The sequence below is a fragment of the Mustela putorius genome, unplaced genomic scaffold (assembly GCF_011764305.1).
Source record: "Mustela putorius furo isolate JIRA1106 unplaced genomic scaffold, ASM1176430v1.1 tig00003869_pilon_pilon_pilon, whole genome shotgun sequence".
Taxonomy (NCBI): Eukaryota; Metazoa; Chordata; class Mammalia; order Carnivora; family Mustelidae; genus Mustela; species Mustela putorius.
The window spans coordinates 32855991-32980694 of record NW_025422021.1 but is presented as its reverse complement, the minus strand read 5'-3'; the positions used below and the strand labels follow the sequence as shown (position 1 = coordinate 32980694).

Genomic DNA, 124704 nt, shown 5'->3' with positions numbered 1-124704 from the left:
GGTGGCTCCCTGTGTGCGTGCTGGAGACCTTGAAAAGCAAAACCTAGGCTTACTAGTCTGCCAAACTCAGACAAAGTCTGCAAGCCGGAGGCCTTGAGGGCAGCTCAGCAAATTCCCATCTTCTGCAGCCACTGGGTAGATCATTGGAACTCAGACTAGACTGACTGCAAGGCTCACGGAGCCTCTGTGGAGACCCAAGCCACAGCCTTGAGAGGTCCTCTGGACAAGGTTAACAGTCGGACAGGGAATGATCCTGGGCCATGGATGTGGGCCACCGAAGAGATGAGCTGAGTATTTCAAAGCCCTGAGTTCCCAGGAGCCTGCTAGTTGGCAGAAGCTAGGCCTCCTTCCTTGCTGGAGAACAGATGGTCCTGGGTAGAGACCCCACCTGGAGCAGGCTCCTTGCTAAATGCTTGTCTCAAGACCTGCCCTCTGCTCCCTCCCCACCTCCCACCCACCCCGCCTTGCCTGGATTCCAGGCCTCTAAAGGTCACATGACAGCAGACTGGAGAAGGACTCACTGGTTCATTGGCCGAGGAGCACTCATCTGTGATTCAGCAGCCAGTGGTTCGGCCAGGACACCAGGAACTGGTTCTCATCGTTTCTCGGGATGACTCCAGCAAGTGTGCTAGTAAAAGTTTAACAGCTGGCCCGCTGAAGGGGAAAAGTTCTGTCGCATTTGCCAATTTTTACGGTGTCAATACCCACCCTGTGGCCAATTTCAATCTACCAGCGTGACTGTTATGAAAGAGACCATGCCTACAAGGGCCAAACATGTGAAGAGAAGAGGCCTACCTCGCCTCACCCTGGGCCTGGCCTGACGTGGCCAACACAGGCTTGCTTTGAAGAGCAGTTCGGGTGTGCTCAGTCACAAGGAGAGGGGGAGCTCCCAAAGTTCCACACCTACGAGACTGTTGTTCCAGACTGTTCAGGTGACCTCGAAAGGGGCTCTTGCTACCAAGTAATCTCATTAAAGTTTTCATTGGAAGAGTATTTCTGAGTCACTGAGACTTCGGCTTCCTGTGGGAGAAGGGCTGCTGTTAAGTCAGTCCACAGTGGCTTTCTAATAGTGGCTCTCAAGATGTTGTTTGGGGCAGAGACAGACCGGTCCTCAGACAAGGTGTCCCTGTTCTTTTTGGCCTTAAAATTTTCTGTCAGCAGAAAGGAAGCCACTCAACTTTCTGTCCCCTGGGTAAGTGCCCTGCTCACCCAAGTGTTGGTACAAGTCATTAGGGTTCCACTGAGGGACTGACGGCTGCCAGGCAATTCTGCTTCATTTTTCTGGAATGATCTGGTCCTCCAGACGTTTCCTGTCAGCCTGCCTCTTGCTTCTGAGCCTGGAGAGCGGGGAGTCTGGGCAGACCGTGGCTTTCCAGCCCCAAACCAGGGTCAAAAGCCAGGCAGAGGTCACGGAAAGTCTCAGTTCCCAAGTGAACAAGTTCACAGCTTGTTCTGTGGTGGCCAGGAGGGTAAGCTCTGCCAGCCCCTGCGCCAGAATCCCGCCCCGCCCTTGATATGGAATATCGGCCCCAGAGATTCAGACCGGCAATTAAGGAAAGGAAAATGGACCTCCCTTGTAGACAAGGGACGTAACCTAACAGTCTTTGTTTTTAGGGGAGCGTGTTTTGGGGAATGTGCACGAAACAGAAAAACAAAAAGGAACGTCAGAACTCTCACAGTGATTTTTCTCTGGGTTGTGGAACATGAATGACATTAGTTTTGTTCTTTCTGTTTTCCAGTGCCCTTCATATGGTCTGTAATGAGGACTTAGTACCTTACATATATTTGAATATGTGAGTTAGAGGTCTATCTAACCTGCATTCATATAAAAAGCATTTCGCTATTAGAAAACGATAGTTTTAAATTCTATAAACTACTAAATATAAAATAAAAAAATTAATTTTGAATAGGGTGTTCAGTATCTGATGAGACTGGCGTGCTCTGTGATCGGGGCTCTATTCATAGGGACGGAGAACAGGGATCTGAGTGGTGAAAAAGCAAAAAGCCTAGATTTTTCTCATTGCGAAGTTATTATTTTTGTCTGGCTTCTCTTCATTTCCCAGCTTTTGTCTTCAATAATCAGGTAGATAGGAACAACCACTGCTGGGGATTTACCACGCTTATATTTCTTGTTTAAATCTTTGCAAAAATAAGAACCGACATGGTCTACAGAGCGAAAGTCAGACAGCAGATCAAGGAACAAACTGCGGAAAACAATCCAGTGACGTACAGCGGACACAGCCGTGAGCTCTCAGCGGGGATGGAGACATACTGTGGGATGGAACATACTGGATATTTGGAGGTTTTTAGGAATCACAGCAAGACACAGATGCTACAGAGAGGTAAAAAGAGAAAATGATGGGCCTGGATATAACCGTGCAACCAAAATAAAGCTGACACAGTGATATTGTGAAAAAGGGAGCAAAATTTGTGGGTTTTGGGGTACGTTATCTTACGTATACAACCATATGAAGCATACATGCCATTGGGAGGGAATACATAAAAGTGAGTTAATTCTGTTGGGGCAGGTGCAATGGAAATGTCTTCCAAGCTCTGTTTTGCTGGAGCAAATAATCCACAGTACAGGGTTGTTAATTCCTATGTGGATTCAGACACAAACAGTCTTAGAAGGTCCTGCATAGGTCATGAGTGGGATTTCAGGCCCCCGCGGTAGGGATTTGGGGTGGGTGGTGTGGCAGAGACCTTGGCTGAGGGGGTGGGCTCCTTCTGCCCCACCTGGACCAGGTCCCTTTGCAGTGGCTTTCTCCTCTGATGCCCTGCAGTGCCCCACCCCCCACTCCAGGGTTGAACCAGGGGCCGCCCTGCTTTTCCACAAGTGACGATGAGGCGGGACCCTGCGTGCCATCTGGGAGAGGACAGCACCGCTGGTCAGCACTGGGTGGGAGATGCTTAGTGTGAAGCTGGTCACCTGATGAGAAGTCTCTACCTCTCCCAGTGCCTGAGACGGGGACGCTGTGTACCCTGGCCTCCCACTCCGGACCCCGTCTTCTATCCCTGCCTTCCTCTCTGTCCTCACTCAGGACTCCAGACTTCCCAAACTCAGAACTCATCATCCAGTGACTCCTCAGAGGCAACTTTCAGTGGCATGCATGCCAAGATAATGGAGGCTCTTTAATTCTTAGGGACCAAACTTGAGCTCTGGGTTTAGAAGTGTTCTCCAAATCTGTTTGAAACTCACTCCAAATAAGAGTAATTCCCCCTTTTCCAAGGAGGAGCCTCACCTCATCCTACACAAGGGTGGGTTTTTCTTAACCCTTTGATCCCCACGCCGCCCTCCCCTCAATATTCAGGTCATCAAGATTTCAGGCCACATTGCTGTAACTCCAGAGATGAGCGACCCTCGAAGATGCCCTTTGTGGGCACTGAAGGACGTGTCCCTCGTGGCACTGGGCCTCCAGCTGCCTGGCCCAGTGTGAGCAGGCGGTGTGTATGTGTGCTGTGGGTGTGTATATGTGTGAGGGTGCCTATCACTGGGGACCAACATCTTTCATCAGAATCAAAAGATTGACCCATTTCTAGTAACCGCCTTCCTGGGGCCTGTGAAGCCTTTGTTCGGTTGGTACGGGAGACCTGAAATGTGTCTGGTTGTGTTTAAGAGACGTGGTGTGGGGTTAACAGGTGGGAAAGGAAGCTCAGCCCTGGCTCTCCTGTCAAAGCTCACCTCCTTTCTTTCTGGAAAATTTTGAAGACTCTGGTTTCCTTTTTCTCTGTTACAGCTTAAGCCTGTCTTCAGACACAAAGTCCACAGCGGACAGTGGAAATATCCTGAAAGCATACTGCCTGGTTACTAACTGGGAATCAGAGCCAGCTGCCAGCCTCCGTGCAGGCCTTGAGTCAGCTCTCGCACACAGCCAAGCCCCGTGTTCCCAAGGAGAGCTTCGTGTAAAGACCAGCCTGAAGCACTCAGCATTTTGTGGCGAGCCTAGGAAATCCCGCAAGGTGAATTGCTTTTGGTTTGTTTGTTAAGTGTCACTGCACTTACAATAAAAACAATTGCTTTAACCTTAAAATGTTCCTTGTTCTTCTCGCAGGTGGCTGCCTGAGTCTCGGGGGTGAGGAGCTGCATCCTTTAGTGGCTCTGCTCCATGATGCCCACCCCTGTTTCTCCAGACACTGGCATTATGCCTAGTATTACCTGTCTTACATTTATCCTAATTATTGGGCACATATAAAATTTATCTTTTCAGATTGAACAAAGTGAATGTTGAGAGTCCTAACGTCGAAACTGTTAGCTAAATATTGCTTTTCTGAAGAAGCACATCATGTCTGGGCTTCTGTCTTAGTAAGGACCCAGACATGGGGATGTTCTCCCGCTTGCAGTGTCATCTAAGGGGAAATGTTCTAATCGGCTAAGAGCCAGTAACTTCAAGATAGTCCCATATGGTTGCTGAGAGTCGACTCTGGAGCAAGTCCCTTCCCAGTCCTGCTGTTGACTAGGAAATTCTTGGGCCTCAGTGTTCTCTCCTATACAGCGGGGTGAACGGTGGGACCTATCCTGAGGATTGTTATTAGTTAATTGATTTATTATTATTTAATGATTTTATTTATTTATTTGAGAGTGAGAGGGAGGGAGAGAGAGAGAGCATGTACGAGCAGTGGAGGGGTGAAAGGGAAAGCAGGATCCCGCGGAGCAGGGAGCCCAACCTGGAGCTGGATTCCAAGACCCTGAGATTATGATCTGAGCCAAGGGCAGACACTTGACCCACTGAGTCACCAAGGTGTCCCTTATTATTATTATCATTTAAAGATTTAATTTATTTACTTATTATTTAAAGATTTAATTTATTTATTCCAAGGAGAGAGAGAGTGCACACGAAACTATGGGTGGAGATGGGTTGGGGGAGAGGGGCAGAGGGAGAGGGACCAGCAGGTTCCATGGCTGAGCACACAGCAGGATGCCGATCCACAACTTGAGATCATGACCTGGGCCAAAGCCAAGAGTCATATGCTTAACTGACTGAGCTACGTAGGCGACCCCCCGAGGGTTTTTCTTGAAATTTTATTTTATTTTATTTAAAGTAAGTTAATTAACATACAGTGTATTATTAGTTTCAGAGGTAGAGCTCAGTGATTCATTGATTGACCACCCAGGGCTCATTCCATCCCATGCCCTCCAGCATACCCGTCACCCAGTTACCCCATCCCTCCACCCACCTCCCCTCCAGCCACTGGAGGAGTGTTTTTTTCTACAGCTCTGTAGTGTGAAGTACATTCACCTTGCTGTGCAAGCCATCTCCAGGACTGTCTCCATTATGCAAGACCCACACCAACTCCCCGTGGCCCCAGCCCTGCAGCCACCCCTCTTCTGCCTTTGTGACTGGGCTGGCTCTGGGCACCTCATGCTCGTGGACTCCGACAGTATTTGCCTGTGTGTGGCCAATGTGTTTCATATCGCACGATATCCTCGGGCCTCCTACACCTTGTAGCACGAGGTGTAGCCCTCAGCCCTTCAAGTTGGCCCTTCCTGCCCATCCTCCCTCCTCTCCCTTTCCCTTCCTCCGTCCATCAGGTTGGTGTCTGATCCCCCCAAAGTTTCCCAAGTTGAGAACTGGAGCCCCAGTGCTCCCATAATTGATTTTGGATCGTCCTCCGCTGTTTCTGACCTCCTATTGTAGGAGACAAGTTTCCCTGAGCGCTCACCCTCAGCGTTCCCTGTGCTTCCCAGGATTTATGTGCTCCCGACTCCCCCAACCCTACAACAGCCTTGTGAGCTCCGTCCCCCCACCCCGGCCTCCCAAGGGCCTGCGGTGGCGCCCCCTGCCGGAGTGCGGGCTGCCTAGGAGGAGCTGGAGGTGAGGCCGGCCCCCTGGGGGTGTCCCCAGAGAGGAACTGAGCCATGAGCCCTCGAGGATGGAGGGGGCCTTGTCCCCAGGGCATCTGGTGGCCAGCCCCACCTGCTACAGAGCTGGAAGACTCCCTCCTGGGCGCTCACGTGGCCTGCATTCCTGCCTCTCACAGTGTTGGCCTCCCATGGTGGGTGTCTTCCCTCCTCCTGGAGCCCGCTTCCCCATGGGGAGGCAACACTGCACAGCCAGTCACACCATTCTCATTCCATCCCATCGTGGCCCAGAGGAAGCTGGACAGAGGCCTTATGAGGCACAGGTCCTTGCGGGGGGGTGGGGTGGTTGCGGGGGCGGCCTGGGGAAGGGTCCATTGGTTGCTGGGAGTCAACTCTGTAGGGATGCAAGTCAGGATAGTTCAGGAGGGAGTCTCAGTGTTATGTGATTCCAAGGGAAGTCGTGCTCCTGGAGTCCTCCCTGAGGTCTGGTCGGGGGTGGGGGAAGGGGTACTCACAGGAGGGGTGGGTTCCAGGAGCTGCTCTGGGCCCCCGGCCCAGGTGGGATCCCCCATTCCCTGCTCTTGCTAACTAGGCTACTGGTGGAAAGTTCCCAGGCCATTCGTGGGCCTCGGCCTTACTTGCTTTTAGAAAGAGCAAGCCGTGACTGACATTGGATGCTAGTTAACCAGAGTTTGCTGGAAAAGGCTTGCCTGGGAATCTAACAGCAGAGGGTTCTTGGCCCCTGTTGGAGATCCAGCCTGCTGTGCAAATAGGACGAGAGCCATGGTGCCTCCTCCAGGAATCTACTGTCAGGGAATCGTTTTGCTGTGTTTTCAGGGGTTCAGGGGTCTTCCTGTCAAACTCCCAGGCCCTGGGAGACCTGGCTTAAGGGAACCTGTGGATTGGGGCTGTGCCCTCATGGCCCAGGGGGACTTTTTTCATTTAAAATTTTGATATAAACCATATTATTAAGAGCCCTTGGGGAAGAACCGTTTTAATAAGAACATAGTCTATTCAACAGTCAGTAATAGCAGCGCCAACAATGTTGAAGGTACAGGGGATTCAGGGGCGAGCAAATAAACCAGGCCCCTCTGCTCATTGCATTCCCTTTCCAGGGGTGATCATGGTGGGGGGAAGAGACAGAAAACGAAAGGGCAGATATGAATAAAAAAATTGCTTTCACAGAATGGTAAGTACTTTAAAGGAAATAAGGTAAGATGACAGCCTTAGGCTGCAGAATTCAGATGGAGTCTATTTTTCACATTTCTGAGAGGTCACATGTAACCTGAGACCCAACTAATGTCAAGGATGCAGCCATATGAAGATCTGGGTGATGAGTGTTCCACTTATTCAGTTAAAGGGACCAGCAAGTGCAAAGGTCCTGAGGCAGGAATGATTTTAGCAAGCTTAGGAGGAAGGTCATGTCTTCTTTTTCTCCAGACTCACTGGGAGAGGAGGGAACAAGGCCTTCCACACCACCTGACCCCTCATGCTTCACACCATGATGCCTGTCACCTTCCAGCTGGGGAGGGGGGGAGGTGTGTGTGTGTGTGTGTGTGTGTGTGTGTGTGTGTGCAGCACACAGCAAGGCACTTGACCGGCCATGCAAACCGATGCTTTCCTTTCTGAGTCTGCCAGGGAGTTAAGTCTTGGATCCAGGGCTGATGAGACTGTGTCCAGGCTCTGGGCCACTTCTCCTTTTTGCCCAGTCCTTCCCACAGGCTGACCCACATCCCGGGCTCTTCACCCCAACCCCCGCCCCCAGGGAGGCCTTTGTCTCTGGGAATGTTTGCCTCTTAGGGGAGGAGAGGCAGGGTCTGGAAGCCCCTTGCTTTGTGGAGCTCCCTCTCCTGGGGTGAGTCATGGCCACTGTCATCTCTTTCATTCATTTGGAAATTGCTTATTTCAAGTACATCTCCTACCAGCTCTTTATGTCTCAAACACATCTCTACTGTGATTTTCTATAGTTATGTAATCACTTGTGTGTTTTCACAAGTGACTCTTTTTTATGTTTTCTTTTCTGCTAATCCTTACATGACCCTGAGGCTCTCTAGGTAATTCAGCTTCAGAGGCCCCACGCCCACCAGCCCCGGAACTAGAGACTCCCCACTGGCCTCTGGGCCTCCGCCTTCTCCCCCCTTTCCTGAGGTGGTTCCACCTCTCTCTCTCAGAGTTGGGAATCCTTAGCTGGGTCTTGTTGGCCCTGCTTCCCCAGGGCCCTGCACCCTTGCCCCAGTCAGTCCCCGTGCGGAGGGCGTGGACCTGTCTGGGCAATGTGGAAGCCTCAGGAGGACACTTTATGTGGCTGGGGCATGTCCCCAAAGGCTGCCATACCCACTCTGTGGTCTGCTTTCCTCAGACAGGCTCTCACAGGGGTCTGGTGATGCTGCTTCAGTGTCTCAGATCCTCTGAGAGACCCTCTATCATGGCCCTCAGCCTCAAAGACAGAAGAAAGCCCTGTGCCTACAGGCCTTCACAGGGCCTCCTCGGCCTAGATGGCTCCGCTGTTTCCCACACACTGTGGGAGAAACCAGAATCAGGCTTCCCTGTGATGTGGCATAGTCCCTATCCCCACCACTCCAGGGGACTGACTGCTCACAGATAAGCCATTACAGGTCACAGCTGTCCCAGGGCCCCAGGCCCAGAGGAGGCTTCTGTCTAGCATGAATTTTGGAAGAAGGAGGTACAGACACTGTACCCAGTGTCTGCTGGGAAGGCAGAGCACTTGAGGTCAGAGACTAGGGTTGGTGACCTCCCTGAGATCCTCCACCACCCTTACTCAGGCCGATATAGACACTGTTCAGAACTCAGAGGTGGTGCTCCTCACAGAAGACTCAGCCATAGTGAGCAGATCAGGGATGAAGTCTGGGCCGGGATGTTTCAGCTCTCACATACCACATCATCCTGTGTATCTGGTGCAGCCCCCGAAGGGCTCTGCCTGGCCATCCTGTGAGAATGACATCCTGCCACTTCTCTCCCTAACACCCAGAGGGCAGCAAGCTGGTGCCACTTTGTCTAAAGGCTTAATCACTTTAGAGCTCTGGGCCAGCCCTCATGGACCAAGGGTCCAGGCCTGAAGAAGGACACAGTCTCACTAAGGCCCATCTCCCCTATTTAGAAGATTTCCAGGGAAGCCAGGGGTGGGGGGCGGGGCAGCGGCAGGGTCAGGGAAAGGGAAGAAAGAAGGCTAACACTGTTTTCCATGTGAATACGAAATATTACTTTCAGGGTGGACAAAGATGTTCAGAAATGACGAAACATTTGGGAAACTGTTTTGTTCTTCTTCTTGGAGTCTGATGAACTGCTTGAGAACATTTGTTCTTGGGAAGCAGGGTGTGTGTGTGTGTGTGTGTGTGTGATAAAGATAAATATATAGACAATCAGGAGAACCATGAAGATCTGGGAGCCCCGGAAGGACCCTGAGTCACAGTGTCCCCCATGACCCTGGACTGTTCCAAGGGATTGAACTGTCCTGCCCCTGCCTTGGGATGAGTCAGGAATGGATCACCCTGTGCTGAAAGAGAGGGGGTAGTTGGGAAGATACATATGTAGATGGTGGGGTTTCTAGAAGGTCAAGAAGATTTGACAAGGGAGGGGTCAGAGGATGGAGGTGCTTTGGCTAAGCAGATCAACCTGGAAGCTGGGGAATAGGACTGGTAACTCAGGGCCACCCAGGAGGGAACATGTCTGAGAGTGCAATTTGCTGGGTGCTTTTTTCCACGGAGCACAGAATAGCTCTATCCAGTGAGTGTTGCCAAATTTCTTCCCTCCTGGGTTGTTATTCCCTTAGGTGGCTCCTAACTCCTCAGTAAAGTCTTAAGACAGGCAGCCTGCCTGCGTGGTGAATTATGGACAGAATCCAGGTCAGCGTTGCTGGAGGGAGATGAGCTCTGGTGGCTCGCCTGGCCTCTGTCCAGGTGACCAAACTCATGCGGTCCAGGATGCAGCTAGCCCCAGTGATATTTCCTGGAGCAGTGGACAGCAGAGGACGGCATGGATGGATGCCACTAGAAGGAACCTGGTTCTCCATGAAGTCCCCTGCACCTAGCCAGTCCTCTGCATCGTTAACCTTAAAAATAAAACTGTCAGTTATTCTACCAGCAAAAATGGGTTGGTTCTGGAATAGCAGAGAATTCAGGAACAAGCACGTCACAGCAGAACCATAGGTAAGTCCCCAGAACAAAAGAGAGAAATTCTCTTTGATAGAGGAAAGAGGGGGTTGGAAGGGCGCTTACAAACAAAAAGTCTGTGGAAGGCAACTGAGAGCTGCAAGTGACTTCCCATGGGCTGAAACGTGACAGTCTGTCATTGACCAGGCTGGTGCCTGGTGAGGGGGAAAGCTTTCTTCCTGTGACTGGTATGGTAGAATCTTTTAAAACCATGCGCAAGGTCCTTCTGTTCCTGTTGGACCTGCGATTGATAACCCGTGCTGGGAGTGAGAGCTCCTCCTGCTGGCCTCTGGACTCTCTATGGTGAACTACGTTTCCTTTCATTACTTTCTGCGGCTCACAGAAGTGATTCATTAATGCCGGGACACTTCTTCATGAGCTCTCTTCACCCATCACGTATGAGTATCCAACAAGTACATGAAAAAGAATTCAAAATCACAAATCACTAGAGGAATGCAAATTAAAACCATAATAAGATACTACGCTATGCCGAGAATGGCTGAAGTTAAAAAGACTGACCTAAAGAAGGAAAAAGACTGACCTATCGGGTCTTGGCAGGAATACAAAACAACTGGAAATCACAGACATTGCTGATGGGAATGAAAGATGACTTGAATTTGAAAACCTGGTAGCCTCTTGTAAAGTTGAACATAATCTTAACATACCACCCAGAAATGCCAGTCCTGGGTATTTATCCAAGAGAAAGTGAGTAAGGGACAGGCGGGGCTAGGTAGGGAGAGAGAGGTGGGGGTTTCTATGACCAGGCTCACAGAAATCCCAGATGTGGAAAAATGCTGAGGGGTAAGAAACCAGAGATAAGAGAACATAACCAGACCACCCCTTTTGTCTTAAATGTCAGAGATGAGATTTAAAAAAAAAGATTTGATTTATTCATTTGAGAGAGATAGAGAGGGAGAGCGAGCAGGAACAGGGAGGGGGAGGCAGAGGAAAAATTGGACCCCCTGATGAGCAGAAGACCCCCCCCCCAAATGTGTGGCTCAATCCCAGGACACCGGGATCATGACCTGAGTCAAAGGAGAGGTAAACTTGGTGCTATCAGTGGTAGAGACGTTAAGAAGATTTCAGTTCCCTGGTCAGTTTTCAGTGAAAGACCGACCATTAAAACCTTCAGTGGCAACCCACTTGGGATGCTTCCCACTCTAGAGAACTTTTCCTTTCTGTTCTTAACTTAACTTAATAAACTTTCACTTCACTTCACCTTTTTTTGTGTCCTCAAGATTCACTCTTCAACCCCCCAAGACAAAAACCCTGCAATTCTGCAACAAAAGGAAAACTATGTTTGCACAAAGACTTGTATGTGAATATTCTTAGCAGCACTAAATAATCAAATAATCAAAACTCCAAAGCAATCCAAGTATCGATAAACTGGTGAATGGATAAACAAATTATATTATGAAACACTACTCGCAACAAAAAGGAATGACATATTACTGTATGTAGCAACATGGATGAATTTCAAAGTCTTTATAGGAGAAAGAAACACAAAAGACTATGTAGTGTATGATTTCATTTATATGAAACTCTGGAAAAGATAAAATTATAGTGACAGAAAGTGAATCAGTGGTTGCCTGGGGCTGGGGTGAGGGAGGAGTAGATTGCAAATGAGCAGGAGGAAATACTTAGGGAACATGCACTGTTATATACCTTGGTTGTGGTGCAGGAGCATAAATGCGTCAATCAGTGTACTTAAAATGGGTAAAATAGGTGGAGCTTATTGCATATAAATAATAATCAAATATAATTTTTTTAAAGATTTTATTTATTTGTCAGAGACCGTGAGCACAGGCAGACAGAGTGGCAGGCAGAGGCAGAGGGAGAAGCAGGCTCCCCGCCGAGCCAGGAACCTGATGTAGGACTCGATCCCAGGACGCTGGGATCATAACCTGAGCTGAAGGCAGTCACTTAACCAACTGAGCCACCCAGGCGTCCCTCAAATATAAATTTTAAGTTTAAAAACTCCCACATCTAGATACGTCACAGGCAAATTTATAAAAACCAAGGATAAAAAGCAAATCTTGAAGGCAGCCAGGTATACACAGAGCAAAGGACTAGAGAAGACTTCTCTTCAGAAACTATGTAAGCCAGAAGCCAGTGGAGTAAAATCTGTAAAGCAGTGAAAGAGAAAAAATGTTAACCTAGGCTTGCAAATGCTGTGAAACAATCTTTCAAATGTGAAGGTGTAATAAACACTTTCAGACAAAGGAAAGCGACAGAGCTCATTGCCAGCTGACCTTTGCGAAAAGAAATTAGTAAAGGAAGTTCTTCAGACAAGAGGCACATGATACTACATGGAAATTTGAGTCTATGCAAAGAATGAAAAGCATTGAAAACGGTAAAAATAAATGTTAATAAGTTATAAAGATACCATTACAAGAACGAAATGGATGAAAGGGGTCAAAAAGTGTAAATTTTCAGTTATAAAGTCAGTAATGGAGATATAAGGTGCTGCAAGATGACTGTAGTTAACAATATTGTGTCACATATTTGAAAGGTACTAAGATACATCTTAAAAGTTCTCATTACAATAAAAACTTTTTGTAACTATGGTGGTGGATGTTAACTAGACTCATTGTGGTCATTTTGCTGAATTCACAAAGATCAAATAATTATGTCGTACACTTGAAGATAATGTCTCCTTTCTCAATTATTTGTCAATAAAAAAAGATTTGAAGATGCAGGGGCAATCGGCACCTTTTTATAAAAAAAGAACGAGAAACAGGTCATAAAGCCTCCAAATCACCAGAAGGAATACCGCGGCGAGCCTGTGCCCGGCGGGTGGAAGACAGGTGCCCGGAATCAGCGACACTTGGTAGATGAATAAGGGCGTGGCTTGGTCCTGGTTGCCAGGCGCCGGCAGGACCTTGGGTACGAACCTCTCGCAGCGTGCCGCCGGCAGGGGCGGGGCGGGGAGCCGCGGCGCGTCCGTTGCTAAGGTCGCGACGCCCTGGCGACGGGGGTGGGCCCGGCGCTCTGCGCATGCGCCGCTGCCGACTCCGGTGCACTGTGGGATGGGAGCCCGAGCGGCACGTCGAGGCCAGAGCGGGCAGCGGCGGCGGCGGGGCCGGCGGCGGCCGGGGAGCGCGGCTTAGGCTCGGCTGGCCGGCGGGAGCGCGGGCGCGGGCAGCGCCGCCATGAACTCCGCGGTGGTGAAGCGGACGCAGGAGGCCCTGGGGAAGGTGATCCGGAGGCCGCCGCTGACGGAGAAGCTGCTGAGCAAGCCCCCGTTCCGCTACCTGCACGACATCATCACGGAGGTGGGTGCCGGGCCGGGGGCCGGGCGCAGGCCGGGGGTCAGCGTCCCGGGTGGGGGTCGGGACCCAGACGCGGGCGGGGGGCCGGAGAGCAGGTCGGGACCCGGGTAGGGTTCGAGGCCCAGTTGCGGGCCGGTGGCCGGGGTGCGGACTGAGGGTCGGGACCCTGGGGTGGGGGTCAGGGCCGGAATTCATGACCCAAGTGCGGGCCGGAGTGGGCCCCTAGCTGCGGGTCAGGGCCCAGGAGCGGGCGGGGCGGGGGTGGGGGGTCAAGTAGATGTCCTGGGGCAGGGCGAGCCCGGGTGGGGGGTCTGGGCGGGGGGTGAGGGCCTAAGTGTGGGGTGCGGGCTGGGTTCTAAGCCGGGAGTTGGGGCCCAGGTGGAGGTCAGGGCCCAGTTGCGGGGTGCAGACCCGGCCGGGGCCAGAATCAGGGCTGACGTCAAAGTTGGACCTCCTATAGCCTAGCGCAGGCCCTGCCAGAGGAACATCCAGTAGGCCCAGTTCTGCGGTGTACTGAGTTCCTTGCCCTCATCTCTGCTCTCCCCTTCTCATCCCTTCTCCTGAGCCGGCTCTTCTGGCTCCTTGAGCATTCTTTCTTTCCAGACTACCCTTGTACCTGTTAGCACTCTTCTAACATCCTGCCTGGCAGAGGCGTTTCTGGGATTCTTTTACCCCCTTCAGTGCCTCGCTCATGAAAGGTGATCAAAAATCGTTGGGGAATTAAGTGATTTATTTTTTATCCTCATATCCACAGTTTTTCTGCACACTTCTGTCCATGGTGATCACGTTTTGGATGCTTAATAAATACCTGTGGATAAACTTGCTGAACGTGGTTGTAGTGGGACCCACAGGGGAAAACTGTACGAGAGCAGGTTGATGTTGGCTGATGAAGGGCACAGCTTCACCTCCGCTGAGATTGGTCGTCTGTAACGTTTCCCCAGTGGAAGGTGAATTACTGGCTGATGGAGACTGTACTTATTTGTTGCCATATCCTGGATTAGCTGAACTGGGTAAGGTACACAGAAGGTGCACAGCACACATTCTTTGTTGAAGGAGGCTGTGTAGGCTCCTGGTAACTCATCTCCATGGTGCACTTAAGAAGAGCATTGAACTCAGGGACTTGGATGTGGTCGCTGGTCTCTGGGAGTTAGGAATTAGGCTGAACTTGCAGATTTCCAAGGGTTCTGCATATTGGTCCTCAAACTTCATTTCTTACTCTTGCTAACAGGTTGGGTGTTTTATTCTCCACAGCTTTGCTTTATCATTTGCTGCCTCAACTTAGTTTATAAGGTGTACCTCTGTGTTGAAAGCCCTAACTGTGCTTAGAACTCTCTGGAATCCCACACACATCCCAGTGCTGTCTTGCCTAGCCTCTTGTAGCTGGGGCAACACTTCCACCTGTCACTAGACGGTGTTTGGGGAAGGGACACAGCTGTGTGCTGCATTACTTTCGAAGTAGGCAGGTAGTGCCCTTGAACCCAGAAGGGAAGAAGTGAGTTAGCAGTGACTGCAGCACTTACCATACCCTCACGCTTTTATCTTCTGTTAGTCCTATCTCCCCACTGAAGTGGAGAGCTGGGAGGCAGGCCGTGGGGATAGGCCTCCTCCTGTGGGTCTTGGTGTGGCACTGGGCTCCTGGAACGTCAGAGTGCCTCGAAATGGGGAAGGGGGAGGGACTTTCAAGCAGGAACTGACTTTGTGAACCAGCAGCCAGGTTGTGTGGAGGCAGTTAAGAACAAGTGGTCTGCTTTTCTTTCATGGTTTTTTCCTAATCTAATGCTGAAATGAATTTCTCTGCTTATGGAAAGGTAAATACATTAATTGTCACCTGCTTGTTAAGAATTTTAGAATGATCAACATATTGGAAAGCATTTTCGTGTAAGAGGTAAAGAGCATCTTGAAAATCTTAACTCTGAGTGTTGTTTTCACAAGTCACCACATTAGTAATTTAGCCATAGCTAAACTGTTTCTTTCATAAATCAAAGCATTGATCTTGTAAGTTTAATGTTTCTGGTCCCTTTGCTTGCCAGCAATATAGGAAAACCTCAAGAGACAAAATGAAAAGGCTCTAGGAGTATGAAGTGTAGGATACTCTTAATATTCCGTCAGGAATATATCTTCTCAGGAGAAATGATAGCATGGCTCTTAGGTAGTTGATGAGAGTGAGAGCCAGCTTACTAGTGAGGCGTGCTTGGTCTCGGAGAAATTGCCTCATGTTAGCATGGGACTGTCCATTTTTCAACGAACATGACTTGCATGAATACATGTGCTTTAATTCCACCCACAACACACACATGTAGGTATATTCATCCTTCCTGCATACAGGGCAGCTGGCACTTGCCTTTCTGGTTTATTTTTTGGAAAAAGAAAAGAAAAGAAAAAAGAAAGCTTGTTGCTACTCATTTTGTTGACTTTATAGGGACTGCTTGCATTTTGAAAAGCCCTGGTCTGAGAGAACGAGGAGCTTGGCTATCTGTGGGCGTGGGGAGGAACAGGGAAGATCACCACCTCTAAAGCTGGTTCAGAATAATGGGGAGCTACAGGTTGACCGAGGGGAGGGACAGGAAGGGAGAAAACAAAAGTGACAATTGCACAGAGCATCCCCCTGTTGTGGTAAAGTGAGTGAGAAGAAAGACCTTTCCGTCCAGGCTCAAAACCCAGGCTGAGAGATTCCTGTTCTTTCCAAAGTCCATTTTCACCCTTGGGCCTGAGTGACCCTCGTAAGATACTGTTCCCCTGCCTCTGAACTTTCAGGGCCTCCTCGGAGTCCTAGGTGAAAGTCCATATTCTTGGTGGCTTTGACAGCCATCTGGATCAGGCCCGGCCTGACACTGGCCCTGCCAGACTCTGGCCTCAGACTCCTGCCCTGAACTTGTTCTGCTCTCTTGAACAGACCTTCTGGGCCCAGGGATTGTTTAGCCTGGCACATGGGTCCTAAACACTTCTGCCTGCCACTCAGCCCGTGGGCTCAGTGTAGATCCAGCGTCTTCTAGGAAACTTCCCCTGACACCCTGGCCCCTCCTATATTTGGACCAGGGACTGATCCTGTGCTCCCTCAGCATTCTGCAGGTCTGTTGCAGTGTTTACCTGTCCACACTTCCAGGCTGGGTTCCGCCTGTGTAAGGTCTCCCGGACAGTAGACACTTAAAAGCTGGCTGAGTTATGTGGGAGGGAGTTAAATCCTGGATATGGACAGACTCCGGCAGCTCTGACGGTGTGCGGTTCCGGGGCTGAGGCTGACACAGAGGCTGCCGCGATAGGTGCTGACCACGGCCTTGATCTTTTGAAGGTGATTAGGATGACCGGTTTCATGAAGGGCCTCTACACAGACGCTGAGATGAAGTCCGATAATGTTAAGGTAGGCCGGGGGGCAGGGGGCACCCCTCGTCCTTATAGTGGATGTATATCGTTTATATGCTGATGGGTGTTGAAATACAAGGTTGATTAATTAATGAATTGTGCTGTACTCTTTCTCATTTCACTTTCTTATTCTTTCCAGCTGCATATCCTGCTAATTTTATCCACTGAGAAAGGGAACTAGTGTTTTAAAGGTCCCTGCTAGGCTCCCACCTCAAACTAAATGCTTTATTTGTTTTTCTTTTGTTACAAAGAGTGAATATTTCCACATCTGACCTACTTTAAATAGTAAGTGTGCCTTTTAAGCAAACTGAAGATGATGGAGACTTTCTTGGATGAGTTTTTCATTTGTATTTTAAATGGAAATCTTTCAGGATAAAGATGCAAAAATTAGCTTCCTTCAGAAGGCCATAGACGTGGTGGTGATGGTTTCGGGAGAGCCACTGTCAGCAAAGCCAGCGCGGATCGTGGCTGGGCACGAGCCTGAAAGAACAAACGAGCTGCTGCAGAGAATTGGCAGATGCTGTCTCAGCAAGGTAACATGGAGGGACCAGAACGCAGATGCAGCAGTCCTGAGAGACAAAGCGGGGTGACAGGCACCCGCAGGGTGGGGGGCAGTGTCTGAGGAGGGAGCCCTGGGAGGTGTCTGCCAAGCGCAGTGCTTTGGCCTCAGAGTTCCAGAAGGACTGAGTCAGAACTATACAGTGAAACAAAGGTCTGCCATACCAGGTTCTTCAGGTGTTAAGTATGAATGAGGGAACTTCGTGGACACTGGCTCTTGGTGGGGGTGGCGTGCCCAGCGGCCAAGCCCTGCTGGCTTTCTCCTTTAGAGCCTCCTTCCAGGGCAGGGGCTGGGGGCTGGATAACTTGCTGGGCTGCTTCCTCGGAGCTTATGGCATGGCCCTGTACTCTGTCTGCCTTTGCAGCCTTTTGTGTCTGCTTCTTTCCTTCCATTCCTTCCTTCCTGTCTTCTCTCTCCTCTCTGCCCTCTGTTTTTCTGATCCTCTTCCTTCTGGCTACTAACAGCGGAGCTGCGCTGCCTTCAGAGAAAGCCGGTGTCACCACATAGGGAGTGATTCGCTACTTCCTGAGATCCTCATTGTGGGTTGGAGACTTGGCCTCTCTGCTTAGATCCAGCCCAGGCCATGCTTACTAGGGACGCCAGAGGGCATCTCGGCTTGGCGATGCCAGCTGGGCATTTCCAGGGCCTTTCTTTTTTGTGGGATCTAAGTCGGAGGGCAGAGCTAATCCGGCCCTTCGTGTACCTGATGGGTTGTGGGCTGGGCCTAACCTTCCTTGTTTCCAAAATAGGCAAGAGGGTGGGTTTCAGCCTGCCATGGCAGGGGTGGGGGTGAGGATGGGGATGGGAGCTTGTGGTATCAAGGAGGCCTCCAGTGCGTCCTACCCTGATCTCCATCCAGATCTCAGGTTCGGAGGCACACAGCTGATTTCGCCCATGCCCTGGCTTCGTCCCCAGTCCCCACCCCTGCATCCTTCCTGTTACTTCTTTTTCAAAACACTTTTGACTCCCACATTCCCTGCTTAATCCTTTGCCAGCTTCCTGTTGCCTGTCTGTGGGCACAGCCAGCTCTGTGACCTGGCTCACAAGGGTCCTCGAGTTGCTGCTACCCCCTCCCCTCCTCTCTCAGCTCCTACACCTGCACCTGGATGCTGAGGTCCTTGGCCTTGGTCATGCCCTTCATTTCTTCATCTGGCTCTGGTTGTGGATAGGTTGTTTCCCGGAGCCCTGGCCTTTCCTCTCTCCGCAGCTGGGTAGGCACACTGGTGTTTAGCTGCCGCATCTGTCCTCTCCTCCGAAACCCAGTGTGTCCTCAGCATGACATCTGGTGCCCGGTGTGATGGTCGCTCCGTGTATCCTTGGGGAGCAAGTGAGCATGTCAGTGAGAGGGATGCCTGCCCGGAGGTGTTGGAAGCTTCTGTGTGGAGTCAGGGAGGCCATGGGAGGGTTTTGGGGTTCAGTCGAGCTTGAGTCAGATCATTCTGGGAGACCCTTTCAGTACTGGGCCTTTGCGATCCTGCGGGAACCATGTGGCATCTGTGGAGTCACGCGCGGTAGCCGTGTTGTCCTTCAATGACACGCATGTCTACACTTGAGCCAGTTCAGGGGGATTGAAGTGGGATTTGCTTAGCTTGAGTCGACTCTGCTGGTCATGTCCGGAGTGGTATACTTGGTGACTGATAACAGCATTTCCTTCTAGTAGCTTATCCTTTGACTTTCACGTCCACGTGTTTAACGTGTTTAGTGAACTGTCCACGAATGTGGACACTTGCTTTGGTCTCTTGTGCTGATCTCATTTTCACCTTGTGTTCCATTTCCTCCCATTCGGACCACAAGCTCTCCAGCGACGAGGCAGTGAAGAGAGTGTTAGCTGGAGAGAAGGGGGATCTGAAGGGAAGGTCCTCACTGATGTCAAAATCTCAGGAATTGGACAATAAGAATGCACAAGAAGAAGAGCCCAGAGTTCATAAAGATAAAGAGGTGAGTTGCAGGCTGCACATATTTGAAAATAATGAGTCTTTCTAGAGTTCAGGTAAAGATATTTAAAAAAAGTGCTATTGTTGTTTGACCTTCTTTTCAGGATAAAAGGAACTCTGAAATTAATGAGAGGAGTACAAGCAGAGATCGGAAACAGCAAGAAGAAGTGAAGGAAGAAAGCAAAGCAAGAGAGAAGGACAAAGAGAAGGAGAAGACGAAGGAGAACGACCGTGAGAGACATAAAGATCCTGAACGAGACAAGCACCGAGATGGGGAGAGAGAACGAGCCAGGAACCGGACCAAGCAGGACAGAGACCGAGGCAACAGAGACCGCGACAAAGACCTGGACCATGAGAGAGAAAGAAGGAACGAGGGAGGAAAGGAGAAAGAGAGGTGGAAAGACCGGGAGAGAGAGCGTGAGCGAGACAAGGCCCGGGACAGGGACAGGGACAGGCGGAAGCTGAAGGATGGGGAGCACTCCAGGGACCCTGACAGGGAGAAGAGCAGAGAGCATGACAAACCTGAGAAAAAGGTAAAGTCCTGCTTGAAAACCTCTGTCTTTAAGAAGAGTTTGTATTATTCTCAAAGGTGTTTCCTATCTTTGTCGCAGTGCGATGGGGACTCTGCTTCTCTCCAGCGCTATGGTAAAGTGATGCCACTCGGGCATTCCCAGTAGAAACCCAAACGGACACCAGTTTTGCAGGGGTTCTGAGCCTCTGGCTGCATGTGTGCATCTGGGTGCTTTTTGAAGATGGGGGGCCCACCCAGTAGCTACAGGAGCCGTCCTTCCAAGCTGCCTCGGTTGTGTATGTGCTCCTGGATGTGGCTGAATGTATGGAGCCTCAGGGCACCTCTCTAGGTCTTGTGGGTGTCAGCAGATACATACAAGACTTCCGATTACTGTAATTATTGCTTAATTAAATTTTCAGGTAAATTTGTGGTTGGCCAGAAATTTTGTTCAGTTGCCGTGTTTTCTAAATGTGCAAGTTACTTTTGGGTTCACTATAGGTGGTTCAGGTCTCCGTTAGGGGCTGGCCCTGCACATGGCTGTTCTCATGGGGACAGTGTGTTACAGAGTGTCTCTGGAGGGTTGTGAAACTCTCTTGGTCTCCAGCTGCCAGGAAGGAGGGAGTGGAGGTCTGGACAGATTCAGGGTCAGAAGCGTGGGGAGGGGCGGGGACTGTGCAGCACTCATGACTCCTGCGGTAAAGGACCAGGTGTCCAGCTGGTGGTGCGGTGCCCCTCATCCTAAGGGGACAGCAGGCTGGGCTGCGCAGAGCCTGGTGCTTCCAGCAGGAAGTTTCAGAACCATCGTTGAGCTTGACGGTCATCCCTTGCTTTTCAGTCTTCACCGGGCACAAGGTCTGCGGCCTAGTCTCTTCTAGGCCTTTCATCAGGACGTGTTGGTCAGAGACTTGACTGTGGCTCTGAGCTGGGGCTTGTGGGTGCCCTGTACTTCCCTTTGGGAATATTTCCTGATGGAGAGTCTGAAGCTTTTGCCTGACGAGAATCCTCTGTTGGAAAGTTGCCCCCTCCCCCCGCCCCATAATGAGCTGTGGCTGTGTTTCCTGGTGGCTGGCAGTTTCTCTTGTTCACTCCTTCCCCTGTTTCCAGATTTCCCCCTGTTTTATGGGGGCGTGTCCAAGAGATTTGGCCTGGTGTGGGCATCCCATGGGTCCCGCTGTCCCAGAGTTTCCTGGGAGGTGCTGCCCCAACCCCCTTGACCCCTGCCTGCCCTACTGGGAATGATCCGACGGCCCTTGTGGAAGCAGGCAGCACACCAGCTGCGGAAGCTCAGGCCTGGAGGGGGACGGATGCTCGTAAGGGAAGGGTGCTCTTACTGCTGCTCAGCAAGAAACATCTTGAACCTCGATGTGGTTTTAGGTGTCACAGATTTGAGGAATTCTAAGAATATGATGAATTTTTTTCTTAACAGTCCTCAAGCTCAGGGGAGGTGTCCAAAAAGATGCCAGATGGATCTTTGAAAGACTCCAAAGCTGAAACAGAGGTAAACTTTGAAGAATAACTTCCAGAGACATAAACCATGGCTGTGTTGACGTGGTGACACCATGCTGTGGTCTCCTCTAGTCTGTGGGGACCCTGGGGTGCAGGGGATGTGGTGTAGGCTCATGCATGAGCCCTAATTTCTATGCTGGGCTCTGGGCTTCCCTTATATACTTATTTGACGGGTATGACGTGGGGTACAGAGGGATGCGGGAGTCATTTGGGAGAGGCTCTGGGTGAGGATCCAGTCTCTAGGCAGGCTGGGACAGCTAGGCTGCCAGAGGGATCCCTTCGAGTTCTGTTTTGCCTGTGTGAGGTCTGGTGGCGTATGTCCTGTGGCTGGAGCAGATCGTCTCCCTGCCTCCAGGCCCTGGAGATTCGACTCAGGCCAACTTCCCTAAAGCACTTTGCATTTCTGGGGACGTGTCCAGGCAGCTGCAAGGAAGGTGGACTGGGTGTGACACAGAGGCTGGGAGGCCGGTTAGGAGGGAGTTACGGCAGGCTGAGCAAAACCTTAGGGCTGCTGTGTGCTCGGTTTGAACACGTGTGTGTTTGCACCCAGAGCTGTCACAATGCATGCGAATAATTAGCAGATAGCAAGGGAGATGGGGTCCTCATAAACATACCTGGTAAGACCATACTCAGTGTGGTTGACGGGTTGCTGGGCTTTGGACTGCTTTGCAGAAAGAAGGATTTCTGAATTTAGAATAAGGGAGGCCTGAGAGTCCTCTGTTCACCCTCAGGTCTGGGCTGCTGAGCTGTGCGGAGTTAGTGGTTGGTGTGTCCTATTGCCTCTTTGTTCTTCCTCGAGCAGCGTCTGCATAGTAAATCTCGATGCACTGCTGTGTTGTGCCTCAACTAATTCTGTCTGTTCTCCTTTCTTTAAGACCGAGATTTCCACTAGAGCGTCCAGGTCAGTGGCAACAAAAGCATCAAAACGGCGATCCAAAAATGCAGTGGAAGGTACTGAGGATTTATCATATAAGGAGCTGAAAATATGGGTATTAATCATAGTATCTGGTAGAAAAACCACCGTGTGGTCAGAATGCAGATCTGCCATTGGGGGGAACAAAGACTATGTGAAAAGGATGAAGATATGTCTCCCTTTCTCTCTCTCTCTGCATACACACACACCCACGTGCGTGCCTGTGTACATGTGTGAGCACATGACACCAGCGGCAGAGTACCACCTCTTTGCTAGAGATCTGTCACAATCTAAAAGATGCGATCGAACTATAACTTTCCAGAAATAGCTATCAGTCACCCTTTTTTGTTGACTCATGTCTTTGAAGTGGTGGCTCAGTGCAGTCCTGACTCAGTGGCCAGCAAGGACTTGGGGTGCGGGGATCACTTGTAGGTGATGTTCCTGCATTTCAAAACAGCAGGCCCCATCTCCTGGGAGTCGTGCTCCTAAGATCTGAGGTTGAAGTGAGCAGACCTGGCTGGGGGTTTGCTTGAGGGTCACACCGGTTCAGCCCAACCAGCACGCAGGACAGGAGGGTCCATCCAGGGCAGGCAAGTGCTGCTGGGGACCAGTGCTGTTGCAGGTTTTCAGATGAAGTGTGAGGTTACTCTGAGCAGTGGTAATATCTGAAATGGGGTCCTTTTTCTAAACTGTTAAAGCAGCATGGCAGGAGAACCATGGTTGTAATTTCTCCTTCAGAATAGTACATAATGCTTTCATGAGCTTTTCCCTCTGCGGGCCATCTCCAGAGACAGGTTCCCCAGGGAGGCCTGGCACAGAGGGCAGGGACGTTGGCCGTGTCGGCTATGGGGTATGTTGACCAAACCCTCGCCCTATGCCTTTCCCACGGTTTCCAAGGCTTGCTGAGTCTGGGAGGTGAAATATGAGCAGTGTTAGCTCTTTTGAATTGCTAGGGAAATTGTGCATTTTTATGTGTGTTTGTAATTTTTATTGACTCCTTGGGCTTGTCTGTCCTTTGCAGGGTTCCTCACTGCTGTGCTGGCCATTGCAGTGTTATTCTTTTTTTTTTTTTTTTTTTAAAGATTTTATTTATTTATTTGACAGAGAGAAATCACAAGTAGATGGAGAGGCAGGCAGAGAGAGAGAGAGAGAGGGAAGCAGGCTCCCCGCCGAGCAGAGAGCCCGATGCGGGACTCGATCCCATGACCCTGAGATCATGACCTGAGCCGAAGGCAGTGGCCCAACCCACTGAGCCACCCAGGCGCCCCTGCAGTGTTATTCTTAATTTGCATAAGCTCACTGTATATTAAGAACATCTGCCAGTTTTTACATGAGTGTTCCCCTCACCCCGAAGTTCATTTCTACTCATTATGTTAGTTCCTGACTTGCCTGAGTGTTTAATTTTTATGCACTGGAAGTGACCAGTCTTTTTTTTGGTGGTTTATCCAGAGATTTGAGAGATGAAGATTTGTGTTTTGTCATGCATTTTTGTACTTAATCTTTTTAGTTAGTTATTATTTTAATTCATGCTGTAAGGTGATGTTTATTTTTTCAGAGTAACTCATCAGGTGTTCTAGAATCATTCATTTGAAGCCATTTTATGTGTTTATTCTTCTCGATTATTTTAAAACCATTGAGCCAAAGAATCTCCCCTCCCATAAACAGAACTAATAAACTGATCAGGTTTGTGTCCGACCCATGTTAAACTTACGCTTTCCGGATTTGGGGAAGATTGGATATTTCTGACCCCAAGTTAGTATGGGCGTCTCCCCGTGCACGTGTGGGGCTGTGTCTGTTCGTCCTGGATCACGACAGTTTGTTTTTGGTTGGTTTCAAAGTGGCATCTCCTTCTCCTTGTCCGTTCCTCTGGTGACTGCTGGAGTGTAGAAGCATCGTGGACTGCGGTCCTTGCGCTGCAGACTCGCCTTGTGTTCAGTCGTAGCCCGCAGCTCTTCTGTCGAATTGTGTTTTTTGGTAAGCCGACAGTTGCTGTTGTCTGCTTTTCTAGTATCTTGGCATGTGCATCTGAGTTTGCTGGCGAGCGGGCTGCCCACAGGCTCCTTTTCTGTGGCCACTAAGAGAGATGATCACCGAGGTTTGCAGCCTTCCTGATACTAGCCTTCCTGAGCCAACAAGCTGATGGCTCACCCTGCTGGTGAGCTGGGCACAGATCTCACAGTGCGGCCGCACCCAGCACAGCCTGTGCTCCGCCCTGACCTTCTGCCTGACTTTAATGGGTCACATTTAGGCGACTGTCCAGCATCTGGCAGGAGGGGGAGGCACCCCGTGGCCTGAGGGGATCAGCCTGGCATTTACTGGAGTGTGGGGTGTCCTGTTTGTTAAACATATTTAGAATCTTAAAGCTATTCTAGGATCTCTATAGAATCCAAAAAACATTCTTCTCAAAAGTACAATACTTTTGATTTGTTGTTAAGTGGCAATTATAGCAGAATAAGATACTAAGAATGAGTATACTGTACAGCATTATGAATTAAGCTTAATACGTACTTTCATTACGCAATTTCGTATCAGGAAGAAGGGGCTCTAGAGCCAGTGAAAATAGTCTTTCCCCTGAAAAGGAACATAACTCTTCCTACAGTAAAGCTAAGAAGGAGCACACCGTGAAGCAGCTTGGTAAGACGATGCAGGCCCCAGAGGGCCTGCGACTGTTGGGGAGTTGGCACCTTGCTTCCCTTTGACCACCGAGCAGGTGGAGCCCTGTGGAGGGCTGCCCTGCTGGACGTGGGGCTTGGGCCTAGAGCGGAGCGGGGGCGGAAGGGCCGTGAGCCTTGCCCGCTGAGTCGCGGGGCCACCCCAGCCACCAGCCTAGCATGGATCAGTCACAGGCTGGGATTTTGTACCCGGGTCTGCCCTTCTTTGTTCTGCAGATACTGATGGAGGACCTGCCCTTTTGAGTGCACAGTGTGGAGGGACTGGACAGATAATCAGGAGACCACAGGGTGTGCCCTTCCACGTTAGCCATGAGTCTTCTGATGTCAAATGTAGGAGCGGGTGCACAGGCGGAGAGGCCCTGGGGAGGGGACGTCTGGACAGAGAATTGACTGGGGGAAGGAGGACCTGTGAGTGTCTAGGCTGGGGCAGAGGCCCTGAGCTGGGGACAGCCTTGCCTGTTGGAAGGCAGGAGGCCTGGCAGTGAGGCTGGGTGGGGAGGCAAAGTGATAGGGTCTGCAGGAATAGGCAGGCCCGAGGCGTTGGGCCATGCAGGGTGAGAGTTTTGTAGTGAGCGTGAGTAGACATCCTCGGAGGACAGTAAGCAGGACTGAGGCATGACTAGGCAGATGTTAGAAACATCCCCTTTTCAGAGTGTGGAGGCAAGTATAGAGGCCAGACAGCAGTTCGTGTCCCAGTAAGACTGACAGCCAGGACCTGAGCGTTGCTGCTGAGGATGTGCTCAATGGAAGGGATAAGAGTCGCTGTGACTAGGTGGCCCTTTTTAGAGGAGAGGGCACAGCGAGAAGACCCATGGAGGGGTCTGGGCACCCAGGCAGTGCTGTTGCTGGAGTGTGAAGGCTTTGGGGGAAGCCTGTTTGCTGGGCTGGGGGGCAGTGCCAGGAATTTTCACACGTGGAATGTGAGGCACCCACTACCGCATGGCCCGGCAGTGTGTCCAGACAAGAGTGGAGCTGGAGGCCCACTCTTCAGGGAGGGAGTTGGGGTGACTGAAGGTAAAAAAGAAGTTGGGGGTTTTTCCCATGATGGTGTTTCCTGCTGTCACATGAAGATCCATGTGAAGTTAGTGTAGGGGAGCGTGGAGATCAAGACAATGAGCCCCAGAGCCAGCCAGGACCCATGGCGAGGGGCAGTACAGCATGTGGTCCTGGTAGAGAGCCCGGGGAGGGAGGAGTGGTGGTCAGGGGCGTGTCCTGGGACCCCGGAGGGGACCAGGTAGTGTGAGCCTGGTGTAAAGCCCTGTTTGTCCTGACCAGAGCCTCCCACAGGCAAAAACCTCTGCAGTATTTTAATCTGTCACTGTTTTACATCAGGAAGAAAGGAAGATAATATTTCAGCTAAAATGTTAGATCCTGTATTGTCTGGATTAAATCATGAAGCAGATCAGGAAACTACGACTTCAGAAATTGGTAAGAAAAAGATACTCTTTAGTTTATATTTCTCAGCACCTTGATATGAAATATTTATCTCTCAACATAATTGAGAGAGAGAGAGAGAGTGTGTGAGAGAGAATATGAGAGGGGAGAAGGTCAGAAGGAGAAGCAGACTCCCCACGGAGCTGGGAGCCCAATGCAGGACCCGATCTCAGGACTCTGGGATCATGACCTGAGCTGAAAGCAGTGGTGTAACCAACTGAGCCACCCAGGCACCCCAATAAAAAAAAGAGAATTTTTTTGTTCTTCTAACCACAGGCTAGTGAAGATCAGAAATGACTTGATACACCACTTGCTTTAATTTCCTAAATTATATGAGAAAGATTAACTCAGTTTTATTTAACTCTTACGTGCCTTTCTAGGTGTGACTTCCTTTCACATCTGGATAAAGATGCTTTCCTTATCTTGCTGTTGGGATTCCGCATGGTGATGTGGATGGTCAGAGAGAGAAATGGTCGTTCAGCTCTCCCATTCTGCCCTGCTGTGTTGTATTAAGAAAATGCCCCATAATAAGGATTTTAAGGTGCTTGCCAGGGCACGTTGGGGAGGTTGTTCCCTGTGGCAGGCGGTGCAAGGGGTATGCGTGCATCCCTACCCTGCAGCAGTGAGACGTGTGAACTGGGGATTTCAGATGGGCTGATCCTTGATGAAGAGCAGAATTTGCTGTGATGTCAAACTAAATTCTTAAGAAATACTAAAAATCTTGAGTGACATATGGGGGAAAATAGAGTGTAAATCTTGACTCCAGGAAAAGATAAGAATTTGTTTAGGCTGAACTTGTATCTTTTTGACTTTCAAAAACTCTGTGCCTATAGCTAGGATCATGGGAAGCACATCTTCTGGGCACATGCTTTCTCTTTAAGAGGTTGGATCCCTGAGAGCAGCTGTGTTTTTGGTCAGGGCAGCTGCTTTGTACTGTGTTCTCTGGGCTCAGCAGGGGCACAGGGAAAGGTGGGCCTCTTGAGAGGTGGTCCCCACTGATCTTATTCTGAGCAGGTCAGCTTTTCATGGTTTATGTAGGTCCTCAGTGGTGTGTGGTGACTGGTGTGGGGTGACTGGGACAGGGGGTGCCGAATGGGAGCAGAGGATGAGTTCTCACTTGACCTTGGGCTTGCACTGGGGGGCCTTGTCTGGGCTGCAGGCTGGTTCAGTCCGCTCTGAGCAGGGGAAGTACCAGGTGGTCCCTGTGCAGCAGGAGGGGGCTTGGGTAGTGCTGCCCATTTGGGCAGATGTGCCCACATCCCAGACCAGTGGGAAGATCCTGTGCCTCCTGTTTGCCCACCTCTTGGCCTCAAGCTAGCTTCATGGCATGTCCTCTGAGCCACAGTGACCTCGTGGTAAATGGCTCTTTAAACGCCTGCTGTGCGACTCAGTGAGGTCTGTCCACAAAGTGGCTGGCATGTCGCATGTGTGCCTGGCAGATCTGCTTCATGGATCTGTTTAGTGACTGCAAGCCCCACGTCAGGGTGAGGCATCGCATCCTGGGTTGGTAACGTGGATCCAGAATAAAGTGCAGAGGCCACTCAGACTACAGTAGTACTGACTACTACTGTAGTACCCAGTACTACCAAAGTACCCTCACTTTGTAGACACTACTGACCCACCGCTCAGTGTTCAGGGAGTGAGGTTCTGGGTGGAGGTTCGGGCGGAGCCTGGTGCCATCTGGTGGTCAGAGTGGAGTCCTGCACCCTGTCCTGGTGGTCCTGTGACCCCTGGTGTCTCCTCCCCTCTTCCTGCCACTGCCTGGGCCCTGGCTCCCTGTTATCACTGTCAGTCACTGTCATGCCAGTGACAGAGGTCACCTGTGCTGCCAGTCATTTGACTTTGGGATTCAGGGTTTGTCGGCAATTGTCACAGCTGCGGAGTTTCTCACTGTGTGTGATTTCCAGGTGCAGTGCTGCTGGGCTGGCCTGGGAGCCTTTCCTCCTGCTTGCCCTTCACCTTGAGCTGGTGCATAACAGCGTCACCGTGCCCCCGCTGTCCCTGGGTCTGACGGTGGCCGCAGGGCCGTCACAGGACCACTTGTTTGCTTCCTCTTTCAGGGACACTGAAGAGCTCAACAAGGAAATTACCCATTTCTTTCTCAAACACGAGCCACTTCTTCCCTGCTCCATCTTGGAATGCTTGCGGCGTGATGAGCCTCGTTCTGTTTACAGTTGTTCGACGGTCCAGGTTCTCCTGGAACACTGTGCCGTCTGCCTGTCTTCAACTTGTTTGGCTTCTGTCACTTAGATCATTTTGTCCAGTTGTGTAAAGGTTTTTACTATGAAAATGCAGAGGAGTAGGAAGAACTTTGAACCCCCTCCGACCCCTCACACAGATTCAGCGGTTCTCATGTCTCATCATAGGTGTGTTGTCTAGGGCCATATATTTTTATGAATGATTTCAAAGTCTGTTAAACATCCTGACATTTTAAATACTTCAGCATCAGCTCGGAAAACAAGAGAGATGTGCTGGGACACGCCCCAACATGGTTCCCTGTAGCAGGGTTACTGTTACCTGGTAGTGTCGAAATCTTCATGTTTCCGAAGTGTTATTTTAAAAAACAAAAAACAAGAAACAGGGTTCCATTAAGATGAACACACTGTATGTTTTTTATTCTTTTACTTTTTAAATGACTTGAATTCCCATAGTCCCCAAACCCCGTATGCTCTCGTCTTACTTTTTTAGTCTAGCGCGCTGACTGTGGAAGAGATGAGGTGGCCAACCTTGTAGAATGCTCCACCCTCTGGACACTCGTCCATTTCCTTGTGATGTCACTTCACTTATGACAGTTCTCTCCCCCTGCTTCTCCCCGTGTTTCTGTTTGATCTGAAGGCCTCATTAGCTTTGGGTTGAACATCTGGCTTCGCTCTGACCCTACATAGGCCAGCTGTGCCTTTATCTTGTGTTCTGTCTGGTTAAAATAGTGCTTCTGTGTCCCGTAACAGGATGCTCAGACTGGTCGCTGGGCCTGGCGGAGCCCCTTGTTGTAGGGCCTGGGTATCTGTTTGCATTTACACTTGGATGTCACCAGGAGCCCTGTGCTGTGAGCATCTGCACAGCACGCAGGCAGAGTGGGAAGCGGCTTGGGCGGTGTTGGGGGCTCTACCTGGTGAGTTTCAGGGATGATGACTGACAGGCAGGCACTTGGCCAGGCACAGTGCTCCCTGCTTTATAAAGCACAGATTCCCATTACTGGAGCGCCGTAAACTGGGGGTAACCGAGGCTCTGAAGAGGCGAGGAGCCTGCTCAAGCTGGGAAATCAGGACGCCGGGACCACACCCTTCCCGGATGGGTTCATTCATTCCTGGTGATTCGGACAACAGATTTTTTTTGCCAAGTCATAATAATTTTTATTTTTTAGGAGTGTGTTATTTCTTTTCTTTAAAGCTGTTATTTTGCAGACTGGTTAATCTGTCCTCTGATTAAGAATTGATTGTGGTATTATCAGAACATATAGTCTGTTTCTCTGTGTGTATTGGAGTTTTAGTAAAGCTTACTTAAGAATATTAGGAAAGATATTAAAACGACCATCATAGGCCTCTCAAAAAAAAAGTGCCACTAGACCTTTGAAGAGAGGAATGGTGCAGAGTGTCATCAGTCCCCTTGGGCTTTGGACAGAAGATATTGCATTTGGAAGTTAAGTTATTGTGCTGGTAGTTTTGAATGGTGTAGGAAATTTTTGACACTTTCAAATAAAATGTAACAATCTAAAATTTTTGCATGTTTTCTTTTAAAATACAGTTGCCAAGCTTATGTTTATTTTTACATTTGTTTTAGAGTTTAGTATTTCAAGTTGATTCTTTGGCTACCTTAGATTTAATAAATAATTACTTGAATCACTGTTTAAATGATCATTTTTATAGATTGAAAAAAATTTCCTTAGAAAATTATGTCTGTGAGGTTCTATTACATAAATTCAGTCTTTGATAATGATAGGTTGATTCTGATATAAACTGTTTATTTGAATACTTTTAAGAAATTATAAGATTGTATTTTAGGAAAGGGAACATTTTTTGAATTTTATTTTTGTCTTCTCCTGGTTTAATTTTAGAGTGGGGGTCCTTTAGTGGTGGATTAGTTTTCTACCCTGAGTCCTACCACATTAAAAATCTTTTCCTGCAGCACCTCCCTACCCCCTCCTTTATTTTTAATATAAAAAAAGGTATTATTTCTCGGGTATTTGATGTTTTTTCGATTTTTATAGACATTGATACATTAGTTAGTAGTTCACGGGGGCTTAGGAGCTTTCAGTGTGTCCAGGACTGTGAACTGTGGCACAGGAATCTTTCTTTCCCTCCTGCTTTGCTATAGTTGTCACTTAACTGCAGCTTCTCATCTGGGCCTGGCTGCAGTGAGGAGGTGGTGGATGGAGACAGGTAGCGTTAGGAAGTTTCTGGAAATGGGGGTAGAGGGACCAGTTTGTTTTGGCTTTGGGGATCCCAACCTCCTCCTGGGCTGAGTGGGCCTGGGGCCTTCTCCTATTCCGCGCACCCCTTTCCTCTCCTGATCCCACAGCCACAGCTGGGAGGAACATTCTTTGGTCAGGTGTGTGTAAGCTCGCAGTGTGGGAAGGCGTGGACAAGTAGGTGTGCTCTCTGCTGTCGAAGCCTAGAGGACCAGCCTGCCGTGGACATTGTCCTGACTCGTTTTACACTGTTTTCTGTCAGGAACAAAAGAAGCTAATACTAACTCAGCTAGTGTTTCAGATGATAACTCAGCGAGTATGTGGCGGGAGAATGTTGAGCCTGAGCCAAGAGTGAAGCAGAAAGGTAAGAAGGACACCCTGTCTTTGCCCCTTTCCCAGTGAGGGAGACTGAGCCACTGCACTTGCACGCTGGGGGCACCTCTCTGCGAAGGGGTCACCGCGGCTCTCTGACCCACATGGGGTCCAGGCCCTGGTTCTTCATACCTGCAGGACCAGATGTGGCAAATGACCCCCTTGTGCCGTCTTACATCAGCCAGGGTAGGGCATGTGGTCCTGCTGTGGTGGCCCCGGCCCCTCCCAGGTCCCCGGTGCTCTCGTGGAGGTTGCATATGAAGCCTGGCAGTGGTGAGAGGCCCCGGACACAAGCTTCGGCGTCTGTTCCAGGGAGGCCCATGGGCCGAACCATGCACCCCCACATTTTTTGTTCAGAGAGGACTCTGAAGCAGCTGGAAACACGGTCCTGACCCCGTGTTTCTCTCTGTAACGTTCTCTGGGTTTCTTCAGCTGTGCCTAGGTGACATTCTGCTTTTGGCACCGTCATTCCCAGCAGTTACGCTGTGGGGAAGGATACATTTGGGCCCCAGAGCTCCTGGCAGGCGTGGTGGGGTGCTGGCACCCGGTGGTCCAGTGTGTGACACCCTGGGGTTGGCGCCTGTCGGTGTGTTTGCCTTGGTGGGCAGAGCCAGCCTGGAGGATGCCCAGGGCTCAAGGGATGTCACCCTGGCATGGAGGCAGGGAAAGCTCCCGCAGGAGGCTTTGTCCCATATGCATCACGTTAGTTTAGGAGCCTTAGCAGCCTGGGCTGGAGTGGGGGATGGGGGGACGGGCAGGTTCCGGGGTACTTCGGGCAAGGGCTGTGCCAGAGATGGCCCGTGAGTGGCCCGGGGTGTGGTTTCCAGGGCGAGGGAAAGAGGGCCTGCATGCCTTGCTGGAAAGAGGCTGCGCTGGTGAAGGGTCCAGAGAAGACCCAAGTGTCTGGGGGGCAGGAGCCCTTGCCAAAGGGTGGGAGACCCCATCTGTGATGGGGGGGTCCGCTGTGCACACTCTCCCTTTGGGTGTTGGCCCTGAGATCCAGCAGTTGCACGGGAACTTGCAGTCTGTCCCCAGCATTGATGGTGGGAGTTTGGAAGAGAGCCCCGGGGTCTGGAATCCAGGGCCCCATATCGCACACTGGCTGCCACATGCTGGACTCTGTCAAGCACACTCCAGATGGCGTGGTGTTGAGGAGAGACTCTGCCACTAGCTGCTCTGGCCCTCGGGCAGTGCTGTCAACTGGGTCGAGCTCCAGTCCCGCATTGCTGTCACCCCATCCTTACAGTGGTGCTGTCTGGAAACGTGATTTCCAGGCCCCTCCTAACCCACAGTTTGTGAGGCTCTGTGGGTGCTGGGCCGTCCTCTTCTCTGTGCAGTGTGCCCTCTGGGAGGTTCCTGTGTCCCACACCCAGAGGTCCTGCAGGGCCTCCCACTTCTTCTTGCCCCATAGGCCTGGCTTTTCTTCTCAGAGTCACCTTCTTTAGGGCACCATTTGTGTCGGTCTTGGACTAGTAAACAAAGATCTGAAGTTCACCTCAGCAGACAAACTGTGGTGTCTGAGGAGTGCCGTGTGCCCTCGGGAGCCCTGGACCTGGTCCTTGTGCGTGGGATAGGTCCCTGTGTGGAGGTGGGCTTGTAGTTAATGGGGGATGCCCGGCAGCTCCCTTGGCTCAGACTTGGACCTGTGCCGTCCTGGTGCGTCTGAGGGTTTGGTCCTTTGTCTCAAGTGTGTCATGCAGAGAGTATCCTCTTGGGACTTTAAGTCCACCCCCCGCCTCCACCCCCGCCACAGTGCTCTCCCGCTCATGTCCTTGTGGCCACGTAGGTCCCATTTGTCCCCAGAACACAGCCTCCTCTCAGATCTCTCTCATTTGTGTCTGTGACCCACTCTCTTCGTACTCCTGTTGGCTCTCTTCATTAATAGCATTTTAGGATTCATAGCTTGCTTTGTTCTCTGTCTTTCGATTTTCGAAAATAAAGTCTTGGCAGTGGGACACTAGGATTGGCTATGTGTTCCCTGACAGGTATCCACTGTTACTTGGTTTGTGTTTTTCCGTAGTCCTGCTATTTAATGCACTGAGCTTTACCAACACGGAAGTCGCTTTTCTGATGTACCTTATTATTATTATTATTTTTTTTTGCAGGTGACTCTCCTAGTGATGCAGGTGAGGAACGGCCTGAACTGGGTGTATTTGATATAAATTTTGCATGTGTGTGTAGATACTAACATGTATTCTCAGATTTGTTTTACACACTGAGTTAGTGAAAGAATAAGGAAACATAACTATGTTACTTTAAGATTTAATTTATGTATCCTTTGTTCCAGAAGAATGTATTTCACTTCCGAGAATAAAACGTGTATTTCTAAATTCAAAGTCTGATTTATCCTATTTTCTAAAATACAAAGCCCTTTTACTTAAAATGCAGGAGTAAATTTAAGTGCTTTAGTAGTTAGGGGTTGTTTCTTACTGATTTAATTTTTTTATTAAAATGAAGAAAGTTTTACTCAGATTATAAAAACCATTTGGCACATAACCAAAGTAGAGTTTTTTAAATGCAGAAAAATATCAAGAAGGAAGCGAAAAACACTGTTTCTAATCTAAATGAATGTCCATCTAGAACCCGCGTTGTGTGTGTGTGTGTGTGTGTGTGTGTGGTGTGTGTGTGTGATTAAATACCTTACTATCCTCAGTTTCGTGTTAGGATGGTGACACTGTTCTTTGCCGAGGGTCTGCTGACGTGACCCACAGTTGACACTAACAGGTGGTGGGTGGGGAACATCTGGACACACAGATCGCATGTATCCGTCCCTCTCAGGTTGTATTTCCTTTATGTTAACTTGCTTGACTGGATGAACCTACCTTTTGAATTCCATTTCTTAAGAAATTGAACCAGTTTGTATTTCCAGGGTTTGAGTGCACCCGTCTCCCCCAATCTTCACTGAATCTAGGCATGAATTGTCTGTTTTATCTTGATGAAAATAAGAGATGAATAAAGCTCATGTATATTTGCGATTATTGGATTGCTGTCTTTTCAAGTATTGATTACCTGTTTGTATTTCTTCCTTCGTGAACTGCTCACTGGATTGTCATGCTTCAGAAGGAGAAGTTGGACCTTCTGGCCCAGAGAAGCCTGAGGTGTCCGAGAGCTCTGAGCTGCCAGGCGAGCTTCCAGCCAACCTCAGGTCTGTGGGCCCCTGTCCAATGCCTGGGTCGCCACCGCCTGCTTCTTTCTGCACCTCCCACAGTTCGTTTAGTGCTTGAGCTCAGTTATGTGCAAAGAAAGCAGAAACCATTTAATTTAATTTTCCTGTATTGGATAGAAGTTACTACACATAGGACATTATAAAGATTTAGGGAAATTCATAATTATGATAAATTATATTTTGATTACTGAGAGTTACATAATTCCTTTTGAGCCTAAAAATTAATGAAAACATAAGATTAAAAGATGGACACTTTTAAACCTGACAGATTAACGGGATGTTCTTAACATTCTGCAGAATGTGTCCCGACGAGCATGTTGATGGTGGGAAATTAGTAGTATTGTTAATCTTTGTTTCTTGTTGTCCCTTTGAAATGTCCAAGTGTGTCATGTCCCCTCTTTGGTTTTCCCGGGTTTGGGTTTAGAAGAATACCTCGGCCTGGGAGTGCGAGGCCAGCACCCCCCCGCGTGAAGCGCCAGGACAGCGTGGAGGCGTTGACACCAGACAGGTGAGACCTCTGTGGGGGTGCTGTGCTGGGTGGGGTGAGGGCGGGGTGGGGCCACTGCCAGCTGACTTGTGGGGAAGCCGGGTCAGGCCACATGCCCCCAGCCACACACTTAAGTTAGCTGAAGAGAAAATGTGCTTTATATTTATTGCATGGTGTGGGGGTAGGGGAGTTATTCTTTAAGAGAAGTTGGGGGCCAGGGGGAGTATTTTCTAAACATAGAAGCAACAAGGGGGAAGATAGGAAAAAAAAAAGATTTCAAGGCTTAATTGCACACAAATATAAGATAAAAGGTCAGAAAGTCATAAAGTATGTGAAAGCAAGCCACAGACAGGGCTCTCTAAGTGTTACAACTATCCCTGTGGATGTAGTGTGATCTTTAGAGGAAAGTACAAGAAATCAAAACATAAAAATAGAAAAATAAAGCAGCCCAGACCGGCATGGTTTAAAATAGAGCAGGAGGCAGGAACTGGGGACAGGTGTGGCTGCATTGTAAGGGACACGAAGGATTGATGCAGGAGGTGGCAGGAGGGAGAGGTTGTGAGAACATTACTCTTCATTGTTTCTGAGATGAGGAGATGGGCGCATGTGTCTGGTGATGGGACCGACCTGAGGAGATGGGGAACTGGGGAGGTAGGAGCTGCGGGGGTGGGAGGATTGGTGGAACATCGTCCCTAAGGGGTGGGGGGACACAGAGGGATTGGCTTTGGAGGGGATGGTGCATATAGGTGAGTTCTAGAATAGAAGCTGCCCACTTGTCTTGTGAACCCAGAGCAAGTCTGGGCGGGGAGGCCCAGAGCCCTACTCCCAGGGATCGGGTGAGGGTCCTCATCTGGGGTCTTGTCCTCTTCCCAACCCCCAGCCTTCTGTGAGGCTATGTCTGGAGACCCCAAGTAGTGTCAGGACTGGGAGGGCCTAGAGGGAATGTTCTTGGCATCTAGCTGGGCAGTGGGGCAGGGGTGAGGTCGAAAGTCCCCCTCAGACTGGCAACCCCACCCAGAGGACCGTAGGCCCAGAGGTCTGTGGCGTAGCATGCGAAGCAGGAAGCTGGGCTGCCTCTGGGTGCACGTGGTGTGAAGTGCTGCCGTGGACTTTGTTCCCCCACCTGGGCAGGTGCCTGTTGTGGGCTCTGGGCGGGCACAGAGACAGAAATGTGGGCGATGGTGGTCCAAGAGTGGGGTGCTCAGGTTTGAGGTTGGGGGCTTGCTGCCAGTGGCAGTGCCCAAGGGTGACCCTGAACGTGTAGCTGGGTGATGGAAGCAGGATGGTGGCAGGAGGGCTTGGGGACCCTAGAGCTAGGCTTTGGGAAGGGCTGTTTCTCAGTAAAGATGAGGGCAGTGGTGGCAGGGAGCCAAGAGTACAGGGGAGCTGCCTGGCAGCTGGCAGCGGTGACAAGGGGGCCAGAGAGGCTGTGGTGTGGAGTCAGAGTTGGCAGACTTGAGAGAGAGTGATCTGGAAGACACAGTAAGCACAAGAAAGCTGCCGTCCCTTTGGGCCTGGCCATGGGAAGCTGCTGCTTGAGGCAGGGGAGAATGGAGAGGGCTTGCTGATGAGGGATGGTGTGTGGGAGGGGCTTGAGGGGTACAGGGCTTGGGGGAGATATGGGGTGTGGTGAGGCTGGCCCTGCTGGAGGCAGGACATTGCCTGTGAGGGTTGAAGGGCCCAGCGAAGAAGCTGAGGGTGTTTTGGGGGAAATGTGTACTGTTTTGAGAGCTCATACCCAAGTGCATGAGTTTCCTGCTGACCTTGTGTGTTACCCTGAAGCAAGGGAGAGGGTGTGTCTGTGTGTGTACCAGTGATCGTAGGGCACTGGGGGTTAAGGGCACTCAGTAAAGCAGGGTTGTGTTACGCTGCTACGTGAGAAGTGAAGGCAGGTGGGACTGATGGGGAGCTGGTGAGTGTCTGGGTTTGGAGCCTTGTGACCTGGGCCCAGTGTGGTCGGCGTGAGGGCCTAAGCAGAGGGCAGCTGACAGTGGCCTGCAGTGGGGTGACAGTAGGTAGGGCTATTCCAGAGGGTGGCTTCAGGAGGTCTAAGAGAGCCCTTGGACAGACATAGTCACATTCGAGGACAGGTCCAGGCCTGTGGGCCAGGCAGTTGGGTATTGGACTGGCCAGAGTGGTGGTAGGTCTTGGTGGAGAGGAGGTGCTGGGCAGGGAGTTGCAGCCAGGGGAGGAGTGAGGCTCCGAGGGCCCTCGGGAGGTAGGGGTGTAGGGAGGGGGCGGGGCGGATGGAGCACAGAGGGCAACTCTCATAGGGACCCAGGCGTGGGTCTGCACTTGGCTTCCACACCTGGGTTTTGTGACATTCTAGAAGCAGGTAGGCAGGTAGTGGTTAAACTCCTCTCTCGGAGCCTGGCATGCAGGGGGTTGATGCGGATGTGTGATCAGCAGCTCTTCCGATGTAACCTGATTCCTTTTTCTCTTTAGGACAGGAAGTGGGAAAATCGTTGCCAGTGTGATCGTAGACGCGCAGAACTCCGACAATGAGGACGACAGTCAGTTTGTGGTGGAGGCGGCCCCCCAGCTCCCTGAGACATCGGAGCTGGAAGTGGTGAGTTAATGGGAGCATCTGTTTCTGACGTTGCCCCTGGAAGGCCTTGGAACTTCTGATCCAGCATTGAGGTTTATGTAGATAAAACGAGCCTCTGATTTTTCAGTCAGATTTCTGCCTTCTTTAACTGTGTCATTGCCTTGAGGAGATCCATGGAAGCAGCATTTCAAGAATCAGCTTTTTCCTTCTTGCTTTCCTGCCCAGGTGCCTGCAGTAGACATGGAGGCCGAGGAGAAGCACGGTGAGTGGCAGGCGTGGCTGTGAGAGGTTCTTGCACACGGGAGCTCCATGCACCCCGCATTGGTCCTGGTGGTATACCAGGGCACGGATGGGCTCCTCCTCGGTTGTGGGTTTAGTCTCAGAGCTGATGGGCGCTGGGCCTTGGGACCCTGGGGCTGTCTGTCAGTGGCTTCTGACGTGGCATGCACTTAGATTAAGGGTTAGACTTCTGGGGTCGTTCCCAAATTGACGGTATTTGTAATACTACTTTTCCTTTTCCCAAGTATCTTCTTTGATTCCAAACATTTGCAGAAGCAGAGAGAGTAGTCCAATGAACTCCCTGTACCCGTCACATGGTGTCCATGGTGATTGGCTCATGTTTTGTGTAAGCCTCTGGCTGCTGCAGACCCCTGCTCCCCTAGACTGTTCTCAAGTCCTAGAGAAGATCGTGTCTTGGGTTAACATGTTAGATGTAGCTTTAAAAGATAAGGGCTCTCTTCCAAAAAACATAACCATAAAAACGAAATAATTTCCTGATATTATCACAGTTTTTCTAGTTATTTTGTAAATTTTTTTCTAGTTTGAGTCAGAATCCAAATAAAGTCCTACCATTGGATTCGATTGAACTCTTGGTCTCTCTTGTACGTTCCCTCCCTCCCCTTTCCCTTGTAATGTATTTGAGGAGAAAACTGGTTGGTTGTCCTGTAGGGTCTCCCATAGTTGAGTGTTGCTTATTATATGCTCATGGTATGGTTTTTTACATATTCTTTTATTCTTGTAACTTAGTCCCAGAGACTTGGTCAGATGCAGGTTTTGAGCAAAAATACTGGTAGGTGGTGTTGGTTTTTCCTGCTGTCTGCTTGTGACGTTAGCTTGGGTCATTAAGGGCTGCAGGATGGTGATGTTCTCATCCACCCTCCCTTCAGGGTTTGGCTGGCGGATGCCAAGGTGCAGAGCTTCCCACCCCACCCAGCCTCTAACCGTGCCGTGGCACAGCCCCTAGGAGGAGGGTTTTCCTCAGAGTCAATCTGTGTCCTGGCACCATCATTGTGATTGAAGAGGTGGTGTGGGGTGGTGGTTGCTGATAGCTGTGTGATATCTATGTGAAATCATGGGTTTACCTCTAACGCATTTGAGGGGTCTCATTTCACACCAAATCAGTTCTCACCGATGTTCAGATTGCCCAGCGTATAATTGGTAGGTGCCTGTTGGAGTCGTTCTCTGGGGCCTGTTGACACAGCCTGGGAGACTTCGCAGCTTCCTTGTTTTCTGAGAGGACCAGATGTTCCAGGCTCATTTGGTGTATTTCCTGCCCCAAGGCTGGAGCCCTCCGTTTCTCCAAGATGTCTGACTATACTTTTCTTCTGGGTTGTTGTTCGTAAGGGTATTCTTACCTTTTTTTAAAAAACAATGAGAATGTGTATCCAAGCTCATACTGATATTTCCAGTGCAGCTTTACTATTCTAGACTCTCTTCTAAATTTTTGATTTTTACATGCATGTCTATCACACGCCAAAAATCCTGGCTCTCAGTGTCGGGCATCTGTCTGCTTCACCCTGGGGGTGGCATGCACATGCAGCACCTTTGGAACACCGCCAGCTGTCAGCAGCATCAGTTTGCCAGAGACAGTGTAGGGTTTTTGTCGGGGTCTGTCTGTCCTCAGGTATGTCCCATCAGGGATGGACAGCCTACTCTGTTGTAAGTTTCCAGAACAATTCTGTTAGGCTCTGCTTGCCAGCATGATGTTCTTAGGTTTATGGGTTCCATTTTGGTTTCAGTTTTTAGGCATTGAAAAATCTTATATGATTTTGTTTTATTTCTGTAAAATAGTCCCATTTCCAAGGTCAAATGTACCAAAGGAGGCATATTCTGAGATTGGGGCCTTCACCCTGTCCTCTCACTCCCCGTGTAGATAACAGTAAGGAATATGGCTTACACTTTGATTTAAAAAATTACAAGTTAGGGGTGCCTGGGTGGCTCAGTTGGTTAGGCAACTGCCTTTGGCTCAGGTCATGATCCCAGGGTCCTGGGATCAAACCCCATGTCGGGCTCCTTGCTTGGCAAGGTGCCTGTTTCTCCCTCTCCCTCTGCCTGCTGCTCTGCCTGCTTGTGTTCTCTCTCACTCTCTGTCAAATAAATAAATGAAATTAAAAAAAAAATTACAAATTAATACATGTGTGGGGTGTGTATATGTGTGTGTGTGTGTGTGTGTGTATTTGGCAGTACCTCTGTGTGTCCCTCTTGCTCTTGTGACTGGGCAGCGTGTGCTGACATTTGTCCCTTGGCAGTGTGGACGAGCCCTCACCGCAGCTCACAGGACGCCGTCCCAAGCGTCCACAGCCCCTTTCGCGTGGATGCGTGTTTGGATGAGGCCGTATGCTAAAGACAATGTTTTGTGTGATATTTACCCCATAGGCAATTCTTTTCTCCTTTTTCTTTCTTTTTTTTTTTTTTTAAGGAGGTTGAAGACTCTTGACCTCATATTGAAGGAGTATTTGTGCTTAGAAACAGTTTAGGATTGCCACTCCTGTTTGACAAATGGTTATCATCTGGAATGTTAATCTACATTTCCTCCTAATTGTTCTCTATTTCCAAAGTTTTTTTCTCTCTCTCTTTTTTTAAACCTTTGAGCTAATTTCTTTGAAACACTCTAAAGTTTTATGGTTAATTTCCATCACCCATTGTATCAGTCTGCAGTAGACCCTTTTATTAAAAAAAGATTATTTGAAGCTGTGTTCATTATAAAAAGAGGAAGAACACCCCTCCGCCCATTTAGAGTAGAATAGCTCCCTAGAGAATAACATAAAACCACTGATTCTCAACAGGAGGACTTGTGAAAAAGATTCTGGAGACCAAGAAAGATTATGAGAAGTTTCAGCGGGCACCCAGACCTGGAGAGAAGGTAAGGAGTGATGTCTGTGCAGGTGCTGATGGACTTCAGCGCTCCCTCCCACCTCCTCATTTGGAAGGATAGAAAATCCAGGGCTGCTCCTGAGTGTCCTGGAGTCAAGGTCACAGGCCTGTTCTGCTCTGACCCCATGACTGTCCCCTTCCTACCTTATCCAGTCCCTTCTCCCTGCTTGCAGAGCTGGGAGGCGGGCCGCCTGGCCCTGGCTGATTGCAGAGTAAGAGATGGGGGAGTTTCCACATCTGGCTTAAATCCAGGTGCTGTTGGAGCCTGGCCTCCCCGCCACCTTCCTTGCAGTTGTGGTCTTGTTGGGACCCCCCAGCTTCCTGCCAGTCACCACCACTGGGCCTGTGACCCTGGGATAAATACCTACAGGCCACGCAGCGAGCCTCAGAAGTCACGGCTAGGCTTGTTACAGCTACTTTCAAAAATAAGAATATGTCTTCACTTAACCGCTTCTGTAACAGAAAGACAGTTCTATTGGCAGCCGACGTTTCCAGTATGTTTTACACACTTACATGCAGAGATGATTCTGCCTAAAATGTCTTAGTTTTCATGAATACGTGGCCAGAAACAGTTGGTGAGGGGACCATGTAGTCGCGAGCAACATCGGAGGGGTCCGGGAACTGTCCCGGGAGAAGAGTGCTGTCTGGGGCTTTAGTTGGCGGCACCCCCATTCACTCGCCCAGAGGGAAAACTGCCTTTGCGTGGGCCGCGGCCTCTTGCTGTGGGGTTTTAGCAGGGCCTCGTCCTTTTCGTGGCCAGAGTGCTGCCCTGTGGCCCTGGTGGTATTCCTGCGAGCCGCTTGGAAACCACGAGTGTGTAGTTCGGGACTGTGATGTGGGCGAGGGCAAGGCTCCGGGGGTCCCCATTTACCGCCTGTGCTTGCTCTGCACAGTGCTCTGGGTCCATGCCACAGGCTGCCCCTGGGGGTATGCTTCAGGCTGGAGGCTCTGATTGCAGGAGAGGCGGGGAATCCGTGTCCTCAGTGGTGGACACAGGCTGCTGTAGGACAGCACAGCCAGTTGGGTCAGAGCTGGGGCTGCATGTCTGTCGCGGCTGGGGCATGAGCAGCCTTATCATTATCGATGCACACAGGGGCATCAGGCTGCAGTTCCACTTGGGGGCCCTCAAAAAACGGCTTTGAGGTTTTGAAATAAAAGAAATTAAAACCTTCAGGGAGACTTGATGTCCTTTCTGCCTCGGCCGCAGCCTCGCTGTCCCCAAGGCCCTAGGTCCCTGGGTCAGAGTTGGTGGCAGCCCGACCTGAAAAGCCATTGCCTGCTCTCGGCAGTCGTGGGTCTTGCCTGGGGCAGACCTGTGACACCAGTGCTGGTCTTGGGTGGCGTGTTGTTCCCAGGCCCTCCCAGGGTGGGCACCTGATGTCTGGTTCTTTGGTCTTTGTTAGCTCTGGTTCTGGGGACTCTGGTGTACCTGCACTCTTGGGCTCTAGGGTGTGTCAGCCAGCCTTCAGGTGCCCACAGGTCCGCCAGGGGGCGGGGCTGTGCACATGTTCGCAGGGGGGCCACATGGGCTGTCACGGCTTCTCGGCCCTACAGACAGAGCCTGGCAGTGGCTGCAGCGCTGGCAGAAGTGGGAGCTTGTGTGGCTGTGTTGTGGGAAAGCTTTGCAGCCTGGTGCTGGCGCAGGCCCAGAGTCAGGGACTGGGGCCGGCAGTGCCCGGGTGCGCTCCTGTGTCTGAGAGGCTGTGCACCCATGCTGGGGATGGAGGACGTGGGCCTTGCTGCCCACAGGTCCCAGCGAGAGGGGACCCCCTTCCCGCCTGGTCCAGTGGCTGCTGCTCTGTTGCTGGTCCCTCTGGTTTGTTTCCCCGACGTGTGGCCGTGTGGGCTTGGTACCTGTGCTCCTGTCCTGGCTAGCCCCTCTTTGTCACCTTCCCCATTGGAGTGATGCTGCTGGAACAGCTCCTTCCCTTTTGTTGTGGATCATGCCTGGTGCGAATGTGCCCTGGGTGTGTGTCCGCTTGTCGGGTGAGGGTGTGGGGTTTGTTGGGGGTTCAGTCCTTTGGAAGGAAAGTTGTGGAGAGCATCCTGCACATCCTATGTGCACGGAGAGCGCCGGTCTCATGGGGCAGACCCGATGAGCAAAAGTGCGGCGTGCGTGGGTCTTCGTGAGAACCGGCTGCGTCCTCCTTGCTCCCACCACGGTGCCCGCAAGCGCAGTTCCCCCGCCCGCGCCCCACTCACGGTGCTCAGTATCTCTAATTTCTTGTGTTGTGATGTGCGTTCCCTTCACGGCTGACGTGATTCCGTCCGACACCAGTTCCTGCTCTTTTCTTAGCTGGACAACTTGGGTTGCTGTAGCTGTTCTGTTCTTTTGGACTGACCTTTTGTTTGTCTAACCAAGGCAGTTTCTTGTGGGTGAAATTCTGTTTTTCTGTTCCTTTGGGTTGGGTTGGGCTGTGAGTGAAGGAGAGACCCCAAGTGTCAGGGGCTTAGATGAGGGGGGAGCACTTCAGCTCCCGGGCCAGAGGGTGGATGTAGCAGTGGCCCAGGCATCTTCTGCCCATCCCCCATGTGCGTGACCCCTGCACCTTGGCCCCTTGTGGCCCAAGGAGGCCATCCAGGTGCGGCTGGCAGGAAGGGAGGGGACAGAGGAGCAGCGGAGGGCAAGAGCGTGCCCCTTTCCTTTGAGGCTTCTCAGAAGTTGTGCATCCTACTCCCATGTCTGTGGTTCCAGCCAAATCTTCACCGTGAAGGCACGTGAAGTGAAACCGTTATTCAGTGCATTGGTTTGCTCAGCTAGTGATCAGGATAGATCTGCCCAGACGTCTTGCTGCCTGATGTGCTCAGAAAATGACGGTATTTGCAAGGCATGTGGGTGGGTGGAGGAGACCAGCCGCTTGGCTGGGGGCCAAGAGTTTCTGGAAGCGGCCTGTCCCCCATGTGTGGGATGCGCCAAGGGCAGGACGCTTGTCCGTGGGAGGGAGAGCAGAAGCCAGCATCGCCAGGCCCTCCCCAGCCTCTCTGCAGCCAACTGTTCCTTCTCTTTTTACTAAGTCATGGCATCAAGATGGTTCACCTGTGCTTTTATGATTTTATAAAAATATATCTACAGTTCATAGTTTTCCTGCTAAATCTTCTTTTTGTTTTGTTTTATTTTCTTTGATGAGACTTTAAAGAAACTATTGAAAAAGTCACCCTCTAGCAAAGACCAACTTCTAATCTTGTAGATACTCACTTTGGTTTTCATTTCACTGATTTCTATTCCTTATTTTTTCTTTTAATTTCTTTGGTTATTTATGTTTTTAGTCTCTTGTGGAAAATACTTGGCTCGTCCATTTTTAGTCTTTGTCACTTTAAATGAATGTTTAAGGCTATACTTTTTTTTTTAAATTTTAAAATTTGTTTTAGAGCACACACGTTGCATGCAAGTGAGGTGGGGAGGGGGTGTTGGGGGTGGGGGGAGAATCTCAGGCAGACTCTGTGTTGAGCACAGAGCGCGATGTGGGCTTGGTCTTAGGACCCTGAGATCATGACCTCAGCTGAAATCAGGAGTCAGATGCTCAACTGATTGAGCCACCCTGTGCCCCAAGGCCATACATTTCTCTTTAAGCGTGCTTTATTTAAATTTATTAAATATTAATATCAAAAATTCTTTGAATTTTAATTCAAAATACTTTATTTCTTTTTATCATGTGGACTATTTATGAGCCTGTTCTTTAGTTTTGAAACATAAAGGTTTTTAGAAAATCTTTTTATGGATAATTCCTAATATAATTTCATGTTGGAAGAATACAGTCTGTGTGTTATTGATTATTCGGACTGAAGCTTTGCTTTGGGGTCTGGTCTGAGGTTAGTTTTTACAGCTGTTTCTGAGAGCTCGCAGACCGTCTGTTTCCTGGGCTTTCGGTCCAGACTTTAGTGCTCCTGGTGGATTTTGCAAAGAGGTGGTGGTGAGACTCTGTGCTCAGGCCTCTTGTCATAATTACTTGTCTTCGGTCTCACATAAACATTCAGATGATAGATGTTTTCTCTGCTTTTCATGTAAATTGTGCTTCTTGTCTTGGACTTCCTGTTGTTTTGGGGGAGCACTGTTTTTTCAGTGCCGAGGAGATAGCAGTTTGTAGTCGAGCCGTCCCTCAGGCCAGCCTTTGGCGTTGCCTTGGAAGGAAAGCTACGTCTTACTGTACCTACGGACTTGAATAATCCATTATAGAACCAACGTGCATCAGACGGAGCATTGTCTTCATTAGCCTGGCCGACTCGCTGTCTTCTCAAGAGGAAATATAAACTTTGTTAATAGTAAGGTACTAGCTCATGCCAGCATTTTTTTTTCTTTCATATTTATGAGGAAGTTTTTGAAAAACAACCAGAAAAACAGTTTTACTAGTGTTTCTTCTGCTTTAAAAGTACTTGCTTTTTGAACTTTATAAATGAAGGTGCTTTGGATGCTAGCTGGCCATTTCAGAGACGGTGCCCTCACTCCTCACTCCTGATCCTGTACGTTATCTGGGTTGGGCTTCTCTGCTTTGGGTCAGTTCTAATCGAATGTCAGTTTTAGATGCTTTTTCTTTTCACTGAAATTCTTTATTTTGAAATAGAGTATTTCTCTTAGTGGGTTTCTTTTTTAGTTCATTTAAATCTTGTGTGATTTTACTCTTCCCCTTCTTGCTCACATAAGCCGTGTCCTCTGGAGGTTGTACATCTCAGATGAGACCTTAGCGTGTGCTTAATTTGACGTGAATGTATGTATTTGATGCTCTTCTCGGTGAGTGTTGTGCCACGGGTCCCGTAGAGTTGTGCTTGCAGTCTCTGGACAGTGATCTGAAAGAAGCGTGTATTTGGAAATGTGCATCTTAAAATGACTCTAGGTGGATAAAGTGACTTTACCCTGAACATGTTCTGTTTCAATTACAGCAAGTCGTGTGTAGTGAACAATCGTCCGCTCAATTCTGTGAAAGGCAGGCATTCTGATTTTCTCTTTGGTGATCTGAGTAGACCTTCCAGTTATTTCTTATTTTGGTCACAAGGTGGTGCAGTTTCACCACAAATACTTGAACCCTATTAGTAAAAGATTCCTCAGAAATCACGCCTTAGCTCAGTCTGTACCTGATGCAAGTATTTTTAGTTTGCATGTTTGTGGTCCTAGTATTATTGGATGGGTGTTCTTTTGCTAGAAATACTGTTTCCATTTAAATTGCTTTGAAAGAAAGGGGACATATGCTACGACATTCTTTGATGATGAGATGTTAGTAGCAAAACCAGCTGCTGCTGACACTGACTTCAGCTGTAAAGAGTGAGTTATTTATTTTAGGAAACAAGATGATAGTTTTCTGTTCCCAAGTAGTACAATGTCTTCCAGTATGCTGGCGGGGGATTTTAGGTTTCTTATATAAAATTGTTGCTAGCAAATAACCAACAATATCACCTAAAAATGCTTGGAGATGTGTGGCATGGAAACATTATAGACTGGGACAGTGGTTTGGGAAGCATCTGAACGTCATATGTGTGTGAATTTCATGGCGATAATTATGATGCGTAAATGGGCCTTTTTTGTATATACAAAGGCCATGATATGGGTAAGCTATCAGAATACTTTATGTGCAGGGAAATGTGTACATGACTTAAGAAAACGGGACTCTAAGGATGTGATCAGCTCTGGCCTGACAAACGTTTCCAGATTGAGTGGTCCTCATCTGCTGGGTAGTATGTTTGCGCAGTGAGTGATCATACGGCGAATAACGATTTTATTCTTCGCACTGGGCTCCACACTGTGCTTGGAGCCTGCAGGGGACTCTCACTCCCTCTCGCTCTGCCCTGCCCCCTGCTTGTGCATGTGCACACACTCTCTCTCAAAAAAAAAAATTTTTTTTTTTTACCCAAAATGCCACCTTAACATTCACATCATTTTTTATTTATAACTCTAACAGATTTAGTCGGTTGGGCCTGAGAAGCCATTCTGGCCTTATTTCCGTCAGTGTCCTAATTGCTGTGCACAGACGCCAACCTGAGTGCATAGCTGGAACTCAGGTCCCCGGTGGTGCGGGTGTGACTGTGGGCACTGTCCCTGTGACACATCCCTGAGGTGGGAGGGTTGATGCTCTGGTGGCCTCAGGATGAAAAGGATTAGAATTCAGATCCAAGTCAATCAGGGACTGTGAAAGATGCATGAAGCTCAGTGGAAACCAATGCAGGTTGTGCAGAGAGCAGTAAGGGGACAGAAGGGACTCTGTCCCATGAGTCCTGGAATCTGCAGCCTTCTGGCAAGTGCAGGCCCCCAGCAGGGGGGACACTGAGGATGGCCTGCCCCTGCTGAACCTTTCTCGATGGTCTGGAGAAGCATGAATACTTCTGAACGTAGCTGGTGAGACATGAGGTGGGTGTGTAAGGGAAAAAGGACCTCGGAAAGCCCTGCACTGTGGCTGAGCCCAGGCGAGCTGTTGGTGTGGTCTGGCTTCTTTCTCTTCTGCTGGGAGTGGCGAGTGGCGCCCCAGGCAGGGCCTCCTACGTCTCTGCTCACCCAGGTGGTTCGCAGGTAACAGTGGTACGGGGAGCCACAGTGGCTTTCCTCTCTAAGCTGTGTGCCCGCTTGTGACCTTATGCTCTAGGCCTGTGTCCTTCTGCTTATCCGGCTTCCGGGCACACGGGCTCCTTGGGGACGGCAGGTGCATGTTGGGACATAGGCCCTATCCTGTGTGGAGGTGGCACACAGGGATTTTGTCAGCGTTTGGTAGAGCAGCTGTTTCCAGAATTATTTCGGTACTGAAATTCTACGTTTCTTTGGCTTCTCTTTGAACAAAGGAATTTATTTCCTGGTAACTTTTTCCCTTATTTCTTAGTTATTTTTATTCTTTCTAAAACACACCTATTTGTGCTCACTGTTTGAAATGAGAAATGCCTTTATTTTCCTAGTTCCTGTCTGTCAACTTCTCAACTTGAGGAGTGGCTTCCAGTGAAGCGAGCTGCTGCTGGAGGGATGGGCTCTGCTGCTGAGTCAGGCTTTCTTGGCTTCAGCTGAACCTGAGGAAGCAGGCTCAGAAGGGGCTGACGTGGGCAAACTGGGGCCGCAGCTTTGTCCGGTTTCTCTAGGAGATGGGTTTCTGGGTCTTTTTACAGTAATGGGAAACTGAAGCTCTGGACGTTAAAATACTTTGATTTCCTGCTTGTAGCAGTGATGCATGTTTGATCTTTCATATTGGAGCATTATCAAGGTTTCTGGGTGGAATTCTCTGAACCTTTCTTTCTGGCCGAAGAGCCCTCCCCACCACCTGGGACCCCTTTACTAATTAACAGAGCCCTTGAAAAGCCATGTCCCCGAGGCCATGACTGACAGCCACTTTGCCAGGAGCTTGCATTATGTCAGGGGTTTGTCAAATTTCACAGAATATTCTTCAGTCCCTTACAGGAAAAAAAAAGATATTAAAATAAAACAGAAATGTGTTTATTTTAGATATGAAGTTATTCAGACATTGTAAATAAAGCACACTGTGTGGACACGTCTGAATTACGCTGTAATATGCACACTCCATGTTACCCACAAGATGCATTCTGTAAGTTCGGTTAGATTTTGAAACTCAGGAGTAATTTTTAAATACTCGTATTTTTGGTACTGATTAAGTTTCCAGGTAGCTTATGAAAGCTTTATGGTACTATAGAGAGTTCATTTGCAGGGGAAAATGATAGAAACTCATGCCGTAAAAGGAAAAACTAAACAGACTGAATAAAGTTGATGGTTTTATACAACGTTAAAAACAACGTCTGAAGGCAAGCAGGTCAGATATTTAAAGTTATGAAGGTTGAGAGCTCTCAACTACTTCAGAGATGCCTGACCACTACATTCAGGGTCTAGAGGGAGCGTGTTGTGCCATCCGCCTTGCGGGGTCTGTGTTGCCAGGGTCCTGTTGGCTCAGTTGGGGTTCAGCCGACAGCGCCCGCCACAGTTCTGGTTTTGGGAAGGCCAGCCCTCCCCACAGCCCATTCTGTGGGTGGCAGCCAGAGTCCTCCTGCCCCAGCGCAGGGTGAGTTGCTGCCACGTGGGCCTAGGGTGGTGGCACGTGCCGGAGAGGTTGTGTGTCTGATACGGAGAAGCCCCCCACCCCCCACCCTGCACTACTTGACTACAGATTGCTGACCTCACTGCTGAGCACTTGAGTGAGGGATTTCTGCAAACCAGGTCATTCTGTGTCAGACGAGGATGGGGACGTGGTCCATGGCTGCTGTCCAGGTGCACGGTGCTCGCCTCACTGTAGGCTCTCCCAGGCTGGAGCCATCGTCTGTCCTTCCCTCTCCTGACCCTGCCAGCTTTGGAGACCGCAGGCTGTTTTGGAGAGGGTCCCTCAGGGAGGCATGTTTGCGTGAGCCTCTTGGGCTGCAGTCACCCACAGCTCTTCCACCTGCACCCTGTCACCGGGCACATGTTTTCATTTGTCCCGTGACCGGTGGGGTTGGGGGTGGATTCTGCCGGCTTCTCCACCATCTCCAGCCTCCGCTTCCCTTCGTAATTACTAGCATGTTCTGGGACGCGTAAGTCTCCTGCTCTTCACTCGCTGTCCGTTTTGTTGCCTCTTTCTGTCATCGTGGGCTCACTTTCCAGTCTTACTCAGGGGCTGACACACTGACTTGTGTGTTGGTGCTCAGATTGCCCCAGATTTGTCCTGCAGGGGCTCCTTCAGATTGGCGTCTATGTCCTTACAGTCTGCCCTGTTGTTCTTCGAGTTCTCCCTTCCTTTTTGGCTCACGGAGATTTTCTAGGCTCATCTTGCCTTGCCCTGCCCCAGGCCCGAAACCAACCATTTCTTCTGACTCCCTTTAGTGGAGGTTGGTGTCTCAAAAGCAGGATATGCTTATTGGGCACACTTGTCCCTGTGTGGTATTCGGCTCTTGGGCCCTCCCGGTGGTCAGAGCTGCAGGAAAAGTGTGTGTGTGCGCACGCATGTCCACGTGCTCGCACACACCACAGGATCATGTTAATTTCCTCCCATTCTGTATTGATAATTCCCTTCTCCACTCATGGGGAGCATGATGGTCATCGTCCTGGTAGATCGCCTTAGTGAACCAACCCCGTCTCCTGTTGTTGCTGTTTCCCTGGCCCGCATGCCTGCCCTCTTCACCCACCTCACCCACCTCAGGCTCCAACATACCCTGTCGCGTGGGTGGGCTCCTGCTCACCCCTGGGGTAGCCATTTGCCTGTCTAGGACTCCTTCTGCCCTGTGCTGGCTGCTGCTCCCCTTGCCCACATGGATGTCCTTACTCTGGGCCCCGTGGCTCTCCCCCTCCCCACCCTGGTGCAGGTGCTTCTGTGCTTGGCCCGTGTACAGTCTTTAGGACTGAGTGGTTCAGGAGGAAAACACCAGCCACTGACTCTCTTCTGGAACGGAATTTCATCGGGGAGACCTGTGACTCTCCCGTGGCTAGCACAGTGCTAGACGTAAGTTCTCTTTAACTTGTTGCCTAGATGAGTTCAGCTCCTGGAACAAAAGTTAGAAGAGACAGAGGGAGACAGAAAGGAACAAATGATCAAATATGAGGCAGCACTTGGCAGAATGAAATAAACGGACCTGCATTTGGAAGGTCGGCGGATGTTCTCATGGTGCTTCTGGAGGGGAAGAGGATGTGGCGGGGGTGATGTAGCCTCAGTGAGCCCCTTGCTGACCAGTGCCTTCAGCTGCTCACATGCGACTCCTGACCGCAGGCCCTGGGAGCAGGCACAGCCCTCTTGCCGTGTGGCTCTCTGCCCCAGTGGGGGTATTGGAGTTTGGACAGCAAGACAGATTGCAAAGTGAAGTGTGATACAAGTGATAAGCTTCCTGACCTAGATTAATGGGATGTTAAACGAAGTCTGATTTTTTTTTTTAGAGGCACTTTGGTACTTTAACAGAGAGCAAGAATGGAACCTGCTTTGAGTCCACCCTTAAAGGGGCTTTCATGTTCCAGGAAAGAACATATTGCAAGAAACCGTGGGTTTTTTTCAAAATAACAAAAGTCGGATTTGCTTGTACCTGTGTTCTGTAGCTGTAAACACTCAAGGAAGAGGGGACAATAGACAACCTGTTGTGGAGGCACAGGTTGACTCAGGGTTCCTGTTGTTTAGTCCAGTTGGCATTACACATGTAGAAATAAGGAACGATGCATTGGGGTAATTCCAGGGCTCAAAATGTACTGCTCTTGGGGTTCTTGGGGGAGGATGGCCTATGACAGAGCCTACCTGGATAACTAGGAAAAGCAAGCATGACACTGCTCGTCCCTTGGGAGTTGAGCACATGGAAAGCAGCCAGGCCAGACTGAATACAGGGTGAGGATAAAATATGCAGTGGATTCCGAAGACTTAGGGAAAAAAAAGCATATAAGATGTCTCATTAGTAATTTTTATGTTGAGTGCATATTGAAACAGTAATTTATATGTATTGAGTTAAATGTCACGAAATTAATTTCACCTCTTGGTTTTTAACGAAGCTAGTAGAAACTTGTAGTAAATAAAACTGGTTAAGCAAAAAGAGTTGATCGTACCATCACTATGGAACTGAGCGCAAAAACCCTAAAGCAGTTTCTGAAAAATCGGTTTTATGGAAAAAAAAAAACTCATAAGACTTGGTGGGTGGGGCAGAGGGTTAAGGGAGGTAAAATCACATTAAAACCATTGTCCAAAACTTTTCCCATTTGCTTTCTTTGAAGTGTCTTTTGAGGACTGAGGTCTTAACTTTAATGTAACTAAAATTTCTCAGTCTTAACTCTCAAGATCAGGGCTTTTTTGTGTCTTAGTTAAAAAATCTTTCTCCTAAGGCCAGAAGGATACTTTTCTTTGTAAATGTTTAAAGCTTTGTTTGGACCTTTCCGTCCTTAGTCCACCTGGAGCTGATTTTCCTGTGTTCTGTGAGATCGAGGTGCAATTTGTCCTCTAACATGAATAACCAGTTCTTCCTCCTTTCCACGTTGCTCTGCTGTGTGTGGAGGTTACATGTGCTTTCTGGACTCTGTATGCCAGAGGTTAGCAGACTTTTCTAGCAAGGGTCCAAAAGCACGTGTTTTTAGCTCCAAGCCATGTGTGCTCAGTCACCACTATTCAGCTTTCCAGAGCGGCCCTAGACACCCCCCCCCCCCCGTGAACCAGTGTGGCCGGGTGCCGATCATTTGTTTTTTTTATGAATACCAAAATGCAGATTTTATAGAACTTTCATGGACCAGAAAACACTACCTTTTAAATATTGTTTTCAGCTATTTGTTTAGTAAAAGCTGATCTGCACTCATGGGATATACAGACAGCTAGGCCACGGGTCAGCCTGTGGTATGTGTCTGTCCCACTGGCACTGCCTGATTCCACGCTGCTCGGATCGGCTTGTAAACAGGCCTTGTCTTGGGTGATTTGGCTATTTATTCTTGGTCCTTTCCGCTTCTGTAGAAATGCTATCAGCTATTGATTGAGCGCCAGGGGGCACTCTCTGGGGAGCTGAAGAGTGTGGGCGAGCCGTGGGGAGCTGAAGTGTGTGGGCGAGCCATGATCTCTCCGTGTGTTTGCTCTTAATGCCTCTCAGTGAGCGTTTGTGGCTTGTTTCTATAGTGATTGTGTCTGCTATTTGTTAGATTTGTATGTGGGCACTCGAGAGGCTATTCTGGTACTGGAAATACTCTGTTTTATATTTCTTTGCTAATTGTTGGTGAGGAGGAATGCTGTTGACTTACAACCACTTCCTTGACAAACCATTGTTTTAAAACTATATGTTGGTTCTTTTGTGTTTTCTGTGTTGTAGTAGCCACTGGATACAAACACGGAACACAGCGAGATACAGGTACTGTTGTCACCCCTGTCTGGGGGATCAGGACGGGAAGGGACTTGTCTAGGGCCTCAGGACTGGTGAGCACCAGAGCTGGGATGTGAACGCAGGCACCTGGCCCGAGTCTGTGTTCTTCCCCGTGAGCTGCGCCCTCGTTCCTGTCGCCCCAAGTCTCCATGGCCGTGTACCTCCTCTCCAGGCCTCATGCCTTCTGTACTGTTGTCTGATCGCTCCCATGGGGCCTCCAGGACTCCTCTCCCGGAGGGCTAGTAACAATCATAGTGCACCACTTTCTGCCTTTCTGGTTTTTAATGACATTTCTTCTAGAATTTACTCTTTTCTGATGATCCTTATTGTAGCGCTTAATAAAATAGATTAAGAAAGTTTGATTTTTTTTTCCCCCCACTGTGGGACTTTATCATGAATGGGTGTTGAATTTTATGAAATGCTTTTTCTCCATTGAGATGATTCCATTATACTTCTTTAATTCACTAAATGACACAGCTTTTAAGAGATCGTGTCTGAGGTGAAACCAACGTTGTTACACTCTATTATCTTTTTCATCCACTGGTAGATTCTGTTTGCTAATTAGAATTTTTCCATTTATATTCATGGATGAATTGGACCCACGATTTTCTTTTCCTGATATGATCCTTGTCTTGTATTAGTGCCAAGGTTGAGAGTGAACTGGGGAGAGTTCCTTATTTTCTTTTCTTCTTTTTTTTTTTAAGAAGCTTTTTTTAAAAAAAATTTTATTTATTTATTTGATATATAGATCATAAGTAGGCAGAGAGGCCAGCAGAGAGAGAGGGGAAGCAGGCTCCCTGCTGAGCAGAGAGCCAGATGCAGGGCTCGATCCCAGGGCCCCGAGACCATGACCTGAGCCAAAGGCAGAGGCTTAACCCACTGAGCCACCCAGGCGCCCCTCTTTCTGTCTTTTCTAGAAGAGATGGTAGATGATGGAATGGTGTGTTTCTCAATAGTTTGTGGACTTGTGTATAGACCCATCTGAGCATGATGGGAACTTTTAGGGCATGGCTGTTATTTTTACATTAGGGGAAGATTCAGGCTTTCTCTTTCCTCTTGAGTCAGTTTTGGTCATCATTGTCTTTTTTAAATTTTCAAGTTTCTGGCAAAAGCTCTTGATAGAATTCTTTAAACATGTGCTTTATTTGTCATTTTGTTTTGTTCTGTTCTTATTAATAATACTACTAATTTGTACTTTTTCTTCCTTTTTTTTTGAAGCAGTGTTTACAGAAATTTGTCAGTCTTTTTAAACCACCCGCTTTTGGCATCATTGGCCTTCTCTTTTGTATTTTTATTCTTTTCACTGATTTATCCTGTTTTATTCATTTCCCTCTACTTTCTTTGTGTTTATTCTGTTGTCCTTTTAATTTCTTAATTGGACTCTTACATTACTGGTGTCCATTTGGCTTTTTTTTTTTTAGCCTTATATAAACTTATTTTGTGATTACAAGTTACTGTGTGGTCTAAGTTAGGATTTATCCATCACCTGCATATGCAGGCACTGTTGCAGGATGATAATCAGAAATGGCTGTGCAGGGGGTGCCTGGGGGACTCAGCTGTGTTTCTGCCTTTGGCTTGGGTCGCGATTCCAGTGCCACATCTCTCCCTATCCCTCTGCCACTGCACCCTGCTTGCATTTGCTCTGTCAAATAAATGAAATCTTTAAAAAGAAAAGAAAAGAAATGGATGTGCAACGTTATCAAACATTATTTTCTTGGCAGCTTTTGAGATTATTGCATATTAATAGAATTCCTGATGTCGAGCAATTCTTATATTCCTAAAGTAACCTTTGCTTGGTCATGGTCTATCATTTATCTGATGCAAAATCATATTCAGTTTGCTAGTATATTTATTTATTTATTCCTATATTTTATTTATTTTTCAATAATATGCACATCCATTGTGGGGCTCGAACTTAAAAACCCAGATCAAGAGTTATATGCTCTTCAAACTGAACCAGCCAGGCACCCCAACTTTCTAATCTTTTAAAACAGAAGTCCATGGTCAACTGACATTAGCCTGTTTTGTGTGTGTGCTGTTGTTGTTAGGTGTTAGAATCAAGATTATGTTAATTTTATGTTGTTAATTCTTATAAAAATACTTCCTGTGTCCTAGAACAGTTGAAGTCTGAGGAGTGACCTGGTTCACAGAAGTTGGGGAGCCTTGGGGCTCCCTCTTGGAAGAAGTTGTTCCTCTCTGGGGGCTTGTCTCCCCAGGGCAACTGGTCAGAAGCAGGAGCTCACATCCCATTCCATGGCTTGAGATTCTGGGAGCTCGGAGCCCACATGCTTCCCTGGTCAGCTGTTCCTGACTTGTCGCAGGTTCCTTGACTCTTGCCTGCAGGGTACATGGGTCTGAGGCCTGGAGCCCTGGAAGGGTCCTTCTCTAGCATGCTCTCATGTGACTCCTTGTGCAGTCCCCATCCCATCCTTACCCCAGAAGCCATGAGATGAACAGTGGGTCCAGCTACCCTTACCCCATGGCAGGGGCTCAGCAGGATCCCAGACTTGTGCAGTTTGTTTCTTCCCCGATTACTCTTTGGTTGTCTGTGGGCAGTAGGGAAGAGTAGGTGTTTGTACAGAATTACAGGCCTGTTTTCCTGTGGGCCACGTGTCTTCTTGCCCTTGTTTGTGCTGGCAGTTCAGAGTTACCTGGAGGCGGGCTGCTGGTCCCTTGGGCCTGCTGGACCATAGTAGGACCCATCAGAGAAAACTCTGATTTTGCTTAGTCAGAGACTTCCTGTCACCATGCATGTCCCTGCTCATATGCCACCTCTCCAGAGAGCCTCCGCCCCTGGCCAGCTTCATTAGTCCTCCACCCCACTGCCCACCAGGCTCCAACCCTACTTCCTTTTCTTCCTGACCTCAACCGCTCACTGAAATGTTGTGGTTTTGGATTAACTGAGGTATGGTGAGCACAAGTTTAGTGAAAGCTCAGCCCCGTATCTGCATCAGGTCAGAACACTATTTGCAACGCATCATTGCCATCTTGGCCCCACCGCTTGCAAGGTATTGGGATCTGACTGTCCTAGTTTTGAATTTTCCTCTGCTCTTCCAGTCTTTGGAGTCATGCCTTCTAGTCATCATTCTGTGGAATGTATTTTCGTTGGAAGGCTTTGACATCCTGACTTTTACGACAGGTTTGAGCATCTCTTTTTCAGTTCACATGCCAACCAGAAGGTGGGTTTCACGTTGCCCAGAAACTGCCTTGTAGGATTGATGGTTAATTTGGGTGTGATTATTTTGTCTGGTATTTTTAGAGAATTTAGGAGGCTAAATATGTAAAAATAAAATGAACCAGAATTAGAAGAAAGGTTGTAGCTATAGCTTTGGTAAAAAATAATGAATATTTTAGCAGGACATTTAAAGTAGTAAATCCAGTTAGTTCATAAAGGCATGGAAATAAAAAGCAAAATAATTTAATAATCCTAATGTTGTTTCCAGAGATGATAGTGAAAAGGGAAATAAAGTGTATTTTTTTTTTTAATTTTATTTGTTTGGGGTGCCTGGGTGGCTCAGTCGTTAAGCGTCTTTCTTCGGCTCAGGTCATGATCCTGGGGTCCTGGGATCGAGCCCCACATTGGGCTCCCTGCTAAGCGGGGAGCCTTCTTCTCCCTCCACTCCTCCTGCTTGTGTTTCCTCTCTCACTGTGTCTGTCTCTGTCAAGTAAATAAAATCTTAGAAAAAAATTTTTTATTTGAGAGAGAGCATTAGTGGCAGGGCTGGGAGAGGGGGCACAGAGTAAAGTATATTTTAAAACTTAGATTCTTTTGCTGTCATTGCCCGTAGCAGAGAAATGGTTATGAAATGTAAAGCGAGGGGTGCCTGGGTGGCTCAGTGGGTTAAAGTCTCTGCCTGAGGCTCAGGTCATGATCCAAGGGTCCTGGGATCGAGCCCCGCATCGGGCTCTTTGCTCAGTGCAGAGCCTGCTTCCCCCCACCTTCTCTCTCTGCCTGCCTCTCTGCCTACTTGTGATTTCTGTTTGTCAAATAAATAAATAAAATCTTTTAAAAAAAATGTAAAGAGAGTGAAGTTTAGAATCTTTTGTCCTTTGAAAGCTACTTGAAGGCGCACCTGCTTAGAGCTGCTGGTATGTTAGAACCGTGCAGAGTTTTTATGAAACACTGGAGCCAGGGCCCCTTCTCAGACCCAGGACATCCATCTTTGGGCAGGGTCCTGGCCTTGGTATTTTAGAAAGTTCCCTGGGTGATTCTGATGCATAGCTGGGAACCAGAACTTCTGGTCCGGTTGGTTGCTGACCCTGGAAGAGTAAGATGGGAGGCTTCCTACCTTGTCCTTTGGTTCCTGTGCACAAAGGCTGATCCTTTGAACCTCTTGGAAGACTGGGGGAAGAAAGAGCCTGTCCCAACCTGGGTCCTGGGTGGTGGCAGTGCCCCGTGGACGCAGCTCATTTGAGGGGAAGCTGGGCAGTTGAGGCAGATCTTGGGGTGTATTCCCAACCAGTAGGAAGTGTGCACTGTTGCCCTGCCCAGTAGCCCCAGTGCAGGCCAGTTACAGCAGCTTCTGCTTGCTCCCATGAATGGGACGGGGGACCTGGATGGATTCCTCGCTGAGCCGTCTGTCCTCCCTGCACTCCGCTCTGCTGCCCAGGCAGCAGCGCTGTGGAAGGGATGCCTGCACACGCCTGCTGGTCTCTGGGCCTCTGAAACCTGCGTGACAAATACACAGTTTTAGAGAGACGAGGGCAGTGCACAGTGGGATGGAAGCTCGAGAAGGGCACATCCAGGACTCAGGCTTGGGCTGCATATGGACATGCCGTGGGTGCTTCCGTGGGAACACCGCAGCCGGCATGGGATTTCAGCTCCAGCCAGGGCTCGATTCCAGTCTTCCCGGTCTGCTGGTCTTCCGAGGGCAGCCCCGGAGTCAGCTGTCCTGTTTGCAAAATGCCACTGGGTTTCTCACCACATGTGTGCACTCAGGAGGGTGTGTGGTGTCTCTGGGGCTTCTGAGTGCACAGAGCTTCAGGTCAGGGCGGCGGGAGTCCAGACGCACTCTTCCTCCTCTGTCGGTGTTTGCGTGGTGTGTGCAGGTGCGCAGTGCTGGTCCTGACTGCTGCCAGCGCTCCTGTCCTCTTGATGAGGGGAGCCCCATCCACAGGCAACGACATGACCTTCCCTGCCTCTCATCTCAGTTTTCGGCTGAAAGTCCATTTTGGCCAGCGTAATGTGTGAAGCCCCTGCTGCTCTCTCTCAGTTTCCATGTGCACTGAATATCCTTTTCCATCTCTTTGAGCCAGTTTGTGTGTCTGTAAAGCGAGAAGGAGTCTTGCCTAAGCATACGGCTGGGTCATGCTTTTTAGGTGTCCAGCAACTCTGCCTTTTGATTGGAGATTTGAATCCACTTGTATTTCGAGTGATTAATGATAGGTAAGAACTTGCTAATTCCATCTTACCGTTTTCTTCTCTTGCTCTGCCCTTTGTGATCAGATTTTCCACTGATTTTTTCCCCCTAAAGCGTGTATTTTATTATATAATTAATAGTAAACTAGAATGTATCCTAGGAGTGAAGATATGCATCTGTTAGCCAAGTATGGTTCTGTTTCCGTCAATGGTCAGCACTGCCTGTCACCCTGCCACCGTGGCCTTCTCAGCTAAAAACAGAGCTCAGTGGCTGCTGCACCCTTCAGGCATGGATTACTTCTCCTCTGCTTAATTGAGAAGCTGTTCTTGAACCAAGTCGGGTCACTGGGAGCTGCGTTTTCTCTCAAGAATAAACAGCACATGTAGGATTCAGCTTCTCGTATGACTGGACACGTGCAGTGAATGAGGATGGAGGAGCGCGTCCCCTGGGTAGTCAGCATCCTGGGCAGCAGTGAGTGGCTGCATGTGTTCCCCCGCAAGCGCGGGATGGAGGCTGTGGAAGGGTCCTGCCAGCTCTGCTGGGGGCTCCAGCCAGCGCAGGACCACACGAGGCACGTAGGTCTTCATGGGGGACATGGGATCACTGTCATACCACGATGACCGCGTTGATCTCCGAAAGGTTAATAGTTTGAAACAAATGTGTATGCTGCTGAGTGTCAAAACAGACACTCAGAAGTCCATACTTCTCCGGCACGTCAGTGATGGCCCATTCAAAATATTGTGCTTAAAGTCCCCCTCGGAACTGAAAACAAAAACGTGACTTACAGAGCCACATGTTTAATAGGAGATTTATAGCAACTATTTTGAGAAGCCACAGAATTTTACCAAGAAATTTAAAGGGCCTGGAAAAAGTCGAGAGAGTGTTTCTGGATGGGAAACTCGATATGATATGTGATTTTCCTCAACTTAGTTTATAAATTCAATGGAATTCCAATAAATATTCAGGGGATGTTTTGGACCTTGGCAAATAATATTCTAAAGTTCCTCTGAGAGAATAAATACGTGAGAATAGGCTTTCATAAAAATGTTTGAAGGGACCAGTTTTAAGCCAGTATGGTTGCATTCTTCACTTCTGTGACTTTAAATAGAGAAGGGGCTGTTGGGGCTGAAAATTTGAGTCCTATGTTTCCCTGCTGCCTGCTGGCTCCATTAGTGGCTGTCTGACCCACTGTCCATGTTATCAAAGGTGGATTTTAAACTACTTTGGATTTTCGGGGCAGTCAGAAGGCCAGTCTGAAGAGACATCTTTTCTGGCCTGCACGGAGCTTCGGCTGTGGCCCCAGTGACCCCAGTGGATGCTGGCTAAGCCACCTTTCTTGCGCTTCCCACCCCTTCCTCTCCAGAGACCCTCCTGTCTGTGCAGGGAGAGAGCATGGGGCCGCCTTCCACCCTGTGCCACATGCTTGGAGGTGCCTGGCACACGTTTTTCCTCCTGTGGAAGCTTGCCAGCCAGTTTTTAGCTGTGGACAGTTGTCCCAGCAGTTGCCATTTCTGCCGACTCCATAGGATGAAGGAGAGGTAAACATCGCTCTGCCCACGGTGATTGTTTAGCTGAGCCCCATCCCCGTCTCCAGGGCTCGGAGTTCCTTTGTCTGATGCAGACCATCAGTGGCAGAGGTGGGATGTTCCCCAGGACCGGGCGGCCCTCACACCATGTTCCCTCTATAGGCATGCATGCTGACTGTCCTGCTTGCACCTGTACGCTGGTCTGGAGGCGCATAGGCGATCCGTGTCTCCTGTGGAAGGTTCTGTGTCGTAGCTGGTCCCCCTCTGCTGCCTGTGTACTGATCCTGTGGCTCCTCTGCCGGCCACTGTCGGATTGTGGTGATGCCACAGGAGTCGCTCTTGTTGTATTTTATGCACAGAAACTAAATACTGGTGCATGAAAACTATTTGACGTCACTGGTACAACCGTTTTGGAAAATCGTTTGATACTGTGTTATGGAGTTGGAGATGTAGCCTTTGGCCACAGTGCCACTGCTCACGTGTGTCCCCAGAGTCCTGCACTTGTGTATGCTGGGACAGAGGGAAGCTTCTTCACAGTTGTGCCTCCCAACCACTGTCATAGCTGGGGTTTTTTGTTTGTTTTTTTGTTTTGTTTTGTTTTTATTGTCACTGACAACTTCACTGCTCAGAATACTCACTTTCTCTGGGCAGCTGTTGCAGTAGCCCCAGACCCTGAATCACCTGATGTCCAGCAGCAGAGTGGGTAAACAAGTCACGGTGTGTTCTTGTTACGAAATTCCAGCGGCATACACATGCTTGAGCAGAAGAGGCAGATGCATGTGGCTGTGCGCTTTGTGGTTCTGTCCATGCCGTACGGGTGAGCCAGGCACATGGTGAGCCCAGCAGACCAGCTGCTCAAGCACATGGCGGGCAGTGTGGTGGCGGCCTCGGGCTTTCGGGACCCTGGCCAAGTTGGCTTTCTTGATCGAGGCAGAGGTTGCCAGGGTCGCTTTATCATCTTGTCCTACACATTTACATTTTACGTGCTTTTCTGTGTGAGCGCAGAAGGGTTGGAGTACTTGAGGGCAGACTATTTTATTTTACCATGCGCTAAGGGATCTGGTCTGACCCACATGAGAGACGCGTGTTTGGTTGACATAGTTGGGTGAGCGAATATTTCTGGATGAGCGAGACACTCAGAATGGTTACGCTGTCAGTCTCTGCATTTCTCTTGTAACTTGGATAGAGGCATTCCTCAGTTTGTAAGGAAAATGAACTTTTGGCAGGCTGTATATAAATCAGTTCCTGAGGTCATGGGAGCGTATGTTACTTAAAGCAAATACTCACGCTCTGTGATTTATGGTTCCCTCCCTGCTCCTGCATTAATCAGGCCTTTGTTTATTGGGTTTGCTGAGTGTGGGGTAGAGTTCTGCTCAGGGGTGTGACCTCTTGGATCTATGGCCCTTTGCTTGTTCCCAGAGCCTGCTTCCAGGAGACTTCCTGGCAGGGTCAGAGGGCTGGGCTTGTAAGGCGTGATCTTAAAAATAGTACTTTCTTCTCATGAAGCACTGTGACGGAACTTGAAAGAAACAAGTTTTTTAGCTCATATTTTTATTTAAATGACTTAGAATAAATCAGTGTAAACTTAAAACTCACCGTAAACACCAATTCTCACATTCCTGGGGACATGTGTGTGTTCAGTGCAAATCCTATTAAGTCCCAGAAGTAACTGGTCCCCTGACAATTCTTGGAAAGTCACTTTGTCTAAAGCACAGGTGTAAGTGGCCAGCGAGCCTCTGGAATACACTTTGTCAGAGGTCGTCTGGCCAGAGAGCAGCTGAGTCCATAGTCAGCAGCCTGCACCAGACAAGGGGTCAGGCAGGTAGGGGTTACGCTGGGGTTACGTAGTCCATAGTACGAAGCCTGCACCAGAGAAGGGGTCAGGCAGGTAGGGGTTACGCTGCCTGCCCCAGGAGACATGCTCTGCTGCCTCCCCTATGTGCGTCCCCCGTGGGAAGGGGGGCCGTGGCAGGGGTGCAGTGGGTTGTGCCCGGCTCAGAGCCGAGGTCCAGGTCTTCTAGAAAGGGGTCTTGAGGTTGAGTTTCATGGGATTGGGGTATCTGTGTTTGTGAAGTGCAGCTGGGGAAGGGGGCGTGGCAGTGAGCAGGCAGGGGGTGTTTTTGGTGGCAGAACTCTCTGAAGCAGGACATAACGGCTTCTGGTTGGTGTTGACACGGTACGAGCGTGTTCTCTGAATGTGCCCGACCTGGAGCGGTTTGTTGCCCGTGAGATAGCTCGCGGGAAGGGAGCCACGTCCTGGCACTGAGGGATGAGCGCACCTGCGGCCCCCTGCGGGGTTTGCGCCCCGGTTCCTGTGTTGGGTAACAGTTAATGTTTACTGAGGGTTTACTATGTGCGAAACACTGAGCTGCTTGTTTTATATTAATCCCATTTAATCTCAACCTGCAGGATAAATATTATGATTTCCATTTTATTAGGATGAACCCGAGGTACAGAGAGGTCAGGTCAGGCTCCCAGGGCCGTAAAGTCAGGAGGCAGTGAAGCCAGCTTCGCACCTGCTGAGCATGTGTCCCGGAGCCCACACCTCATTTCCCCAGAGTCCTCCTGTGCTGCAGGCTGTTGTGGGTCCCACTTTGTGGAATGATGTAGTTTCATTATTTTTCCTTTTCTGTTTCCAGAAATTAAGCATATTTCATATGACTCATTCCTGGGTGGTGAATATGGTAGTAGATTCTCATATTTTACTATACGTATTGAAAGTCTATAAACCAAGGGTTTATAATGGTTATGTTGGCCTGGAAATTTGCTGATAGAGCTGTACGAGCTGCATATAAATCAGCCTATCGTCAGAGAGGTGTGCTCTTAAAGCAAACAACCGTTGACTTATCCACTCCACCCTGCCACGTTCATTTAAGTGAATGTATTTTTTTAAACACCAGAGTTTTGGTGTTTTGTGGCTTTTTGTTTGCAGCAATAATAAAAGTCTTTCCTGACTGCCATAACCCTAGCCCAAATGCATTTTGTTTTGAATTCTTAATCCCTTAAAAACAAAGTTATAAATTTAAGGCTAGTATTCCCAAGTCTGCTTGGTGCTGTGACACAGAACTCTGAGGGGGTTTGACCAGGTGACCTGGGATAGGCAGGAGCTACGCTGCTTAAGCCCTCCGTGTCATGGTCTGCCTTATAACTCACCAGTTTTGCTGGACTTTTTCGTGATTTTGTCTCCCATCCTAAGTTCCATGCCCCAATCTGTTCTGTATCAGACTCAACACAAAAAGGCCAAACACATAGGAACTACTTAATAAGCATTGTGAACAGCTTTTAGTAGAACTGCATGTATTTATTTTTTAAAGGTTTATTTATTTATTAGAGAGCGTGAGGGCCGGGGTGGCGGGGGCAGAGGGAGAGAAAGAACCTCAAGCACACTCTGCACTGAGCATGGAGCCTGATGCGGGACTCGATCCCATGACTTGGAGCTGAAATCCAGAGTCGGATGCTCAATTGACGGAGCTGCCCAGGGCCCTTGAATGGGTTTTAGAATTTTAAAGTGTTCAACTAGGGGCGCCTGGGTGGCTCAGTGGGTTAAAGCCTCTGCCTTCGTCTCAGGTCATGATCTCAGAGTCCTGGGATCGAGCCCCACATCGGGCTCTCTGCTCAGCAGGGAACCTGCTTCCTCCTCTCTCTCTGCCTGCCTCTCTGCCTATTTGTAATCTCTGTCTGTCAAATAAATAAATAAAATCTTAAAAAAAAAATAAAGTGTTCAACTAAATTAATGAGAGATTTACTAATCTGTGTAAAGACAACACTTTTTTCCTTGAGAAATCATTTTTTATTGTCTGGAATTCATGTTAGTCATCTAGCATTTTAATTTAAAGGCATTTCTATGGCCACTAACTCTTCTTCAGCTGAACATATCTTGAGGTAACTGTAGGTTCATGTGCAGTTGCAAGACATGATGGGGATTTCCCACGTACTCTGTTTTCCCCACCAGCAGCATCTTTTAAAGCCACAGTACAGCGTCAGCCCCAGGCTACTGACCTTGACACAGTCGGGATACACAACAGCTCCATCACCACAAGTGTCCTTCTTGCCCTCTATAACCGCACCTCCTCCCTCCCTCCCACCTCACCCCTCCTTAACCCTTGGCAAGCAGTAACTGTTCTCTGTTTTTGTAATACCGTCATTTCAAGAAGGTTCTGCAGATGCATCACAGAGCACGTCTTTGGAGATTGGCTGCTTTCGTTCAGTGTAACTGTCTGGAGAGCTGTCCAGGAGGTTGCGTGACTCAGCAGCTCGTCCCTTTTTATTGCCGGGCAGATTCCGGTGTGTGAGTGGAGCACAGATCATTTAACTGTTCACCTGCTGAAGGGCATCTGGGTTTTTTCCAGTTTGGGGCTGCTCTGAGTACAGCTTCATAAACGTTCACGCACAGGCAGTGTGTGAACGTGACTTCTCATTCCTCTGGGCTAAGTGTCCAGGAGGAGGGTTGTGAGGTCAGATGCTAATTGCATATTAGTTTTTAAAGAAACGGCTGAACTCTTTTCCATAGGAGCTGTATCACCTTACACTCGTACCAGCCGGGTATGAGTAATCGTGTTTCTCTGCATCCTTACCAGCATGTGACGTCACCTTTTTTTTTTTTTAAAGATTTTATTTATTTGTTTGACAGAGATCACAAGTAGGCAGAGAGGCAGGCAGAGAGAGAGGAGGAAGCAGGCTTGCTCCCTGCTGAGCAGAGAGCCTGATGCGGGACTCGATCCCAGGACCCTGGGATCTTGACCTGAGACGAAGGCAGAGGCTTTAACCCACTGAGCCACCCAGGTGCCCCCCCCCTTTTTTTAAAGCCATCCTGGCAGTGATATCTCATTGTGGCTTTATTTTGAATTGCCCTGATAAGTAATGACTTTGACCCTCTTTTCATGTGTTTATTGGCCATCATGTATCCCCTTTGATGCAGGATCTGTGTCTTTTGTTCGTCTAATTGGAGTGTTTGCTTTTTGCTGACCGAGTTTTGAGAGTTTACAAATTTAGATACTAGTCCTTTGTCAGATACTTGGTTTGAAAATATGTACTTTCACTCTCTAATTTGTCTTTCAACCTCTCAGTAGGATCTTCTGCACAACAAAAATTTTTAGTTGTGACAGAGTGTACTTTATCAATTGTTCCTTTAATGAATCATGCTTTTTGGGGACAGTGTGAGAACTCTCTGGCCCTAAATTCCAAAGATTTTCCTCTAGTTTTTTTCCTAAAAGTTTTGTAGTTTTACATTTTATATTTAAGTCAGTGATCCATTTTGAGTTAATTTTTGTGTAAGATAGGAGACTGAGGTCAAGGTTCCTTTTGCCCTGTGGATCTCCAGTTGTTCTAGTACCACATATTTAAAGACTCTGTTTCCTTCATTGAATTGCTTTTTATACTTTTGTCAAAAATCAGCTGGGCAGGGGCACCTGGGAGGCTCACCCAGTTAAGTGGCTGACTTTGGCTCAGGTCATCATCTTGGGGTCCAAGACCGAGCCCCACATTGGGCTCCCTGCTCGGGGTGGACTCTCCTTGTCCCTCTCCTTTTCCCTCTGTCCCATGCTCTGCACATGCTCTGTGTCTCTTTCAAATAAATACCAATTTAAAAAAAAAACACAAACCTGTTGGGTATGTTTGGGAGGGTCTTTTTCTAGATTCTTCATTCTGTTCCATTGATCTGTGTGTCTGTCCTGCCAGTACCACACAGTTTTGATTGCTGTAACTATAAAATCCCAAAATCGGATGGACTGATTCCTCCCTCTATTCTTTTCTAAAACAAATGTTCTAGCTATTCTAGTTCCTTTGCCTTCCCATATAAATTTTAGGATAATCTTATCTATATTTCCAAAAAGTTTGGTTTGGATTTTGATAGGAATTTTGTTAAACTTGTATATCAACTGGGGGAGAATTGACATCTTTACAGTATTTGAATTGTTCAGTTGAGGAACATGGTATGTCTTTCCATTTATTTAGGTCTACTTTGATTTCTTTCATCCACATTATGTAATTTTCAGTACACAAGTCACCTAGGCATTTCTCTCTTTTGTTTACATATACAGTTGTGAATGACACTATTTTTAATTTCAGTGTCCATGTGTTGACAGTACGTAGGAATATAACTGATACTTGTATGTTTTATCTTGTCTCCTGCCACCTTGCTGAACTGACGGGTTTATGAATTTTACTGTTCATTGCTCCCCCTGTTTATTGAACAGTTTGTGCGTGCCAGGCATTAGGTGAGGGCTTTCTGCCTGCTTGCTGAAGCCTGGGAGGCAGGGGAGCTGGCCTCTTGGCAGGTGGGTTAGTCAGTCACTCCATTTGTTCATCTGCAACGTATCTAAGGAGAACCTCTTGTGGGGGGATACAGGCGGGGGCTCCTGCCCGCCTGGAGCCTGCAGCCTGAGGCTGGCGTTACAGTAACGCAGATGGTTGTGTCACTTAATAAAACCAGTTCATTAGTTATACTTGAATTATCAGAGGCCGACTCAAACTGTGAGTGGGTGAGGCAGTGACACCTTAGCCAGCCCGATGGAGTGGGAGCATCCAGGGAGGGCTTCCTAGATGATGTCCATCTCCTAGGAAAGGTTTTTCAAGAAGCCAAACCATTCATTGCTTCTCACCAACTTGCATCAGCTTCTGAAATTCAGAGAGGCCTGTGATAAAAGCTCCCATGAAGAGAATTCCTGGCCAGAACTGAATGAAGTTCTCAGTTGCTGCTGTCTCTTTTGCTGCACCCCTCTGTCCCCCACACCTGTGGTTCCCACCGAGGGCACCAGGCCACCTGGGCCCCATGACCAGCCTGCTCTGTCCAGCCCTTCTTACTCAGCGGGCCCGCTGCCCGGCTTGGTGCTGTCCACCATGTCCTCCTTTGCAAACCTCCCGTCTCTTCATTCCCAGACCAGTAGTTTTCCTCCTCTCTGAAGGGTTCCTTTCCCCCTTTCTTGGGGAGATGGGTTGCAGAGTCCTTTGAGATGGAAAGGAGGCCCATGCAAGGACTGAGACGCAGGGAGTCAGGGCCGCTTTCTGCCAGTCTGTCTGGGAAAATCATCAGCGTCCCTCAGTTCTGGTAACTGTAACTACAGTAAGCTTCTGGCCAGTTGGGAAAGAAATCTACTACATAGAACTGTGCCACTCTGACAGCCTTCCAGGTGAAGACCCCCTGTACCTCTGAGAAGAAAAGGGATGGACCGTCACTGGGCACAGTGTCAGTCCCCGAACCGCGCTTGGTACCTCGGGGCTGCTGCTGGCTCGAGCCAGTGTGGTCCCAGCTCCCATGGCTCTCTACCCTCAGCAGGTCCCCAACCTGCCTCAGGAGTGAGGATGCTTCCTTCTCTGCCCCTTTTCCCACTGACTGTAGGAGAAGTCACTTGTCTTTGAGGCTGCGTGGAAGAAGGAGAAGGACATAGTTTCCAAGGAGATCGAGAAGCTGCGCGTGTCCATCCAGACCCTGTGCAAGAGTGCGCTCCCCCTGGGGAAGATCATGGACTACATCCAGGAGGATGTGGACGCCATGCAGAATGAGCTGCAGCTGTGGCATAGCGAGAACAAGCAGCATGCTGAGGCCCTGCAAAAGGAGCAGAGGTGGGTGGGGGCTGGGGGCAGGGTGGATGCTGCAGAAGGAGCAGAGGTCATGGGGGCCCGGGGGCCGGGATGGTGTTGCAGAAGGAGCAGGGTGGAGGGGCTGGGGGTGGGGGGTTTGCTGCGGAAGGAGCAGAGTTGGGACCCAGGGTTGGGGGGCTGCAGAAGGAACATAGGTTGGTGGGGGACCAGGGGCAAGGCTGTGCAGAAGAAGCAGAGGTGGGTGGGGGTGGAGGCTCAGGGAGCCCAGGGGGATGCCTCCCAAGGAATCTCCCTACCCCTCTATCCCCCACCCCCCACCCCAAGGAAGTGTTTTCCTTCTGCATTTGTATGGCACAGGGCACACCTTTGCAGCCTTGAGGAGTTATGGCGTTAACGTTCACACACAAGTGGTACAGGCAGTAAACAATACGGGGAACTTTGCAGTATGGGAATTATTGTTTTATGTGTCTTACCAAAATCCCCAAAGTTTGGTAACTGTTTGTACTTCGAAAGTATTTTAATTTTTTACTCTGAAAAGAAATAAATGCTGGTGAGCCCATTCTGAAATTGCTACTATAAAGGAAATATAATGGCTACTAAAAAGATATTTATTTTAGGGAAATGTTTGATGTTCTATGTTTATAATCAGGGAATCTGGAATGCATGACACTTTATTACTTGTTGTTGTCCAGAAACGACCTGAGTGGACCCAGTGCTCGTCTGCAAGCCCGGCGATAAAATGCTGTGTGATAAGAAAGCTGCTGTCTTTATTATCAGTCTGCTTACTCCTAAAAAGCCCTTAAAAGTTTAAATGTCCAGCATTAGAAGAGTTAGGAAATCTCCAAGAACTTTTTGGTGCCGAGCCCAGCACGGTGATTTGTCGGCCCTTCCTACAGCTGATTTTAGGTCTAAGAGGTAGCATGCAGATGCTTCTTCCTGAAAGAACCTGAGTTTGCTTTGTGGTAGAATGGTTGGAAATCGTCACTCTTCGTTTGTTTTGTTTGTTTTTTATATAGAGTCTTTTTAAAGATTTTTATTAATTAGAGAGAGAGAGCAGGGGGAAGGACAGAGGGAAAGTGAGATGCAGACTTCTCTCCGAGCAGGGAGCCTGACTCGGGGCTCGATCCCAGAACCCTGAGACCATGACCTGAGCCGAAGGCAGATGTTCAACTGACTAAGCCATCCAGGTGTCCCCATCACTCATTTTTGTACTTATTTTGTATTTACATATTTTAAAAAACTAAAGGAGAGGCCAGTTTGATCTTTGCTTTCCCAAATATGTTCTAGGTTTTTCCTGGCAGGTAACCCGGCACTGAGAGGCCTCATGCCTGGAACTTGTGAATTGGAGGGGCCTGGGTAGGGAAGCCCTGGTGGTTGGACGAACCTGCTTGGGGGAAGGTGGGGTTCGTGTTGGGCTGCCGGGGCCATGGCCCTCGTTGGTAGCCGCGCTGCTCCCTCCCTGCTGTCCCAGGGCTCTCTGCTGTATGTGACGTGAGGCTTTAGAAAGAGAATGCCGCTTAGTAGATTGGCATGTTTGACTTTACATTTGGCTGTGGGAGGGTAAAATAGTGTTTTTCCCAGGTGTGAGGACCTCATCCCTTTATATTCTTATCTGAGTGTGTTTATATTTTTACCCTTTTTCTTTGGATGCTGTGAATAACTTAACTTTTGTCATCTTTGATTGTTTCAATCAAGAAGCCGCTCTAGGGTGCCTGGATAGCTCAGTTGGTTGAGCGTCTGCCTTCAGCTCAGGTCATGATCTTGGAGTCCTAGGATTGAGTCCCGCATCAGGCTTCCGGCTCCGTGGGGAGTCTGCTTCTCCTTCTGACATTCTCCCCTTTTATTCTCTCTCTCTCTCTCACTGAATAAATAAAATCTTTAAAGAAATCAAAATAAAAAACAGCTCTAAGCTGAGCCCGGCGCTCACGAGCCCCTGTGTTGTGTCCCACCAGCATCACAGATGGTGCGGTTGAGCCCCTGAAGGCCGAGCTGGCTGAGCTGGAGCAGCTGATCAAAGACCAGCAGGACAAGATCTGTGCCGTGAAGGCCAACATCCTGAAGAACGAGGAGAAGATTCAGAAAATGGTCTACAGCATCAACCTGAGCTCAAGAAGGTGAAGCTCACATGTTTCCAAAGCTGGAAGTCCTCCTCAGTCTGAAAATAAAAAGGAAGATAGAACGTCACCACTCTCTCAGTTCAGTTTTCTGAGAAAATGAAGCTTTCCGTGTCCTCCCTCCAAGGTGCAGAGCTCTGAAAACGCAGGCACATCCGTGTGTTGAGGGCCATGTTCTGTCCCCTTCCTCCAGTGGGGGTGTTGCCTGCCGTGCGGACGTGTTCTCTGCGTCTCTGCGCGGCCAGTCGTGCTCAGGGCCATGCCAGAAGTCGCCAGCAGGTGAGTGGAGGTGGCACGCGAGGAAGCTGTGTCCTCGGTTTCAGGTTTTAGGGCTGGTGACAGGAACCTGAAGGGAGTAGAGTGAAGGGTGGCTGCCTTCTGACGGCACTTACAAACAGAAATGGGGCCTGACCATGAGTCCGCTCTGTTTGGAGTTCATTTCCCCTTGGAAAGGGTTCATTTCAGTCTCTATCTTTACAAGATACACCTGAGTTTTTTTTCTTAAAGCTCTTTGCATCTGTGTATACCTTTTTGTCATCTTCTCATTCGTCCCTATGGCCTCTTGCTTGTGTTTGCAGCCTTAAAGTTCATATATTTAGGAGATTTCAGTATGTCCTTCATGGACATTCGGCCCCAGGATTTTCCCCACGTAGGTAGCAGTGAGCTGCTCTGGGCCTGTACTTGCCTGGGCCCGTGGCCTCGGTGTCTTTCCTGGTCCTTCCTGTAGATGTGCTTTCTAGAGAGGCCTGTAGCTCGAGGCAAACAGCTGAAGGAATACTTCAGGGGACACACCAATTTACAACATTTTTTTGATGTTACCATTTTTTTGGAAATTATTTTGTAAAGCAACTTTTTTTAGAATGTGGTTTACATTAAGTTTTTCACTCACATTTGATAATTGTAAATACTAAAAGAAGTCTGAAGTTTGTATATAAAGGATTCCAGTGTTTGGAGGCTTACGGTTCATATGGTCTGGGTCCTGATGCTATTATTTCTAGACACATACGGTGTGAACCATGCAGTGCCATTTAAATGTTAGAATTGCCTGAGAAAGTTCTTCTTCTTTAAGTCTTAGCACAAATGCACAGATTAGGTTTCCTTACTGTCATTTCCAAAAGAAATCCTTTTCTGAGGTGGTTATGTGATTTTACCAAGCTGAATCAGTTTAAGATCAGATTATAAAACTCTGCTGTTTTGACACATTGGTCACTTGGTCATTTCTACGCTGCACTGTAAAACTGATCAGATTGTACTAAATGCATTATTGGAGGCGGGAGGGTGTCCGTTAACAAGTCCCCCATGTACTTGTCTCTCTCCTTCGGATTTGAATGACTTAGACATAACCCTAAATGGACTGTTTTGCTTCAAGATGTGTTTGCCTTTTATGAATTTGTACATACAAATAGGATTTTTGCACTGCAAAAAAAAATTGCATACATTTTATGTGAGTAAAATTTTGTATGAAGTAGTTTATCGAATTGTATCATAAAATTTATTTTTATTTTACACATAAATCATTAAAAACAGTCACATATTTTTTCTATAAGTGTATGGGTTGCACAATTCAGTTCACAGCTAGAGAAAATATAAGCATTTGGATTTTTGTATTTTCACATGTATATTTTATTTTTCTTGTGAAGAAAGTTCAGGGAAATTTATCTTTTCATTCCTATCATGACACTTATCCATGTTCTGTATAAATTAAAGCTTTATAAGACTGATAAGCATTTGTCAGAAATTTCAAGGTCACTCATGAAGTTTTAGACAGTCTCTGTGATGATTATGGTATCAGAGACACATTTAGTCCTGATATTATCTGTTACTTTGAGAAAGTATGCAAGGGGGTTATTAAGCCTTTAGCTCTACTTTGGCTTGGACCTTTCCAGAAAGGATGGGATCTCACTGTGGAATTTTAATCTAAAAGTAGAGCTGACATTAATTTATATTCAAAGAAAAACGTGTAAACCTTTGGGGAAAAAATTCAGGACTAAAATGTGAACTTTCTGCTTTGATAATCATGCTTATTTTTCTTTTCAATAAGCAATTTAAACAAATACTGGTGACAGGTTGGTGACGAGAGATGATGTCACTCAGTGACATGGAGTGTGTTTGGGATGTTGGGTGGTCTGGAGTCCCACCCTGCGTCCCGACAGGCGCCTCAGAGGTGCTTGCCTTCCTTGTCTGCGCTGTGCCGAGCTGACTGCGTCTATCTGCTCTTGGCGCGCAGGGTCAGGGCACACGAGTGGATCAAGGGCAGCAGGGCTAGACCAACCTGTGTGCGAACATGCAGATGTCCATGGTCACAGGCTTGGCATGACCAGCTGCAGGAGTTTCCACGAGCATCGGCTTCAGTGGAGGCCATGCACAAGACCATGTGTCGGCGTGCCCGCTGCGAGAGTGTGCCCAGCTCCAGGATCTTCCATGCGTACCCAGCGATGCCTCCCCAGGAGCCAGCCACAGCCTCAAGGGCAGGAGGTGGGAGGCGGGAGTGTCCCGTCAGGACCAGAGAGGACTTGTGTGATACCCTCGGGCTCTGAGTTGAACGGTCTCACGATGCACTTTATATAAACCTTTTCTATTTTCCCAAAAGGTGTCTTGGTAAGTGTAGTTTTACCAGCCTTGCAGTGGAGCAGAAGTGAGGCCCTGTTTGCTTGTTTTGGGGGTTTTCATGAAGGAAGATTGGGAAGGACTTTTTTTTTTTTTTTAATTTGGCTAGAGAAGGGAAATGTGAATGGTTTTTAAACTGTAACCTTTTTAAGCTGTATTTAGAGCTGAGTTCTAGATTGATGATCAGCTTCTTAAACCAGGCAAGTGGTCATCCTGGTAAGAAAACGGGGTTCAGACAGTGCAGTCCATGAACCATAAGGAAGCTGGGCCCAGTGAGGTGGGTGGGGAGGTGGTGGGGCTCTGTAAACACCTGTGGTCCCAGCGCCTGCTGCTTTTTCCTGAGACCCCAGTGCCTCCTGCCAGCCTGTCGGGAGGGGTGGAACAGTGGGGCCAGCACACCGGACCTCCCAGCGCCTGTGCTGGCCTCTGTGGTCTCCGTGCAGGTCTCAGGAACAGCTCTGTGATGCTGCTGTCACCACGATAGAGCAGTTAGGTTTCCCCACCAAAACCTCCATCAAGGCCAGTATTCTACAGGACGACACCAGCTGGTGTGTGCAGGACTCTGTGCCAGGTCATTGGTGTGGGCACTTGCGGTGCTTACAGTCCCCGCCCAGGCTCTGGGGGTGCTGGCAGGCCCCTGGAGGGTGGTGACCATCTTGATCTGCTCAGGGCACGTGCAGCTCTCAAAGTGAGAATTTAACAGCATCCCCCTCCCACCTGCAGCCACAATTTGGACAGCAGACGACATGCCCCTCTTCCTATTGGAAACCTGTCATGCCTGGTGGAGTGTGGCTGCCAAGAGGGAGCAAGGGCGCTCGGGTGCCCACGGAGCGCTATGTGACGCACAGCAGGGTCCACTGCTGAAGTTAGTAAGCTGGATTGGGAGGATGTGCTCTCAAGACCTCGGACACCTGGCAAGGTTTCTGCTTCTCTGTGGGCAGACGTGGGAGTGTGTTTGCCTTCATCGCTGGTGGAAGGACCTTGCCATAAAGGCTCCTGTCTATGAACCGATGTTGCCCTGAAGCAAATTCCTGGTGGGTCTGTTCTCTCTGACGTCTTTCCTGGTGATCTGGACAAAGCTGGGGGAAGTGGCTCTGTAATTCACAACTGGTGTGAACAAGTGGGCAGGCCCCAAGTGATGAAGCATCAACTCAGGACATGGGAACATGAAGCTGGGCCAGCCCTGACTTGGTGAAAGATGACAGGAAGAACCGTGAGGACACGGATGTCCAGGCGGTACCACACTTGGAATGTGATGGGCGGGAGCATCAGTGGAAACCTCCCCACCCCACCATGGCCACCGTTGTTCTCTGAAGAAGCCAGGTGATTCGATCTTGGGAGGCACTGGAGGACGTGAAGCCTGGCTGGACCTGTGCCACTGCCTGCTAGTCCAGGATCCCTTAGAGCCCAGCAGGACAACCTGGTGACAAGGTTATGTGTAAGAATGATTTTTTTTTTAAATTTGTTTTTTTTAAGAAACTTACCCTTTCGGGGCGCCTGGGTGGCTCAGTGGGTTAAGCCGCTGCCTTCGGCTCAGGTCATGATCTCGGGGTCCTGGGATCGAGTCCCGCATTGGGCTCTCTGCTCCGTGGGGAGCCTGCTTCCTCCTCTCTCTCTGCCTGCCTCTCTGCCTACTTGTAATCTCTGTCTGTCAAATAAATAAATAAAATCTTAAAAAAAAAAAAAGAAAGAAAGAAAGAAAGAAACTTACCCTTTCTGGGGCACCTGAGTGGCTCAGTAAGTTAAGCATCTGCTTTCAGCTCAGGTCATGATCCCAGGGTCACAGGATTGAACCCTTTGTGGGGCTCTCTATTGAGCAGGGAGCCTGCTTTTCCCTCTACCCTTCTGCCTGCTTGTGCTCACTGTCTCTCAAATAAATAAATAAAATCCTAAGAAAAAAATGCAAGTTATTGAAACAGCATTAATCAACTTCTGACTAGATATATAAATTGGGAATTTAGTGTCAGATAAACATGGTATTTCAAAGGAGAAGCATTTCAGATTGTTGTCCAAATATATGATATTGGAGCATATGGTCATACATATGGCAAAAATGAAGTTATATTCTTGCCTCTTACCACATATAAAAACAAGTTCCCCCAAAATTAAAGAACTTAAAAAATATGAGAATACTAGAATGATTGAAGAACATTTTGTATTTATCATATTTGTAGATATGTTTTATTTATTGACATGCTAATACATTTATGTTATTATACTTTTATTTTGTGAGAGGTAATATATAGGAACAAAGCACCTAGGAGAGAGCAGAGTGAATGCTAAATGTGTTTTGGAGTGAAGAAGAACTTTCTAAAATAGACATAGTTTTCAGAAGCCATAGGTGAAAAAAAAATCAACAATAAGCTCATAAGAATTAAACGCTTCTAGCCAAGCAAAGGTTAAAAAAGAAAAAAAAAATGATGTCCCACTGGGAGAAGTATTTCAACATCTCTAGCGGAGGTAATAGTCATAGTAGACAGACTTCTAATAGTAAGAAAAATACTTAGACGCAGTTGGATGACGGAACAAGGATAGAGTTTTCAGAAGAAGTGCATGAGACCTGTGTTTAACCTTACAGTGGGGAAACAACATGGCCGGGAGTCTGGAATCCAGACAGACAGCAGTTACCTGGGTGGGAATCCTGGTCAGGGGGCCTGCCCTCGGCCTGTGGACGCCGCAGGTACTAGCTTGTGACTGGACAAGTGGCTTGCCTCACTTTCCTGTGTTTGGGTCAGTCTGCGGGGCGCCTGCTTTATGGTGTGTTGTCGGAGGGTAGTTGCATTACTGGTTGTAGAGCACAAAAATAGACAGTCGGCCCACAGTACGCTCCACACAGATACTGCCTGCTGTTCTGATCTCTGTTCATACCACACCTGCATAGTTTTCAGCTGGTGAAAGTTAGATTATATTAATACACGGTGTGGTTGAGGATATAGTGGTGTGAATTGTCCAGTTCTTTTAAAGGGTATCTTGGAAGTCCTTCTCAAAATTAAAGACGGGAATATTTTCCTGATCCAGTAGAAAGCTGAAACAGACATGACCGTTGTCTTCAAATACAAGGTCTGGAGAGGGGGAGGAGGAAGCTGTACTCTGTGGCTGTAGGACTGACTCATGGGTGAGAAATTTGGAGTGATAGACCTTGGGTCTGAATAAAGAAGGAGTCTCCTCTCATACAGGATGGTTCCAAGATGATGTAGATGGTCTAGGTAGATAGTGAGCTCCCCATCACAGGAGGTGTACAAGCAGAACTGGTCAACCAGTTCTCAGGGGTACTGCTGAGGATTCCACTGGTTGCCCCCATGGCTACTACCTGGCTTTGCTTACCCCGATAAGCAATAAACCACCCCACCATCCCAGGTCTCCTGCCCAGCCCCTTAACTGGCCTAGCGGCTGACCCAACATGTTCACGGGCTTGAGCTTCAGGAGCCCCCCAGCCTAGCCTGGCTGTCGTCGCTGCCTCTGTGAGGCCCCTCGCACTGCATACAGTGTGCCCTCCTCCAGCTGGAGGAGGTTCCTGTCCCTGTTCGCCCCTGAACAGACACTACCTTCTGGGGCCTTCTTCTGGGCCCTGGGAAGCCAAGGGGACGTTGCATGCAGTTTGGGGACCAGATATGCCTCTCCTGGAGCAGGTACTGATCTGGACAAATGCTTTTGCTGGTTTTCCTGCCCCCCTTGCAAGTGGCCTATTGGAGAGCCTTCTGGGATTGTCGTTTAAACCGTGGGGCAGCAACGGCCTTTGCGGTCACATGCCTGCCTGGCACTGGCTGGGGGCCTGGGTTGGCTGCAGGGGCCCTGTAGGTTTTCAGTGCTTTGAACCTCAGTCAGGGCTAGAAATGCCCCAGATGCCCCTCTGCTGTTTTGGGGGGGCTTCAGGAAAAAAGACCCCTCCTGGTGGGGAACTATGTACAAAGATCCTTCACTCCCACTTTGCCACATGAGCCTTTCCAGGGCTGGGGGACAGCCCTTCTACCCACTTTACAGATGGGAAACCGAAGCTGTAGGAGCAAGTTACTGGCCTCTTCCGGCTCTGAGTCCCTGGCACCTTTGGGGTAAATGGGCCAGGGGTGAGCTGCAATGAGCGTGGCTGTCCCAGGGCCCCGGGGAGCCTTCGGGAAGGGGCTGCTGCCGGATGCCCTGCTCCAGACCCCATCCCCAGGGTGGCCCTTGGCACTTGGCCCAGCCACTCGAGGGCCCCCGGCTGCTAGGTGCCTCCAGTACTGTAGGGACCCAACAATGTGTTTTCACTTCTTCTATAATCAGAAAGTAGAGCGAACTTCTAGGTCAGAGTAGATGTTTTAATAGATGCTATTAATATATCGACACAGTTGTATAATAGAATTTTTAGTAATTTCTGTGGAGGAAGGGCTCACAAAGGCCCAAGTTGTAATGTGAGCACCGGGGGACTTGTACTGGGCCCCTGTGTGGCTGGACCCAACCTAGAGCTGGCCTCACTCCCCTCCCCGTCCAGTATGCACCCCCGGAGCCCGGCAGAGCTGCCTGCTTCTGGTGGGTTTTCCCTTTCCAGGGATTATGGCTCTGAAGGCAAGTGCCTTTGGGGCAGTTTCAGTACAAACATGGGGATGCATTTAAAAATAGAACATTCAAAGAAAAACTCCCAAACCACAGATTTTAAGTGTGCAGCTCATTCAGATAGTTGTGAAATCAGAGCCTTGGCCATGGACTTGACTGGGGCAGCCTGAGGCGCTGTGCATGCCCCCTGCACCCCGCCCCGTGTCCCCGGCTGCCCTGGCCCCATGGCCCCTGCTGTCCCATGGGGCCTGCACACCAGGCCTGGCTCATCTCCTGCACAACCGTTTGTGTGTCCCTGTCTTTACAGCTGCCCCGACAGCCGTGTGGGGCTAAAAGGCCTGGGTCCCTCTGTGGCAGGATGAGGAAGGTCACAGTTTGTAAGGGGCAAGGTGGTCTCTGGGGTGAGGTGGACCATGCGTGTTGGGGTTCCTCTCACTATCCATCCCCTTAGCCATGGGGCGCCTCCTGCCCCTCCAGGCTGCTCACAGACCCCCAGATGGTGACACCCCAGGTCGCTCGCACAGGGTGGGCTGGAGCTGTTCGGTCCTGCGAGGGTTACCCTTCAGGAATTTTGGGGAGAACTTACAGTAAAAACAAAGGCAGTCGATCCTGAAAATACATCACTTAGTGACCTTCCACATTTTCTGCTTGTCAGAGCCCCTGAGGCTCGTCGTAGCCCGATGGCTCATCTCTCTCCTGCGACTGGTCCAGTCCTGTCCCCTTCAGCCCCAGCGGGAGTCTGGTCCCACGGACGATGACGGTGCATGCTGGCTTGGGATCTTCTCCCTCTCTATCGCCTGTGGACAGTACAGACACACGCAGGGATGCCTTCCCGGATTCAAAACTACCTTTCAGCCCAGCAAGGAGCCTGCTTGTGTCACCACAGGGCATGCAGTCCCTGTCTGCGGGTCTTTCCGACCTCGCTCTGCTCTTGCTTAGGAAAGAAAGGAATGAAAGCACCAGCCCACATTCACAGCACAACCACACTTGGGAATCGCAGCCTCTGGCTATGGGACAGGCGTTCAGCAAAATCAACAAGAGCCTTTTCTGGGGCTGATTGTATGGAACTGATGGTAAACAGTACCGTGTGTGATTTCTGAATTGTGTGCTACACATCTTTATGTCGGTCATGTTTTTAAAAAACTTCCGTATTATTTCTTTTTTTTTTTTTTAAGATTTTATTTATTTATTTGACAGACAGAGATCACAAGTAGACAGAGAGAGAGAAGGGGGAAGCAGGCTCCCTGCTGAGCAGAGAGCCCCATGTGGGGCTCGATCCCAGGACCCTGAGATCATGACCTGAGCTGAAGGCAGAGGCTTTAACCCACTGAGCCACCCAGGCGCCCCGAAAAAACATCCGTATTATATCACCATTAATCTTTATAATGAACCTCCCCTGAACTAGGGGAGGAGACAGTCTCTGGTTTGGGTCTCCTCCCCCTTCAGGACACCCCCCAGAAATCTCCCTTTGTGAGTGGGATTTTCCTCCCCTCCCAGACCAGCTTCTGCCATGACTGGTCCTTCAGGTGGCATTTCCCCTGAGCCCAGCAAAATCACCTCTTGAGGTCACAGCTTCAGGCTCCATTTTCTGGAACAGGTGCACTGGGGGGCTCCAGATGTGGCCACCTTCCCCTTGACTGAGCAGGCACCAGGCTGCTGAGGTTCTCCTAGGGGTGTGTCCAGAATCGGAAAGAGCCCGAGGACTGGGGTTTGGGGGGATATGGGACGGGGTGGGGGGCACTGCAGACTGAGCAGAACATGCCTCATCAACTCCAGGGAAGATCCACGCTGCCCCCACCCAGGGTGCTGCCACCTAGGGAGGCAGGGCAGGGGCGGTGATGCCAGTGTCCTTCCCTGACCACCAATACCTTCGTTGACCGTGTGTGATGGGCTTCGGGCCAGTGGCGGCACTGAATGGATTAAAAGTTGGGTGGGCGCCAGTTTTCAAACTGACCCCCTGACAGCGACTGCTGCTTCCATCTCAAAGACCTTTGTGGTTCTAGCTTTCTGCTTGCTTAATACTTGTTCAGTTAGAAAGCTGCTCCAAGGAGGTAGACGTGGCTCATTGTCACACCTTCTGAAGCCAACCACCACCCACATGCCGCTTGCTGCTGTCTCCTCTTTAAAACGTGTTTTGCAATCTCGTCTATTTTTTTTTAAAGATTTTATTTATCAGAGAGAGAGAGAGAGTGAGCGCATGAGCAGGCAGAGGGGCAGAGGCAGAGACAAGCAGGCTCCCTACTGAGCAAGAAGCCTGATGCAGGACTCGATCCCAGGACCCTGGAATCATGACCTGAGCCGAAGGCAGTGGCTTAACCGACTGAGCCGCCCAGGTGCCCTGAATCTCATCTATTCTTTATGCATTTACAATGCATACACAAAAGCACACATGCATGCTCTTGGGATCATACAGTTTCTATTGCAATGTCACTTTGATGTCTTATTGTGAATAAACAGTTTGTTCCGTTTCCCCCTTTTCCCCAGGTCTTCTCTTCGCCACAGTTTGAATGGCTGCATACTATTTCATTGAATGGAGACCTTATCGTGGTTCCATTGCAAATATTTTCTCAGCCCATCGTAATTTATCCTTTGGCTCTTTGACAGATTACCCCCCTACCCCCGGGTCCTCCTATTCTTGACTTATGATTTGGCTGCGTCGTGGTGAGAGAGGGTTCCCTGCCTGGTCCCCACCCTCTGAGCCTCACACGTACTCCAGTTCATAAAAGCTCCAAGTAGTTTTTTTCAACAATTTTTCACTTTCTAGGGTGTAACAAACAACACCTGACATGTCATTATCCCCCTCCCTTTTTTTTTATTGTGGCCAAATACACATAAAATGCACATTTTCATCATTTTTATGTGTCTAGTGCAGTGGCATTAACTACGTTTGTGCTGTAAATGCTCATCACAGTCCATCTCCAGAATGTTTTCATGTCCCCATGAAACCCTGACTCCCCAGCCCACCCGCAGTCCCCGGCGCCCACCCATCCGCTCTCTGTCTCCGTGAGTGGGACGGCTCTAGGTTCCTCGTGCAACTGCAAATGTGTAGTCCTTATCCTTCTGTGGCTGGCCTGTTTCAGGGGACATGGTGTCTTCAGCTTCATGTCTTCCTGTGGGTCAGGATCTCATTTCCTAAGGCTCACAAATATTTCTTCATGCCGATGGGCCGCATTTTGTTTAACTCTTCATCCATCCTTGAACACCCAGGCTGCTCTCACCTTTGGCTCTTGAAATACAGCTGCTGTGAGTATGGGTGTGCAAAATCTGCTTGTGTCTGTTCTTTTGGAGACACACACAGCATTGGAGTTGCTGGATCATATGGGGAGTCTGTTTGCAGAAACTCTGCTCTGTTTTCCACAGCAGCTGCACCTTTTTGTGGTCCCACCAGCAGGGCACCGGGTCCAATCTCCCCACATCCTCGCCCACACTGCTTATTGTCGTGTTTTGTATACTTTGGAAAGGAATCCCGGGCACCGTGTTGTAGGTAATATGCCTGTTCCGTCAAGCCCGTTGGTTGTCTGTCTTATCCGAAGTCAGATTCTTGGAGATGCTTTTCCTGCTTGATTCTTCACTTCCTAAGAGATGTATTTTAAAGTCTCGCACCCACTGTGATAGTTAATGGAGTTCTCCTTGGGACGTGTTTTCATCCTTTGCCTTTAAATCTCTCTGAATTTTCATATTTTAATTGTGTCTCTTGTAAGCATTCTGTCGGGCATTCTGTTTTCACCTGCAGAGTGTGTTCCATTTGGATGTACCATATGGTCTTATTACATGGGCTCTATTTTTCCCACTTTCCGTGTTTTCTCAGCTTCACTTTTTTTTTTTTCTTTGCCTTGTTTTGGAAAAGGAAAGGTTTTTACCCTATTTTTTTGTATACCATTTTCCTAGATATGTCTAGTTTGAAAGCATAACTTTCAAATTATGGTTGTTATTTTTCAAAAAGATTTTATTTATTTGAGAGAGTGAGAGAGCATGTGCATGCATGGGGGTGGGCAGACGGAGAGGGAGAAGCAGACTCCCTGCTCAGCGGGGAGCCTGATGCAGGACTCGACCCCAGCAGCCCAGATCATGACCTGAGCTGAAGGCAGATGCTTACCTGAGCCACTCAGGTGCCCAACATACAGTTGTTATTTTAATGGTTACCTTAGCTGCTTTGAACTCCTTACAGCTTACAAAGCCTATGATTAATCCCTATCTTTAGCTTTCTTCCAACAATACAAGCACAACCCCAGCTGATAGGCTGTAGTAGCTGGTCTTTTAATCTTACCTTGCTTTTTTCAGCTCACTATTTGCTTTGTTGTTGCTTAGGCAGCCACATTTTGTCCAAATTTATTCACATATTCACCGATATCTGCTCATCATTCTGTCCTGCATCTCAGACCTTCCATCTGGAGTCTGATTATTCCTTGTAAAATTGATCCCTTAGAATTGTCTCTAAAGAACACATGAAGCAGCGAGCACAGTTGGGTGGGCATAGGTCCCAACGGCTCCCGAGGGCTGCTGGAGTCCATGGAGGCCGTGTTGCCCTCAGCCACGCTGCCTGCCTTCAGGGGCGCCCCCCCCATGCCCGGGCCACGACATCCGACATCCCCATCCCCCAGGCTGTGGGCGACCTTCACCATCCCCCTCCCTCCCTAAGCCGTGGTACTAAAGCTGGGCCTTAAACTCAACAGACTTCCTACAGGAAACGCACACACACGATCACACAGCCGCTAAGGTTGCTTTTATGGACATTTCCCCAAGAACTATTTCTCTCTGGAAAAATAAATGCGCAGGATGTAATGAAAACCACTCTGTGTGTATGTTGGCCTGGGCGCTTCTTAATTGCTTCACCAAATGGGCCACCAAATAAAGAAATGAAGGCCGGCTTTGTTCACATCCAGGAACAATGATCCTTATTAATTGTAACCCAGGGCATTCTTCTGTTACTTTATGGATTCAGAAGCAGCCAGCACACACCCTGGGCCACGACTCCAGCGCGGCCACTGCTATGGGGAGATGTCCAGGGGTGGCCCTGGGTCCCCTGGATCAAGACTGCTGAAGGTTGAGGCAACTGTGTTTTTTGGCTATGACCTTTGAGAAAATAAAATAAATTCATCTTGTGTTCAAACAGCAGAAAAATTGATTTCTGAGAAAAAGTTACCAAAGCAATGCACTGGTGAGCAATATGGCAGAGAGGAGCTCTGTGGGTGTGTTGGCTTCTCTGGCCCTTTTCCTGTTCCCCTTGGTCCAGTTCTTTGGCGGGGCGGTGGGGTGGGGAACCACCAGGCTCTGGTGGGAGCCCCCATGGTTGGTCGAGGCCCACAGCAGGGCACTCAACAGCTCTCCCGGGCATGGATATGGCATGTGAGCCAAGACGTGGTCTCTCCCGCAGCTGCTGAGCTAAGTGTCCGATGATGTGTGATGTTGCCACGTGCAGGAAAGTGTCACCGTGGGGGCTGCACATGGAGGAAAGCAAGCCCGAAGGTGGATGAGACCAAGGACGAAACTTAGAGTTCCAGCAGTCAGCTATGCCCAAACACCAGCCCGTCCTGGACATCCCTGTTCTACAGATGTCTTCATGGGTGCGATGGTTCCATTTTATGTCGACTCGGCAAGGCTGTGGTCCCCAAGTTATGTGGTGTGTTGCCAGTCTAGAGTTGCAGGGAAGATATTTTGTAAATGGGATTAGCATCTACAATCAGTGGACTTTACATGAAGATTGCCCTTAATAATTGGGGTGGGCCTCATCTCATCAGTTGAAGGCCTCACTGGCAAAAATCGGTTTCTCTGAGAAAAAGCAGTTCTCCCTCAAGCCTGCAGCATACAAACTCTGTCTGAGTCTCTAGGCTGCCAGCCTGCCCTGTGAATTTTGGACTCAAGACTACAACATCAGCTCCTGTCTGAGTTTGCAGCCTGCCAGCCTGGATTTCAGACTTGCCAGCCTTTGCTGTCATCTGAGCCAATTCCTCAAAATAAATCTTTTTGCATATGTGTATATGTGTATAGTATATAAATGTGTGTGTTATGTGTAGGTCTTGATATATCACATACATACACATAGAAATGCACACACAAACACAGGCACGCACACACACACACACACACACACACACATCCTGTTGGTTCCGTGTCCCTGGGGAACCCTAAATGATTATGTGATGGACACACATTGTCCATCACAATGTGTGTTCTCCCTTAGGTGAGGGATGGAATGCCCAGGTACTTCTTCCTCTCTTGCCTCCCTGCATGGTGGTTCTAAAGCCTGAGGACATCAGCAGCATCTGCTTCGCAGGTGATGATACTTTTTGTCTGCAGTTTTGAGTTGAGACTCTCCTTTGCAATGGCAAGTCCTGACAAATCATGCACCCACTGTGTGAGGGAGGGAAACCTCCTCCTCCTCCACGGACCGCGGCCAAGACTCTTAATTCTCCAAGTGGTCAGGCTCTGCCAGTCAATACAGGCCTGGAGCAGGGGCCCCTGGGCCAGAGAAACCTGACCCTGGCCAACTGGCTGGCCAGGATTCTGTCACAAGAACGTGAACTGAGAGCCCTGTGGTGGAGGTGGCTGCCTGAGCTGATGGCCACGTGGGGTCAGGCTGGACTTTCTGACTCTGTGAGACCAAGGGTCTCACGCTCAGAGGGGCTGATGCTCAGAGAAGGCCAAGGGGCATGGGCAGAGGAGAGACTGGTGAGCTGTGAGAGGGAGAGCAGGAGGGTCTGGGTGCCAAAGAGAGAGCGAGCCATCGGGACAGGGCCAGACCAAGGCTCAGGGAGATGGTGAGAGGCAGAGATGGACGGACAGAGTGACAGGGGGGTCAGAGGAAAGGCAGAGACTGAATCGTCCAAAGTTAGTTGCAGCAATGTGTGTCCATCACCCCCTGCAATCCTGGAGGTGACACTGACGGTCCTGACTGAAAGGTGGGCAGGCTCCCTGCACCCCTTGAGCTGCAGAACTGAGGGACTTCTCTAACCACTGAAGTGTAGTGGCTCCCACCTGGCTCTCTCCCTCTCTTGGACACTTGCCTGGGAAGCCAGCTGCCACGTTGCGAGGAACCCCAGCTTGCAGGGAGGCCACATGTGGTGCCCTGACTGACTGCCTCAGCCTGTGGGCCAGCCCCCGAACTCAGCTGTCCTGAGGCAAAGACAAGCCTTTCCTGCTGGGCCCCGTCCATATTCCCTGGGAGAGGACACGTGATCACTGTCCTTGGAAGCTGCTGAGTTCTTGTTCACCAGTCATCGATGAGGAGAGACAGGGAGCAGTAGACACAGAGAGAAAGACACGGTGCCTCAGAGGCAGGCGGAGTCAGAGACAGAGAGACACATGAGCAGGGTGAAAGAGACAGTGCAAGAGTCAAGAGAAGCTTCTGGGTCCAGGGCAGTCTGTCTTTCTGTCCCTGAACCAAACTGAAGACTTTTTATTTAAAGATTTAAAAAAAAATTATTTTCAGAGAGAGGAAGCAAGGGAGAGAACAAGCAGGGGAGCCTCAGAGGCAGAGGGAGAGGGAGAAGCAGACTCCCCCTGAGCAGGGAGCCCGATGCGGGGCTCGATCCCATGACCCAGAGATCATGACTTGAGCCGAAGGCAGACACTTCACCAACTGAGCCCCCCAGGTGCCCCTGAAGACTCTTTTCGACTGAAACCAGCTTCTGTGGGTCTGGCCTCACAGGAACAAATGTAACCTTCACATGCCTGATGCCGCTGGGAGGTGGGTGTTTCTTCATCTCTAGGCCCCCTCTTGGCTGGTGCAGGGGCAGGGGGTCACCCTGGGTCTCCTCGGAGTCAGCATCCTTTCCTTCTCTTCTCCCTGCACACAGCAGACAGTGTGCCCCTTTCCAAACCTGATACCATCATTGCGCCCTGACGACTTCCCTGCGACATGGGGATGGGTTCTGTCAGTCTCTCCTCCGTGGTCCGGAGCCTCTAACCCTGGGCTCCGACGCTTCCTGTCTCTTTGTGGTGAACTTCACACCCTTCTCTGACTCCATGCCCCCCAGTCCCGCTCACAGCCCTGGCTCAGCCAGTGGTCTGTGATTCTGGTTCCATGCCTGGGTAAATGCGTTTCTTGTGGCTGCCCCCAAAGTTACCGTGCACTTGGCTTAAACACAGAAATGTATTCTCGCACACTTTAGGGGACAGAGGTCTGGGACTGATCGAGGTGTGTGCCCTGCTAGATTCTGCACGTCCTTCCAGTCTCTTTCTGGTCCTGATAGCCGCTGGCTCCCCTAGCTGGGGCCTCATCCTCCAGTCTCTGCCTCACGTGGCTTCTCCTTGGGTGTCTCAGTCTCAAATCATGCCTTTCTCTTATCAGCACACCTGTCTTTGGATTTAGGGCCTGAGTCCAGGGTTCCTGAGATCATTACATTATAATTACATCTGCAATACCCCTTTCCCAGGGGCACCTGGGTGGCTCAGTCATTGGGTGTCTGCCTTCAGCTCGGGTCATGGTCCTGGGGTCCCGGGATCAAGCCCTCCTCCTGAACAGGGAGCCTGCTTCTCCCTCTCCCTCTCCTACTGCTTGTGTTCCCTCTCTTGCTGTCTCTCTCTCTGTCAAATATATAAAATCTTAAAAAAAAAAAAAAAAAAAGACCCCTTGGGTGCTTGGGTGGCTCAGTGGGTTAAAGCCTCTGCCTTTGGTTCAGGTCATGATCCTAGGGTCCTGGGATTGAGCCCCACATCGGTCTCTCTGCTCAGTGGGGAGCCTGCTTCCTCCTCTCTCTCTCTGCTTACTTGTGATCTCTATCAAATAAATAAATAAATACAATCTTTAAAAAAAAAAAAAAGACCACTTTCCCAACAAGATCACGCTCACAGGTTTCAGGTGTTAGGGGGTGGACTTGTCCTCCTGGGGAGCCACCATACCTGCTGCTGCCTTGGGCCATGGGTTCTGTGGGCAGGGTCCGGGTGGGCTCACGCCTGCCCGAGGGTCCAGGCACAGCGCCTGGACAAGGCACCCTGTCAGTTCTGGCCAATAAATGGCTTTATCCATCTGTTCAATAACAAGTCCTGCGAGAGAGTCAAAGTACCCATCCGACCAGAGGCAGCTTTCGAGGAATGCACGGGTCTGCTGGCAGAGATAGTGTCAGCCTTGCGGGACTGTAAGCCCAGGTGGGGAGAGATAGACGTGGCCATGTGCAGGCGGAGGCTGGCAGAGAGCCCAGGCGTCAGCTGCCCAGTGGGTGGGGCGGGGAGGCATCTGGGGAACCGGAGGGACATGGCCCCCTGGGCTGCTGATGTGGGGACAGGAGGACCTGCTGTGGGCAGACCCTGGGTTCTGGATGTGTCTTGGGAGCTGTAGGAGGGAGGATGTTGGAGCGTGTGTACGAATGGCCCCACGTGTCCAGCTAAGGAACCTGTGGGACTTCTGAGGATTGCTTAGGAATTGTCAGCCAGTGGCTCAGCAGGAAAAATTAACTTGGTGGGGAGGGAGGGAGGCAGTGGGAGGCAGGCTGGTGGGGAGCAATCTGAGGGGTGGGAGGAGGGTTCCCAACCCACACTGGTTTTAAAACTAGGAGTCCTTTGTTCGGGAACCTGCTGAGTCTGGGGCAAAGCCGTAAAGTTGGTGTCCCGGGAGCAGGTGAGTCGTTCCCTAAGAGTTTGCCGCTTCTGCTGTGAGTGACTACCTGCCCCTACAACTCAGGCATAAGGGCTGAGATTTCCACACCGGGGACTCTCCCCCTCCCTGTGGTGGGGGCACAGCAGATCCTTAACACGGGTGTTGAAAGGAAAGACTAGTGGGTGTCTGTGTGTTTCGGGCACAGCACCAGGCTCATGGAGGAGGGTTAGTGCCACGTCCAGTATAGACAGCGTTGGTCCCCGTTGGCAGGCATTTTGGAGGAGAATGGGAGACTGTGCATACAAGTGGGGCCTCTGATCTTTCTCACGAAGAAACAGGGTTCTGAGGGCAACCTCAGGGCCAGGGCTCGGCACAGAGTGATGGCTCTGCTCAGGCCATGTACCCCTGAGTGCAAAGGCACTGATGCCTGCCGGGTAGCCGGGGAAGCCAGCACAGCAGAAGCCAGTGGGACAGGGGCTCCCAGGCCACACCCCAGACCAGCTGTGTCAGGACCTCCACAGTAGGGGTGGGGCAGGGCCAAGCTTGCTAGCTTGCTTGCTTCCTTCATTTATTTATTTTTCAATTGTTGTAAGATACACATAATAAACTTTACTCCTTTAACCTTTTTATTATTTATAATTTTAACCTTTTAAAAGTGTACAGTTAAGTACCTCCACACTGTTGTACATTGGTCAATCACCTGAACTTTATCATTTTCTCAGACTGAACCTCTGTGTCCTTTAAACAGCTCCCCGTTCTCCCCTTCCCCAGCCTGGGGCACCCACGCTATTTTCTGTCTCTATGAATTTGACTCATCCAGGTGATGCATATAAGTCGCATCATCCAGTATTTGTCCTTTTGTGACAGGCTTATTTCACTTAGCATGATGTCCTTAAGGTTCATCCATGTTGTAGGTGTCAGAATATTCTTACTTTTATTTTTTAAGATTTTATTTATTTGAGAGAGAGAGAGCATGAGAGCACAAGCAGGCAGAGGGCAGAGTGAGAGGCACACTCACTCACAGACTCCCCACTGAGCAGGGAGGCCAACGAGGGGCTCCATCCCAGGACCCTGAGATCACGACCCCAGCTGAAGTCAGACACTTAAGGGACTGAGCCACCCGATGCCCATTCCGTTTGAAGGCTGAGTATCATTCCACGATGGCCAGACCACACTGTTTACTGATGGCCAGACCACACTGTTTACTGACTGCACCGCTGACGAACGCTTGGCTTGTTTTCATGCTGGGGTGTTTTGGAAGCTCCAGGGTGTTCCCAGTGGCAGCTGTGGTGGAGGGCCGGTGGGCTGGGCACGCCCCTGGCTCCCTGCCCTGTGGGAGACAGAGGGCGTCACCCCCAAGCCTCTGACAGGGGAGCTCTCTGCCCTTATCGAGTGTGAACGCATTGCAGAAAGCCCTCCTCCCGCACCAAACACCCTCGCAGGGCCGGCCAGCTCTGCAGCCAAGGGAATCGAGCTCAAGAATGCAAACTCTATACACATCGTTTGACAACGCTTAAGCGCGAGAGTGCAGGAAGATGCATTCCTTTGTTCCCTAATTTACTCAATAAATGCTTAGTGTGAGGCACTGGGCAATATTTAATAGACAAGCCCCGCCCCCCCATCATGGAAGGGATTCAGGGAACGCACTCCTCTCTCAGCACGTAGATACATGCTCACCGCAGCGACGCCCAGCCCGCACAACCTGCTGCGGTGACTAGGGCTGGACGTCCGGCACCTTCGCATCCACGCGCTCGCGAGCCTGCTCCAGCCCACAGAGGAGCGCGGGGATCACCTGAACCGCGAAATGCGACCGGCGTGGGATGCGGTCCTGTTCCAAACCACCGCGCTACCCGCCCGCAGCCCCGCCCTCAGCCCCGCCCACAACCGCGAGGGCCACGCCTCCCTTTCGAGGGCGGGGACGGGTCCGGACAGCCAGAGCTCATCGGGATGAGTTAGGCTCCGCCCCCCAGGTGAGCGTGTTTTCCCAGACTCCTTCACTCCCGCAGAGAAACCACCGCGCTGCCGGCGCGCGACCCCGACACGGCGCGCCTTCCGACAGCGCGCGCCCCGCCTCGCCGAGTCTCACGTTCCGACTGGAGCCCGGAGGCGGAGGCGCTGGCTCCCTTCGCCAAGCCCCGTAGGCCCTTGAGGGAGGGGCGCGCCCCTCGGAAGCCGCGCCCCTGAGGCGGCCCACCTTCCCGCGGCGCCGGAAGTGGTCGCTGCGGCTCTGCTTCCGGTCTGCGGGGCGCTCTCGGGCTAGGGCTCCGGACTGGGCGAGTCCGGGGCACCCATGGCGGAGGGCGGCGGGCCCCACGGGCGGGCCGGGCCGGGGCCCGCAGGTAATGTGCGTGCAGCCGCCGGGCCGCGGGGTGGGGCGGGGCGGCAGAGGACAGGGCCAGCGCCCTGGCCGAGGGGCCCCGGTGGCTGCGCCCGGGCCGGGGCCGTGCCTTCCCGTCCCCGGAGGGCCAGACCCACGGAGCAGCGCCCTGCCGCCGGGGTCGGGTCAGCGCAGCACGCCGGACGGGGCGGCCCGGCTGCTGCGTGTGCCCGCTCCTCGGCCTCGCGGTGACATCGTCGCGCTGGGAACTTGCTTTCTAACTGCCGGTCTGTGAACCGGTGGGAATGTGATAGGACCCTAAGAACAGGACACGGGTCGTCATCCAGCTCTGAGCGCAGGGGTCTGGGAAGCCCCCGCCCGAGGCCGGTTCCTCAGGACGGCAGGTGTCTTTTCTCCGCGCCGCCACCCACGGCTTGATGGGCTGCTATCGCAAACGCACAGGCAAGGGACAGCGATAACAGCGCTCTCAGCGAGCTGTCCGTGACACAGCATGTCCAGGGGCCCGTGGCCCACCAGCAGAGCCGGCAGCTGGAAATGCTCACGCTCACCACTCAGAAGAGCCATCAGACGCAGGGTTTTCACCCTGAGACCCAACTACTAAGCAGATGTGAAGTTGCAGGCCAAGCGTGTTCTTTGCTGTGTTCAGGGGAGGTTCCTTCTTAACCTGTGGTGGGATTTCCTCTGTGCTCGTTGCTGAATTGGCCCTGTGTACCAAATGCTTTTCTGTGCTCTGGACCTCACACGTTCCTCTGGGTGTTTGCATAGCTACCCCTCCAAGGAGTTGACAGTTGGGGACTTGGCGCTTTTCATCCCTCCATCCGTGCTTTCAGCAGTCCTTCCTTGGGGAACTGCTATGGACCAGACCTTGCCCGGGGTGGAGACACCCCAGTGAACAAGGGCAGTTCAGACAAAGCCCCTTCTCTCCTAGAATTTGGTTGATACTTTGAATCAGGACTTTAGTGTCTGGGATGTCATTTGAACGTGAGAGAGAGATGGTGAGAGAGAGGTGGAACGAGAGGAGGATGGATGACGGCTTCCCAGTACAGAGGGGAGTCGTGTGGAACACAGGCTGCTCTGGCCAGTATGCAGTACCTCTCCTGTCTGAGCAGTACTGTTTCGTTATTTACAGTGTTGCAGGCCTAGGAATGGAGGGGCACAGATTTCCAGGTAAGGTCTGAGTCCTATGTGAAGTAATCGCGTTGACATCGGAGATGCTGATCAGAGAAATGCTAACTCGAAGTGTCCTTGGATCTGGAGCTGGGTGTAGAGGAAACTGCCTAGCTGGGCCAGGGAGTGGGTTGAAAAGAGGCCAGCAGAGGGGAGGCCCAGAGAAAAACTTAACAAACGTCTGTGGTTCCCACTTAACCTGTCCATCTGGCGCTACACTTCCTCAATCTTACTCACCCCTGCTTTGAGCCTTTTCACTCAGGCGGGTGAAACTGTAGGATAACTGCTGTGGAGGAGAGCAACTAACTGAAGGAAGATCAGGGTGGAGGCTGCCTTGAGGGTTTCCTTGAGGCTGCCTGCTAATCGGCTGCAGGCGTGGATGTGGGATCAGCTCAAGTAACCTGTGTGTGTGTGTACACCTGCCAGTGTTCTGTTGAGTCCTGAAGGGCAAGGAAGTCTTCTCATCACCCCTCTTATACAGCGGTCAGTCCTTGTCTGCAGTAGGTATTTCAGAGATTTGATGTGAATGTAAAAGCAACTTCATCATCGGGAGGAGTCCCAGTGGAGGGGTGTGCTTTCCACTGGTGCCTGGTCACAGGCTGGGAGTTCGTGGTCACACTCTTTCCTTAAGCCCCTGTCTGTAACGATATCCGCAGAACTCTTGATTTCTGGGCTCCAGTGTGAGGGGAAGAACTCGATAATTTGTAAACAGGGATCTGATTTTACAGATCTGTTGACCACTTATTTTTCATAGCTCTGGAGGCTGGAAAGTCCCAAGACCTAGGCCCAGCATGTTCTTTGTCTGCCAGGGGCCTGCTTCCTGGAGGCAGTGTTCTTACTTTGTCCTGCCCTGTGGAGGGTGTGTGGAGCTCTCTGGGGTCTCTCTTATATGGACGCTAATCCCATTCACAAAGGCTCTTCTCTCATGATCTGTGCAATCACTTACCACAGTCACTACCTCTTAATACCATCACTTTGGGGAGTTTCAGCATATTTTAGGGGAGACAAACATTCAGTCTATAGCAACTACTCTTTCTTTCCTCAGATTTTGATACCCATTTATCTTTATACTAACGTCTTTTTTGGGCAACTGATTCTGTTTTATTTTTTATTCTGAAAAGAGATAATATGTTCTGTTAATGGGTTGGGTCTTTTTTTTCTCATATGTACTAAAAAACGTGATTTTTTCAGTCATGTTTCCACATAAACTTTTTTTTTTAAAGTGAGCTCCACACCCAGCATGGAGCCCAAAGTGGGGCTTGGGCTCAGGACCCTGACATCAAGACCTGAGCTGAGATCAAGAGTCAGATGCTTAACTGACTGAGCCACCCAGGTGCCCTTCCAGATAGACTTTTATAATATTTTTGTCACATCTCACATAAAAACCCCGAAGAGATTTGTTAAATCACTTAATTTATTTCTTATCATTTAAAATTTTTCTAGCATTGACTCACCCTGTCCAAGCACATGGTACGGTTGACTCTATAATCTTTACTGTTTTCCAGTTGTAGAGTCTTCATTATGTGAAGCTGGCTTTCTGTTCATATGCATATATTTTAACATTTTCCTTACTGAGGTGTAACTTACATTCAGTACAGTACACCCATCTTAGGTTACGGTCTCATGAGTTGCGCATGGCGACTCCTGTGGGGTCATGGCCCAGTTTGGCTCACTGTAGTCATTCATGTTACAAGCAGCAGCATTTGTGTGCCTGTTGAATTTGCCAGATGCAAGTGTCTTCTTGTAATACAGGCGATGATTATTTGTTTCCCCCCAATATCAAGACATTGTTACATTCTTGAGATAAACAGAGTAATATTGTGGTGGGTTTTTGGTATGTATTTTAAATTGCACCTTGCTATTTTATGTAGGATCTTCTGTATTCTTCAGTAGGATTGACTCCTTGCCTCCTGTCCCAATCACGTTTTAAAAATCATCGCCCTTGTCAGGTGTGGTGTCAGGAATGTGCTTGTTTCACTAAGGGAGACATTTTGTATTTTTCTCAGCTCTGGGCATTTCTGGAGGATGGGAATGGTTTATTCTGGAACGTTTGAGCTTAGTTAGTTAGACCTGCAGTCTGAAGACCAAGGGCTCAAGGTAGAGGGCACCCCCCCCCAACCCCTGTCCCATTTGGTGTCAGCATGGTTTCCCTTAGCTGACAGGAGCCCCTCTCTTCAGTGCAGGTCCTAATTTGAAGGAGTGGCTGAGGGAGCAGTTTTGTGACCATCCGCTGGAGCACTGTGAGGACACGAGACTCCATGATGCAGCCTACGTGGGGGACCTCCAGACCCTCAGGAGCCTGCTGCAGGAGGAGAGCTACCGGAGGTGAGCATCGCTGTCCTGGGGTGGGCCCTCTGGAAGCTGAGGGGTGTGATCCGTGAGGGCACTGTGTCTCCCTGGTGAGCAGGTAAAGACGGTTGGAGGAGGAGATGGAGGGAGAATGGTCAGACTACTAGGAGATAGCCAGTGGTGAGGATAGGGATACCTGAATTCGAATCCAGCTCGGTCATTTACCTTGGTATTTTCTGGAAACTTCTGGCCCTCTCTGATGTCAGCTTTCTTGCTATTAGTCATGATGGCAGCACTGTTACTCTCTTCAAGAGTGGTCCTGCGTCCTTCCAAGTCTCCTGTGGCTCTTTACCCTAAGCTGTATACATGAGTTCCCCTAACTTTGTTGTTTTCATATGCTTATCCCGCTGTGGGTGCAGACTTCCTGATGTACCCTCCTCTGGTGTCTCTGGTCCCCAGGTGTCTGCCCTCCCCAGGCCTGGTGCTCAGCTTCAGACCAGCTGTCTCATCACCCAGGAATATGCAGTATGCTCACCTTCTTCTTCCCCGTGTCTGTAGTGCCCGGCCTGCTGCCTGCCAGAGCCCACCTGCTCCTCCCTGCTCCTCCACACTGGCTCAGGCTCTTCCTTAACAGCAGCGGGTGTTGGTACTCCTTTTTTCCCGCCAGGGACCCCTGGCAGAGCACAGAGTCTGCCTTCCCTCTGGGTGTTCTCTGATTGCTTTGTGGGTTGGAGATTGGAGCCCTAGCTAGATTAGCAGCTGACCTGCCACCCAAAACTCCTTCCTGCTTTGTGTTTCTTTTCCCTTCGGGGTTAAGTTGGTAGTGAATTGATGGAAGAAATGTCTGCGTGTCAATACTGAAATTAATGCTGCTTTCTGTAAATAGCTCTCAAGGGAGGTATTCCTAACAATTCAAGAATAGGTTTCTTTCTTTCTTTTTTCTTTTTTTTCTTTTTTTAACTTCTGATGCCCTAGCATTATTTCATTAGAATAGATATCAGTATTTTTTTTTAAAAAAAGCTCTAAATATCCAGAAAGAAATCATCATACAAAGGTGGCAGATGGATTCCACATGAATAGTTAATGCAGATGACTCAAGCCCAAAGGAAGCCTTAAGTTTGCAGATGCAACAGTACAATAAAAACAGTAGAATAAAATAGAGTTCAACTAGGTATTTTCATATTGCTTTTCCAAGTACTTTTTTTTCCTTTCTTCTTACATTTGGCTTTAGTAAATCTGTTTCTTGCTGATGGATTTTTGTTGCTCTGTACTGTGACCATGAGTACTTTGGTCTTCTGGGCTAGTGGGAGCCAGGGCTCAGCTGAAGGAGGAGCCCCTGACCCACTGTGTGTCATTTTGTGTCACTCTGCTGTGAGCTGGATGGCCAGGCTTGTTCACAGCTGCCCTAGGAGCTTGAAGTGAACTGTGTCTCAGTCGGTGACATGGTGGGTCAGTGGGCTTCATGGCCGTGGCATTCCTTGACAGGGAGTCCCAGTCTGATGGTCACTTTTTTTTTTTTTTTTAAAGATTTTATTTATCAGAGGGAGAGAGGGGGAGAGAGCGAGCACAGGCAGACAGAATGGCAGGCAGAGGCAGAGGGAGAAGCAGGCTCCCTGCTGAGCAAGGAGCCCGATGTGGGACTCGATCCCAGGATGCTGGGATCATGACCTGAGCCGAAGGCAGCTGCTTAACCAACTGAGCCACCCAGGCGTCCCTGATGGTCACTTTTGATGAGGGCTGAGCATAGCCTATTCTCTTCAGCTGATATTGGCTGGGAGTGGAGCGCTGCATGACCTTAGCAGTTCCCACAGGCTGGCATTTGTGCTATGCCACAGGTAGGGGGATCGCAGGGGTCACCCGGTCCCAGTGAGGGTGCCAAGGCCAACCTTAGGCCACCACAGTGAGTGGTTGGTGAGAAAGGGCCTCGGGACCCTGGCAGATTGCCAGCGACTAGTTGCCGTTCATCCTGCGCTGCCTCCCTGGGCAGACCCTTCCATCCTTTGTGGAGCTGGAGTTGGGAGGTCTGAGGTCTTAGCTCTGAGACTATCAGTCTGCCTATGCCTCAGGGTCCTCCGCTGTGGAATGGGCTCTGCAGTTCTGCTCTGCCCCATGCATGGAGCCAGCGTTTCATAAAACAGCACATGCAGAGGCATTTTTGAAGCACCGTGGTGTCTGTCTGAAGAGGTTGCCCTCCTGCACTCTGTTCCCGGCATGGACCAGTCTGCAAGGAAGCAGAGCTGTGTGTGGGGTTCCCAGCTGCCCCCACAGCCTGGCTCCCCTGTGCTCTTTCTCAGCCGCATCAACGAGAAGTCTGTCTGGTGCTGTGGCTGGCTCCCCTGCACGCCGCTAAGAATAGCGGCCACCGCAGGCCACGGCAACTGTGTGGACTTCCTGATCCGGAAAGGGGCCGAGGTGGATCTCGTGGACGTGAAAGGACAGACTGCCCTGTACGTGGCTGTGGTGAACGGACACCTGGAGAGTGCTCAGATCCTCCTGGAAGCTGGCGCTGACCCCAACGGCAGCCGGCACCACCGCAGCACCCCCGTGTACCATGCCTCACGTGTGGGCCGGGCCGACCTTCTGCAGGCCCTCATCAGGTCAGTGCTGTGGACACCCACCCACCATCGCCTGGCTCGGGCCCTTGTGGAGGACGTGGCCCCTCCCATGGCGGCCAGCTCTTTCCCTGTTGTCTATATTTACCCCCCTCTCTCTGGAAAGTTAGATGTGTTGGAAGAATTGTCTATTAGTCTTTTTAAAAATCAATCAATTAGTTAATTAATTAATTAGACAGAGATCACAAGTAGGCAGAGAGACAGGGGGGAAGCAGGCTCCCTGCTGAGCAGAGAGCCCGATGCGGGGCTCGATCCTAGGACTCTGAGATCATGACCTGAGCCGAAGGCAGAGGCATTAACCCACTGAACCACCCAGGCGCCCCATCTGTTAGTCCTTTTAAAGAGCTACTTCTTCGCTGTCAGTTCTCTTCTTTTTCTGCTTACTAATTTCTAGTTTATTTTTTCCCATTTTCCTTAATTTTACTTAATTTTTCTCCTTTTTCAGTTGAATGATGGATGGATTATTCATTACTCTTCTCAGAGTGTCCACTTTCAAGGTTATTATTTCTTTCACCTGTAGCTTTGTTCTTACTTGCTAAACTTTTCCCCCATATTTAAGTTAGGTATTATTGAAGTTGATTTCCTTTTTGTTCTTGTTGTTATGGAGGAGAAAAACTTAATGCACATTTTTATGAACTACTTTTGTCGTGCTCAGGTAATGTGGAACAAATAATTTGCATTTTGGGGCTTCTTTTGAGTTTTTAATTTTTCTTTCTTTTTTTTTTTTTTTTTTTACTGTCACACATGTTGTGGATGCTTGTAACAAAGCATGTGACCACGGGTATTTATTTGCAGCAGGCAGTGTGGTAGCCTCAGTCACCTTACTTGTGGTCCCTCTCTTTTTTCCCATTTTTAGCCATCAGCTCTGTCCCAAGTTCAGAGAAGTCTGTTAGTCTCTAATTGCTGTTGTGATTTGTCATTTCCCCCTTTTATTTCTAGTGTTTTTTGCTTCCTATGTTTTGATGCTAAAAGTTGTTTCCTTTGGTTATGCTCACTATCAAACCAAAAGGGAACTGTAGGTCTCATTGAAGGCTCATTTACATGTTCTGTCACATTCAGTTTTTAATCTTCGTGGGCTTAAGTACTTTGGGTGCTCACCTTTCTTATTTGACCGTATAGGATTCTTTGTTTTTTAAGTACAGTTAACCTAATTGCCACAGCTGATGTTAGGTCTATGTCTCTCTCTTGGTTTCTAAGCTGTTCTTTATTTTGTATCTTTGTTCCATGATCTGTATTTGTTTGCTTTCCCTTTCTGTTATTTTAGATGGTTTATGGTCTTATTTTAGTTGTACCAGTCCTTACATTTTTAAAGAATTTGAACCAGATTACATTTTTATTTTCCGTGTCTCCAATGACTTTTTTCTACCTAAGATGCTTTTTTCTCATGCTTTGCTCTGGAGGCATTTCTTGTGGTTGGACAGAGTACAGTTTAGGTAGACAATTTTCAGTGTGGAAAGGATTGGGTGAGGGTCCTGTTGTTACAGGCGGCAGTGGGCGTGGTTCTGAGGAGCAAGAGACCTGGCATCCCCTTGCCTAGGTCTGTGTGTCGTTTTTGAATTAGGTACTGAGGATATACTTTACATTAAAGTTTTTTTATTTTTATTTTTTAAATGACTGTGGGATTGGCTTTTGGCAAGACAAATGAGGGTATTATGATATTTCCCTGCTCTTTAAAAATTTTTAGCCTGATCATCTAAGCCACCTTAGTCCCATATCTTTGCATCTTAGAGAATGTAAGTCATTAATTTGGAAATATTTTTGAATAGGATCAGTCAATGAAATTTCATGTTGGTTCCAGAAATCCTTGTAAGGCCTTTCAGTCAGTTCATGATGCACAACTGCTTTGGATTAACTGCAGGCTTGACTTTGAGAAGTGCGTGTACAGATGCCCTATTTGAGAAAGTGTTACCATTACGAAGACATTGCATTCCCTCATGGAGCTAGGACGTTACTATTATAATGAGGTAGCGAGAACACATGTCAGAAAGGTTTCTCTTTTTTAAATTACCAGGTAACTGACTTAGTGACTGTTGGAAAATGAGAGAGATATGGTTGAGTTACTGAGCAAATACTACAATCTAAATCTGATGTCAGCAGCTGCCTTCCTAGGTCATTGTTCTTACACGCAGGGTTCTCTGCTGTCATGCCGTGATTTGCTGTTTCTCTGCAAGTGAATTCCATTTTGTTACTTGTAAATTCCCTTGATAAATGTTGCTGGTGTTTTTTAAAAAAAGGTAAAGGAGTGATGTTTCTGTATGTGCAAAATTTATATTGATTCACTGAGTTGTCCCAGTGGTTCCTTGCCAAAGATATTAAAAACAGAAGGGGAATTTTGGAAAACAGTCAGGATTAAAATTAACTGGATCCTATCCAGCGTATTTTTATGAGTGGATGAAGGGCTGTCTTTCCCATAGCCCAGCTAATACCAGATTGTCATATTGCCCAAAATTACAAACATTTTGGAAGACCTATCCCTAACAGGAGAAGGAAAAAAAAAATCACTGCTTAAACTTTAGTTCTCTTTTTCTTTATTGGTTGAATGTGTGAAGTGAAATGGAAGTTCTGCTTGGTTTGGTGTGTGGTGTGGAGCGTTTTTCCTGTCCCTGCTGGAGTGTCTAGGAGGCTGGGTGAGGTTTACGTTTGTGGTGTCTGACGGTGGCTTCAGTGGGGAAAGGATGGTCCTGGGAACACATTGGTCTGTGTGCCCCTCCCTTCTCCTCCTTAGGCCTGCGCTGCCTGCAAGCAGGCATGTGGTTTTCAAGGAGAAGTTCCTTTGTACACTCCAAATGTGTTGAAGAGACAGGCCAGAGAATAGGACTGCTGGCTGGCCATTTAAAGCATGGCCTGGAAAATAGGGCTGTTTCCTGTGCTGTAGGCACCTGCCTGCCTGCCCGTCTTCTCTGCTTCTCCATGCTGGCATTTCCTAATTCCATGAAACACGAGCCGATGAAACCTGGGTGGCATTGGAGGGCTGTCTGGCATGATGGAAGCTCAGGGAAGTAGGTACCGCCGTCTGTCTAGTGGTGACTCAGAGGGGAGCCCGTAATGCGTGCCTGGCGGGGCTCTCCCAGGAGCAAGGCTGCGCTCTTTACGTCCTCTCCGGTTGCACAGGGTTGTCCTTGGGCCCGTCACTGCTGATGTCAGTGTGATCTTTTGATTAAGGTGGTGTCTGTTGGGTTTCTCCACTGTAAAGCTACTCTTTTTCCCCTCTGTAATTATTTAATTCGTATTTTGTGGCAAGGGATCATGCAACACATATATATCGTATTTCTCATCAGATTTTTAATTTATTTGTGTTAGACTTACAGTTTTATTTTCCAGGGAGTTATAATCCCATAGTAGTTTACTTATTTTGATGCTCAGATTGTCTCGGATTTGGCTGCACAGAGTCTTTAAACTGGAGCCTAGCTCTGTCCTTAGGACATGTCCCCTGCAGCCTTTGATTAGTTTCTTACTTTCTCTTGTAACAACATAGTCTAGGCTCATCTAGTACTGTGCCTGTCTTAGCCCTGGAATGAGTCATTTCTTCAAAGCATCTTGGTTTCTTTTTAGTGGAGAGTGGTGCTTAGAGGCCAAGATCTGGGTACCGATAGTGTTTTTTGGTTATGGGATGTTGCTCTTTTCAGTCCCTCCAACTGGGCAGAGCTAAGGTTACATGTACGTTTCTGTCTGTATTTCTGTATCTATGTACATTGACAGTTGAGTTCACCCTGATACTTCTAATCTAATCTGGTATATCCTACTTCTCCGTTTCTGACTTTATTATTTGCTTTTCCAGCAGAGACCTGGTTCCCCTTCGCCTTAACACATTTATTTATTTTGCCAATCCTGATCTGTAACCAGTCTGATGTTGCTGCCGCCTCTCACATATGACTCCTCACCCGACGTGGGCTCTCACGCCCTATGCCAGGCAGCATTTTTAACAAGCACACTCTCGACTTTGCAAGGACTCTGATACCCTGAGCCAGGCCACCCTCCGTGCTTGAGTCCATGGCCTCTGCTTAGATGAAAGGGACCGAGGTTGGTAATTTGCACTTGGGCTGGAGAACTCCAAACTCCCTATAGTAAGTCATATACTTAGACTCCCTTGAGGGCAGGGACAAGGGCAGGTCCCTTGTGGGAACCCGAAGCCCCTGCCTTTTTAGAGTCATTCTGAAGAATGAGGTTGGCAGGTCAGGCTGCTCCTGCACCTGTCCCCTAAGAGATGATTTCCTCACGTCTGAGCAGGGATCATTGCGGGGACAGCTGAGCATGAGGCCGGTGAGCTATGCTTCCTATCTCAGGGCCTTCCAGGGGACTCTGCTGCTGGGTCTGGCGGTTTAATACACCCAGAAAAAGGAGACCCCCAGCAGTCAGGACTGCATGGCACCATCTGGATACACAGTTGGGGCTAAAGTGGTTTTCTTTTTCTTTTAGTTTTTGGGGATTGCCTTTTATTTAATTTGTTTTATGACTTATTTATGTGGTTCCAAAGTCAAGTCTGTAAAACAACATATATTAAAAGAGGTCTAGCTTCTGTGTCAGTCTCCTTCAGCTTCCCTATAGATGACCATTTTTAAGCTTTCATAGTTGATCCCTCCATTGTTGAAAAAATAAGCATAACGTGCATATGTCTAGGTGTGTTATCAGATACACGAATTTATTGTAACCACTTTCTCTCCGATAAACAGTAGCATAGTACACATTTTGACTGTTCTGCCTAAGTGTGTTCTGAGGTCATTCTGGAGTAGTGGTGACACTCCTTACACCTTTTCATGGGGGTTCAGTGCTGCTTTATGTGGATGGGCCACGGTTTGTTCACCCAGTCTCCTCTTGAGGGACCTGTGGGTTGTTTCTTGCCTTCAGCTCTTACATAAAACATTTTAATGAATTGCTGCGTGCGTGCATCTTTCTGGAATTTTGCAGATGCAACTTGGGAAGAGATTCCAAGGGTGTGATTAGTGGATCAGAGGGTACATGGATATGTAGTTTTCCCAGTTCTTGCCAAATTTAGTGGGTCCTAGTGGGATTGTTCCAGTGCTAGTGGGATTTTTCCATTTTGTATCATCCCCAGAACTGAATGAGACTTCTTGTTTCTTTAAAGCTTCGTTAATAAAATTTTGATTTTCCCCAGTGTGATAGGTGAGAAGTAGTATCTCAGGGTAGTTTTTTTTTTTTTAATTAAAAAAGTAAAATGTTACATTAGTTTCAGGTGTAAAGGTGGTTTTAATTTGCGTTTGTGTTATGATGAGGCTGAGTATCTTTTCAGATGACTGAGAGATGCTTGCCGCTGTCAGCGTCTCTAGCTCATTTTCCTGTAGAGCAGTTGAGCTTTTGCTTTTTTTTTTTTTTTAAAGATTTACTTACTTATATGAGAGAGAGAGCCTGAGCAAGCAGAGGGGAGGCACAGAGGGAGAGGAGAGTCTTAGGCAGACTGGGTGCATAGCATAGTGCCCAGGTTGGGGCTCAATCACAGGATCATGACCCTTGGATCACAACCCTGAGGTCATAACTGGAGCTGAAACCAGGAGTCAGATGCTTAACTGACTGTGCCACCCCGGCCCGCCCCCACCCCCATCATTCCCTTTTGTTGGCTCTCTCTGTGATAAGGCTATTAATCCCTTGTAACATCCCCCCCAACTTTTCCACTTACTGCTTTACTTTGCTTCTGCTGCTATTTGCCATGCACAGGTTTTTCTTTGTTTAATTTTCATGTTAAAAAGCTTTGCTTTTACATCTTTTCTTCTTCCATCTTCCAAATGAACTTTATCATCAGCTTCTGGAATTGCAGAGATGTTACTTTTGCTTATATTTATAATCAAATTATTTAGCTCCAAGAATGGGATTTTCACTTATACAATGAACTTCAGGAAAATTGAGCTCGTACGAGTGTTGAGCCCTCCTCTCCAAGGCAGTGGTGGGGGTCCTCATTTCCGAGTTCCACTTGTTTGAGTATTTTTTAACTTCCCTTATGCAAATTTTGGATTTGTACTGTTAAGTTTATGCTTAGATCTCTCATTCGAAAATTCATTTTGCTTTCATAAGTAAGGTGTTTTCCATTTTGTATTTGAACTTATTTTTGTATGTATGAAGGCTATTGGTTTTGTAACTTTACTAAAGTATTTAATAAATTCATTGCTTATTGTATTTTCATTAATTATTCAGGGCTTTCCAGACATAGTCATGTTCTCTGTAAATAGGGAAAGCTTTTTTTTCTTTCTTTATGATCTTCATCAGCTAATTGCTTTCTCTTGTCGGATTGCACTAATACCCTTACTTAAAATTTAGGGGTGCCTGAGTGGCTCGGTTGGTTGGTTGTCTGACTCTTGATTTCGGCTCAGGTCATGATCCTCCGGGTCTTGAGATCAAGCTGTGCACTTTCTCTCTCTCAAGTAAATAAATAAATCTTTAAAATGCCTGAATAAGAATGGGCTGGAGAGTGGGTGTAGATGGCTCGCCCCAGCCCATAGGAGAGCCACCCCTTGCCCTATTAGGTGAGACACCAACATCTGGGTTTTATCTTGTGAAGGAAATGTCTATCACTTCTTATTTTATTGAGTACTTATAAATCTGCGTTAGTGTTGGGTTTTGTCCCATGCCGCGTTTTTTTCCATCTATAAGGGTAATCGTGATTTTCCCCTTAGTTCTGTGAATATGATGGACAGGGTTCTTAGAATTTCTAATATTGGAACCACCCTTGCATTCTTGGAATAACCTGCATGAAGTTGTGGTTCATACTTTGGATTTGCTTTGCCAACATGTTATTGAAGGTGGGTAGGTTGATACTCGTAAGTGAAAATAGTTGGTAGGTGTTTTTGTTTTTTTTGTTTTGTTTTGTTTTTTTTAATGGTGTGGCTTTTGTCAGATTTTGGGATTGTTCTGCCAATTTCACAAGATGAATTTGGAAATTTTCCTTTTTTATCCTTTGTTTTGAAGTAGTTTGACTAGCCATAAGATTGTCCGCTCTTCAGAGGCTCTGAAGAGTTCCCTGATGAGTGTTTGTGTGAGAGGGTTCCGAGTTGTTTGGAATGGTCTCAGCTCTGCAAGTCAGGAGGCCACTGTGATCGGTGGTGTCTCCTGAGTGGTGTCCTGGTGCTCACAGAGGTCAGGCCTGTCTCCAGTGCTGTGGGGGTCTGGTGGCTTTGGTCGTTCCACCACAAGGTCTCACTGTCCCTGTGTCTCCCCTGTAGGTATGGGGCTGACGTCGACGTCAACCACCACCTGACTCCTGACATCCGGCCCCCTTTCTCCCGGCGCCTCACCTCCCTGGTGGTCTGCCCCTTGTATATCAGCGCGGCCTACCACAACCTCCAGTGCTTCAAGCTGCTTCTCCAGGCGGGGGCGAACCCTGACTTCAACTGCAATGGTCCCGTCAACACGCAGGGCTTCTACCGGGGCTCCCCCGGGTGTGTCATGGATGCTGTCCTGCGTCATGGCTGTGAGGCAGCCTTCGTGAGCCTGCTTGTTGAATTTGGAGCCAACCTGAACCTGGTGAAGTGGGAATCCTTGGGCCCAGAGTCAAGAGGCAGAAGGAAGGTGGACCCCGAGGCGTTGCAGGTCTTTAAAGAGGCCAGAAGTAAGTGGCCTGAGTTCTCTTCTGACTTGTGTGGGTCAGTTGAATGAATCGAACTATAGTGATTAAAAAAAACCTCTTCCAACAAAGCACTTAGAATGTGCAGTTAGGGCTAGGCCGTTTCCAGAATACTTCCAGAGTGGTCTTTTCAAATTCCTAGACACCAAGAATCGATACAAAGAAATATATAAAAGTACACGTTGGAAGTTTCTGGAATTATAGTCTCTTTACCTCTCTGCTCTGCTTCTTGACCCCAAAGCCCTTCACTTTCGCATGGTTTTTAAACGGTTTCCTGACAACAGGTGGTAGGCCCTTCCTCCTCTAGGGGTCCTCATTCCCTTTCTTCAGTTCCACTCAAATTACCATTACATTTATTGTGTGATACCTCTGGTTTTTGTTAGAATAAACTCCATAGCTTGCTTATTTATGAAGAAAGATTTTGCTAATGAATTAATCAATCGATGGCCAGGTTGTTTGCAGTTGATCTGGACTGGGTCTTCTTGTCCAAGGCCCTCTCTGGGGCTCAGAGGTGGACCTTGTGTGCCTCCAGCTGGCTGCTGTGGGCTGTCTGTGACCTGCCTGCACACAGCCTCCTCCTTGTCTGGGTCTCGAGGGCATCTGAGTTGAAAACCTTTCCCTAACCCTTGCCTCTCACAGAACTTGAGTTTATTGTGTTTTTGTTGTTGGAGCTTCCTAAGCCAGTCATTAAGACACGTTCACGTTGAGCCTCCCCCAAAGGGGCTGGTTAATGGTCACTTGGAGTCCTGCTGAGAGAAGCTGCTGGTGTCATGCCTGCTTCACAAGGCAGAGGCCCGGCTGGGCTCTTCTGACCCAGAGCAGAATTGTCAGCCTGTTCTCCTCATAGACTGCTCGGCGTGTCTCTTCTGGATCCCCCTGGAGTTTCCGGGACTGACAAGAGCAGAGGCTGACGGGAGGTGAGGGTCCGTCATTCACACCTGCCAGGGCCTTCAGTGGTCAGCTCTTATTTCTGTCTAGGAACTTAAACCCAGTCAAGGTGGCGCCATCTTGGTGAGCAGGTGCCCCAGGTGAAGATTGCACTCCTTCTACAGAAGGGAGGAGCAGGCGACAAGACCTTCCTCCCCAGGCACCGCTCTCTCCACTGTGAAATTGGGAAGTTGGCCGCGGGCATTCAGTGTGGTTCTGTCTGTCCATCTCAGCGAGCCTTTGGTTAACCTCCCTCCCTCTGTCTCCTTTTCTTCCCATGGCATTTCAGGTGTCCCCAGGACCTTGCTGAGTCTGTGCCGTGTGGCCGTGAGAAGAGCTCTTGGCAAATACCGACTCCATCTGATTCCCTCGCTGCCTCTGCCAGACCCCATAAAAAAGTTCCTGCTTTATGAGTAGAATTCAAGCGTGGCGGTTGCTTGCAGTGAGGAGGAAGGTGATCTGCAGTGAAAGTTGACACCGATTCTTGCCCCTGTGAACCACATCCTGTCTGTGCTGCTGACGGAATCCCATTTGGCTGTTGGTGAAACAGAAGTGGCCTTTTTCTCGTGGATTGTAATTCCATCTCAGGTGCTCGGGGCATTGGACAGTCCTGGGGTCATTGTCAGCTGAAAAGTCCATACAAAACTTCATTTTGTCCTTCCTCAGTATCTCTGTTTTGGATTCTCATGGTAGCATATTCACAAAGTGGGCCTTGTGGTGTGTGTATGTACGGGCTGAGTTGGCCTGCTCATGGCTCCAGCGGGGAGGACACCTAGCACTTTCCAGAACTGTGCTTCTGTTTATATTTTTACTTCTCAAGTTCATTGTTTGATTAAAGCCTTCTAATACCTAAATGAAAAGAGAGTTTTGGTAAAAAAAAAAAAAAAAAGAAAAAAGAAAAAAAAAGGTAGAGTACAGAAATGCAGTTCATGAACTTGCTAGTCTGTTTTCCCTGCTCCTGGGGGTGACCTGTGGTATTTGTCTACACTCAGCTCTTCCCTACCACTCCCTGTGTTCTCTCGTGGCAGTGTCGTCTCTTAACTGCCTTCCTCCCAGGGTGGCTTCTGGGCTGCATGGACCAGCTGTGGTAGCTCAGTCGGTGCCTGCATCTGGCTGGAGTCTAAGTGGAGGACTTCCCGCAGCGCTGCACCTCTTCTTGTACCTACCTGTGCCTCGCATCACGCCAGCAGGTCTCGTGAACTCTTTGCCCTTTCTCTTGGAAGAGCTTCCAGACACGAATTGATTTTAGGAGGCCTGCACCGAGGAACTAGCCAGTCAGATGACTGCCTGCATTAGGACCAAGGACGCTCCCACAGCATTCACTGCCAGTTCTAACCGAAGGAGACACCTGCGGCGCTGCCTTCTGGTCCTTGCACGCTCCCCGACGGGGGACTCGCGTGTCCTCGGGATGGCTCCAGGCTTTCTGTTGCTTGGTGTCCAGTGGACAAAACATCTAGCGCGCGGTTGATTGCTCTTTGCCTTACTGGACCTCATGTCTTGGCAGTTGCTCCTAGAACCTGAGCATGGGGGCAGCAGCCAGGTCAGAATTCTTCCCCCGGCCTGCTAGGGGTGCTGGGGGTGAGACAAGCAGAGTTCTCATCCCCGAGTCTGTGGCTGTGGGCAGGGCTCACCCACGCCCAGGCTGTGCGGCTCAGTACGTGGCTGCGTCCGCAGAGGTAGGCCATTGGCTGCCTCTTCAGAGCTCCCCAGGTGATGCTGTTTCCTGGGAAACCACCCCTGGTGACCATTGGATGGAATCGTGGTGATTGTAACCTTCAGAAGTGTTTAGGAATAGGCAGATTTCAAATCTGTGCCAAGGTTTTCTGTCATAAGAGCTATCTAATTTGTAATGATTGAATTAAGGATACAGGTTTACTTAATTACTAACAGCCATGTAGGTTTTAGCCACGGAGACAAGTGGTGTCTGTCACTGTCTAATGCAGCTTGAGGATAGGATTCTAAACCCTACCTTGTGTGTCTTGGATGGCTTGGCCAGAAGGCCAGGCTGTGACCTGCAGGTGCATGCATGAGGTCTGAGGGGAGAAGAGGCCCTGAATGATTCAGAGGGTAGGCACAATCACCGGAGGTGCTGTGGGGCTACAGTGACCCTGTCACAAGCTGTGGCCGTACCGAAGTGCGGCATGGCTGGCTGAGCCTGATGTTGGGCTTGTGTGCTGCTGCTGAAGGACTGGGCCCCTGGCTGCCGGGGCTTGTGCAGAGCGGGGGGCTGGTCAGAGTGAGGCCGTAAGCTGCGGGCTGTGGGTGCTGATGAGGGTTCTTGGGGTCAGAGTCAAGTGCTGCCAGGGCTTCAGCTGAGAAGGGACTCAGGGTGTTTTTTGTGGCAGTCTGGGTAGGGCTGAGACCACGCTTAGGCTGTGGCAGGAGCTGTGGGGAGGTAGGGCTCACTGGATATAGGGAAGCTGGAGCTGCCCAGGGGTAGACTGGGCCACTGGCGGGGGCTTCCTGTCCCTGGAGGTGGGGAAGCAGTGGTTGGTCACCTTTTCGGTAGGGCTGAGAGAGGAGTTTTAGAGTGGGTGGTAAGTTGACCTTCCCTTTCAGCTCTTCCAACTCTGGGCCTCCCTGGTTCGGCCCCTTTGGCTCAGGTTCTCTCCTGATGGGCCGTTGTTACAGATGCATGGCACACCTGCCCCACTGGGTGCTTTCTGCAGAGGTATGTTAGGATGGGGCCTCCCCACTCCTGCCCCGGGTGGGAGGGTGCCTCTGTCCCTGGACCTTCTGGAAAGCCACGCCTGGGAATGGTGCCACTGCAGAAGTCGCACACTTGTAGGCACGGCCTTTGGGCTGCGGGAGGTGAGGGCCCGGCGCAGGGTGGTATGGGGTCTGCTGCTGGATGAAGCAGTTGCCGGGCTTTGTTCTGGGGATTGAACCATTTTCCTGGGGTCTTTCTGAAAGGAACGGACTGAGTTGATTCTCGTAGTTGGGTCTCCCAACTGGCCAGGAGGTAGTATGAGGCAGGAGAGGCTGCCAGGGAGTAGGGGCGCTCCTGCTCGGCCCCTTGAATGTGCTGTGCTCTGGGCCAGTTTGTATGGGCCCGGGGCCTCCACCCTTCCTGTGCAGAGTTCAGGTCTGGTCATTGGTTCAGCCAGACTTGGCCGATGCTTTCAGAATCCTGAGAACCATGAGGTTCAGCCTATAGTTTGAAACTTCATTGCTGCCAAACATGAATCTGAAAACAGTATAGATAGCTGATTAAGGCTATTCCTACTTGTTTGAGTGACACTTTACTAAAGCCCCCTTTCCTTTCCTTGCCCAGGATTGGATACTAAAGAGGAAAGAGTAACTCTGTCAGAACACTTTAGGAAATTGTGTTTCTGAGGCATGGGGCCCGAAAGTCCCTTGTAGCAGGGAAACATGGTGGTACTTGAGGAGGCCTCTGCCCACCGGGCCCCAGAGCTCTCCCTGGGGAAGGCACGACGGACTCCTGGGAGTGAGCTGGACAGCCAGGAGTGTCCTGACTGTTCCCACTCAGGGGAGACCTCCTGGGCATTGAACAGCGTCCTGTTGTGGGCCTGACCAGCTGTGGACATATGGCAGGGACTGGGGTCAGGGGCAGTGTCGATGGCCTCTGAGAATTCCTCTTTGGCATCCTGGGTGCCGGTATTGAGTCTGTTTCCCAGACCCATCCAGGCCTTTTTGTATTACTTATGTTATTTACATATTTATTTATTTATGTCCTGCCATGTTCCTGAAGAGGGTTTAAGGCAGTGATGCTGGGTTTTTGATGTTCTGTTTTAATATTTGGTAAGTTGCTGCCGGCAGGTACTTGTTAGGTGAGTTTAAAAAGAGGATAATTAGCAGTTTTTTGTTGCTGACTCTGTTTCTGTTTTCAGGCTTAAGGGCCATCCTTTCTTCTTTTTTTCTTTTTCTCTGAATCAGTTTTTTAAATCAAGTGTTCATGCAGCAGTAGAAGGGGAAGAACATGCAGCAAGTGAGGTCAGAGCTGAGGAAACTCAGACTTAGAGAGAAGGGCTTTCCCATGCTTTTCCGCAGCCCTCTGGCTGCGCGTGCCCGTGGGACCTGTGCGAAGGCGCTCTGTTCTCAGCGGTCCCTGTGGCTGTAAACTTCTGGTGTGACTCTGGTCCTTCCTCTCAGTGGGGTTGCATTGGAGGTGGTGATGGTGCTGGAAGAGCCTGTGACCTTTGGGACCTCATGGGGCAATGACAGTCATGGGGGCCGACAGCATCGGCCCCTGGCACAGAGGCTCCTTTTAGGTTCATAAGGATAAGGACATGTATTAAGTAACTGACAGTCAAGTTTATTCAACCTGAAGATTTATATTTTATTCTGAGATAATGTCCTTCCTAATTTGGGTGATAAAATTACTTTTATGTAACGAAGGTGCTAATAGAGGGCAATATTTTTATTTTTTAAAATGCTCTTGGTTGGAAGATAAAATGTTGGCTGTTCTCTGTCAAGCCCCAGAAGTTCTTAAGGTCGCCTGTCATTGGAGTCGCAGGGTCAGGGAACCCCAGTCTAGCTGCAGAGTGCACTGTGTGTGGTGTTGGCATGTGTGAGCTTACCTTCTGGCGGCAACAGAGCCTCCCCACAGTTCCCTGGGGTGACGGGCCTCTAGCTGTTCCAGAATCCAGGAGAAACACACCCCAGAAGTGTTATGTGGCCTTCTCAGTGAGGGCTGCCTTCACCTTAGGCTTTGGGGGGCAGCAGGCCTCTGAGCGCCCATGGCTCCTTGGCAGGTCGGGGATGGCACTTGCAGTGGGTCTTCTGGAACTGAGGCTTCCGCCCCTTCAGCCTCCCGCCAGGCACTTGGTGAATAGTCCTCTGGATTCTGCCCCAACTTAGAAGTGCCTCATTTGGCCATGTGACCTCTTTATCCCTGGCTTACCTGTTAACTCCCCACCCCGCCCAGCCCCTCAGAACCTGACCCCTCAGTGTGGAATAAAATAACTGTTGTCACTCATGAGTGGTTAGTGGGACTATGTCCCGAGAGAATTCCACGGGAAGGACATGCAGATTTTGGAGTGTGGTGGTATAAAGAACACATACTATACATTCTAGGCAGACAGATGCAGAGCTGAGGCAGGGAGAAGACTTAGGTGGCCTTAACATAGGATTGCGCAGTGTCTGGAATGCATGGGCATCCTTTTTTTTTCAGTTGCTTTGATTTTGGATCTCTAGCAGGTAATGTACGAATGTACATCAGTGCAGTGTGAGTGTGGCGTTTGTGAATGTGGGGAGTCCCGGCTTGCTGCTCTGCCCTGCAGCATTTGCACAGCTCCCGGGCCTTGTTTGGTGGTGAGCACAAGAGTGTGACCTGCAGTGGGCCTGTGCGCCTGCCGACAGGCTGGCGGGAATGTTCCTGGTAGCTCCTGTTTGTCCTTCCTGCTCTGGGAATGAAGGTGTGTTTGCCCTCAGCAACTGGGGCCACGACTGTTCTCACACTTGTGCCTGGTTAAGCATTTCCAGAAGTTTGACGGGTCTCTTTGAGATGTTATTGTAACTTTAATAAATGCTTTATTACCCTTTCATTCAATGCCCCCCCCCACGCCTTAATTTTTTTGGACTGCTTATCTCAATGGGTAGAAATTGGACTTGTGAAATCTTTGAAAACACGTTTCAGCCAAGTGACTGGCTGTCTGGAAAGATGTGGAGAGAGGAACTTTTTGAACTGCTTGGAGGCATCTTAGTGTTCTAGAGAGGCACCCAGAATGTGTCACAGATAGAAACTTCCAGCCAAGCCTGTTTTACTTGGTGGGGTTTCCAGTTTGAAGAGGATGTGCCTGTAAAGTGTGTGAAATCCATGGCTTTCAAACAAGGTGAATTGTCCCTACAGTGCTCTGCAGCGGGGAGGAGGTGGAGAAGTGTGGGCAGAACCATTGTTTCTGGGCCTCTGTTACATGTGATGTGTTCTGACAGCAGGAGGGGGAGGTGTGAAGCTTTGGAATGAACCCAGGAGGGAAGGAACTAAATAAAGACATTTACTCCTGTTTCAGCAATACTAGCATGTTTTCTTTATCTGTTGTTTCAGATATCTTCTTCATTCTTCACACCCTGATCCCCCCACCCCCACCCCGCCCTGGATGCACACACACATCTCCTGCTCTGCTGGAAAGGTGACCTCACGTTCTGTCTCAAATTTGTGTGGTAGAGATGGGTGCTTTCTTTCACTGTCCAGTGTTCATCTGTGATAACAGCCCCCAGTTTTAGCTGGACATTTAAAGTCCCAGTATATTCTTCATTTCCCAGCCTTCTGTGCAGTAGGTGTGGCCATTTGCCATAACTCCTTTCTGAAATCCCATTGAAATGAGAGCGGGATTTTACTTTTCAAAAAATGTAGAAATATACTGAGATGATGGAATAGCAACAAAATTTAGGAACAAACCTCTCAAGAAAACAGATGAATGAATGATGACTGACCTAGATGCATCTGAGAAAGCCACCTTGTCCAAAGAACTGAGTGTCTGAGAATCTGATTTCACTGCAAAGCTCCTGAAGGCTCTGGAATGGGCAGGGGAGCTCAGGTACCTTCGAAGTGGGTGAAAGTGGGAGGATGGGCTGAGAGCCAGTTAAGACTTGGTCCTGACCCAGCTGGGCAGCTGTAGCTGCCCCAACCCAGTGAAAGATAAAGGAGGCTCATCACAGTCAGTCTTCCGTATGTCTCTTTTTGTCCTCTTCAGGTGGGAATCGGGCTTGTACCCTGCCGCAGGATTAGACCAGAAAGAGGCTTCCTGGGGAATATCACTAGCCTAAGGTGCAGAACCAGAAAAAAATGGAGTGCCTTATGTCGGATGAAAGGTAGACCATTGGTGCTGGTGTTGAAGGCCTTTCTCAGTCAGCAGAGGACACCGGCTAGTTCCCAAATGCTGGGTCTGTCACTCTACCTCTGGACTTCTTGTTCCCTGACTCAGCTACCCTTATCCAAATAAGAACACCGCTAGGCAACCAATCAGCTGAAAAAGCAAAGTAATTTTCATATTTGTCCCATTAAAGCCGCTTAGCCTGTGAGCAACTCGGAGCTCATTGCTTTTGTAGCCTTGAGTTACCTGGTTTTCAGGCTTAAAGCCTTGCACGAGACTAATCTCGGTTTTGTTTTATTCAGTATGCAGTTTGGTTTTTGACAGAGGAACACCTAGATGCCAGTACGGAATGTGGCCACATGCTCACATGTTGTACAGTAGATGCCAACAAATCAAGAGAATTCTGAGAACAAAGGCCAGGGTTTCCAGATCACAAGAGCCAGTGTACTGCTGATAATAACAGGAGACGACTTGCTCTCACCTATCACTGGAGAGAAAAGATCCTACAACTTGTGGCTAGAATGAACAGGACGTGTACAAAATACCGGGGACAAGAGTAGCCCTGGAGTCCTCAGATGCCACACTGGGCCATAGATGAGGGTAGGCTTTCACTTTCGTTAACTCTGGCACGAATATTTGCAGCTAAGATTAAAAGCCAAGCTAAAGAATTGTAGTGTCTTTAAAAATGTGTGTTCCACGTACACTTAGGAAACCACGAGAGGACGTACTCCTCCAAAATGAGGGCAAGTGTAGATTTACCCGAGGAAGGGGAAATCATGGTACCCAGGAGGTGGGGCACCCGACCCCAGAAGGCGAAGGCGAAGCTCTCACAGTGAAAGGTTCCCGGATGGCGGCTGTGCAGTGGGCATAGACAGCACCAGTCTGGAGCAGATGTGAGGAAGACCCGGAGAGGTCTTCGTTCTTAGACCGCCCCTGCCTCTGGACGTTCCTGGAGAGGAATTGGAATTGTTACGGACACGTTCCCGGGAAGTCACCGGACCCAAGTCCAAGAAGGAAACCACAGGCAAGAAAGTTATCCCAGTAACAGTAGCAGGCGCAGCGGTGGTTAGTGTTGACTTGGTCCTAGTAGGATCGACCCTGAGGTTGAACGCTACGGACCTTACAGCCTTAAAGCTCCGCTGAGAGGACGGAGCGTGGGGGAAGCGTGTGGGTGAGAGCTGTCTAGTCCTTCAGTTCCTAAGGGAGAGGTCAGAGGCGGAGCGGAGGGCCCGAGGTCAGGAAGGGAGCAGGAGCTGGAACTCGTTAGAGAACAACGCAAGGGGGCAGCCCCAAAGCCGCAGCTGCTGCTTCCTAAGTGCATACACGCGCCGAGAGACCAGTGCAGCCCAGGCAGAAGATCACTGTGGGAAGGGCAGCGCTACACAGTTGATACCCAGTGCTAAGGGTACCATCAACAAGTTTGTGGAAGGAAAGGCGAACATCCAGTTTCCAGAGAAACAGTTTCCCTAAGGAGGCGCTCGGACAGTACCACACCCACGGCACCGCGGGAGGTGGGGAGCAGCACCCGCCTGTAAAGCTTGGCGCGTCTCCTTTAAGATGGGGCGAAGCCCCGCCCCTCCCATCAAATCCCGGCGCCCATTTTGATAATGTCACACGGTGCCGGGCCAATGAGAACCCGGGAGGGGGAGTTCCCCTGCGCGTCGTCCGGCTGGGGGCGGGGCTTCTGGCGCCGAACTCTCGGCTGCGGCGTGGTCTCTCGCGGTGCTGGCGGGAGGACTCCCGAGGGTGTGGCGGTGAGCTGCTGCGCTGCGACGGCTCCCGCCGGCAGGGTGTTTCGTATTAGCGCCCTGGCTCAGGCGGTCCCGGTGGGTCGGTGCGGCGCGCGGAGCTCGCGGGAGAGTTCCGGCCGGAGCCGCGGAGCCCGCACGCCCGAGAGGCCCTCCGTGTGCCTCCTCCAGCACCGGGCCGCTCTGTGGCGGGAGCCCCGCCGTATGCAGCCGCCGGGGACGCCTTTCCCACCGGGCAGCACAGCGAACCGGGGAGCTTCCCGCAGCCACCACGCTGGAGGCCCGCCTGAGCGCAGCGAGTGCCGCAGCCTCACGGAGCTACGCAGTTCTCGCCGGAGAGCAGCCTTGAGAGCGCGGCCGGGGGCCAGGACGCGGTCAGGGCGGGTGCGTGCCGCGGGCGCCAGGAGCTCCCGGGAGGAAGGGCTCGGGAGGCGGTGGTGCTGGAGCCTTCGCCGCACCTCCAGGCTCATTCCTCAGCAGAACGTTCCCACCTGAGAAAATCTATTGTGCGCTCGGAATGAAGCATCGCTCGGATTTAGCACGGAGCGTTCGAGCCTGGAGAGACGTTAGGAGTAGGATGTGGGAAACCCTGCCCCAACTTCAGATGTGTGCGGCGGGAGAGCCTTTTAAATAGGACTAGTGTGGGGCCGTATTCAGCTGCCCATCCCGCCTCTTTCACCCCTAGCAAGTTCACACTCGGAGGACATGAAGGCCGAGATGCGCCCAGTGCCTTGCCCCACAGAGGCTTCCAACGAACGGCACCAGCGAACTCGCCACCAGAAGCGCCTTGCGAGCACAGCCCTTGTGGGAAAACCTTCAGCCAAGGGCCGCATCGCACTCAGCATCACACTGCAGAAAGCCTTAAGCCGTGCAGCGGCTGTGTTCCCTCCTTCACTGTAAGGGGAGGAGCGTGGAGAGAATCTCTGAGAACAGCCTCTGAGAGGCTGCCGTGGGCCACAAGTCCAACACCCACCCTGGGGATATTCCTCGTGAGCGCCAGGTGTGTGGGAGGCTGCTGAGGGCCATGCTGCCCTTTCCCACCTGCCCAGGACCCTGGCCACAGTTCCCTCTTGTCAGTGCCTGTGGTAAAGGCCGTCTGGTGGACTCTGCCTGCTGGGAGGGACGCACTAGGGGACTTCATTCTGTTGTTGCCAGTTATGGCATGGGTGTGACTCAGCTTTGGTCATGAGGACTCAGTTGGGGTCTTTTTGTGGCTGACAGAGATGGTCTACCTTTTTTCATAGATACTATTGACCTCATATGACTTCTGTTGGATTTGTCCAGCTTCCAAGTCAGACTTCCAAAGGAACTGCCTCCCTCCCATTATTCTGCTGGGTATGGGAATAAAAGCCTTATTGTTCAAGCCACCTTTTATCTGGCGGTTTCTGTTTACTCTGTGTGTGGGCTGAGAGCAGAATTGGGGTCTGCAGCATTGAGGGGATGGGTGGTGGTGGGGAGCAATGATGACAGTAAGGAACTCTCAGTCCACTTTTAGCTTGATTTGTTCTGCCGCCCAAGACCTTTAGGGAATAACTGAAGGGCTTCAAGATGGTCCTCTCCCCCTACCTCCTGCCAGTGCATCTCCAGGCTGTATGAGCTGGTCTGTTGTATCCAGGGTCTGTCCCACATTTCCCAGCACTGCTGAGGGGAAGCGTTCTTCCCAGGACCCATGCAGGAGTCATGTCCCCTGAAGTCCAGAACCTAGTAGGCAGGTACCATTGACTGTAGGACCTACAGAGGCTGCGTAGGAGCCAAAATTAGTGCAGAAACTAATAGGGCGGAGTGGGGGCGACTGTGGCAAAGTTCGGGGGGATGTGCCCCTTGTAAGTAGGCATTCACAAATGTTGTAGTAACTAGCTTTGCGAGATGAGAATGCACAGAAGTTCTCAGCCTCTTCAGACCTGCGTCTTTCCTGTGGCTGTGCTCAGTCAGTAAATACAGGTGTTGTCTGCTTTCTGAAAGTTTGCATCACACCACTTTGCTTTTACTAAAGACCTGTATTAGTCCGCACTGTTGCTAACTGAAAGAACTCTGAAGAGGATTTTCACTTTTATGAAAAAGGTGAAGAGTGAAAATAGTGTTCTGTGTTCATTTTACAGTAAGCTGTTGTAGAGGTGGGCATACCCTCAGCAGAGAGTGGTCCTGCAAACTCCTTCCCCAGGAACCATACTCGGCATCTCAGCGTCAAGCAGTCAGGGCTTTGAACTGTGTGAACATCCGTGTTTTGTCTTGATTTATTTCGTGTATCTGTTAGTAAGATGTGTCCTAAGGTAATTGTAAAAGCCTAAGAAAGGTGATTTTGGGGTCTAGGAACCCTCAAAAAATTTCCATATAACTGAACAGTGATTGCTTCTTTGCTTTATGCCATTTTGGTTTACCAAAGCTTTCTTGGGACTGCTCATCTTTTGGGTACCAGGGGAAACCAATGCATGTTCTGTAGTGGTTGTACCCTACTCTAGGGTAGAAGTCCCCTGGGTTGTCCACCTACTGGAGTGTGGAGGGAATTTGCTGGGCAGCTGTTTGCAGGGGCGAAGTTGAACTTGGTGGGAAGCTAGCCGGAGCAGGCTGGACTCCCGTGGGAATGTGATGAAGTTGCCTGTTGGGTGCTGCTGAAACTTCCTGTAGCAGTCACCTGTGGAGGGGGTAAGAAGGAAGAAGTCCAATGGAACGCTGAAGAGCAGCGCCCCCTTCCCAGTGCCCCTTTAGCGCCCTCTCCTGACAAGCCTAGCATGCCACGAGGCAACGAAGAAAGATTCTAGCCTTGCAGGGTTCTTTTGCCAGGGACCCAGCCTCCCCTCCAGTCCAGGGGTCTGGGGCTGTAAACTGGGTTAGATCTAGGGACTGGCTGAGAGGCAGTCATCCCCAGTTGTGACTCAAGGCAGGTTTTTGGCTCCTAGATCTAAAGATTGTCCCCCAGGTTGTATCACAAGCACTCTTGTATTTTTAGGGTGCTATATTCAGCTATATTCAGTGCTATATTAGAGGTGCCCGTGGACCGTGTGGTATTTTGATACCCCGTATATACCTGCTGTTCTTCCCGACAGAGGCAGCCCCCTGCCTCTGGTGGTCACATCCTGCCACCTGGCCTCTGGCCTCTAGAATCCCGGCATCCCCAGGGAAATAAGGGCTTCTGCCCATCTCTACGGCAGTGTCCCCCCTCCCCCCCCACTACACCCACCTGCCAGGGAGAGGAATCACAGAGGTTTTCAACGGTGTGGATACTCCTCTTCCTAATGTGTTTCTTAGTGCCTTAGCGAAAGGAGTCTCTCCTGGGCCTTCTGGAAGCATGTACTTAAGAGATAAATGTGTGGTTCACAACATAAATCCATCTGACATTCCTATCACCTCATTAATTATAGGCCATTTTTTGAGTTTAGGTTTCAATCAAGTGATCAAATATGCTGCTAGAGCCACCCCCAGCTGCCCAAGTGAGCAGCTTAAATCTGGATCTTCAGTTACTTTACCATCATCAATGAATTTGGTCTGACTTGGTGTTATATTCCATCTGCTTTGGTCTAACACCTTCAGGATCCACATATATTCTCCATGTTTCTCCTGACAGATATTAGCAAAATCTCACTTATTTCCTAGATGGGCAGGTTGCTCTTCCAGAGGCACAGCGTGTACCTGTCCCTCTGAAGCACTCTGTAGCCTGACCCTAGTTATGGGTCTGGCGGCCATAGAGAGTGTTGTGGTGTTGAGTGTCCTGTCTCAAGGCACCTACCTGCCCCTGGCAAGGCTGTCACAGGACTGATCTAAGACACCGCAGGGCAGACTTATTACTGGTAAGAAAGGCTCAGAGTGACTCAGGGTTTAGGATGGTCAGTTACATCTGGGTCTGACCAGATGTCCCCGCTCCGCGGTTCCTGATCCTTTCCCAGTCAGTGCCCTGGCTTTCCCTTGAGAAAGGTGAGGTTGTGAATCCAACTGTTATTCTCAACAAATGCAGTTAATTTTTCGGTGTGATTTTTAGAAATAGCCCCGTGGCTACGAGTAGAATGTTTCATTTAGAGTGGTTATCATTGTTCTCTGGTTCTCACCCTATCTAGTCGTTTTGTTTCTGTGAGCCACTCTTGTGCACTGGAGAGACTCCAGCCCATGTCGGAGTTTCTGTCATCATCATAACCACCCCAGAAAGACAAGCTCAGCCACCACTGGGGCTCCAAGGCCCTTTCTTTGGTTAGAATCACCATCAACCAAAGGTGATAGCTTGATTAAGTCTTACGCCAGTGCACGCCACAGATTACTAGGGTCCCGTTTCCCACTGGTAATGAATGCAACACTGCCTAAGATTAGGAGTACAATCACTTCCCATATCCCATCTGTGCAAGCCTGTCCCTTGTGATTACTCCTGGTACCAGGTACCTCTGGGTCCAGGCCAGCAGAGAGTAACCATATCACATTCGGAGTAAAGCAGGTTTCGTATAAAGAATATTAACTCTTTCCAGTGATTTCTCTACTATGTGGGGATGAAAGAGGATTCTAAGGAACAGTGAAGGAGAGTACCACAGAAGGAACAAATCTGGAAGAGAGGAATCCTTGCCGCAGGGTGTGGGGATTGAGACCTTGTTGGAGACGGTGTCATTTCAGCTCAGAAGATGGCAGAAGAATTTGTGGGGTCGATCTGGACTGGAGATGGTCCATGTCTACTGGGGCAAGACTGGTGGGCAAGAACTACCAGCGAGCAGAAGGCAGAACTCCCCCTCCCAGGTACTAGCCCACACCCCCCAACACACTGTGGGATGTCTACACGATTCACCTGGAAGCTGGCCATGGGGAAGGGAGGTGCCATTCGTTTGCTGAGAAGCCCGCTGGGGACATGGCTGGACTTGCTGGTGAGCCACTCCAAGCCCTCCAGGTGAGTGTTCTTGAACTCTCCAAGCGGGGTGGCGGGGGGCACCTGCAGAACCTACAGGAAGCTGCTCGCGGGGGTGCCACTGAACTATCCACGAGGAACCCGCCTCGGGTGCCCTGGCACAGCATCCCTGGGTGCGCAGCGGTCCCCCAAGGGCCTTGGGACAGGGAGCAGGGATAGCTGCGCGCGGAGGCAGGAAGGGAAACGCCCTCCTCCAGCGGCCCCTGCTCCCTCTACCGGCACAGCCTGGTGCTGCAGCAGCGAGCTAGGGTGCAGAAGGCACGCTCCTGCTGCAGGGTTGCTTTTGCAACCGGCAGAGTTGGCTCATCCTAGGGCGGTCGGAGTACTTTGGACGACACAACCCAGCCAGTAAGGCAGGACAAAAAGCACTGGCCTATCTCACGTGGGATAGGTGCGAAATCCTAAAGAAAACCCCGAACACTTGCTTTAGCGATCTATCAACTACCGTGCGTGAAACCCGCCTCGGGTTCATGTCAGCGGCGCTGGCTCGACCTCCAGGAAATCCTCTTTCATGGTCCGGGCTGCTCCCGGACAGCGCAGGGGCCAGACTCTTCCCCAGGGGAACACCCGCCCAGGGTGAGGCTGCTCCAGGTCTGTTCCCCTTTGGGCTTGCTCCCTGGGTGTGGGTGAGGACAGGCTCCGCGGGGTACTGGGGTCCAAAGGGGAGAGCTGGAGGGCGCAGAGGAGCTTCTTCCCCTCCGGAACCTCCACCTTGGGCTATCACACTGGCGATCAACTTCCAGTTCTCTGAGCTTGTACACGCTGTGAGGTCTGTGTGTATGTGTTTGGCCTTCCTTAATAATGTTTATGTTACACAGTAAATTATATATTTCACAATGTTTACAGATTAAGGGATAAAAATTATATGATCATACTATTGGATGCAGAAAACCTGATTAATAAAAGAAAAACCTCAACAACTGGGAATGGAAGCAGGTATATCTGCTCTGACACAGGTTACTTGTTAAAAAAAAAAACCCAACTCCTATGGCAAGCATTATAACAATGGCAAAAAATTCCAAGCCTTGCTTTTGAGTTGGGGGCACTTAGGCAATTAACAAAAAATAAATAGATGGTCTAAGAATTGGGACGATGGAAAGAAAACTTGTTATCTGATAATATAAATATAGAAAATCCTGAAGTATCTACAAATATATTATTAGAATTAGTAAGAAAGTTTATAAGGTTGTTGAGTGCATAATCAACTATAAAATCAGTCTGGGACGCCTTGCGGGGGCTCTGTCAGTGAAGTGTCCTGCTCTTTGATTTCAGCTCAGCTTATGATGTCAGGGTGGGGAGATTGAGCCCCGGGTTGGGCTCTGTGCTCAGCGTGGAGCCTGCTTAAGATTCTCTCTCTACCCCTTCCTCTCCTCTTTCACCCTTCCCCAACTAAAAAAATTCAATCTCATCCTGTGCATCAAGACCAGGAAATTAGAAATTAAAGATTTAAGAAGGTGCGGTTTATAGTGACATGGAAGGCAAGAAGCCAGGGCTGTGTGCAGCAGAAGGCGTGCAGGATAGCTTTGAAGGACATCACTGTTCAAAGACACTATACAAAACTGTCAAATTTCTCCATGTTGGGACTTAATGAAATTCCAGTTAAAATGTTTACTGGCTTCCTTTTTGAACTGGAAAGGCAGTTCTAACAATTATGCAGTAACATAAAGGAATGAAGCTAGCTGGCCGGCACTGGAGAAAAAGATGCTAGGAGTCTTGCTCCTCCTGACCTGAGGACTTAGCCTGAGGCTGTGATACAGATGGCGAGTGCCAGCATGTACAGTTACAGATGGACCGACCAGTAAGACCAGTAGACTAGCAGCATAAGGAGCCGAGAAACAGATCGACGACAGATCTGTTTGTGCTTGATGCATGAGGACACCCTGGAGGTCTGTACGTGGCTGTGGCAGTGATCATGGAGGCTGGCTCTGACCCTCCTGGTGTCAGAGAAGGCCTCGGGCGGCCAGCAGGGTCCCATGTAGCCTGACTTTGGGCAGGGATTCTGAGGCTCAGGAAGGTGAGGAGGTGTGGCTGGCCACTATCACCCCTCCTCCCACATGGTACAACCCTCCCAGCTGGATCTGCACCACAGCCTCTGCTAGAATTTTGCATGCCTTCCAGGCCCAAGATGAGCCTGTTCTCTGGGGAAACAGAATGGGAGCTGCTGTCTCCTAGGGAAACCCATGCCCTTTGATTGGAAGGAGCTTCCTGTTTCATTTGCTGTATATCTTAGGCCTGGGTTATCGCAGATGCTCCATGAAGCTGTTGAGTGAATGAATGAAAGAACGAAAGACATGTTTTGACAAAAATGAATTCATTTTCTGGACTGAAATACCCTCCAGAGAATGCCTTGCTGAGGGCCTGATGTGCAGGCTGCCTAGCCCAGGGTAAGGGTACACCAGCAGCTCCCCCCAGCCTCCTTCTCTCCCCAGGTCTGTGTCGGGGGTATCTGGCTTCATGTCCAGGAGCCCAGGGGAAGGGGTTTGGGAAATGCACACTGATGGTTTTGAAATCCACCTCACCCTGCCCGGCTCTCCATAGTGTTTCAGAAGAAGTGTGAGCCGAGCACAGTGAGCTGGATGGGGGGATGTGCTCAGGAAGTCCGCCTTAGAGACACCCCCACCAGTGTTTGCCTGACAGTAGCTTAAAGACTTTCATTTCTTCTCTAAGGTCCCTAAGACTGGATATCCTTACCCTGATGAATTAAAACTTTGAAGAACCCAGAACTTCCTGATGTGTGGAAATGGGACATTTCTGAACAAGGACCTTATTTATTGTCCCAAGACTAGTGGTACTGAGATGACAGGTCTCTTGCTTCTTGCTGGGAGAGGATGAGGTTCTAGAAGGGCTTCTACTCAGGAGAGCACCCATTCTATGGACCCCAATGATTGAAATCCTATAGGGTTGCCAGACTGAATACAGGAAGCCCAGTTACATTTTTAATTTCAGGTAAATTTTAGTATTACTGTGTCCCATATAATATTTAAATTTAACTGGACAGCCTTTTTATTTGCTAAATTGAGCAATTCTATTTGGAATAAACTTGGCACTAAAATGAAAGATTTTACGAATATGTAATTCTGTCAGTGGGGAATCTCCCTTATAAATGAGGATGGTGAGTATTTTGAAGAGCAAACAAAGTAATCAGACATTGTTTTTTATTTGTGGAATCTGAATGAAACTCTTCCAAATTAGCTTTGAAAAAAACATCTAGGGGTGCCTGGGTGGTTCAGTGGATTAAGCCTCTGCCTTTGGCTCAGGTCATGATCTCAGGGTCCTAGGATTGAGCCCCGCATCGGGCTCTCTGCTCAGCGGGGAGCCTGCTTCTCCCTCTCTCTGCCTGTCTCTCTGCCTACTTGTGATCTCTGTCAAATAAATAAATAAAATCTTTAAAAAAAATCTAGACGGTATCAGTGATTTCCTAGGTGCCCACCATCTGTGCATCTCATAATACTGTTTTAAGATCTGAAAAACATATGTGTTTTTCCAAATAGTTTCATAAAGCCCAATTTATTGTATTTACCTGTATTTTTACTTTTTCTGTTGTTTTCTGTCCTGATGTTCCAAGATCCTTTGTTTCTCATTTTCTTTCTATTTCTTTTTCTTTTTTCTTTCTTTTTTTTTTTTTTTTTTTTTAAAGATTTTATTTATTCGGGACTCCTGGGTGGCTCAGTTGGTTAAACTGCTGCCTTCGGCTCAGGTCATGATCCCAAGGTCCTGGGATTGAGTCCCGCATTGGGCTCCTTGCTTGGCAAGGAGCCTGCTTCTCTCACTGCCTCTGCCTGCCTCTCTGCCTGCTTGTGTGTACTCTCTCTCTCTATCTCTGGCAAATAAATAAAATCTTTTTTAAAAAAGATTTTATTTATTTATTTGACAGACAGAAATCACAAGTAGGCAGAGAGGCAAGCAGAGAGAAAGGGGGAAGCAGGCTCCCTGCTGAGCAGAGAGCCCGATTCGGGGCTTGATCCCTGGACCTTGGGATCATGACTTGAGCCAAAGGCAGAGGCTTTAACCCACTGAGCTACCCAGGCGCCCCTCCTTTTCATTTCAAGAGCTTCCTTTAGCCATCCTTTACTGCAGGTTGGCTGCTGAGTTCCCCTCCATATGAGGTTACCCAGGGTCTCCCTTTAGTTTGGAAGATGTTTTCGTCGATGGTTCTTTCCTTTCAGCACTTGCTGGATATTGTGCTGCTTCCATCTGGTCTCCATGGTTTTGACAAATCATATAGTTCAAATTGTTTTTCTTATATAGGGGAGATGTTTCTGGGGGCGCCTGGCTGGCTTGGTAGGGCATATGACTCTTGATCCCAGGGTCATGAGCTCCATGTTGGGTGTGGAGGTTACTTAAATAAATGAATAGACTTAAAAAAAGAGATGTTTCTTTCTTGCTGCTTCCAAGGTGTTTTCTTTGTCCTTAGCTTTGAGGAGTCTCGTGACATGTTCTGGTGCAGGTTTTGTCGAGTTTATCCTTTTCGGAGTTTGCTTAGCTTCTTGAATCTGTAGGCGTGTTTGTGTGTCCCCCTCCTTGTTCCCATTACCTGGATGACATGAGTGTTGTATCTTTCCATATCATCCCATGGGTCCCCGAGACTGTTAATTTTGGGGGCTGGTCTATTTTTTCCTCTGATGTTCAGATTGGAGATTTCTACTGCCCTCTCTTCCAGTTCACCAGTTCTCCCCTCTGCCTTTTCTGTCCTGCTGTGGAGTCATCCAGTGAATTTTTAAAAAGCGTTGGTTATGGCATTTTTCAGTTATAAATTCTCCTTTAGGTTCTTCACATCTTCTGTTTCTTTGCTGAGACTTCTACTTTTTCTTTTATTTCAAGCATGTTCATAATTCCTTATTGAAACATACTTGTGGTGGCTGCTTCAAAATCCTTGTCAGATAATTCCAGCACATGTGTCATCTTGGTGTTGAGATCTTTTGACTGTCTTTTCTTATTCAAGTTGATATTTTTCTGTTTCTTGGTATGATGAATCATTTTTGGTTGTATCCTGAACATTTTGGGCATTTGGGATTTTGTTTAAATCTATTTTAGCAGGTGACCTCTGATGCCTTGTCACTGAGAGAAGGGGGAGTGGCCTTATTACTGTCATGTGGGGTGGAATTCCAGGTTCCCTTCTTGGCCTCTGTTGACACCCTGGGGTAAGGAGAAGATGACTTTCCAGAACCTGTAGGGGTGTAGGGTGGCAGGGTGGCCACCTCATTACCACCGGGCAGTGTTGGGAAGTCCTGACTCTCCACCAGGCCTCCTCTGACACCAGCATGGTGTGTGTGTGTGTGTGTGTGTGTATGCTGATTTCCTTGGGACTAAGTTTATATTTTAACATATCAGCCATCTCAGGGGAAGCCCTGAACCCAGTGCTACCTTGTCACTGATACTTAGAAGGACCTTAGATTTCAAGCATTATCTTAATCTACATGGAAAATAGGGTGAAAACCAAAAAGCAGTAGGTTTCCAGAGCCAGGATGGATAAGCAGAAGGCCCCCGGGGGCTGGTGATAGTGTTGAGTCCTGTAGGGTCTTCCTATTGAAAGAGAGAAACACACCTGGCCTAACGTGAGTCCTCCTGTGGACTGAATCTACTTGGAGGGTTGGAGGACTCTGGGTCTGATGCTGGCTGGGTCTCTAGACTTGGGCAGGATATCTATGCTTTGGGTCCTATTTTCCTTATTAACAAATCAAGGAGTGGGCACTGACAGTCTCTGGGGAGTAACTAAGCATCTTTGGATTTCCCCTTCTTGTCTGTGATGGCAAAGTCAAAATTAAGGAGGCCTCAGAGGGGTGGAGAGATTGGATTGACCTGCTGATTAAGCATGGGGAGTGTGTGTAAGTTCAGATCCAGTGTAATGAGAACAGTGGGACCAAGTGCCTGCCACCTTGGGGGTCAGCATATCAGAATGTCACCACCCACGTCTGGTTTGACTCTAGAAACAATAAACATTTCCCTCCCCAAACCCTTCAAATAAAAATCAACTTTACAAGTCATCCAGCTCAGATGCTGGCCTATTGTGGGTCATTTTGGGGATGGGGACTCTGGGGAGGGCTTGCACCTCATTCTTTGGGTGGGACCTTGACCTTGTCCTGAACAGGTCAGAAGAGACAGTGTTCCCGAGGCATTTCCAGAGACCCAGAGCTGGTGCCTGGTGTTCCGAGCTTCTCGGGGGACCTTGCACTGACTTCTGATAAGTCCAAGATAGAAAGTGCTGGTCACTCATAGAACAACAAGGTGCAAATTGGTATTTGGACAGAGCAAGATTTTCAGCTACTCTGGGGGCAGGAGTCTTTGAGTCCTTTCACCTAGATAAAAAAGTTTAAAAAGGTTAAAAAAAAAAAAAAAAGCTGGGAAGCATGAATGGGCTGCCTGATGAACGAGACAGTGCTGAGAAAGGCCTTGTCCCTTCTCTGCCCGAACTGTGAGACATCTGGACGCACCATCTCCTTCGGTGCAGGGATGGGCCCAGTGCCTCCCGGCTCCAAGTGTGGCCATGCTGTCAGCCTGGCCGAACTGGTCCATTCGGGTTACGTATGGTCACAGTCATGCATTCAGCCAAGCAGGTGCATTGGACCCAGTGCAGAGATAGGGAAGGGACAGCTTTCAGAGCCCTAGGGACATTGGGCCCCCAGGGCTTCCAGTGGAGGGAACCCAAGCAGGCATAACGCAGATTTTTACTTCTAGCAAGAAGGACATTTTTGTCAGCAGTCACCATTGTGGGAATTGATCAGAGTCTCTCCAGGGTTTGTATCTGCCCTGGATGGGCAGGAGCCTAGGGAAGGGAGGGAGGGGCTGAGCAGATTGTACCCCATGTACAAAAGCATTGGAGAATGACGACTTCAGCTGTCCCTCACACTCCATTTAATACAGACCTCAGCTGGGGTTCCAGCAAGTTAAATGTGGCCCTCATCCTGAGTTTTTTTTTTTTTTTTTTTTTTGTTCAGTGGTTGGTCCTTTATTGTGTAATTTGGCCTGATGTAGGGCCGAAAAAATGCATTGTCTTCTTTCACCCTTGACGTTTTTATTGCAGGGAATTTTCAAATCTGTGGGAAAGACTGTTCAGGCAGCTTCCTTGGGAATTATTAAACGAGAGACAGGTTAGCTACTGAATGCAGGGAAGGAGGAAACAAGCGAGGGAGAAGAGAGAAAGAGAATATGTGGGGGAGAAGGAGTTTACAAGTCAGGAAGCCGCAATCACAGCATTTTACTTCTCTACCTGTCCTTAGTAGCATCATTTTCTAAGTGAGAAGTACTTTACTGATAGTTTTTCTCCCTGTTCTGTTCATCAGATATATCCTGAGCCTCCCATTCCTTCAGTGTCCCCAGCTCTGTGACCTTGGCATTTTTCTTCACTCCTCTGGGCCCATGTCTCTTCATGTATAAGGGGAGACCGAGAATGTCCTCTACTGCTTAGGCTTATTTCAAAGGTTAAATGAACCCAAGCAGGGGATGCCAAGGAAAGGAGTACTGTTTAGTGGGGCCTGTATTAAGGGAGGGGGAGGGCTTCTAGGGAGAAACCCCCAGCCAAAATCTAGGAGTTTCCTAGGAGAAGGGCCAGGTTTGAGGGTAGAGGGAGGGGGGATCTTGTGCAGAGGCCCACAGTGGTAGGGTGCCCGGTAACCCCAGGGACGGAGAGCAGGCAGGCCAGCGAGGCTGGAGGGAGAGAGCAACGAGGGAGTTGGTGGGGGCAGCAGGTGGAGACTGTGGAGTGTCCCCTGGGCCAGGGAAGCTCTCTGGTCCTCATTCCAGGAGCCTTGGAAAGCCACCTAATGGTTTAATTAGGGAAAGTCACAAAAGCACTTGTATTTTGAAAAGAGTGTATTGGCCACAAGAGCCAGTCTTGATGTCTAGGGGTGGGGCCAACGATTTGCCCATTTCCTGAGGCCAGTGTGGATTCTGCAACTTGGATTGTGGTGGGGGTTGGCGGCGCAGGAGAGGGGAATGGAGAAAAGTGGGCTGACACTAGAATTGCTTAAGGAGTCAGATCTTCTGGTCTTGGTGACTGATCAGATGGTGAGTGGTAAGGAGGGGGAAGGGATCAAGGTCTGGGCCTCGAATTCTACCTCATGCAACTGGACGGAGTCTTGTCATTCACTCACGTGGAAGCTACTAGACCAGATTTGGTCTTGGAAATGTTCAATCTGAAGTATCTTGGAGACATCCTTGTGAAAAATGTGGAACAGGTCTAGTTGGATGTACAATTTTAGATTCAGGGTTGAGATGTGGCCCCATTTTCACCTTTTCCTATGTCCACACTGACCCCGCGTGGCTTTCCAGTTCTGTCATTGAGCGTGAGAGTAAACTTCCCTGATCCTTCACTGAGGGTCATAAACCCCATGCCTGCCAACTCTTCTCAACCTCTCATTTCCTCGCAGCTGTACCCACCAGATCCTTTTATTTCTCTGCATGGGTCAGACTCCTCCAAGCGTGCCGTGCTCACCACAATGCTCTGCAGATTCCAAGTTCTGGAAGGAGAGCTCCTCGGGTATCGTTCCTCTCCATCTTCAGATCCACGAAACTAGAGCTGTGTTATCTGCTCCCGACACCTAACACACGGTGGTGTGACCAGGATATCAAAGAGAATACAATGTCAGAGAATTCTGACAATGACAATTCTGACAATGACAGAGAATTCTCTGTCATAGAGAATACAATGTGTTTATTTAAAATTATTGAGATTTCAATATGTTGCTCAAGTCTTCTGTGTATTTACTGATATTTTTGTCTGCTTATTTTGTCCACTTTGAATAGGTATTTATTAAAGTATTTAATTTTGGTTGTGGATTCATCTATTTGTGTAATTATTTGCTTTGTATATGTGTTATATATATTTTAATTAATTTGTTTTTAGAGAATGAAAGTGTGAACGGGGAGGGCAGAGTAAGGGAGGAGAGAGAGAGAAAGAGTGAGAGAGAGGAGTAGATCTCTCCTGAGCACAGAGCCTGACTTGGAGCTGGATCTAATGACCCTGAGATCACATTGAGCCAAAACCAAGAGTTGGATGTATTAACTGACCGAACCACTGAGGCATCCCATTTTGCTTTATATATTTAAAGCCTGTATTATTAGGGGCATATATATTTGGAATTGTCAATACTTCCTGACCCTTTTATTATGAAGGATCTCTTTATTTATGCTTCTTGCTTTTGAGTTTAATTTGATATTAGTAAACTTCACTGGC

At 49.3% G+C, this 124704-nt stretch overlaps 2 protein-coding genes across 10 annotated transcripts; both read left to right on the top strand.

Moving 5' to 3' along the window:
• The first annotated feature begins 12975 nt into the window (after positions 1-12975).
• TRAF3IP1 (TRAF3 interacting protein 1) lies at positions 12976-81671 on the top strand. Of its 9 annotated transcripts, none has more exons than XR_006602468.1 (20): positions 12977-13244; positions 16531-16599; positions 16973-17134; positions 18955-19098; positions 19199-19627; positions 21032-21103; positions 21987-22062; positions 24557-24658; positions 26029-26124; positions 30801-30902; positions 33016-33036; positions 33971-34055; positions 34501-34584; positions 37009-37132; positions 37337-37373; positions 40177-40253; positions 66241-66464; positions 68396-68836; positions 71888-72602; positions 81069-81671. XR_006602468.1 is itself a non-coding variant. In XM_045066617.1 (18 exons), exons 1-18 carry the CDS (start codon positions 13122-13124, stop codon positions 67179-67181), a joined length of 2073 nt encoding a protein of 690 aa, XP_044922552.1. In that variant the 5' UTR covers positions 12976-13121; the 3' UTR covers positions 67182-67482. The 9 variants fall into 9 exon arrangements, 2 of the variants coding, with proteins under 2 accessions (XP_044922552.1, XP_004743785.2); XR_006602469.1 differs by having other exon boundaries at positions 70785-72602; positions 81114-81671; XR_006602467.1 differs by having other exon boundaries at positions 70785-72602.
• A 5535-nt stretch (positions 81672-87206) lies between these two features.
• Positions 87207-108107, top strand: ASB1 (ankyrin repeat and SOCS box containing 1). Its single transcript, XM_004743729.3, has 5 exons — positions 87207-87568; positions 90918-91059; positions 93318-93620; positions 100805-101190; positions 102422-108107. Exons 1-5 carry the CDS (start codon positions 87520-87522, stop codon positions 102547-102549), a joined length of 1008 nt encoding a protein of 335 aa, XP_004743786.1. The 5' UTR covers positions 87207-87519; the 3' UTR covers positions 102550-108107.
• The last annotated feature ends 16597 nt before the right edge of the window (positions 108108-124704 follow it).

Coding starts and splice junctions, on each gene's coding strand:
- ASB1 (XM_004743729.3), top strand. CDS start 87,520: ATGGCGGAGGGCGGCGGGCCCCACGGGCGGGCCGGGCCGGGGCCCGCA. Junction 91,060..93,317: donor CAGGAGGAGAGCTACCGGAG/GTGAGCATCGCT, acceptor GCTCTTTCTCAG/CCGCATCAACGAGAAGTCTG. Junction 101,191..102,421: donor GGTCTTTAAAGAGGCCAGAA/GTAAGTGGCCTG, acceptor ATGGCATTTCAG/GTGTCCCCAGGACCTTGCTG.
- TRAF3IP1 (XM_004743728.3), top strand. CDS start 13,122: ATGAACTCCGCGGTGGTGAAGCGGACGCAGGAGGCCCTGGGGAAGGTG. Junction 33,037..33,970: donor TGACTCTCCTAGTGATGCAG/GTGAGGAACGGC, acceptor GTCATGCTTCAG/AAGGAGAAGTTGGACCTTCT. Junction 37,133..37,336: donor AGACATCGGAGCTGGAAGTG/GTGAGTTAATGG, acceptor TTTCCTGCCCAG/GTGCCTGCAGTAGACATGGA.